Raw genomic sequence first — 102,870 nt, 5'->3', positions numbered from 1 at the left:
AATACAAAACTAGCCAGGCGTGGTGGTGCATGCCTGTAATCCCAGCTACTCGGAACGCTGAGGCAGGAGAATCGCTTGAACCCAGGAGGCAGAGGTTGCGGTGAGCCGAGATCGTGCCATTGCACTCCAGCCTGGGCAACAAGAGTGAAACTCCGTCTCAAGAAAAAAAAAAAAAAAAAATTCACTATTAAGAAATATCAAATTAGGCATCTTCTCCTAAATATATGTGACTAATTCATTTAGGGATGTAAACTTTTTTGAAAAACAAAACATAAGTACACAGACCAGTAGACTATAAGCAAATCAAATTCAAATTTACCTAAATCACAAATTGCCATCTGATCAGGAAACATTTGCCTATTACAACAAATTGCTCACTTCTTTCCAGAAAAGATACAGTAAGGTTTCTAGCTGAACACACAGCTCTTTGGGGTTTCATTTACATGCACTAATTAAATTCAGCAGATGTTAACAATCTCACAGAGGTATAAACATGACAATAAATTAATGACATTTGTCTTTTCTTACATTTAAAAAGTATCCTTAAATTACAGGAAAATATCTTCCAGTATAAGATTTTAATTCCTTTTAATTACACTGGAACATTTTTGTATTTTAGAAAACACCAACACTATCGCTTACAGTTAACTTTTTGAGCTTACTGAAAAGCCTGAACATTTAACTTCCATACTTTCAATATATGCTTAAAGCACAAGAGCAATTTCAAAATTTATGTTAGCATCCGAGAATGTAGTAACATTGACATTGATGTCCAACATAAAAAATAAGCCCTTGGTGCTGCCAGTTTTGGAAGCACTTATCTGCCCCAACAGAAAAAAAAAAAAAAAAAAAAAAAAATCACCAAAAAACCCTAAACCAATTTAAAAAAGAAGAAGAAGAAGAAGAAAAAACACCTTTCTAAATCAGATGGCAAGATTTTGATGGTCAAAGTTTTTTTGTGGGGGAAGAAAAGATTTTTTTCATGCGGAAACCCTTGTGATTTGATACATTACTGGCAGTGTGAAGCTAAGGCTATGTGACTAATATTTTAGCAAAGGAAAAAAAAAAGTCAAGCTAATTTTATAGTAGCAATAGTTTCTTTTTTTATTTTAATATACTTTAGGAAACAATATACAAAGCTGCGCTTTCCTGCTATTTCCAGATAACAGCAGGAAGCTCCAATTACACAAATTTAGCGTTTTGTGATGGCTAAGAACAGCAGTCAGCACCAGACTTGAACAGTTAGCTACAACACAAACATCCTTCCAAATGAAATGTCATAATAGCAAGACAGGTAAACCAGGGTTTAACAACAAATGACAACCACTTGGGAAGTGACTTAATCATTCTTGTTGAATTTCTTATTTCATTAAATATCTTATACACAATTTCCTGTTAATACGTTTTAAACAAAACCTCCCTTAAGGAATTATTTCAATTAAGTATAAATATTCAACAAGAACAGTTCTGATAAAGAATCCCCAGGTAGTTCAAATGCTAATGTGCACTGACCGAAGGAAAAGAAAAATAACAATTTTTGTTTGTTTTAACATGTTTATTACAACAGATACAATTCACATCTGACTAGCTCTGTTTCCTCTTTCCCCTCCCACAACCATGTTCATTGGGCCATTTCCTTATATTTGAGCAATCAATGTACTTGGAGCACACATGCCTGTCCAGCAGTACTTTTAAGTCCATTCTTACAGGGTGCAAATGGATTTCAATAATTTATACAAACAAGTAGGTTATGCTCAATCACTGCAATTTTAAGCTACTGTACACAGGAATGAAAAGGTTATAGAAAAGTGCCATAGCAACAGTGCCTTAAGAAAGGAGATAAAGAGGAGCCTTAAAAAAATGGATAAAATCAGAATTTCAGAGGGAAATGGAAACACACGGGAAATGAAAAACATTTCTCTGCAAAACAAATGGAGAAGCACTGCTCTTGATCAGGTGCAAGTGTGGAAACAGTTGTTTCATATTTTGTACACTGCCCATATGGTTCAAAATCGTATCCTTAGACACAGATCGCCTGGCGCTTGCACTGAATTTTTGAAAATGCAAGATTTCTGAATGATAAATTAACCCCCCCAATTTTTTTTTTTTTTTTTAAAAAAAGCTAATTTTGCAGACAGGTTTACATGTAAAAGGCTAGGTATTTAGCCACCTCAGCATTGATTAGTTTTGGATGTCTAAGCTCTGTTACACATGGCTTCCCATGGCTTCACTCTACAAAACATATTTACAACGTGAAGGATACATCTACAAGAAATCTACATTTCAAGGGTTTTACAAATCAATCTTGTATCTTTCCCCTGAATTGACTCTCACAGACCCCATCCCCTTGTCATTTCCTTTGCCCAGCTTAACGGTCCAAAGTCTACTTAAATGCAGCTCAAAAATGTTAAGATTGGGCAACAGATTTACAGTTCCTGTTCTCAAAACCATGTGCAATTATTCACATCTTCACACCATGAAGGAATTCTGATTTTTTAGCTTTTCAAGTTCCTTAATTTGTTGTCTCAAAAATAGTATCCTGAAAAAAAAAAGCAGACATTAGAACCTGTGTACATATACAAATATTACAGAAAACCCGAGCTTTTATAATTAAAATTTTTAAAATTAAAACAAGTGATTTCTAATTAAGGCAAAGAAATTAAAAAAATTATTTAACTATAAATTGGTTTACAGTTAAGACAAAGTAAACATTTAATACATAATATCTATTAAAGTATAAGGATGATGAAAGGATGTTTTAGTTTTCTAACAACTTTTTATTTTATTTTATTTTTTGAGACAGAGTCTTGCTCTGTTGCCCAGGCTAGAGTGCAGGGGTGCAATCTTGACTCACTGCAATCTCTGCCTCCCGGGTTCAAGCAATTCTCCCTGCCTCAGCCTCCTGAGTAGCTGGGATTACAGGCACCTGTCCTTACGCCTGGCTAATTTTTATATTTTTAGTAGAGACAGGGTTTTGCCATGTTGGCCAGGCTGGTCTTGAACTCCTGACCTCAGGTGATCCGCCCACCTTGGCCTCCCAAAGTGCTGGGATTACAGGCGTGAGCCACCGCGCTCAGCCTTTTCTAACAATTTCTTAATAATTCCTTTGGCTCTAACAACTGAAAATGTATTACTTTATAAACCGTATCATCACAATAAAGAAAGCAGTAGCTATTATACATGAAATAAACCTATACTGCATGTTTTCTGGCCCACTATATAGTAAAGAGTAGAATTAACCAGGTGTAAGAGATTAATCATTTAGAAGAGCAATTCTCAATGTAGATGTAGGTACATCAAAATGAAGCCAAAAACCAAAAATTGAAACACACAAACCCCAGTTACCCAGATTCCCATGAACGTAAAAATATTTCCTGTTTTTACTCTTCTCTTCTGGGAACTATAATATTTATTGCCTATACACATGAATTAGGCATAATCAGGCTGGCTTGATATTTGACTGTACATACTGTTTTCCTGAGATGCAATAATGAATAATTTCCCAGAAGTCAAATGATGTAACAAGCCAAAATGAAGTTTGTTAGAACTACTTTCAGAGCAATCTGACTATAAGAACCCAAGTTGTTACTCAGAAAGTACCTCTAGATACTTTAGTAACTGTAAATAAACTTACTTTTTCAAGTTGTACTATAAACTCCATTTGGTATTTACTAAATATTTATGGTTTCTTGACAAGATTCAATCGACCTGTAACTCTGTGACTTGCACAGACAGGACATAAAGCCATTGCCAAGTTTGTCCTCAATTCTGTAATAGGCATTAAAAAAAAATACCTATGCTATTATTATTGTGACCTAGATATTCTACTTGAGTGAAACACTAGATTAAGAAATGCAAGACAAGAGTTCAGGTGAAAAATACTAAGACAGCAGATACACTAAACTTGCTAGACAAATTATTTCTATACTTTTCAAGGGATCTATTGATGATGCAAGGACAAATAATCTGAAATTTCAATGGAAACACCCTCAGCAAGAGAGGACATTTATAATTAGTTGTGGTCAATATTTCATTTTTTCAGTAATATATTATTGCAGCTTATGGAGTTATGAGAAAAGTCTAATGAAGCATTCATCATGGGTTAAGAGAAAATCGACAGGCTTTATCCTTCACGAGAAATATTAACTTATGAAAATGCAGTGATAGAATGTGATCAATGTATCAAAGAGAACTTTACATTTCATAAATAAAATGTGATTTACATTCTTTAGTTCGATTTAAGAATCATAATCCTGAGAAACATAAAAATATATTTCAGTGAAAGACTTACCTTTGCTCTCGCAAAGTTGCTTGAATTTCACATACTCGGACTAAAGATCTTAAATTTTTTAATTCAGTACAAATTTCGGACATGTGAATAGTTCCCATGTTATGCGCTTCTTCGCGTAATCTTGATGCCTGTAATTAAAGAAATGAACAAAACATAAAATATAAACATTAACATACACAAAATAAAACACTAAATTTCTGAGTACAATTTTATACTAGGATTAGAGAATAATCCTTTTCCCTTCAATACACAAAAATGCTGGTGAATCTAATGGGGAAAATTAATTTGTTTTAAGAAACTGTCTCTAAGGGTGGAAGGTACTTATTTTAATATTTCTCTTCTAAGTTGGAGAAAATAGGATTTCCAACCTGAAGCTAATACAGCACTAAGAAAGGACTCATAACTTGTGGTTAATAAAAGATGCTGGGTCAGCCAAAGAGATTGTCATTTCTGCAAGTTCAGGTATTAGATATTGATTCAAGAGCCTCACTATACTCCTCTATCATAAGACACACAACATATTCTCTGCAAACTTTCGAACACCCCAGATGGTCAGTTATCTGATAAAAAGAAAGAGGCAAATGGCAGTAACTGGAATGTCCTAAGGTCTCTCATCCCAAAGCAAAAATGTTTCCTAACTTCCAATTGCTAGTCTAGTGAGAGAGTCATAGAAAATTAAGTGGTTTTTTTGTTTGTTTTTTTGAGACAGAGTCTCACTGTGTCACCCAGGCTGGAGTGCAGTGGTGCAATCTCGGCTCATTGCAACTTCTGCCTCCTGGGTTCAAGTAATTCTGGTGCCTCAGGCTCCCGAGTAGCTGGAATTACAGGTGCATGCCACCATGCCTGGCTAATTTTTATACTTGTGGTTAGAGATGGGGTTTCACTATGTTGGTCAGACTGGTCTCGAACTCCTGGCTGGCCTCAAGTGATCCACCTGCCTTGGCCTCCCAAAGTGTTGGGATTACAGGTCTGAGCCACTGCGCTTGGCCAGTAGATTAACAGTGCTAATGGAATCTGAAACTATCAGAGAAGCTGAGTGGAAAAAGTACACTGGCTTTGAGCCACATCACTGTTAACTGGGTGACCCTGGGATCAAGGTCTTATGCACTATTTGGTCTTAAGGACTTCAATGGCAAAATGAGAAAACTCTATCTACACTGCTTAGCTGTTTTAAGAAGTAGAGAAAATAAATATAAGGCATTAAGCACTGAGCTAACTGCTGAGTACTTGACAACAGTGCCTATAATTATGTTAAAATATTTTGTAAAACCAGAAAAGTTATCTTATATATCAAATATTTTTAAATGACTACAAAGTTAGAGATTCATTATTTTAAATATTGCTTGAATTCAGTGGTCACATTAGATTCTCTAGAAGTTGATTAAATTCTGTTTTGCTAATCATCCAAAGGTAAAATCTAGGCTGTACATAACATACCTGCTTCTCTGCATGATCTGCAGGCCATCCTTGAACGTGTTTTATGAGATTTTCACTGAAGTGTGCTGCTAGTGCAGGCGTTAATGAACACGTGGATCGGGCAGAAGAATTCTGTGGTACAACTGTTGCATTTGATGCATTACTACTATTAGAAGTATGATTGGGACCAGGTGATGGACTTCTCTGGCTACTAGAAAACAGAATTGAATGTGTAGTATGTTTAAAAGTAGTTTCTGGGTATCCTTATCCTAGAAACTGCATGTTAATACCTTTTATTAACTTAAAGATATCCAAATTCCTAAGAAAAATTTGTTATTTTAATGTCAAATAAAGAGAATTAACAATCCAAAGTATATTATTCCTCAAAACACTTTAGGGGGAAAAAACCCTTTTAACACTACTGTCAGAGTCAAATGTAAACTACTCTCCAAATCTGAGAGCAGAACCTGTTAACTTTGTGTACCACAAACACTAATAATATAACTTTAAAAAGTCACATTTTAACAGCTGTAGATGCACATCTGAAGACTGCTCATATACATCTAGATAAGGGGAAAATATATATTGCCTTTGTTCAACGTCAGAACTGCTGAATCAGAGGGTGAAATAATGTGAAGCAAAATACAGACATTTTATTGGATAGCACTGAACAAGCATAGTGGCAAAACAAAACCAAAAAAATAACACTCTGAGATTCTTTATCTTCTTTTAAAACTGAATGGTTTGGGCCAGGGTTGGGGATATGGTGGTAAGAACCAAAAAATTTAATCACCCAAGTTGATCTCCTACCTGCTTCACCAGACTTGGCTCTGAATGAATTTCAGTTATTTCCAAAAACTAAATCTCCCAAAGGATGAAGAGTTTTCATCACTGAGGATATTTAAAATAATACTGCAGCCTCTAAAAACAATTTAAAAGAAGAATTTCCCAAAAATGTTCAGAGCAATGGCAACATTGCTGGAATAAGTAGACAGCTTCCCAAGGTGATTATTTTGAAGGGAACAACTCTCATTTGGAGGTGTAAGTTCTGAAATGCTTGTTTAGAAAACAACAATAAAAACAACAGTTGAATTATTTTGCTACCTCATAGCATGAAATAAAAAAATAGGAAAATCAATCAAATGAAAACCATTCATTCAACAAATGTCATTTAAAGTTGTGTTGTTAATGAACAAAGAAAAGTGCTAACACAATATAGCAGTGTAGAACTATCTAAAAAGACATCCGTATAGGGTCACAGTTAAGCTATTGGGAAAGCCTGACATACACCAGTTGGGAAACATTGGCCCAAGTTTTAGATACCAGACTTTGGCTTTCATCAATATACTCAAACCAAAACTGCTATGAGGAGGTTAAAAAGTAAGGTAATTCCAACAAATATTGTAAAATCGTGTGCCTTTCTGGTACAAGTATCACAAATCTTTAGCCCTGTCATATTCCACTGTGTAAAATTTTAAAGAGCCACTTTCTTCAAAATAACCTGGGCTTCACTACTAGAGACAATAACCTACCTCTTGTATACAGGTTTGTCTTTGTAAATTTTACAACATGTAAGCCTACTTTAGGGTATTCATGGAGTTTAAGTTCTATTTTACAGATACAATATTCAAACAATGCAGTGTACCATCATTAAATAAAACAATGTGGTCTCAATATACAATATCAACCTACCTTGAGCGCTGAAGACTTCGAGGAGAGACAGGTTCATGACCTTGCTGCTTGTCAGCAGTTACAGGCTGCTGTGTGGCTGACTGTGACACTGGTCCTTGCTTAACTACTGGAGTACTAACCTGAAATGTCAAAATCTGGTGAGATGGTCTCCAAATCTAATCCACATCTCTCCCCCCAAAATCTAGGTAATCGTCTTGAAACATGTAAAATGTGGTGTTTTAAAGAAGACAGTCAAGTTCTGAAACTTAGATCTCATTTCTTTGTGAAAATGGCCCAAGGTCATAAAATTACTTCCCTATCAAACCAGTGTAAGAAACTAGTTCTCCTTTACAGCTCAGTTTTCTTTCCAATACATTATTATCTCTTTTGATTTACTGTTACTTTTATATCAATAAAAGTAAATTATGTATGCTACCACATCATACACATATGGATGCTTAGATTTTAATGATACGGAGAAATATGTGATTGGGCTATCAGAAAATGAGTTATGGCCCATATAAAGTTCAACATGAGAGTTTTTCAAAGAGATGTTACTCTACAGAGGTAGACTGAAGTCCATGATTGCCAATCAGGATATGTATTATATTCAGAAGCCACATAGAGAAAAGCAGTTTAAAATATAAGCTCTAAATTGAGGCACAAAGGCAGATGGAGTCCTTTGTGATTAAGTCACACCTCACTGCTGTTTTTCTTTTGGTGGGGTGAGGGGATATGATTAATAATTCTCCCTAACAAATCTGGAATGTCCTGCTTAACTTCTGAATATTACCTATCAATTCTAGTCAAGTCTTATAAAGAACATTTTAGTAAGCACTACATAAAAGCTCAAATGTTCAATTATTTTAAAAACAACTTGAAGAAGTTTTTGGAACACAAAAAACGAACAGCTACCTGCTTAAAGGATTTTTTTTTTTTCAGACAAGGTCTTAGTCTGGTTGCCTACTCTGGAGTGCAGAGTGACGTGATCTTGGCTCACTCCAACCTTGAATTCCCAGGCGCAGGTGATTCTCCTACCTCAGACTCCTGAGTAGTGCACATCACCATGCCCAAGAAAGTTTTTCAGAGTTTCACTCTCTTGCCCAGGCTGGAGTGCAGTGGCGTGATCTTGGCTCAACTGCACCTCCACTTCCCAGGTCAAGTGATTCTCATGCCTCAGCCGCCTGAGTAGCTGGGATTATAGGTCTGTGCCAGCACACCCAGATAATTTTTGTACATTTAGTAGAGACCGGGTTTTGCCTGTTGGCCAGGCTTGTTTCAAACTCTAGGCCTCAAGTGATCTGCCTGCCTCGGCCTCCCCCAGCAAATTTTCAAATTATTTTTGTAGAGATGGGGTCTTGCTATATTGCCCAGGGCCTAATTCAATCATCCTGCCTTGGCCTCCTAAGTGCTGTAATTATAGCTGTGAGCCACCGCGCCCAGCCTTCTTAAAGGAGTTGAAATGCTCAGTTTACAAGTGACTATAAAACCAACACTACCACTTATTTCACTTTTAACCAGTATTTACTATACTCTTAAAATGCCACCCTGAAGACAAGTTCTAAGCTCCAAAAATAACATCTCTTTTGCCAAAACTCACATTTTAATTCTTTCCTCCTTAAAATACTGGCAAATGATAAGGAACTGCATAATAAACTAACAACTGTAACTTGGAATTTTAAAAATCAATCTAAATTGACCCTAAAACATGCAATGATCAATGGCCAAGGTAGGGAAGGGATGAACAAACGGGAAGACTTAAAAGCTCACCAACCACCTCTTTCAAGTTATATTTCAATGCATTTTTATTTTTGGGCTTCTGCTTAAGATCTTACAAAGAATTATTTGGCATTAAAAAGTCTGAAACAGCCCACTGTTTCAAAACTACTCAAAAGAAATTCCCCCTACATTTACCATTTAGACCAGCAATTTTCTAACTGCACCTATGGAGCCAACCATGTAAGATTCTGCTGGGACAAATACAGGCAATATAAGCTTAGTAAAATGGGTCCCTGTATTCACAAACACCTAGGTTTCAAATTCTGACTCTACCACAAAAACTTAACTGAGAGTTTGATTTTCTCATCTATTAAATAAAGCAAGTGATTCTCATGATGTGAAAGCTAAACATACATTAAGTTCTTAGCACAGAAACTGCCTCATTTTTTAAATACAAATATGGAAAAGTCACTGGAAAACATGTTCATTCATGTCTTTTGGAGTTTGAAAATTCTACAAATATTAAGACTCAGTATATCCTCTTTATCTCACTCTCCATGTGACAAATCCCAAAACCATTAGGGAACAGACTCAGATGGTATATTAAAGTAGCACAGATTCAAAGCCCCCCTCTATCCCTCAGTGAACTGAGAAATTCTAGGCTGCATCTACTATCATACCTGTCATTCATTCCACCACTACACTTCATTCTCAGAGGGCTTTTTCTATAACAGATTCTAAAATGTTACTGACTTTCCAAAAGTAAGTAGTTTCTTTTCCAAATGTCCCTCAAAGGTGACATACCTTTGGCTGTGATGAAACAGGAGGAGTACTGATCAAAGGTTTGATAGGGACTGTGTTAGTCTGAGGTGTGCTTATTCTTGGAGAAACATATGATCTTGGGGATGACGCATCAGATGTTAAAGACATCGGAGACTGATTAGATGGCTGGGCTGTAAAAGAGGGAAGCAATTAATTTTAAAGAAAAACAAAACAAAACAAAAAACTAAAGTCCTTTGTAATATATGTGGCAAAGATATTTGTATTACTCTAAACCCCCCCACCCCCATATTACCCAGAGAACACTTATTGGAATAAATCAGAATCTGACCTTCTCACTGGGCCACACTGACTAAGTGAGCTGTGTGTTCAGAGGTAAGCACACCCAGTGTGGCCCACTCTCCTTTATGTGGCTGGAACAGGAAGCTAGGCCTGAACCTAATCTCACATGGAAGGCCTCCTCACCATCCTTATTTCTTCTTTCTTATTCTACATTTAGGCCCAGGTATCCCACGCAGTCTCCTGCTCATGAGGCTAGCCAGAGGGTTGCAAGAGTCTTTGCACCATTATACTTCCATTCCAGACAAGGCATTCCTGCTGTTTATCAGCTTTCTGACAAAGTGACCCTTTCACTTCCCATTTGCTCCTATGTGTATCTCTCTCCATTTGGATACCTTCATGAAGAGGGATATCTAATTCAAGGCAGAAAATGAGCATTTCCATATTATCCAGTCAAAAAACATCTAACGTCAATCTGAACCAAACTTCAACTCTTCAAATACATGCAATGTTTCACAAAGATATATGGCACATCATAGTTTACTTTCAGCTTTGGCATAAAAAAACTCATTAATAACAAAGTCTGAATTAAATACTGTATTAAATAATTACAGATTTGATGGCAATACCTTAAGACAAATGTCAAAGCTTGCTTCTAAAAAGAAAGGAAATAAAAATACTACTGTATATGCCAGTGTTACAAAAAAAAAAACAAAATTATTGTAGCTAATCTCTTAAAAAACTAAAAAAAAAAAAAAGGAAAGAAAAAACTAAATACAAAAAAGGGCTATTAATTCCAAAACAAAATCAAGATACCATTCTAGAGATATCTAAGATGAGTAAGAATACCTTGTGTAGAGAGCTGAGCAGCTTGAGAAATCAGAGACGTTATGTTGAAAGCAGATGGTCCAGCAGTAAGAAACTTATGAATTATAGACTGCAGTGAGGCTTGTGTCACAGCTGCTGTAAGAACTAAAAACATATTATTTCATACATTCGTATAAAAACAAGAGGCTTATGTGGCATTACTAACAACCTGACAAGGAAGAGAACTCACAAGAAACTGGAATATTTCAACCTAGAACTCTCAAAATAAAAGCCTACTAGATAGGAGTAATACAATGGGTCCCAAATTTGAAATGATCTGAGGCAGAGAAAAAGCAACTTAATGGGTTTACAATAAAGGTAAACCAACAGAGTTTCTTTTACACTAATTAAGATGATCACCTGAACAAAGTCTCTCTACAAAATTTAACGAGTGTTCACAGGAACTTCCGATTACGTCAGAAACCTATTCATATGTGAGTGTTCAGTATGTTATATGGAATTAACTGGATAAACAACTGCTATTTCATGTGACTGCCTTTTTAGACAAGCTGGCCATTCAAATCCTGTATCAAGATCCACCCTAATAAATCTAAAAATGGATACAAAAAAGGGAGTATTGGCCGGACATGGTAGCTCACACCCAGCACTCTGGGAGGCTGAGGCAGGTGGATCGCCTAAGGTTAGGAGGAGTTTGAGAGCAGCCTGCCCAACATAGTGAAATCCCGTCTCTACTAAAAATACAAAAAATTAGCTGGGCATAGTGGCAGGTGCCTGTAATCCCAGCTACTAGGGAGGCTGAGGCAGGAGAATCGCTTAAACCTGGGAGGCAGAGGTTGCAGTGAGCCGGGATTGCACCACTGCACTCCAGCCTGGGCAACAAGAGCAAAAACTCCATCTCAAAAAAAAAAAAAAAAAAAGTATTTAGAAATACCATGTATTTTTGATGTGTAAGATATTTTATTATTGACATTAACTATTATTTCTTCAACTATTTATTTTGGAGACAGGGTTGTGCAATCACAGCTTACCATAGCCTTCATCTTCCAGGCTTAAGTTATTCTCCCACCTCAGCCTCCCAAGTAGCTGGAACTACAGGCGTTCACCACCACACCTGGCTAAATTTTTGTATTTTTAGTAGAGATGGGGTTTCACCATGTTGCCCAGGCTGGTCTCAAACACCTGGGCTTAAGTGGCCCACCAGCCTCAGCAAGTGCTGGAATTACAGGCATGAGCCACTGCATCTGGCCTCCTCAAACTATCTAAAAGCCCCATTTTGCCTAAATGAAACATTTACCTACCACACAAGAGAACTGCGTGGTTAGAGAATAAAATAAAAATACAAAAAAATTAAGGACAGTAAGAACAGACTAATGACCAACTAGCCTGAGATAACTTTATTTTTAGGATAAGAACTTAACCACTTAACACTACTTTTAAGTATATTATGTGAAAATGTACATAAAAATTGTTCACTTTATTTTTATTTATTTATTTTGAGATGGAGTCTTGCTCTGTCAGCCAGGTTGGAGTGCACAGGCATCATCTCAGCTCACTGCAACCTCCGTCTCCTAGGTTCAAGCGATTCTCGTACCTCAGCCTCCCGAGTAGCTGGGATTTACAGGCATGTGCCATCACGCCTGGTTAACTTTTGTATTTTTATTAGAGATAGCATTTCACCATCTTGGTCAGGCTGGTTTCAAACTCCTGACCTCAGGTGATCCACCCGCCTCGGCCTAAAAATTTATCATTTTCAACAGAAAATTTTGCAGTGCTTTTAGGAATTAACGTGTGAATCTGAATAGTTTCCAAATTAACACATCTACTTTTATTCACACTTTTTCAAAGTGGCTGACTAAATATTCTGAAACGTTAAGTAGCATTACTGAAAAGCAAGGCTGGAATTAAATAATGCAATTCACCAGGAAAAAAATGGCAACATTTTATCTAGTACCTATCTCCTCCCTTCTCAGAATTTTTTGAAAGTATTTTAAGTAGCTACCTGAATTCCTACTTTTCTAGTAATTAGCATATTTTAAATATTCTGAGTAATTATTTATACAGGTTTTTAGAAACATACCAGAAGTTTTTATACCAATTTCAACAAACGCTCGATTGTTTTAATGTAAAATTTCACCATACACATTATGTACATAGAATGGCTTATCTCCAGCAACTACCAGACACATAACAAGTATTGAAAAATATACACAAGATCCAAGCACCACTAACTCAATTATACTACCAATGGTCTTAAACTACAGTGGATATAAATTTCCAAACTCCAAAAACAAAAAACAAAACAAAAAAAAGTGTTCAACTATAAATTTCAAAAGAAAACAAAGACCATTCCTAAACTGGGGATTTTACTACTTACATAACTTTGCACAATGCAAATAAATTTTTAAAAAACTGTTATGAAGATTTACCTTCATTTATTTTAGATATGTCCACATTAGAATTATTAAGCTGCAGCGTGGCTTGCAAAGCAGGAAGCAATTGTCTAAGAAGATTTGGGTCCTGAAGTAAGGGAGGTATTGGTGACTGTGGAACAGGAGAAACAGGGACCGCTGAAGCAGATGTTGGAGGTGCAGATGTGGGGTTCAGTCCAGAGGCAGAAGACGTGGAAGGAGTTGTGCAAGAATGTGATACGGATTTGTCTCCTGATGTAGATTCTAAATAAAAAATAATAAGCCTGAAAAATTACCTGAATAGAGAAAATTGGAACAAACATCAAAAGAACACCTCTCATGTGCCAGGCACCTAACATAAGTAATCTCATTTAACCCTTACACATTGGAGCACACAGAAGATGCTCAGTAAACATTCACATGACTACAATAATGATTTAGACATTTCTCACCCTATTTCATAGGTAAGAAAGCTGAACAAGAAAGGTTAGATAACCTGAAGCCATAAAACCTGGCAAATCATACCCATATCTGATTTGAAAAGTACCAATCTGTCTACCACCAATGCTATCTCAAAGATAATTATTTATTAACCACACATTCAAATAAGCTTCCATTAGGATAAAAGGACAATATAATTCTACAGGATTTAATTTATATCTCATGAAATAAGGTGAAAAATGTTTATGGCCACAGTAACAACCTACCTCAATAAGACACTGGTCTTAATACAAATCAGGGTAGGTACACCAAGGTGGTTACACCCAAAATGGGCTAAAGATGTGATGAGAAGAGACTTTTATACTTAATAACTGAGTTTTGTAACTACATACTTCCCTTTCGTAATTCAATATATAAGGCAATGAGCTATTTCATTTTAAGATTATTAAAAAGGACACTTTAATATTAAAAACAACCCACCTCATAGTATTTAGAAATAAAGGATGTATAAAATATGCATGGAAAATTATTTGAAAGCTGTTGTTTCAATTATTTATATAGATTTAATGTAACTGTAATCAAAGCCCCAAGAGCACTGTTAATACTATTTGACAAGCTAGTAACATAAATCCTGAAGATTCCATAACCTGAAGAAAAAGAACACTGCCAGCAGGACATGCCCTGCCAAATATAAAAACTTACATTTAAAACAAAGCCAGTTAAAGGTAGACTGAACTTTTGTGTAGGTATTTAAGTCTTTAAAACTCTTAGACGAAAACACAGAAAGGTATCCGTAACACCAAGCAGATGTGTAAAGTTACAAAAAGCAGAACAATTATATTCAAAGTAGTGGTAATCAGACTATTTAAAGAATTTCTATACATCAAAATAGACAAACTGCCCAATAGAAAAATGTACAGAAGACATTATTTCAAAGAAGGAACTTGAATGCCTAGGAAATTGAAGAAAAGATGCTCAACTTCATTCAGAATCAGGACAATGTAAAATAAAGCAACATATCCCTTTACACTCACCATAATGCAAAAATTTTAAAGTCAGACATACCAAATGTTGGCAAAGAGTAATGAGAACATTTACTCAACATTTCTGATGGATAATACATTGATATAACCACACTGGAAAGTAATTTGGCATTATTTAGAAAAGTTGAAGATACGAACACTACACGACCCAGTAATTCCCCTTTAGGTACACACCCTCAGTGAAACTCAGATATATGTAAATCAGGAGAAAATTCAAAGACTATCACAACAGCACTCTGTTTGCTTTTAGTACAAAACTAGGAACAACCTATTTCTTTAAGATTTTCAAGATCATATATACAGTAGTAGCAAGCTTATTGAAAACAGACTCCCCTATGAGTCTTTTTTCACTACTATAATGGTCGAAAGAACTAGGGATAATAGCTCTCTAAAGTGTGGATCTCACAGCTGATTTAAGTACATTTCAAAAATGTGTTGATTAACCATGATGAACTCAGAAGGACTAAGATATTTTTATTTGCGTAAGGGTATACACTTTTAAAGGAGGGTGCTTGAATCCAGCAGACTGCCTATTATTTTCAGCTTTACTGTTCTGGATTCATAGACAAGCATAAAGAAACTCAAATAAAACGATAAATGTTTTCCTTGCGAAAATTCTGCTGTCAGATGGACGTGGTGGCTCATGCCTATAATCCCAGCATTTTGCAAGGCTGAGACAGGTGATTGCTTGAGCCCAGGATTTCCAAGACCAGCCTGGGCAACACGGCAAAACCCTGTCTCTACTAAAAATACAAAAAATTAGCCAGCTGTGGTGGCTTGCGCCTGTGGTCCCAGCTACTCAGGAAGCTGAGGTGGGAGAACCACCTGAGCCACGAAGTCATGGCTGCATTAAGCCATGATTCAGCCACTGCAATCTAGCCTGGGCAATGGGAGTGAGGCCCTGTCTAAAAAAAAAAAAAACCAAAAAACTGCTGTCAGCTATTGTATTTTATGGGGCAATCAATTATAGAGTATATTAGCAGTATTCTCCAGATCACATCCCTCTTAAAGGTTCTTTCACACACAACTTGGGGGCATCCTGATTAATATTAATAATGAAATAAACTCTTTATTTCTACTTACTGCATGAATTAAACTAGTATTAATATCCCCCTGAAATTATCCTCATTCTTTGTTATTTCTGTAAATTTTCTTCTGCTTTTAACAGAAACAAGTTGGAGAACAAAGTGCAAGGTGTTTACAATCTTATTTTCATGTCTACGAGACATGAAAATTAGCAGAAGGGCTTAAAAATCCTTCAGTGTTGCTCATCAAGCCAAGCAAAAGGGAAAATACTCCAAAATAAAAAAAAATACACATCATTAACAAAAAATAACAAAAACATCCTTAATTTCTGTTTATTTACCCCAAGGATAGACTTCTTTTGCAGTTTTGGGGAATTACAAGTGAGTAGTGTGGAAACCAGTTGATTCTACTTAATATTTATGGGACTCTTGGGCAAGTGACATCTCTGAAGGCCAGAATTTCTCTATGAAAAGGTTTGATTTTATTAAACCTTTTAATAAAGGTATTAGTCCTCAACAGACTGCTCATCGGAATCACTTCTAAAGTTAAAAAACAAAACAAAACAGATACCTGGGCTCCAAGCCACATTTACTGAACGGAAGCCTGGGCATATCTAACAACTTGTAAAAGTTCTATGTGTGATTCTGGCACTACTTGCTGTTTATGCAAAAATAGACTGGAGAACCTCCAAGGTTCCTTTTAACTTTAAAAACAAACAAAAGAAAAACATAAAGCAAAATTGAAAAAATATAGCACAATGTGGAGAACTGAATTGAATAAGGATACGATCAGGGACAGAAGCGAAATCTTTTATCCATGCAGGTCTTCAGCATGCTATATTTACACTTTTTTTATTGCTCCACTCTCTCAACCAAAGACACACATACAAACGTCCTTCCAAAGCATGTTGCAAGTTATTTACATTTCTTATGTTACATGCCTCAATCTACATGTATAATACTAAAAAAGCTGAGTTTAATAATACAAACATAAAATGCTATTCTGAGAGGTAGTTTTAGTTTTATCACTGAAATAGTATAAAAGGTAGAAGTTTTATATTTAAAGTGTTGGTTGGGTGCCCCTCCCCTTTGGTTTGGAGTGCCCTTACACAAATCTAGCGTATTACTCAGTATCTTCTATTACATAACATTTATTATCCCTCCTTTGTACTAGGAACATGAGCTTCCTCGGGAGAGGAATTGTGTTGTATCTTTTCTTTCCTGAGATACAGTCGTTCTGTCACCCAGGCCGGAGTGCAGTGGCGTGATCTTGGCTCACTGCAATCTCTGCCTCTGGGTTCAAGTGATTCTCCTGCCTCAGCTGGAATTACAGGTGCATGCCACCACACCCAGCGAATTTTTTGTATTTTTAGTAGAGATGGGATTTTGCCATATTGGCCAAGCTGGTCTCGAACTCCTGGCCTCAACTGATCTGTTCACCTCGGCTTCCCAAAGTGCTGGGATTACAGGCATGAGCCACCACGCCGGGCCTTGTTGTACTTTTCTCTGTAGCCCTTGTAGAAAACAGGACTCGGCACCAAAATGGCATCAACATACACTTGCTGCCTGGGTGCCAGTTAATGACAGCATTCTTCAATACAGGTAACAGGAGCATGTACACATGCATTCGCATTTAACTTCTAGGCCAATCATCTTGATTGGCCTCAAAACTGATAATGCTAAACAATTAAAAAAAAAAAAAAAACCTGATAATGCTGGGAAGGTAGGCCTTACACTTCCATTGATGTAACAGTCAAAGAAAACGATGAATAGCTCATTTTATGCTATATTCATAAAGCTAAGTAACACTATGTAGAGACAAATTTAACTTAAACTTATTTTAAATAATCTTATAAAAATAAACCACCTTTTGAAAACACAAAGGCAACGAAACTTTGGAATAACTTAAAAAAAAATCAGCGTACTTTTAGTATAGAAATATACATATATACATATATTTTTTGAGACGGAGTCTTGCTCTGTCACCCAGGCTGGAGTGCAGTGGTGCAATCTCAGCTAACTGCAAGATCTGCCTCCCGGGTTCACGTCATTCTCCTGCCTCAGCCTCCCGAGTAGCTGGGACTACAGGCGCCTGCCACCTCGACCGGCTAATTTTTTGTATTTTTAGTAGAGACAGGGTTTCACCATGTTAGCCAGGATGGTCTCGATCTCCTGACCTCGTGGATCCACCTGCCTCAGTCTCCCAAAGTGCTGGGATTACAGGCGTGAGCTACCGCACCTGGCCTACAAATACATAATTTTAATTAACAACTTCATTTGTCTGAAACCTTTTCGTCTAATTTGTTAGGATATGAGGCTAATATGCTTAATAACATGTTTTACATGTTTGCAACAAACTGAACATAAACAGAAAATCCACATCTTTGAAAAGAGCTAAACACAAAGAATGAATTTACGTAAGAGAGAATGTAGTGTTTTTCATTAAAAAGTCAGTTCAATGCTTTCTTCTGCGCTTGAAGAATATCAGCCCTACTCTCACTGCTTCAATGCAAACTTTTCCAAGCATTAAGGAAACCTAGCTCGTCCAACCCATGGGCCACGGGCCACATGAGGCCTAGGACAGCTTTGAATGTGTCTCGACACAAATTTGTAAATTTTCTTAAAACATGCAATTTTTTTAAAAGCTCATCAGCTATCATTAGTTTATTTTATGTGTGGACCAAGACAATTCTTCTTCTTCCAATGTGGCCCAGGGAAGCCAAAAGATTGGATACTCCTACTTTAAATGGTCTTTCAAAATCACTCTTTAGTAATGGAATAATATCTGGTTTTAGCTCTAGTGTTGACTTGTGTGTGCCTATGATCTTTTTTTTTTTTTTTTCCCAAGGCAGAAGAACTTTTCTTAGTACAGAACAAAATGAAAAGTCTCCCATGTCTACCTCTTTCTACACAGACACGGCAACCATCCGATTTCTCAATCTTTTCCCCACCTTTCCCCCCTTTCTATTCCACAAAACCGCCATTGTCATCATGGCCCGTTCTCAATGAGCTGTTGGGTACACCTCGCAGACGGGGTGGTGGCCGGGCAGAGGGGCTCACTTCCCAGTAGGGGCGGCCGGGCAGAGGCGCCCCTCACCTCCCGGACGGGGCGGCTGGCCGTGCGGGGGGCTGACCCCCCCCACCTCCCTCCCGGACAGGGCGGCTGGCCGGGCAGAGGAGCTCCTCACTTCTCAGTAGAGGCGGCCGGGCAGAGGCGCCCCTCACCTCCCGGACGGGGCGGCTGGCCAGGTGGGGGGCTGACCCCCCCACCTCCCTCCTGGACGGGGGGCTGACCCCCCCCACCTTCCTCCCGGACGGGGTGGCTGGCCGGGCGGGGGGCTGACCCCCCCCCACCTCCCTCCCGGACGGGGTGCTGATCCCCCCCACCTCCCTCCCGGACGGGGCGGCGGGCCGGGCAGGGGGCTGACCCCCCCCCCACCTCCCTCCCGGACGGGGCGGCTGGCTGGGCGGGGGGCTGACCCCCCCACCTCCCTCCCTGATGAGGTGGCTGCCGGGCGGAGACGCTCCTCACTTCCCAGACGGGGTGGCTGCTGGGCGGAGGGGCTCCTCACTTCTCAGACAGGGCGGCTGCCGGGCGGAGGGGCTCCTCACTTCTCGGACGGGGTGGTTGCCAGGCAGAGGGTCACCTCACTTCTCAGAGGGGGTGGCCGGGCAGAGACGCTCCTCACATCCCGGACGGGGCGGCAGGGCAGAGGTGCTCCCCACATCTCAGACGATGGGCGGCCGGTCGGAGGTGCTCCTCACTTCCCAGACGGGGTGGCTGCTGGGCGGAGGGGCTCCTCACTTCTCAGATGGGGCGGCTGCCGGGTGGAGGGGCTCCTCACTTCTCAGACGGGGCGGCTGCCGGGCGGAGGGGCTCCTCACTTCTCGGACGGGGCGGTTGCCGGGCAGAGGGTCTCCTCACTTCTCAGAGGGGGCGGCTGGGCAGAGACGCTCCTCACATCCCAGACGGGGCGGCAGGGCAGAGGTGCTCCCCACATCTCAGCCGATGGGCGGCCGGGCAGAGACGCTCCTCACTTCCCAGATGTGATGGCGGCCGGGAAGAGGCGCTCCTCACTTCCTAGATGGGATGGCGGCGGGGCAGAGACGCTCCTCACTTTCCAGACTGGGCAGCCAGGCAGAGGGGCTCCTCACATCCCAGACGATGGGCGGCCAGGCGGAGACGCTCCTCACTTCCCAGACGGGGTGGTGGCCGGGCAGAGGCTGCAATCTCGGCACTTTGGGAGGCCAAGGCAGGCTGCTGGGAGGTGGAGGTTGTAGCGAGCCGAGATCACGCCACTGCACTCCAGCCTGGGCACCATTCAGCACTGAGTGAACGAGACTCCGTCTGCAATCCCGGCACCTCGGGAGGCCGAGGCTGGCGGATCACTCGCGGTTAGGAGCTGGAGACCAGCCCGGCCAACACAGCGAAACCCCGTCTCCACCAAAAAAATACGAAAACCAGTCAGGCGTGGCGGCGCGCGCCTGCAATCGCAGGCACTCGGCAGGCTGAGGCAGGAGAATCAGGCAGGGAGGTTGCAGTGAGCCAAGATGGCAGCAGTACCGTCCAGCTTCGGCTAGGCATCAGAGGGAGACCGTGGAAAGAGAGCGAGAGGGAGACCGTGGGGAGTGGGGAGAAGGGAGAGGGGCTATGATCTTTCAAAGGATATTTTGTGATCTCTTCCTAAGCTATTTTAAACTTTCCTTCACTCTCCCATTTGACATTTCTGTGACTTGTATATCTGACCAATTATTTGGTATGTGCTGTAAATATCACCCTTTGATTTTAAATTCTACGTATTTAAGAGACAAAACTTCTTAATGCTTTATAATTATAAATTATTCACTTGTATTTCCAAATTCTGCGGGGGCAGGGCAGCCTACCAAAGACTAGACGCATAAAAATCTGTTGCTATAACCTCTTTCTAGGGTTTAAAATATTATCACTTCAACTCTTCTTATAGGTACCCCTGCAAACTACTGTAAAGAGCATAAAGTCAAACTTTATTTCTTACCTATATTTTTCTGGTATCTCAAATCCTTTTCAATATACAGAAGATCTAAAATGATACTGGTAAGAAGTGCACTTCTAATCATTACTTTCCTGTTGTTTTGACACAGCAACTGCTGTAATACTGAGCAGGACATGGGGACACATGAAACTCAAATTACTGCTACAAAGGCAGCCTGCTTTATCTATTTTGTAATAGTGGTGTTACATGGGAAACATAGAGCGGATTATGAAGAGGTATGTAAGTGTAGTAGGAAAAAACCATAAGGTAGGTAGGTGACAACACCTAAATCTGTGACTTTAATTTTTAAATTCATATTTTTACTCATGTATCCTTCTAGAACTTAATGCATTTATAAATGTACATAAATATGCTGTTTGATAACGAAGAAAGTATTACCTTGTTTTATTCAACTGAGAAAATCTTCATGTTAATACACACAAAAGATAAGCAACTTCCAACAGATTTTGCTAAAGTGACATCCCATACTAGCAAGACCCACTTACACACTCCCACATACTGTGCTTCCCAACATTCAATTGTTGTCATTAGTCTCAAGAGTGAAAAATATCCTCCTAGTAATCTTAATTTTCAGCATACACTAGCAATCTTTCTCTTGCATTGTTTTTACCCTGGTAAAGTATACACAGCATCAAACTTACTATTTTAACCATTTTACAAGTATAATGCAGTGTCTTTAAGTACATCCACATTTCTGTGCAACTATCACCACTATACGTCTCCAGAACATTTTCATCTTCCCAAACAGAAACTTAACACCCACTCCCACCCCGGACACCACCAAACAGTCCCTGGTAACTACTATTCCAGTTCCTGTCTGTATGAATTTGACCATTCTAGGTACCCTAGTATATGTGGAATCATAAAACATGTGTCCTGCTCCTGGCTTATTTCATGTAATATTCTCAAGGTTCATCCATGTTGTAGCATGTATCAGAATTTCACTCCATTTGAAGGCTGAATATTGTATTGTTAGTCTATGTATCACGTCGTATCCTTTCATCTGCTGATGAACACTTGATTGTTTCTATCTAATGTTTGTCTGTTGTGAATTACTAGGAACACCCGCATGTAAGCAGGTTTTGAGTCTCTGCCTTTCTTTTGGGTATGTATCTAGAAATGGAATTGCCAGATCCTACACATAATTCTGTTTAACTTTCTGAAGAACTGCCGAACTGTATTCCAGAGTAGCTGCATCATTTTACATTCCTACCAACAATGTACAAGGGTTTCAATTTTTCCACACCCTCCAAAACACCTATTTCCATTTTTTAATTATAATAGTCATCCTAATGGGTATTAAGTGGTATTTCATTATGGTTTTTGAATTGCATTTCCCTAATGACTAAGGAGGCTGAGCATCTTTTCATGTGTTTACTGGCCACCAGGATATCTTCTTTGCAGAAATGTTTATTCGAGTCCTTTGCCCATTTATGAACTGTGTTGTTTTACATGGTTAAGCTGGACTTCTACATATATTCATTCATCCCTTATCAACATACGTGATTTACAAATATTTTCTTTCATTCTATGAATTGCATTTTCACTCCCTTTGATGTACAAGTTTTTAATACTGACGAAGTCCAATGTGCCTATTTTTTTCTTTTGTTGCCTGTGCTCTGGTATCATATTTCAAGAAATCATGGCCAACTACAATACCATTTAGATTTTGTTTTCTTCCAAGAGTCTCAGTGTTTTAGTTCTTAAATTTAGGTCTTTGATCCATTCTCAGTGAATTTTTGTATATGGTGCAACAGCTCTTCTCTAATTTTCTGTTCATTGGATTGTCCACTGTTCTATTGGATTGTCTTTTTCATTCTGCTTTGTATGTATCTTTTTATGTATCTTTAATGTATCCTGTTACATGTCGCAAGTATTTTCTCCTGTCTGATACTTATCTTTCAACCTTTGTTTATTGTACTTTTCATAAAGAAGTTTTAAATGTCTATGTGGTCAAATTTACTAATTTTTAAAAAGACAAATCCATTTTGGGTCTTGATGAAGACTTTCCTTACCCTCAAATTACAAACAATATTTCCTAATATTCTTTTTATCAGTTATTTCTTCATTAAGTTGACTAAACCTAGTTAAATTTAATGACTAAGACTAAATTCCTACACTAAGTTATTCGATTATTCAATAAATATTTGAATAACTATGGCCAATCTTTCTAACTTTTCATGAATATTTAGTAAGCCTAAAAATTATTTTACAGCAAAGCAACTGAGTGCTGAAGTTGGCCCACTACCACTGCCAGTTAATGACCATCTACATCAGCTATAAGAGCCTAGCTTTAACACATACTGAAGTTTTTGAGTTCATTCAATTGTCATTTAGTCTACAGATAGCATAAAAACAGAAGGAAATTTTACTTCAAGTGACTGACTCACACCTCATATTAAAACGACTAGTCTGTCCTGCCCTTTACATATGGCACTAGCATGTGAGTATGTGATTATTTACACATGTTCATACGGAGAGCTAGCTTGAGATTACTAAATAGGTCTAATTCTATGGCTACTTTGTTTTGTTTTCAAATTTATCTCTGCTAATAAACCATAATTCTAAATCACTAAATAGAGAACTTACTGAATAAGGATATTAAACTCTCCTGACAACTTGGTCATAGCAAACAATAAGGACCCACGTTTCCTATTTTGTCATTTCACCAATCTAGAAGGGATGGCAGAGTTAGAGCAGGTTTAAAATGGCCATTGGGGTGCCAACTGATAAAATTCAATTTTGTATTTTTTTGGTGTATCAGTTTCTCTATTTGTTGTATGGTTGTCCAATAAAGTGATCATACATAGATGTTCAAATGTTACCCTAACAAACAACTATAGACCTAAATGGGGTCACCTCACTCCCTTGTTTCACTCTACCTAACATCAAGACTGTTCTCTGCAAAAATAAAAGAGCTCTGCAGCTTTCTCTACCCTTCTGACTACTCATGCAGGCACAAAACTTGAATTCACCTTAGGTTCTTTCTCTCAAATGACACACTGGCATCAAACAGATCTAAATCCATTGCTGGTATGCTTTAATCAGATGCACAACACATACACAAACTTCTTTTTCTCCAAATACTTTTTAAAAAACCATGACCAGTGCAAGTGCTCCCAACTCTCAACACCTGTTCTTATAGCATCCATCTACAACAAATATTTAACACATAGAACATGGATGCCTATACAACATCCATTACACACATGTAGTATAGGCATCCATCCAACATTTACACACTGTTGTATAGGCATCTACAACAAATATTTACACACTGCCTATTATCTGTCAAGCACTAGGAATAGAGCAGTGGTTAAGAAAGACAAAGACTCTGCTCTTATACACAGCATCAACCACTGACATCTTTAGACACAGCTCAGCTATACTATCAGTGCTTAAGAACAACAGGCCAACCTGATTTGAACCATCAGCGCTTAATATAAATTATTTAATTGTTAAGAAAAACCTAAACAAGTAAAATCACTAATTTTACTTGTTTTAATCATTTTAATCATCTACTGATGAGAAGAGTCAATAGAAAGCTTAATTTAAATAACATGGATGTCTCCGTTGAGAAAAAAAATATGTCAAATGGACATTTCAGAAATATGGAGAACAATCTGAACAATCTAAACAGACTAAATGGAAAACAATCTGTAAAGATTAAAGTTGCTATAAAACTTATCTAAGGATGTAACAGTCTTCAATTAACATACAAGGAGAAGAACTTGGAAAGACTGCACAATTTCCCCTATAAAAACAGATAATTCCATGGTAGGTAATCGAGTTTCTTCCTACAAGTTTAAGAATACTATATATAAATTATGCACATGCTTGTGATTAGCAAACACACTTCGTGAAATTTAAACTCGAATCTACTCTGTCAGAAATTTTACATTACGAGCGTCCGAACTGACATAGATGTGCTGTATGTTATGTCTTTCATTGTATTTGGTTTTGAGGAAAGAACAGGGTTGTGGAGAAGCTGCCTCTAACACCACACGTTTGAATTGGGGTAATGTTTAGGCTCTTCATTTCTAAGATAAGAGATATTACCTTCCCTCACCAGTGTTGTTTTAAGGAATAAACTAAAATGAACATAAGACAATTAGCATCAAACTGCATGGAGGGAAGGGTTAGAAGGTGAACAAAGTACAAAATACAGTAAAACATAATGTTGAGCCCTAGAGGGGATACAATCTAAGTGAAAAAACTGAAATTACAATGTTTAAGTGTTGTAACAAAAGAGTATTGGATTCAACAGGACAGCAATGAAAGAAAGAACATGTTCTATTTAGCAAAAGCTCAGGACAGGAAAGATAATGGCAAGTCCTAACAAATGTCCAAGTTTGCAACAGATGAATTACAGAGAATTAAGAGTGCAACGGGTGGCGACCAAGCTAGTAAAACAGACTGCAACCATCCTGTCAAGTGCTTGCTATAATCTAAGCATGGACTTTATCATCTGGATGTTTAAAAAACCACTAGAAGTTTCTAAGCAAGGAGCCGACACAATTCAATTTAAATGGTATAATGATGCCACTGTTAAGCGGATAGACTGGGTAAGAAGATAATCAGGAGATTATTTCAAGAGAACCTGGCCAGGTACGGTGGCTCGCACCTGTAATCCCAGCACGTAGGGAGGCCAAGGCCAGAAGACTGCTTGAGGCCAAAAGTTTGAGACCAGTCTGAGCAATACAGTGATTTTTACAAATTAACAAACAGAGAGAGATGACCTGAATTTCAGTAAGTGAAATCTCCACGAAAGATTTTTACAATTAAAAGAGAGAGAGAGAATCTGAATTTCAATGAGTGCTAGGAGAAAGAGCCCAAGATTTGTCAATGGGTGGGTGGGTGAGAATGTTTAAGTATTTAAGGCAAAGTTAGGAAGAACAGTGCTGTCAATTACTGCGAATCTAAGAATAAATTGTGGGAAAGGGAGAAATTAGGGACACATTGTATATGAGGATACGTAACAAATACTAAGAGTTTAGAGAAGGTAAGTAGATACGTAAGTCTGAACTAGAACTAAAGACTTGGTAGTCATAACAGTAACAAAATGACTACCAAGGAACATGGTTAACAAGAAAAAGAACCAAACAGAGGAAAAAAGGCTGAGATGCTGATATGTAAGAAGCAGGAAGGAACAGAAATAGGCAACTGAAGGAGGGTAGTATCACAGAAGCCAGAGAAAGAATTGCAAAAAGGAGTTAAAAAGTGTTAAATGTACAAAGGTGACATGGGATAAATACTTTCAAATGGCCATCAGAATTTTAACTGACAAGGATTGTTAAAGTAAAATTTTCTGTGAGCAAATTGTCAAAATTACAGGAACTTAAGAAACCAAAATGTCCTATGGAAAATATATTAACTATAGCATTAATTCAGATTTCATCTCTCAATATTTCTCTGCAAATTTGTCACAGGGTAAATCTGACATGTTATGTATGAATTTTGGTACAAACCATCTTTACCAAATTTGACATTTGGAACAAGCAATAATCTGACACATTATGCACTGTATGATATATATACTCAAGTATATGGTTGAATAACAAGGAAAATTCAAATAACATGTATAATACATATGCATGTATTACATGCATATAACATGTAATAAGAAAATTTCAAATAAAATGTATTTATAGTTGAGTTTCTGCTCAACTATAAATATTAATCTCTATTAATCTAGATTTTAAGGGGGCTACAAGTTCTTTTTTAGGACTCTTTAAAATCACACTGTAGTTCAAGGAGAGAGGAAATCAGAAACAAAAGAAATCCAACTATTTGAGCCCTTTTGTCAACAAATTGAATCAATGTGAATTAATGTATCAAGCCTCTCCTAAACCCACAGCATATTTAAAAGCGCATCGACACTTACTAATGGTCTGCTAATGGATCTACCTATGACAATTTATTTACTGCATTTTAATTTCCTTAGATTCTTAAAACATACTATGAAGTACAAGTTTCAAATTGTGAATGGTCTATGCAAATTTTATCACACTGCTTATGTTGTGTCACACCTTCCAAGTAGTTGTTCTTAAATTTTTCTGTAACTTTTTAAACATGCTATGATTACTGACACTGAGTTGGATAAACGCAATTTGGGTTGCAACGTTTAACTTCCACTCTTCAGACTTAAGGTCCAATTCAGACATTAACACGCCTTATCTTATGGCCCACAACTTAATTTTCTAATCACAAACTGAAACCAATAATGAAATGTTATACAGACATTAGTTTTAAAATACCTCTATATTAAGTATTAAGAGAAAACTGAGACGATTTATAAACTAAACTGTCAAGACAATGATCACAAAAACAGAAAACTGAAGAGACAGTTACTTGACTTTAACAAATTACTTAAACCATTATTGTTTTAAATTAAGCACTTGACTTAAAATTCAGAGGCAAGAAACAGTTCTGAGGCTGGATAATTATAAATTAAAGAAAAAAGCTAAATATTGCTAACTCTACACCTAACTCTACACAGAAACATTCTAAAAGACTTTTTTAAAAATTTATAATTCAGAGCCAAAGGAAATAATGTAATATATAAGAAACTTAGAAACTATAGTTCAACGTGCAGCATCTAGTAATAATGGCATACCTTTTCTTTCTGTTTTCTGTGCAGGGACAGAAGATGTGGGTGTAGGCAGTTTTGATAAAGTAGATGCTCCATTAGCATCAAATGATTTCTTTGGCTGGTGATCAGACTGTAGCGTAAATGGACTAGAAGGAACAGTGCTTGGGGTAGCAGTTGGATGAACCACTGGTTTGATGGGGTGCTGTACTGGCGTAGAACTACTGTGAGTCTCTGCTCTTGGCAGTCTGTAGTCTCTGTCATTGTGTCTGCTTGTTTGAGACAAAATATTCTGTGGGAGCAAACTACTGGCATCACTGGAATGCTTGTCTTCCACTTTAGTTCACAGTTCGAAAAAACAGATGTTGGAATGACAGAAGGGGGAAGAAAAAAGATTACATTAGAATCCTACCTTTAACATCAGCTAATTTAGCAACATACTTGTACTTACATATTCTTTTATAAAACTGCAAACCCAGTTAGTGTCTGCAGTTTTACCACTGGCATGTAAATATGCAATACTGGAAGAGGAGGAGTTTTTGCTCAACTATAAATATTCATCTATACTCATATTTCAAGGGTGCTACACATTTTTTAAGGATTCCTTAGAATCACACTGTAGTTCAAACAAAACATAAAAAAAAAACAAAAAAAATCAACATATGGAGTTATAATATCTCATAAAATTTTTAAAAATGTTTTAAAAGCAGAAAAAGTAAATGCTTCGTTCTTTTACACTACGGGTCACAGATTCTAATAACTGAATTATTCACAGTGGTTCAACTGCAAAGGAATATTAGGCTTCATTAGCCTGGTCTTTCTGAATACTAAGTTAGCTACAATTAGTTGCCTCTAAAGCAGTTTATAAGAAGGCTTAAATGAAATCATTTTAAGATGACTGAAGTTATGATGAACTGTGAACACAGTAAGTAAACCAATCTGTAGTATTTTTAATGTTACAAATACCAGAGAGTTAATAAAATCATGATGCATAATGCTATCTAAAAATAGAAGTCCAACACCCGCAGCATAGTGAGAACAATCTACTTATCACTAGGTGTATTAAAAACAAATCCTCTTTCAATTTAAAGCCACAAAAATACTTTAAGCTCAGAAATACTGAAAACAGTTTAAAATCTATCAATTTAAATTCTAACACCATGATTCCACAAAACAGTACAAAAAGAACGAAAATTTCAACTATCATGTTGAAGTTCATTCAAAGTGTCCAATCTAAATTACAATATTCCCAACAATAACTAAAGAATTAAAATAACCTCCAAGGAGAGAAACGACCTAAAATCCAAGCATGTGATGTACAATAATTTTACTAAAGGATGCCCTCTCTGTTGATTACTGTATAGTTTTTTTCAATTCACAGCTCCTCCAATTGTAAAGACCAAGACAAAACAACGAAGGAGGAACATTCAAACTAGAAGTCAGTTTCAAAGCTGTCAGTACACAACCACTACATGGTACACCACAACAAAAGGTACCGGAATACCACCCAAAAAGTCAATCACATCAAAGCACAAGGTCTTTTGACAATGACTTACTACATAAAATTCAGTGTTATAAATGATACAATATAAAAATCTACAAAAATGAACAGAATACAAACATGTTGTATGATAGTAATATATAAGTAAGCTATCAACTTGCATGAACATAAAATTTAAAAAGTTTTATTCTACAGTTTCTACCTGCAATGAGGATACAACTAAGACAGAAACCTTTAGAGACAGACATAGCAGGAATAATATCATGCCCAACCCTGTATACAATTTTTATTTCCTCAACCAAGAAAACTTCCTTTCAGTTCTATATCGCTAGTCAAAATGTATCAAGCATATGTACTCCAATGAAAATTAAGGATGATACTTCTAACATTTTTGAATTAAAAAAACAAAAAGGGCAGCAGCATTACAGGAACAGGGGATGCTATAGCTGTAACAGCTTTCTATAGTTACAACTCTAGATAAACACAGTTAAAGCAGTGCCTGTTTGTCACCCTCCCAGAGGGTGGTGCTTTGCTTGTCCTGACTGGAGAGAGGGGAGGTATGCTACTGGCATCTAGTGAGGAGAGGCCAGTTATGGTGCTCAACAACCTACAAAACAGGAAAGCCTTCCATAACAAACAATTACTTCACCCAAAGTGTCATTAGTGCTTCTGTTGAGAAACCCTAAGTAAGGTTTCTCTAAACATAGAGCCATCAACATATAAAGCACAGGTTTGCAAAAATAAAAATTAGTAGCAGTTAAACGCAAATTAAAAATTTTATCCATATAATTTTCAGTATCAAGTTGTGGAGAATATTAACATTTGATAAAATATTTTATTTATTTATTTATTTTGAGAGAGTCTCACTCTGTCACCCAGGCTGGAGTGCAATGGCATGAATCTCGCCTCACTGAAACCTCTGCCTGCCTCAGCCTCCCAAGTGGCTGGGATTACAGGCGCACACCACCACGCCCAGCTTATTTTTGTATTTTTAGTAGAGACGGGGTTTCGCCACATTGGCCGGGCTGGTCTCAAACTCTTGACCTCAGATGATCCACCCGTCTCGGCCTCCCAAAGTGCTGGGATTACAGGCAAGAGCCACCGTGCCTGGCCTTTGTTAAAATATTTTAGTGCTTTACAAACACTTAATATATTGCAAAAAAACAAAAACAAAAACCTCATTGAAACCTACTTTATCTCTTTACATGTAAAAATCTTCTGAATCCTTCCCCCTCTGCCATCCCCTAAAGTTCTTTTATTGGTAGTCAAGAACAAGCTTTAAGCCATACTCTACACAAACACCAATACACTGAAACACAAGGCAACACTCTGCCAGTATGTTTTGGATAGACTAAGTTAAATACTTGAATGGCTTATTCACTTTATTACTAAGTTGACCAATTTTTTAAAAAAGCAACAACACAGCTAAGGTTCTTCCTCAAACATTACCTAAACTAAAAAAAAGTGTGATACATGACTACATTTCAACACAAGCACAGACACAATGACTCCTCATTTGCCTATCTAGGAATTTAACTGAAGGCAGTAATCAGAGAAGTGGGCAGATATGAAATCATAATCTTGTTTACAGCAGGAAAAGGCTGAAAACCTCCCAAGTATTCATTGATAGGGGATTATTTGTCAATGAAGGTATACCTATGCAATCAATATAACAAATGCAGAATTATAAACAGACATAAAAACATATTCCTGACACATTACTGAATAAAAGAACAGGTAAAAAACAGCAACACAGAATCCCATTTTTCAAATACATACATATGTAATTTGTATACACATTTATATGCATACAGAAAAAAAAGTATATATTCCAAAATGTTCTGGAGTCATGGAATTTAAAAACTTTACCTATTTACGAATATGGCCTACTTTTGAAATCATGAAGAAAAACAAGTTAAAAAGTTATTTTTATACTTATCTATCACTCATCACTCATTTTCTTTTTTCTTTTTTGGAGACAGAGTCTTGCTCTGTCGCCCAGGCTGGAGTACAGTGGTGCAATCTCAGGTCACAGCAACCTCCACCTCCTGGGTTCAAGCGATTATCCTGCCTCAGCCTTCCGAGTGGCTGGGATTACAGGCATGCGCCACCACACCTAGCTAACTTTTGTATTTTAGTAGAGACGGGGTTTCACCATGTTGGCCAGGATGGGCTCGATCTCTTGACTTTGTGATCCGCCTGCCTCGGCCTCCCAAAGTGCTGGGATTACAGGTGTGAGCCATCGCACCCAGCCATCTGTCACTCATTTTCTGTGCATCCCCTCCCCTGCAATTTGCTCAAAAAACCCACAAGCTGGGTGCAACTTGTTTATGTCTAGAGGAAAACCTCGGTCTCATTTTTAATTGTTTGACAAAAGTCAGTTAATTAAGATGTAAGAAGAAATGGGACTAGAATCTAATTCTTCCATCTCAAAATTCAATGTTCTTTAATATGCCAACTTCAGTACTTTATACCATTAAAAAAACTATATACAATTTCACTGATTTAAAAATTTAACACTTAATCCTGCAGATGTATGTTACTGTTTCGTCTTAAATATTTTCTCCCATCAAAAATTCAATAATCCCTTCTAAGACCAAACACAACCCCAACTTTTTGGTTTGAGTTACAGGAGCAGGATTGAAACACTGAAGTCTAAGAATTCCCAGAAAACATCATCTTGAAATTCTTCTCAAAATTGCAAAAGGAACCCAAGAAGTCTATGTGACAGTTAATTTTTTTTTTTTTTTTGAGACAGAGTCTGACTCTGTTGCCAGGCTAGAGTGCAGTGGCAAGATCATAGCCAAACGCCAGGGCTCAAGTCATCTTCTTGCCTCAGCCTCCCAAGTGGCTGGGATTACAGCTGCGTGGTTACTTTTTAATTCTGTGGACACTGGGTCTTGCCATGTTGCACAGGCCGGTCTCAAACTCTTGGCCTCAAGCCATCCTCCTGCCTCGGCCTCCCAAAGGGCTGGGATTGCAGCAGGCATGAGCCACGGCACTGGGAGTAAATTTTATTCAAGTTAAGGGAAGCCAGTGGAAATAGAATACCTTTAATAAAGCTTCAAATTTGGAGAATGAATTACAAAATAAATGTATGTTATACAAAATTGTCCCACCAGCACAAAATTTGGCCTCAGAAGAACACTGAAGTATGCCCACGGTTTGATTTATAGATGAAGAGCACCTTGGAACAAAAAGGTGTAAGTTTTCTAGTAGACATTTTAAAATTGTGTGGAAATTCAAACTAGAGATATTACATAGATCTGTGATCATGGTGAAATTAGTTTCTAAATACAAGGATAAACAAGTTACTCACTGGTAACATAAAAAAACAAGTAGCTATTCTGGTGTCACTGTGTGTAGCTATGATTCAATTATTAGACTAAAAGCCGGTGAGATTTGTGTCCAGTTTAATAGGACACAACTTAAGGGCAGGCAGGGAGGGTGGGAGAGGAAGCTCCTGTCTGGGGGGATCAGGGGAGACCAATCCAAAACAAAATTTTACTGTTTGCAATTCAACTCCATTATAGCCATAATGTGTAGTGGGAAACACATACCTGTACTACTCGACCGTGTATCTTTTCCCTTTTCAGGGACCAAAATGGTGGAGGGTATAATAAATCCAACATAAAAGAATCTCCATATGTTTCTATTTATTTTAATTTACATATGTAGATGGCAATGGATACAGATTTGAAAAAATAAATACGAATAAGTCAAACATACATTTCAAAGAAAAAAAATTAATACTTACTTCCACTGGCAAACCCACTAGTGGCTGTTGCTTGCATCACCTCTCTTCTGTAATCCCTATCTTTTGGGAAGCTGTTGACTGCCATCTTGTTTGCTTCTTTTTGTCTCTGTTCTCTAAAAATAAAAAAAAAGATAAACATATAAAAATTACATTAAGGGCATGAGTTTCCATAATAAACAGCTCTGGCCAAATGCCTAACAAATGGTATATAAACAACAAAAGGAGTGAACATGGTCATAATTTAACTGGTGTGTGAGATGGAACGTAACAAACAGAACACTAACGTGTCTCACTAACGGCAGAATTATACCAATTATTATACCACTAACGCCATAACCAAAGCTCAGCAATTTTAATTCTACATGTGAAAGAAACATTATGGCCTTATTAAACTATTAAAATTTCCATCAAAATTAAAGATGCATAAACGTAGGTATTTTATTAACTATACTGACTATTCAAAAGTCCTTTGTGGACAGCTGCCTATCTATCCTAGATTTTTTTTTTTTTTTTTTTTTGGAGATAGCATCTTGCTCTGTTGCTCAGGCTAGAGTGCAGTGGCATCATGATGGCTCACTGCAGCTTTGGCCTCTTAGGCTCAAGCCATCCTCCCACCTCAGCCTCTTAGTAGCTAGGACTACAAGTGCATGCTACCACTCACAGCTAACTTTTTGTAGAGGCAGGGTCTCACTATGTTGCCAGGGCTGGCCTCAAACTCCTAGGCTCAAGTGATCCTCCCCCGTCTTGGCCTCTCAAAGTTCTGGGATTACAGGCATGAGCCACTGCACCCAGCCAGGTTTTTTGTTTTTAAAAGTAAAGACAAACTATGGAAAACATGAAGGGGCAACCAACCACTGCAACTAAAAAGTGTAGATGGGCAGCACTATAAAAAAGCTAAATTAGAATGTTTAATGCTGTAAGAAGTTAACCAGTAGAACCAAGCTAGAGAAATAATGTTTAATTAGATTAAAAGCTAATTACCTTTCAAGCCACTCTTTTGGTTTTTCCCATTGTGAAACTTCTGTTCGACAATTGTAGTAGTACTTTTTCCCAGAAGAGCTAATATGCTCAGACCAGTCATCTGCAGAATCATAAGGCTTAAAAATATATTTTTTACAATTAGAAAATGTTAATACTATTTAATCACATGAAATATCAAGAACATCAAAGCACACATACAGGAAAACACTTATGAGATAAAGGTACTCTGAACTAGAATGCAATTATCTGTGTAAGTATTTATAAGACCTTAGTTTATGAAAATCTTCAAAGACAATAGAACTTTATAAAATATCAAAATTAAGCAGAATAAAAATTAGATTGTTAGGCACAGAAAGAAAACTGTGAAATTAACATCACCTTGATTTTAGAAAGCATGAAAAAATCTCCCACCACAATTTTAATTGTTGAAATCCAGTAACATGGGGGTGGGGAATGCACTCTCGACTAGATGATGGCATGAAATCATCAGTTCTAAATTCTAAGGCACAATAGTAATTATATATGGTATAAAAGAGAACAATCTTGCCTGTATTAACTGTTACTCAGTGAGAAAAGGAACCAAAATATGTAAACATAAACAGAAAGCTAATTAAAAGCTATAAGTTTGTTTCACCTTCAAAATCGACAAGATGGATCAAGTACACATAAACCAGAATCTTGTTCTCATGTAATATACAGGATTAGCAGTATCACTCTTTTTCCCATAACTAAAAATGGTCTTTCAAAAATTCTCAGGTACAGTCTCTTCCAGGTAGTTTTATAGACAATGTAACATAATGAAATTAGAAAGATCTGAAAGGTCTAGTTTCCACGAAACGAATCTCACAAAGATTAGTTAAGTATCTAATTGCCCCCAGGAAATCTGGTAGAATCTCAACTATCCTGGTTGAATTCCTTATTTTTTCAAAGGAGCTTACTGAAATAACATTGATTATATTTTGTCAAATAGCTAGAAAAGAGGATTTTGAGTGTTCCCAACACAAATAAATGTTTGAGATGATAGATATGCAAATTACTCATTTGAACATTATAATACACTGTATGTATCGAAACATCACTATGTACCCCATAAATATGTAGAATTGTCAATTTAGAAAAATTAAAAAATATTTAAAAAGATTAAACCACTTTAAAAAAATTAAATAATGTACTATACTATCATAGCCTATCCTTCCGGGTTCACTGTATCGTGCCACAGTTTTCAAGCTTGAGGAAATGAAGTCTTATTCACTGCCTTACCCTTGGCCCAGCTTTAATTTTAACAACTTGGAAACAAGCTGAGAGAACTTATGAGTTGTCTATAGGTCACAAAACTAATTAGTGGTTTATCAAAGGACAAAAACTCTGGTTTCCAAATGCCTATTATTTCCACCAAATTAACACCAATTCTGGAAATTCCCCTAATAATTCTGAAGGCAGCTGGAAAAAGATCACAGACTCTGCCATGTATTTATATGCTCAGGTTTACATCCCAAAATAATGAGGGTGGCAAAGCAGCCCTGTGCCCTCACACCTCAAAAAGCAGTGGAGAGTTAATTTTCAATCCCACTAGCTTCCAGAAGCCTACAATCAAGCTTTAGGAGCCCAATCACAAAGGGCCAAATTCAGAAAGTTCTTCCCTACCACCTACTCCTCCCTATACATAAATTATTATGCAACTGATCCCTTCTACGGATGTTATCTGGAAGGCTTGGTTTGCTTGCCAAGTGGTTATGTGGAATTACTGAACTGAAGAGGTAGAATGAGATTTGAGACTAGTGGACAGAGGACACCAGAGGTCAGTATGGTCTAGGCCAGTGCTCTTCCAAGTGATGGTTTGCCAACTTATCCTGGAGGAAATAAGGAGTTTGCATTTGAATATATAAACATACTGTTTCTTTCACAGAAGTTGTGCTTTAAGGAAAAAAAAAAGTCAGCTGAACTAAACATTCTATTTAAGTGATTAACATTCTGGCACAACCTCCAGGACAGAAAGTTCACAAACCCGAGCACCGGTCTACCACACTACATTGATTTTGCCTATCAAATTCTAGATTAGTCCAAGCTGATGCCTTACACTTAACAAAATTCCAGGGTAGAGCATACAATCACATACCAATAACTTTATTTTCTCCACCCCACTGCCATCCTCAAGGGGTTAAGGAAAAAGAAACTCTTCAAATTATGGAATAATTTTTACAATGCCGATGTGCAATAGCAGGTGTCAAATTTCTTAACTTTACAAAAAGAGTAACTAATATTGAGAACTTAAACGAAAGGCCTGCAAACATTTAAAGTTTTCTAGATTTGGCCTGGGATGGTTGCCAACATATGCTCTAAAGCAGCTCTCCAAGTGTTATCCAGGAAACCTTGGGGAACCCCAACAGCCTTTCACAAGACCAGAACTATTTTCATAATAATACTAACATGATTATTTTTTTCTTCCTCATTTTACCACAAGCATACAGTGAAGTTTACCCAGAGGCTCAACAAAACACTGGATGTATCATAACAGATTGAATGCAGAAGCAGATATGAAATTATGAAATTCTAAGTGTCTTTTTCTATTAAGTCAAACATTACCAAGATGTTCAATGTCTATTTTTTTAAAAATTACTTTTCATAAAGATGTTACATATGTTACCATATAATGGGTTTACAATTGATATTTTAAATGAAATGAATAGTTAATTTCCCAGTTTTAATTTTTAATATGGTAGATATTGATGAGACTCAAACTTTTTCTTTCCTTTCCGTTCTTCCCCGAGATGAGGTCTTGTTATACTGCCCAGGCTGGTTTCCAACTCCTGGGCTCAAGCGAGCCTCCCTCCTCAGTCTCCTGAGTAGCCAGGACTACAGGGGGGAAGCACCTCGCCTGGCTCAAGACTCAAAAGCTCCAAAGTATGCAGATGACACTTAGTTGATAACAAGATGAGCTGGAATATGAATGCAAACTCATACAGGATTGAACTTAAGCACATCCCAGCAAATCAAAATTGGCACAGAATATTTAGAAGGGAAAATCTCAATTACAGTGTCTTTAAATAAAAATAAGCAACATTTTTTCCCTAATTCAGAGCCCCCTTTGAAAAATCAAATATGCACGACTAATCTAAAATAATCTACAAGTCGTACCATGATTTTTTTATTTTACCTTTTATTATTATTTTTTTTGAAACAGGGTCTTGCTGTCGGCCAGGCTGGAGGTGCAGTGGCGCAACCATAGCTCAACGCAGCAGCCTCAACCTTCTGGGCTCAAGCAATCCTTTGCTTCAGCCTTCCAAGTAGTTGGGACCACAGGAACACACCACCACGCTTAGCTATTTATTTTTTTTATTTTTATTTTTTTGTAGAGACAGGCGCTTACTATGTTGCCCAGGCTGGTTTTAAACTCCAAGCCTCAAGTGATCCTCCTGCCTTGGCATTCCAAAGTGCTGGAATTATAGTTGTGAGCCACTGCGCCCAACATTCCCATGACTTTTTTGTGAAGGAGGCATTCACCAAGCTTTTCCTAATCTTTACCATAAGCCAGGCTCTGCAGTAAACACCCCACAATAAATGTTTATCAGAGGACTTAGCAGGGAAGTACATTAAATGTTAACGCCTTAATCTAATACTGAAAATAAAAGATAATTTCAACTTGGTTTTTAATAGTTAACTTGATTTTAAAAAATCACCCACATACCCAAATATCTGTGTAGATAACTCTAAAGCCAACTTTTCAGGTAAGATTAAATTTACAGTTCATAAGGGCTGTTTGTGTCATTCCCACTAGGTACATTATAATGCAAAAGACCACTACTTATGCACCTACAGGTGAAATCTAGAGAAACCAGAACGCGGATTCCAGAAACACAAAACATTTTATCTATTCTAGTAATGGTCTTCAACTTTCACTCACATAATTAAGTTCCCTGACACCCTTATGATTTGAATCATTCAAGCTTATCTACGCCCATTATTTATTCTTTCTGACTTCACTGGGTTAAACCCACTGCTGTAAAATCCTAATAATCAAAGTTTGTCTTCCCTGAATGAGGTGTTTGTTTTGTTTGCATTTGTGTTTCACAAAATAAAAAAAAAACAATGCCCACAAGGGCTGCTGCTGTCCTAAGAGTAGACAAATAGCAAATCTAAACTGTCAATGACAAGTGGAACTTTAGGTTAGTGTTACTTTGTAAAGTAATAGACTGTTTTCCAGGAAAACAGGCAGATTCATTCTAAAATCCTGAATATACATCTCACTGAAAATGATTTGCTCCCCCTTCTCCCCACTTGGCCTCATCCTCCCTTCCCTACTTGGAAAAAAAAAAAAGAAAGGAAAAAGAAAATGACCCATCACAAATAGTTTGACGATAGCACGCGTGAAGGCTTAGCGAGCTGTTTTCTCAGTCCCAGTCCCACCCTTTGATAGTCCGCTCTGTGATGCTAGAGCTGGGACAGTGCAAATTACTCTCTATTTAGCCAGATGGCTTCCTTCCTCTTAGAAGCATTAGACGAATGAAAGGCAGGAGAAAGGAGCAGCCACAGTTGTTACCAGCTCTCGGCGACCATCCCACCACTAGAACTAGCTTCACCATACCCTCAGAGATATTACTACCAGCTCTGTGGGGCTCCTCCTCTATGCTACTGGGTTCTAAAACCCCAAATTCATCCGGTTGTTCAATAGCCTTGAGTGTTGATTACTGTGTTACCTCAGGGTTCCTTTGTTTTTTTTCAGTATCTGCTTAAACAATCCCATATATTAAATTCTGTGTTAAAACAATTAACATGATTTTCTTTTCTTTTTTGAGACAGTCTTGCTCTGTCACCCAGGCTGGAATGCAATGGGGTGATCTTGGCTCACTGCAACCTCCGCCTCCCAGGTTCAAGTAATTCTCCTGCCTCAGTCTCCCAAGTAGCTGGGATTACAGGTGCTTGCCACCATGCCAGGATAACTTTTGTATCTTTAGTAGAGATGGGGTTTCACCATCTTGGCCTCAAGTGATCCACCCGCCTTGGCCTCCCAAGTGCTAGGATTACAGGAGCGAGCCACCGTGCCTGGCCAATAGTATAATTTTCTAAATGGACACTAATACTATCTATTTTTATCCAAATATTATCCTAATGTCTCAATTTTCTATGGAAATGTACTATCCACACTGCTTCAACAAGAAACAAAAATAAAATCTGAAGGTCTTTCAAAGTCAATTAAGACATGATGATCACTCAAATACTCAAAGCAAAATCAGTTGGACTCAACCTACACCTTTGTCAGCCTTCTCATTGTTCGTTCTTTCCTATATTTTCCACACTGCTACCCGAGATAATTTTTTAAATTGCAAATATGATGTTATTTTACTGATTATATCCTTCAATACCTCTCCACTGCCTTATATATGTATAATTAATATTCCTTGGCATGACATAGAGCTTCTTATGATATGCCTCCCACTTACCTCTGTAACTTTAGCTCCTGACATTTTTCCACACTGTCAAAATTCTGGCAGTTCTCTAACCGTGCTACACTATTTTACACTTCTACATCGTTGCAAGCTCTATTCCTTTGCATGCTATGAAGTCCAGAGCTCTTTTACTGCCTAAGTTTTAGTCAGCCTGTTGGGAAGCATTAGTTATACTTTACTATCTTCCTCACCCAAGCTGGGAGTCCTGTGTTGAGCACCCTCCAAAGCAACTTTAACAGGCACTATTTGTTTACTTTTCTGTCTCTACCACAGGTCCCAGAATTCCTTTAAGATGGGCCATATTCCATATATATGCAGCTTAGCATATGCCTGGTGAATTAAAACCTTATTAATTTTGCTGAATTAAAAATTTCATTTAAACCTATGACTTAAAATTCAAAATAAATAACTTATTTCATTAAACTAAACTTCTGAAAATATTTAAAATCCCTCACTGGGTTTCACACCCTTGTGGACAGGTAACTGTATATCCCTAGTGTCTGGGAGAGTGTGTAAGATACAGTAGATAATAAATGTATCCTATAAGGAGTTTATACACTATGGAAAGAAAGTAAGCTTAACTTAGACCACTTTAAAGAAGTTTCAGCCTGAAGTTCTTTTTATCTCAGATATCACAACGGAAAAACATTGCTTTGTACAGGAATCCTAATTAAGTAATACCAAAGATACTATCTTCTGACAACTCTTCAGTTCCATTAATAAGCTTGGCTCATTGGTTTAAAATAGGATAATAATAATATCAAATAAACACATTAAGACTGTGATTGAAACATTTAAAAAAAAAAGACATTAGATTTTACAAGACTTGCCATGGGTTGTATTTTTTTTTTTTTTTTGCAATAAATTCCAAAGAAACAATATTGGACATGTTTATAATACTTACTGCATCTGAAGTTTTGCTTGGGTTATTGCTTGGATTAGAAGAATGTGAATTTGAACTATGAACAGCACTGTGGTTGTGTGAATTTTCTTGTGGAGAGTAACTGGTCCCTTAAAAAAATAAAGAACAAAGTGAATTACAAGTAAACTGTATTTCATGTTTAATCTAAACTGTTTTCTATCATACTAGATATTATTGTATATCTCTAAACGAACATCTTACATAAGCATTAGGAATATATACACAGTCATACTTTTTACAGTATATAAAGTATCTGTGAACCTACTAAAGATGTGGCTTTAAAATATTATACATAGTTGTCATCCTGATATGTCCTGGAACAGCAGCATATAACAGAACCTTTTTGAGAGAAACAAAACCTTATCTTTATCATTTGTAGCAACTTCTGGGTTTTCTTAAAGTTTTACTGGACAAAAATAGAAGTACAATGTGCACAGAAAAAAGGCACAAGAACTCAAATGATACAGAACTAAAAGTCACTGTTATCAGTATGTTTTTGCAACTGTATTTCAATTTCTTAACAGTTTCCCCTATTTGCCTTTTAATAGTCTTGACGATTTTTCAAATAAAACAGCATCAACTTTTTTCAAGAAGTTAAAGAGTCTTAGGGAAGGTGCTCACTTACAAGATGATAAAGATGACATCAAGAGTCTTTTCCTAACAGGTCCAACTCTATCTAAAAATTGCTTAAGAGTAACTCAAGTTTTATGAAAATCTGTATATGTCAGTGACCACAGAAAAAAGTTTCTCTTGCTTTAAGAAAAAGCAGGGTATAAAAATCCAGACTTGCAAAAACACTTTGATGAATGACACAAAAAGGTTCACCACAGAAGTCTAATGTTAGTATTTCAATATCATTCCTTAATTCTAGATTTTTCAGCAACAAAGTAACATAATCCAACTGGTATTTTTTTTAGTAAGTGATCTAGGAGTGGCATGGAGGCTACACTATTATGAACAAAAACTAGAAGTGCAAAGAGCAATTTAAATGCTCCAGTGGTCCAGGAATTATCAGTTAGAACCAGGGTGGATAAAAGTAGAAATGAGTTAGGAATATTATTTCAATCAATAGAAACAACTAAATGGTAAGAGGAAAGGTGAACTGAGACAGATGATGACTATAAGGTTTTAGATATCCAAATGAAAATGGTCAGATTAATACAGAACTAGGAATTCAGAAGAAAAGGTGTAAGTAGATGTGGATTTGGAAGTCTTTTCTATTAGAAGTCAAAGGTAGGAGAGGGGACTAACTGCTTTGCATGTAAGCAGCAGGCACTAAAAAAGTTCATGGATGAAGTAAGAGTATGACAGGAAAAAAGGCAATGGCCAAGATTTACCCTCAGATAAGGGTCTGCTTATAATGGAAACTACATGCAGATTCAAAGACCCAAGAAAGCTAGTGATGTCACAAAAGATCAAAGAGAATTACCTAAGTACAATGGTTACTTAAGAACAACGTAGGTGGTATGATAGAGGATATTTCCTAAGAAGTCTGATGGGTTCTTCTACTTATTTTGATTTCATCTTGCTGTACAGTATTCTATTTATATAGATAGAATACCCTAAACCCCCTTTTAAATAACAGGAAGCAAGAAATAAATCCTCAATAAATGCTCTATGAATGAACTCAATCAAGAAGAAATCAGTCAAAAATAAGCTGAACACTTTGGGAGGCCGAGGCGGGTGGATCACCCGAGGTCCAGGAGTTCGAGACCAGCCTGACCAACATGGTAAAACCCCATCTCTACTAAAAATACAAAAGTTAGCTGGACGTGGTGGTGTGTGCCTGTAGTCCCAGCTACTCGGGAGGCTGAGGCAGGAGCATCACTTGAACCTGGGAGGTGAGGTTGCAGTGAGCTGAGAATTGTGCCACTGCACTCCCGCCTGGGCAACAGAGCAAGACTCTGTCTCAAAAAACAAACAAACAAACAAAAAGGCTGAGTATACAGGAAAAGTTAACAGAAGCCCAGAGACTGCTATCTTTAGAAAGGCTTTCTGGCACAGCTGGCCCTTGACAGACATGTGGGAATCTAGACTTCCAGAGGGATCTCACAACCCTAACTGATAAAGAGGTGAAAGAGGTGCTCACTGAGGCCAGGCACAGTGGCTTGCACTAGTCCCGACTACTGAGGAGGTAGAGGCAGGGGAATCCCTTGAGTCCAGGAGTTCAAGACCAGGCTGGGTGATATAATGAGAACCCGTCTTAAAAAAAAAAAAAAAAAAAAAAAAGAATCGCTCATTGTACCTAAGCTGTTTGGGTATATAATATGGTTTGTACTGAACACCTGCTTTCCTACTGGAGTCTGAAATTTTGGTACATGCAAGGCAAAGAGTACCTATATAACTCACCAAATCCAGTAAAAGCCGTGCACACTAAATCTCTAGTGAGCTTCCCTGGTAGACAACATTCCACAAGTGTGTCACAATTTGTTGCTGGAGGAATTAAGTGCATCCTGTATGACTCTCTTAGGCAAGAATTCTTAGAAGCTTACACCTGGATTCCTTCAGATTTTGCCCCATGTGCCTTTTCTCTTTGCACCTGTCCACTGTAGTAAGTCACAGTCATGATAATGACTATATTGAGTCCTGAGAGTCTTAGAGAATCACCAAACCTCACAAATGGTTTTAGGATCCCAAAATGCTTAGTAACAAAGGAAAATTAATACTTCAAGTTTTAAAGAAAAACATGAGATCTATGCTGAAATTTCTACTTTTCAGATATAACTCCAAAGATTTTTTAAAAATCAGATTTACAACTGAATATAAGAAGTAGAACTAGTAATATGGACTACTAGAATATATATGCACTACTCGCAAAGTGGGATTTCCATGAAAATTTCCTTAAGTTTGTCGACAGTAATGGAAAAAAAGCTAATCTTACTGACTGAAATAAATCCCAGAGTAATCCATTAAAAAGCCTGGGTTAGATACCCCAGACATTTATTTGCACACATTCTTGAACAGTATGTTCTATGCTTAAATCTATGAAATGAAAGTGCCACATTAAAAGTTTGCTGAAAGACGTGACAGGTATTCTACAAACATAAGGTATATTACAAATGAGGTCTATTGACCTCTCATGAGGTTAAGATCCAGGAATTCACTCCGCTTTAGTGACTATTCCTGAAGTCAATGAAAACTCAAATACTGACAAGCATTCCAATTAATTATACCTCTAAAGAAATGGTATGCCTTCCACCAGCCTGACGGAAGTTACCAACTAACTTTTAGGTCTAGTGTATGTGTTTTCAGAAGGCACAGCATAATAATCAAGTCATAAGCATCAAGGCACACCAGCCTGACTTCTCTAAAAGAGGAAACGGAATCAGTTGTTGATGCGGAAATTATTTTCAAAGACAAGAGCTTTTTGGATAGGGACCAGATTCCACATTCTATGGAGATTTACTTAAGACTGCTTACCAAAAACAAAACTTAAAATGGGTGAGGAGTAAGATAAAGATATTTTTGTGAAAGACTAAGAATAAACTAACATTCTTAAACAGATTTCAAATTCACATAAGAGGTTTTATACAAAGCATGGCAGGCGATACATCTTTACATTCCAACTAGAAGGATGCCCTTAGGACCTAAAGGTAGTGCAGATTTGCCCCTGAATAAAATGACAATAATAAGGTAAACAAAGTTAAATGTCTCAGAATAAAAGCTTCAGCTTATATTACCTTACATACTTTCTTTGGTATTTCCGTGTATCTCTTTCCAAACTGAAGTAATACACAAGTAGAAGAACAAACTGATTGTGCACATCCTCCCCAAGGCTGGGGTAATGGTGGTTATGATTTTCTAGAGCCATACCGAAAAGAAGTGCTACAACACAAAATTCCTTTTAAATCTCCTATCTTAAAATATCACATGAATTTTTATATGCGACCCCACAAGTTTTAGATTTCTTTTATTATAATACAGAATCTAAGGCTAAGAGAAAGAATATAGTAAGACTTCTGAACCTATCCAGTAAGAGCAGAATCCACGCATAAAACTTGAACTCAGAATTTCAATCTCAAATCTAGTGAGTATTCAAGCACACAAAGGAAGATAATATATACATGCTGGTGAGAGACAGTGCATAAAGGGTAATTTTTACTGTATAAACAGCATTGTCTCCATTGCTTCACTGGGTCACACATTGGGTCACACACTGATCCAAAAAAGCAACGGAGGCAATGCCATTTATACAGTCAAGTACCTTTATGCACTGTGTATATTACCAAGGAAAAGCTCGCTATTTAACAACAACAACAAAAAAATTCATCTACCCAAGAAATACTGTATCAGTGAGTAAGTGGGATAAAAATGTTTTTAAATGTTCTACATTTAAACCAACCTCAAGAAATTAAAGTTAGGACTGATAAAGTTAAGTCTTAAAGGAGTCTAAGAAAAGGATGCTATTGGGAATGACTTGGTTTAGGGAGAAGAGCAGGACAGATATAGGGGCTCTATACTTAAGCTTGCAACTTGAAGAACTTAAATGGTGAGCAAAATTCTCCCTTCCAGTGCTTAGCCAGGGCAAATTATAAAATGGAGATGTAACAACATGACTGGATGCTAGTTTCAGACCACCGTCCAAGGGTCGGTACAAGAGAATGACATTTTCCCTGACAAAATCTTCAGTATTTTTGACAGAATAATCCCTATTTGGCATCTTCTGAAACTTCAGAAGCTAAAATTAAAGGGTGAGAAGGACACAACCTATAGTTTCAAAGAGTGAGGGCCTAGGAAAATAATCAGAAAATGGTCCAAAAAAATTCATTAAAACATACCTGACTCAGCGAGAAATGGACATTAAGCAATTACAATGCCCTTCCATTTACAAAAGGGAACCAGGATATTAGAAGCAGGGAAAGCAGAGGGAGGACATACAACTCTATATGATTAAATGGCAGTGGGAAAGGCAACCAGCTTTCAAAAAGGTGGAACAACAGTTTTCAGTCTACTCAGGAGCAAAATATTATGGCATTTATGTCCTTATTCAGACCCTGACAACCGCCAGAACTTATTACCAGATCCACAGACTTAGAAGTCTTAGTGTCTTTATTCTCTTTAAGACACTAAGGAAGGAACAGGTATATCTGTATACTAAATGAAATAATTCAAAGACATCTACCATCTCATATTGCTTTCAGACAAAAGCAAAAACAGGACTGAATAAAGCTCAGTAGTGGATCTGAATCTTTAGTATATTAAAAATTGTAGATCTCGAAGTTGTCTCTCTCAGAGATTCTAATTCACAGTAATTTTTAAATTTTTTTGTTTTGTTTTGAGACAGGATCTCTCAGTTACCCAAGCTGGAATGCAGTGGCACGATCTTGACTCACTGCAACCTCTGCCTCCTGGGCTCAAGAGATCCTTGTGCCTCAGCCTCCCAAGTAGCTGGCACTACAGATGTACGCTACCATGTCCCACTAATTTTTGTATTTTTAGTAGAGACGTTCACTTTGTTGGCCAGGCTATTTTCGAACTCTTGTCCTCAAGTGATCCATCCACCTGCCTTGGTCTCCCAAAGTGCTGGGACTGAAGGCATGAGCCACCATGCCTGGCTTAATACCTGAATTTTTAATAGGCATTCCCAGGATGGTTCTAGTATAGTTAGCACCCAGGCCACACATTGGGAAACATAGGTTTACGAAGTCAAATGGTAGAGGACACTCAACGAATCTCCCCTGAAAAGATGGCAATATGCTAAAAATAAACTGATGATCATACCCTCTTCACTTACAGAGATGATTATACTCTACAGGTCTCTTCCTAAGTCTTTTCCAGTACCTTCCCAAGGATCTTCTTCCTCTGTTACTCTGAATGCTGTACTACCTTCCAGTGTCCTTGGCCTTTCATCACTCCTAACCAGCGGCCACAGCATTTAAAAGAGTTTCACCAAGAAAGCCACATATCTGTACTATACGGTACTGCTATAACATGATAAATGTTCTCCTTGAAAAGACTGAATTCTGCAAAACTGCATATTAAAAAGTCTTATGGGAAAAATAGGAACAAAGCCGTTCAAAATTATGCAACTTTATTATCAGAGTACTAATAAAAACTTGAATAGCACAGACATGCAGCTCAGCATGGAAATCAATTACTTTCAAGAGATAATAATGCAAAAAAAAAACCACTAGGATAAAAATGCAGCTATTTAGGGGTAAGAACATGGAAATGGAAGTAACTTCTGAGCATTATCCTTCACTAAAAAAATTTGTACACACGAACCAATACAACTTTAGTTTATAATAATATCATTCTGCAATTTACCAACTGTATATCAAGAAACTTGGTGGTTAAAAGCGAAACTTATAGCTAACCAGGTTTTGTCTCTTGCGGGAGGGAAAAATGGATCACAACAAGTATCAACAATTTGACAGCTGGCTGTACAGTTACTCCCTCTACATTTGTGCTATTCAATGACAGTCACTGGCCACACATAGCTACTAAGCACTTGAAACACGGCTAGTAGGAATTGGGATTTTCTGTATGTGTAAAATAGATACTAGATTCTAAGACTTAGGTAAAAAAACAAATGCAAAATATCACATTAATATTTTTATATTGATTACATGAAGTATTTTAGCTGTATCTGGTTAAATAATAAATATAATTGAAATTCCAGATGTTGGCTACTAAAAAACTTAAAACTGCATATGAGACTCACTGGACAGCACTGCTCTCCATGAAGGTGAGCTGATATTTAGTGAAAGGGGGCCAGGGATGCCTACTGGGCATTATACATGTCTCCCAAAGAACTGTCTAACATCTGAAAACAAGCTGCTTATAATTAACTGAGTCTAGAACCAAAATCTGCTTAGCACAGCATGCTAAATTTTCCAGGAATATAGCTGCTATGCAAATTGTACTGTATAAAACTTAATTCTTTTTTACACATGAACCAATACAACTTTAGTTTATAATAAGGTCATTTTTTGGAACTTTTATCAAAATGTTCACTACTTGGAAAAATCTCACCACTGACAATAATGCTATATATATAATACATCTGCCTTATATCTGTCACAAACAAATGACATTAAGTAGATTCCTTTGTTAACAGGTTCAAACATTGAAGTGGCAGAGATAAACGCTAGATGAAACACTCAACAAATTTCATTGTTTAAAAAACAGTACTGCCGTATCTTATCTTAAATATATATATATGGCTACATATTTTTAGCACAGTGCTACAAAGAGTTTGTGAAAATTACACATATTATTTCTATCTGCAGGCAGTATATGTTATTATGTATATATTACTATGGCGATTTTATACCATACAGTCATGTGCTGCTTAAAGACAAGGATACGTTCTGAGCAATATGTTGTCAAGCAATTTTGTTGTGCAAACATCCTAAGAGTGTACTAACGCAAACCTAGATGGTATAGTCTACTACACACCTTGGCTATGTGGTATAACCTATTGCTCCTAGGCTATAAATCTATACAGCCTGTAACTGTACTGAAGACTGTAGGCAACTATAATACAATGTTAGTATTTGTGTATCTAAGCATATCTAAACATAGAAAAGGTACAGTAAAAATACATTATGAGATCACCTTCACATACACAGTCCTTCATTTTTGGAAACATTATGCGACAGGAGAGTTTTAAAATGGGAGGCGGCATGTGCAAAACAATGAAACTGAGTTGTGTTTGAAAAGACACTATCAGAAAGTGAAAAGACAACACATAGAACGTTGCTAATCATACATCTGGTAAGACTTTTACCTAATTCTACCAGTAAGAACTCCGCAGCTCAATAAAAATAATCTGATTAAAAATGAGTAAAAAATCTGAACAAACATTTCCTCAAAGATGACATACAAATTGCCAAAGCGCATATCAAAGATGAACAATGGCATTAGCCATTGGGGAAATGCAAACCAAACCTGCAGGGAAATAACACTTCACACCCACTAGAACAGCTATAGTCAAAAAGACAGGCAAAAACAAGTGTTGGTGAGGATGCAGAGAAACTGGAACCCTCTTATACACACTGCTAATGTGAAAGTAAAATACTGCATCTGCTTTGGCAAACAGTCTGGTAGTTCCTGAAAATGTTAAGCATAGTTATCTGTAGCCATAAAAAAGAACAAAAGCACATCATATATACAAACAAAACATTGGGTACTCGGGGACATAAAGATGGCAACAACAGAAACTGGGGACTACTAGAAGGGGAGGAAAGGAGGAGATAAGGGTTGAAAAACTAACTGTTGGGTACTATGCTCAGTACCTGGGTGATGGGATCATTTGTACCCCAAACCTCAGCATCACTCAATATACCCAAGTAACAAATCTGCAAATGTACCCAACTAAATCTTACACAAACAAAAACTTAAAAACAGGATATCCTCTATTAGTTGAAGATATATACAAAATACTAATAATAAACAAGTGCTATAATCCTGGGTTAAATAGAACATCAACATTTACCAAATAATAAGCTCTAGGTACCATTAATGTAACTTTTTCTTTGATTCATTCATTCATTGATTCATTCAAACGTCTACCTGTGTACCTAAAATGTACTGGCACTATACTGGCAAACAAGAATAAAGCAGTGAAAAAGAGATGGAAAAAACCACCAACCAACCAATCAGTTATATGAGCCAGCAATCCCATGCCTAGGTACATATTCAGAAGAAATGAAAACATATGCCCAAACACTTGTACATGAATATTCATAATGCATTATTCCTGGCCGGGCACAGTGGCTCACACCTGTAATCCTAGCACTTTGGGAGGCTGAGGCAAGCGGACTGCCTGAGCTCAGGAGTTTGAGACCAGCTTGGGCAACATGGTGAAACCCCGTCTCTATTAAAAATACAAAAAATTAGCTGGGTGCGGTGCTGTGTGCCTGTAGTCCCAGCTACTGAGGAGGCTGACACAGGAGAATCGCCAGAACCCGGGAGGCAGAGGCTGCAGTGAGCTGAGATTGCACCACTGCAGTCCAGCCTGGGCAACAGAGTGAGACACTGTCTCAAAAACAGCAACAGGCCATGCGCACTGGCTCACTCCCGTAAGCTCAGCACTTTGGGCAGCCAAGGCAGGCGGACTGCCTGAGGTCAGGAGTTTGAGACCAGCCTGGCCAACATGGGGAAACCCCGCCTCTACTAAAAATACAAGAATAAGCCAGGTGTGGTGACGCATGCCTGTAATCCCAGCTACTCGGGAGGCAGAGGCAGGAGAATCACTGGAACCTGGGAGGCGGAGGTGGTAGTGAGCCGAGATCACGTCACTGTACACAGAGCAAGACTGTCAAAAAAACAAAAAACAAAATACAAAAACAAAACAAAAAAAACACATAATGCATTATTCTTAAAGTCAAAAAATAAAAACCAAATGTTTACCAATTGACAAGAAAATGTGGCATAATCATGCAACAGAATATCATTTAGCAACAAAAAGAAATGAGTACTAATACATGCTACAACATAAATGAATCTCAAAAATATGCTAAGTGAAATACCCCAGTCACAAAAGATCATATATGGTATGAGCCCATTTATTCAAAACATTAAGAATAGACAAACCTGTCGAGACAGAAAATGCAGTAATAGTTTCTTAGAGCTGAGGGTGAGGGGGGTGTTGGGGGATGACAGTTAAAGGGTTTGTAAGTGATATAAATATTCTAAAGTTGATTTAGAACATTGGTGACTACTAACTGTGAATATATTAAAAATCAGTGAACTATACACTTCAAATGGCTGAATGGTATGGTATGTGAATTACACATAAATAAAACTTACGCCCCCACCAAAAAAAGCAATCTACTATACATGTGACTTTAATTTGTCTAGCTTAGACACAGTCCTTAATTCTTCAGTTCTCAACACCTAATCCCATGGGATGCTTTGAATAGAAAGTGGTGCACGACTATGAATCTGGAATAAGCTGTACTGACATTCTCTTATGGCTTAAATGTACCTTATAGGCTCTGAGAATTACTGGAGTAAAATTTTAACCTAGGAAGCGAAAGCCTAAGTACTGATATGTAAAACAATATGGGTGAGCCTTGCAAACACTAAGTGAAAGAAGCCAGTCACAAAAGACCATATACTGTGTAATCAGTTTATATGACATACCTAGAAAACAAAAATCTAGAGAGACAGAAAGTAGATCAGTAATTGGGGAGTTGGGCTTTGAGAAGAAAAAATGAAAGTGACTGCTAATGGGTATACAGTAATTTTGAGGGGGGAGATGACAATTGGTATGTGAATTTCATCTCAATTTTTAAAAATAATCAGGAATTCCAGACCAGCCTAGGGAAATACAGGGAGAGATTCTGTCTCTACAATAATACTAACAAATATCTTAAAAATAGAAAAAAAAAAATAGCCATGTAAAATATTTTTTAAAAGAGATGGCTGGTCTAACCATGTTAAGAGCCACTCCTTTAGTGAGACTAGCAATCAGGCAATCTGGGCTTCACTTCAGATTTTGCCTCTACCTAGGTAGGGGCCCACCTGTGGTCACTTGTCAAATAAGATATTGCCTGACACTGTACACAGCTGAAATAATCACAACAAAGTCTAAAATGAGATACTTATGAATGTTTCTAACTTCTTTTGACCCCTGCCATCTGACTTTTCACTAAGGAATTAGCTAAGATTTCAAGAGTAAGGTTTTTGTTGTTGTTGCTGAGACTGAGTTTCGCTCTCATCACCAAGGCTGGAGTGCAATGGTGCAACCATGGCTCACTGCAACCTCTGCCTCCCGGGTTCAAGCAATTCTCCTGCCTCAGCCTCCCAAGTAGCTGGGATTACAGGTGCCCACTACCACGTCAGGCTAATTTTTGTATTTTTAGTAGAGACGGGGTTTCACCATATTGCCCAGGCTAGTCTGGAACTTCTGACCTCAAGTGATCGGCCCACCTCCGCCTCCCAAAGTGTGGGATTACAGGTGTGAGCCACCACACCCAGCCAAGAGTAAGATTTTTAGATCCTTTATACATTCTGTATCTACTCTCCTCTATCTCCCACTCTATTTCTTGGTCATGTTTGGTTTCTCAGCTTAAATGTCACATCCTCAGAAAAGCCTTTCTTGACCACCAAATTTAAAGCAAGCCCCCATCATAGCACACATCTCTCCTTAATGGCTTTTTTTTTTTTTTTTTTTTGGAGACAGAGTCTCACTCTGTTGCCCAGGCTGGAGTGCAGTGATGCAATCTCGGCTCACTGCAAAATCTGCTGCCCAGGTTCAAGCAATTCTCCTGCCTCAGCCTCTCGAGTAGCTGGGATTACATGCACCTGCCACCACGCCCGGCTAATTTTTGTACTTTCAGTAGAGATGGGGTTTCACCATCTTGGCCAGGCTGGTCTTGAACTCTTAACCTCGTGATCCACCCGCCTCGGCCTCCCAAAGTGCTGGGATTACAGGCCTGAGCCACTGTGCCTGGACAACAGCTACTTTTATGCAGTGTAATTACATCCTATATTGCTCCCTGTTTTATTTTTAAATTAAGTAGTTATTCTAAGGGAGGAAAGCATTCCTCTGAGAGAAAAAATATAGGTTAGTGTAAAACAGTAAGTTTTATAAAAATTTATCAAATTATAATAAGATTCTAAAAGATGAGCAAGTAATATAGCTAAAAAACTGAGTATTATCCCTTTTCCAAGCTGACTGATTAGAGTTACAAGAACAGAAGGCAAAAAGAAACAGAGGCAGGTACCTGCATACACATAGGTGTCTCCAAGTAATTTTACCTCCTGACCCTAATTAACCAAGAAGTGGATTTCAACTTTGGAAGCCACATGGAACTCACCTCTCAATCTGAAAAGGAGTGAAAATGAGCACAAAGCAATCTTCAAGTACATGCTGCGCTTTCATCTGTCTGAGTTACATTAAGATAGTAAGGCAAGCTACAAAAATCATCTCACACAGAAGATTTCAACTTGGTACAGTAGACAACAACCTTCAGTCAAGGGACACATTATGAACAACAGCATAAAAGTAGGAAAGTACATGGTGATAAAGATTCAGAGGGCAAAGTACAACAGTCTGACAGGAACACGGTTACTGTACCTGCGATGTAACAGATGTGTAAAGCTGTTATGCTAGACTACTAAGGGGCCTTGGATACTAAACTAAAGAAAGAACAGATCTCATCTTCTGAATAACAAATTCTCAAAATTATTTACTTTTCACTTTTAAGCATTTTTCGATGCTTCTGAATAGTACTCGTGGCATCACAAAAAAGCACATTAAAAGTATATATTTAAGGGCCAGGCATGGTGGCTCACGCCTGTAATTCCAGCACTCTGGGAGGCCAAGGTGGGTGGATCACGTGAGGTCAGGAGTTCAAGACCAGCCTGGCCAACATGGCGAAACCCCAGGTGTGGTGGCGAGCGCCTGTAGTCCCAGCTACTCGAAGAGGCCAAGGCAGGAGAATCGTCTGAACCCGGGAGGCCGAGGTTGCAGTGAGCCGAGATCGTGCCACTGAACTCCAGCCTGGGTGACAGAGTGAGACTCCAACTCAAAAAAAAAAAAAAAAAAAAAAAAAAAGTATATCTTTAAGGATAACACAACTAAAGAAGAAGAGTCTTTCTAGAAAAACAGTTATCTAATTTCTTCCCCAACTATTTAAAGCCACAGAGTTCTTTCCTTATATGGCTGGCTGTTCATCCTTCAGGTGTTAATTCATAAGTCAGCCTTTCCCTGACCAATGTAACTACTCTGCCTACGTCACTGCCACTACTGTTTGAATCACTATTTCCTTATCACACAAATATCCTTTCATATATTTTATATTGTCTGTCTCTTCCACTAGAAGAGAAACTCTGAGGACAGGAATCTTCCTGACATGCCACTGGAATAATTTCATAATTACAACAGTGCCCAGATCTGACAGTAGACTCCAAAATAAAATAAATGCATGAATGAAAGTCCAATACTTAAAAGCAGAGCTGCTCCTATTGCAACAGGATAGTGGGTGATTAAGGATCAACTCTTAGTTCAGTCTGTTCTTAGAACCTCTGGGCTCCATACAGCATCATTTAATAATAAGGGATACAGAGAGTCTCTGCAGATGAGCTGCCGAAGGCTGGAGATAACAAATCTTAGTGTCATATCCAAGAATATAAACATCATCTATTAAATACAACTATTATAAGCATAGCAAAAAAGTTTTAAGACAACACACTATACCTGTAATACCCACTAAATATACTTAGAATAAAAGTTGGTAACTAGTAACTTTAAAATTACTCTAGCCTCCACTCTATTATCTGTACAAAATAACATAAATTGGAATAGTACTTTTCCCAAAACTATGTGGTATTAAAGAGAGAAAAAAGGTAGCATATTACAGCAGAGTTACCTCAGGGAAAACTTTAAGTAAATTCTCCCTTACAGATAAGACAATTTCAATACTGCTCATGTGTCTCAGTTGAGACATGTGCACACAAAGCAGTATTTATTCTAAAACTCCATCTGTTTTGGGTGCTTAGTCATCCTGCTTTTATGCTGAGGCAACCAGAGGTGCATTTTTGGATAGAGCCATTGATAACCCAATATTGGACACTTTTGGTGCTGTTGAACTATGAAATGGTTGTTTATTCAAGGGAAAGTACATATTGCCACACTGCCTAAACCAATTTTATACACAAAAAGAAACAGATGGAAATGTTACTTACTATAAAGTACTGTACTAAAGATAAAAACAGAATCTCAATGATTACTGGAGGGGAAGCCCCAACAAACCATATGTATGACAACATGCTCTAGACATATCTCTTCACTCTCCCTTCAGTCCCAATCTTTCCATTCCCCACCAACCTCCTTGCCCAGCCACAGCTCTAGCCAAACTAGATTATAGAAGTTCACTGAGGAACTGTTTCAAACATTCAGAGATTAATTCTCAGTGTATATATGCTCCAGAAACAGATTCAATCATAAAAGTAATCAACTGCAAAATGCTGACAAACAATAGAATAAGAGAATTCACAACTATATACACCCCTTAGCACAGGAATACAAAATGGCTGAATAATTGGCTGAATAATCAGACTGGCAAAAATATAATTCTTAAATGTTAATATCTTTAAAATATGCTATCAAAAGAGAGCAGTTGATAACATTCAAACAGATTTCCAACAAAGCATTAACAACTAATTGTAGGAATAGATGAATGTTTCCTTAATATAAAAAAGTTTTTGCATAATGATCATCTACCACCAGGCACAAGAACGAAATTCTCATAAATCTATTTTTACCATTATTTTTAAAAACTGCAGTACTATTTTATCTGATTTTCTATAAAGAACAGTTATTAGTATTAAGAGGCTATAGAAAAACACTTAGAAAAGGTGAGTCTCCTTATAGTTTTTCTATATGTACATATTGTAACCAAAAATAGAATCATGCTACTTTGTGTGGGGATTTTTCTATTTAGTATCCAGGAACTTCTTCATTCATCAATAAATGTGCCTCTTACACCATCATTTTTAACAGCAACTCCACATGTACAATGCATATATTGTATGTAATCACAGGGACATATATGTTCTCTAATTACTATTTATCTGGGTGTTGGAATTCCCAACTCATATAAAAAGAACTTAGACCGGGCACAGTGGCTCATGCCTGTAATCCCAGCACTTTGGGAGGCCAACGTGGGCAGATCATGAGGTCAGGAGTTCAAGAGCAGCCTGGTCAGCATAGTGAATCCCCGTCTCTATAATAAATTAGCCTGACATAAGGGGAACATCACACACCGGGGCCTGTCGTGGGGTGTGTGGAGAGGGGAGGGATAGCATTAGGAGATATACCTAATGTAAATGACAAGTTAATGGGTGCGGCACACCATGATGGAACATGTATACATATGTAACAAACCTCACATTGTGCACATGTACCCTAGAACTTGAAGTATTAAAAAAAAAAAATTAGCCTGGCATGGTGGCGGGTGCCTCTAATCCTAGCTACTCAGGAGGCTGAGACAGGAAAATTGCTTGAACCCGGGAGGTGGAGGTTGCAGCGAGCCAAGATCGTGCCACTGCACACCAGCCCGGCTGACAGTGCAAGACTCCATCTCAAAACAACAACAACAAAAAAAGAACTTAGTATCTAATATTGAAATAATCATATGAAAGTTATCTTAAAAGACCTATTTCCAATTGACTTAAAAAGCCATTAATTCAGCAACTGGAATAATGTATTTTTGCAAACAACTCAGATGAATCCAACAGCAAACTGACACTGAAAATTACGTTAAAAGTAAACTTTCAAAAAGAAGACAGTTTGAGAATATGTTTCTGTATTTGCCCTCTATAACACCTATCAAAAATAACTAAAGGGACCAAAAAGAATATGTAATCAAATCTAACAAGGCAAGTCATTAACTCAACAAACCGTCTCTGACAAATGGTTTCAAGAGACAAATTAAATCCATACTGAGGCGGGGCGAGGTGGCTCAGGCCTGTAATCCCAGTGCTTTGGGAGGCCAAGGTGGGCAGATCACTTGAGCCCAGGAGTTCGAGACCAGCTTGGGCAACATAGCGAGACCCCCATCTCTACAATGGTGTGGTGGTACCTGCCTTTAGTCTTAGCTACTTGGGAGGCTGGAGTGGGTGGATCACTTAAGCTGAGGAGGTCAAGGCTGCAGTGAGCCATGATAGTGCCACTGCACTCCAGCTTGGGCGATAAAGTGGGACCTCATCTCCATTTAAAGAAAGAAAAAAAAGGAAAGCCCACACTGAAATGCAGGAAGGTACAAATTCCTATTCTTGTCAAGGCTACATATTTTGAAAACTTATGGCAGGCAGAAGAGGTGGGAGAGAAGGCTCATCTGTACCAATAAACTGCCTTTTTTTGGCCCAGTGATGTAGAGAATTGTCAGAAGGGAGCCCTGCGCCACCCTACATCTTTGCCTGGATCCCCAGGTGTAATCTCTGAGAAGAGACTTCATCAACTACTGTAAACCTTCAGAGTAAATATATAACCTCCTCACTTTATCACTCTCTTCCAAATACATGCCTTTCATAGCTCTTTCCTTAACCTGGCCTCAGATTACAAACACCAAATTTTAAGGGCACAATTAAAATAGTGTCCAAAAGAGTAAGACGCAGAATCAGAGAGTATCTAATCATACTATCCACACTGGATCCACTCAAAACAAACACACACAAAGCCTGTACAGACATGGAAGTGGGAGTATACAACATAAAATATACTTCGAAAGAAATTTCAGGAAACCAAAAACTTTAGATAAAGTCCCCCCAACAAAAAAGAAAAAAAAAAAAAAAGGAGCTGGAATTTAGAGGAACTTAAGGAAAAAGATGAAATTATTTAAAAATAAAACCACATTAGAAGCAGCAAAAGAATAACATGACTGAAAGCAATGTCAATCATAAGGAAACAGAACAGAGAAATACCATAAAGCACATAAGACCAAAATGTAAAGTACTTAGAGATAAGATGCCCAATATGAAAGATGAAGCCAATATATGCAAAACTGAAGGTCCTGAAAAAAAAAAACAGGGAGGACATTCAAGGGGATAATAAAACAAAACTTCCCTGAAATAAAAGAAGATCTGAATCTGCAGATTGAAAAGGACCCACCACATACCAGCAAAAATAAAGAACTGAAAAAAACTGACACATGTCCTCATATCCTGGTGGAGCTGCTGAATTTTACCCATTAACAAAAATTCTAAAAGCATCCCAGCAGAAGCATATCACTTACAAAACAAAAATGGGCTGACCTTGGACTTTTCCACAGTAACACTAAATGCCAGAAGACAATGGAGTAATGTCTTATGGTAAGAGAAAAAAATTGGATGTGACCCAGAAAATTATTTTCCAATCTAAGATGTCATTCAAAAGTAAAAGCAATAGGAAGACATTCTCGAATACACTGGGGGAGAGGAAACTACAGAATACAGACAATCATAAGAAAAATCAACATACATTCACAAATGGAGTAGCTGTACTTTGAGGACTGACAGTGTACACCAAATCCAGCTAAACTCACCTGCTTACTGTCTGAGATCAATAGCCACTCTGATTATCATGTGCTTATTTTGACAACTTAATTTGTTTTGTGTGCAAGGACTGACATTATACAGTAAATATTTACTCAAAATATATTCCTCACACTTTTTCTTTTTTTAATAAAAACAGTCAACACTTGCCCCACTCTACTCCCAGCATATGCACACACACATGTGCACACACAATACTCACTTAGCAAACATTTAATTTATTGAACATTTACTATATGCCAAAGCTGGTATAAGACACCAAAAGAGTAACATAGAAATTATTCTTTCCTGTAGCTTTGTCTGACTTTCCAAGCTTCATTAGGCATCAAACAAAACTGAAGTGCTTTTTAAGATTCAAGTCTCCTACGTCATCTAAGGCAGAGTAAGTAGCCTTCAGTACTATATTTTACTCTAATTTTTTTTTTAACACAATGGCAGTACTATAAGTATGAAACTTTGGTATAAATGTCAGATTCTAGATTGTGCTCCTGCTTTCTGCACACTCTAATATTTTTAAACATCTCGAAAATACAGAGTGGCAGCAAAATTACCTGTGAAAACATACTAGCTCAAGAGTTTGACAGGCTCAAAATAAATTACCTTAAATACATTAAACAAGAAGTGTATTTGTTATACAGTATGTACTGACCAAAATTAAAGTGCAGGTTGTACAGAAAGAGTTGCTTGTGTTATTTTATGAGCAAAATGAAAAGCTAATTTGGTACATTTAAAAATTAGCATCTAGCAAATTCCTTTTAAAAATTCAGGTATTTCCATAATAACCTACAGAAAAATGTAATGAGAAGACAACAGATAAAAACAGTAACAATTTATAATAATATTATTTGATAATTGATGACAATAAGTGAAGATTATTCTGCTTTTAACTGTCACTAGAACATTAAGCAGAGCTGGGTGGGGTGGTGCACACCTGTAGTCCCAGCTACTCCAGAGGCTGAGGCAAGAGGATTGCTTGAGCCCAGGAGTTCCAGGCTGCAGTGAGCTATGATTGAGCCACTGCACTCCAGCCTGGGTGACAGAACAAGACCCTATCTCTTTAAAACAAAAGTAAAAAATGTTAAGCAGCTAACCTACCATATGAATTTTGCAGTTGCACTCTTGGGAATTTATGTTCCCAATGACACAAAAAGTTATGTTCACACAAGAATCTGTACATGAATGTTATAAGAGCTGTACTGCTAACAGCCTTAACCTGGAAACGATCCACATTTCCTTCAATGGCGTATGGTTAAACAAATTGTGGTACATTCAAACCAGCAGTAAAACAGGAACATGTAACAACTTGGATGGTTTTCAAGGCAATTTTGCTGAGTGAAAAAAGCACATTTCAAAAGGGTAATGCTATACCATTTATACATAACACATTCCTGAAATGACAAAACTAGAGAGGCTGAGAACAGATTAGTAGTTACTAAGGGTTATGGAAGGTTAGGCTGTGCCTTTAAAAGAGTAGCACAAAGAATTCTTGTGATGGAACTGCTCTGTATCTTGACTGTGGCGGTAGTCACCTTAATGCATTCACGCAAAAAACACCAACCAACCCTGCACGGAACAAAATACAGACACACACACTGCATGCAAATCTAGTAAAAATCTCAATAGAGTCAATGGGGATTATCATTATCAATTTTGAGGCTGTCATAATATACTACAGCTATGCAAGGTGATGCCATTGTGGCAAACTGGATGAAGGGTATACTGAATTTCTCTGCAGTATTATTTCATAATTGCAGGTAAATCTACAATTATCTCAAAATAGATTTTTCTTCCCCTAAAAAACTAGCTAAATATAAACAGGTGAGGTTTAAACCCAAGTATAACCTTTATGTCTATTCTCCTGCCTATTAACAAGCATGAGTAGTGTGGTTTTGTTCTCCTTGTCCCTAATGATAAAGACATTGTTGGTGGATGTTCTTTTGTCACTGCTCCTCAGTATCCCCACTAACATTCCTTAATTTCCACTAATGTGTTTTCATCACTCCCACTACTCCTCTAACCACCATGGCCTTCTCTGTCTTCTCTTCTTCCATCTCTATGACTTCAGTCAGCATCAAAACTTAATCCAAAAACTCATTTTTGCCTTCTAGCTACAACAATAGTATCTGACCACAGGACATTTTCCCTTCCCATTGTTCTTGTTCCTAGGGTTTTTGTTTTGTTTGATTTTGTTTTTTTGAGACAAGGTCTGGCTCTATCGTGCAGTGGCACAATCTTGGCTCATTGCAACCTCCACCTCCTAGGCTTAAGCCTTCCTCCCACCTCAGCCTCCAGAGTTGCTGGGACTACAGGTGTACACCACCATGCCTGGCTCATTTTTGTATTTTTTGGTAGAGATGGAGTTGCCCAGCCTGGTCTCAAACTGAGCTCAAGGGATCCGCCCGCCTCAGCTTCCCAAAGTGCTGGGGTTACAGGCATGAGCCACCACACCCAGCCTTTTTCTTCTATTTTCAGATTGGATGGTGTTTCAGAAAACAAGCCTCTATTCAAATAATATTTTACTATAATTATCGTTAAAAATACTGTATACTAAGCTGGGCACAGTGGCTCACGCTTGTAATTCCAGCACTTTGGGAGACCAAGGCAGCGGATCACGAGGTCAGGAGATCAAGACCATCCTGGCCAACATGTTGAAACCCCGTCTCTACTAAAAATACAAAAAAAAAAAAAAAAAAAAAAAAAGCTGCGCGTAGGCAGCATGCACTTGTAGTCCCAGCTACTCAGGAGGCTGAGGCAGGAGAATTGCTTGAACCCAGGAGGCGGAGGCTGCAGTGAGCGGAGATCGCGCCACTGCACTCCAGCCTGGGTGACAGAGCAAAACTCCGTCTCAAAAAAACAAAAACAAAAAACAAACAAACCAACCAACCCACTGTATACTAAATCTCTTGTGTTGCTATCATTAAACTGCCACAAATCTAAAACATGTTGAAGAACCAAAAAGACTAAAGATACCTTATGTCAAAATATACTATAAAAATTCCCAAACTTAACTGATTACTGTTACAAAATATAGCATTTTAAGAATTCTAACAAATATTTCCTAAAATAGAGAACTATTAGCTCTTTTGTTTTTCCTCCAAAACCTCACTTGTTCTACCTCCTAGAACATAATCACTAAGGTTGGCCATTAAGTGAAAATTAAGAAAAGATAGGAACACTGGGTATTACTAATCTTCCCAACTAGAAGGAAAAGAATCAAATTACTTGAAAAGAGTAATGCTAAAATGCTCGACCACATGCGGTGACTCACACCTGTAATCCCCGCACTTTGGGAGGCCAAGGCAGGCAGATCACTTGAGGTCAGGAGTTTGAGACCACCCTGGCCAACATGGTGAAACCCTATCTCTACAAAAAATAAAATTGAATAAAAGAGTCATGCTGAAAGAGTAACATAGTTCTTTGTACCTAACTCCAAAGAGTTTTACTCAAACATAAAACACAAAAGAAAATAAAATTTTTGATCACCCGCTGCACACTAGTAATTGTTACAGATTTCACCGTTTCATTTATTTTTCAAGAAAATCTTTGCAGAAGGTAGTAAAAAATACATTTTTCACAGTTTGAAAAACAGCATTAAAGAAAAAAAAAGCCCAAAGCCACAAACTGGGAAGACAACCACAGGCTAGAGTTTTTGCCCTAATGCTAACTTTGTTATTTTCATTCTATCACTGTCATTAATGCACTACAATTTATACAACATCTGATATTTGGTTACAGTATAGCCATAATGTAATTAGTTTAACCTCTTCAAATAAGCACAGAATGAAATGCCTAAATGTTTTCAGCTTTATTAATGTTTACTACCTTTCTTATCTCATAAAAATATGTTCTGAAAATATATTCAAATTCAGAAACATTAATAACACTTACTAAATCACCATATCATTCAGCATCTCCTATGTGCAAAGACAATACAAACCAGACCAAAAATCATGTTGTAAAATACCAGATCAATCACTATAGCAGACCAAAAAATCATGGTTGTAAAATGATCATCATTATATTTGCAACAAATTTTCAAATATTGTCACTGCTCTTAAGAAACTGGAAAAAAAACACATAGAAAAATCTATTAGAAAATTGGCTGGGCCTGGTGGCTGATGCCTGTAATCCCAACACTTTGGGAGGCTGAGGTGGGCGGATTACTTGAGGTCAGAGTTCGAGACCAGCCTGGCTAACATGGTGAAACCCCGTCTCTACTAAAAATACAAAAATTAGCCAGATGTGGTTGCGCACACCTACAATCCCAGCTACTCAGGAAGTTGAGGCAGGAGAATCACTTGAACTCAGGAGGCAAAGTTGCAGTGAACCAAGATGGCGCCACTGCACTCCAACCTGGGTGACAGAGCACGTGACTCCATCTCAAAAAGAAAATCTATTAGAAAACAGAACTAATCTCAGCTGTCTGTAGCATATCACAGATCATACTCAGCTCCTAGTCTCTGCACCCTACCTGCTTCTCATCCTTACCCTTCTTCCCAACAATTCCAATTCAATGGGGGTAGAGGGTGGTTGGGAAGGTGTTGATAGTTTTGGGGTGAAACGATTCCACCTCAGATAAGGCATTAGTTAGATTCTCATAAGGAGTACATAACCTAGATTCCTCGCATGCACAGTTCACAATAGGGTTCTCATGCTCCTATGAGAATCTAGTGCCGTGGCTGATCTGACAGGAGGCAGAACTCCAGCTGCAATGCTTGCTCAACTGCCGCTCACCTCCTGCTGTGAAGCCTGATTGCTAACAGGCCACAGAAAGGTACTGGTCTGTGACCCAGGGGTTAAAGACGCCGGGGTTTCAAAACACCTGTATTATTTCACCCATTATCCCACCTAGCGAAAAAACTTAAAAGTTCCATAATCCTTTTTTCCCACAGGGTCAAATTCCATTAAATACACACGTGCTCTAATGTAAATTGTTTATGCCATCTTTAAAAACAAAACATTTAAAAGTGAACTTTTCATTTTGGATTAAATTCTTGTCAAAGGAAAATCTGTAAAACTGCATTTTGGATAAATCCAAACTAGAAACAAGATAGTCAAATTAATGGGAATGACAAAATCAGGACAATTCTGGGAAGAGAAGGGTTAGAGAATAAAATGACTGAGAACAGGTAGTACATAGGGGCTTCCTTTACGTGTAATTGAGTGGCGAGTACCCAGTTCTGGAGAGCTGTAGCTGATCATCACCTTGTATTACTGTTTGTGTAACTTGGCCATCAATATTCCATGTTAAAAGATAGAACATAAGATAAAATATTTTGAAATATTCCCAAGTCCACTGATACTGCTCTCCAGCAATGTCAATGCCCTCTAGGTTGCAGATTTTCAGTTATTACAGTATCTGATCTAATGGCAGACCTAGACACAGTATACACTCACATATCCTTGAGACATCCTCTTCATCTGGCATTCAGTAGACATTCTCTTCATCTGGCATTCAGTAGACATTCTCTAGGTTCTCTTCCTACCTCACATGCCACTCCTTCTCAGTCTCATTTGCTAGTCTCTCCTCATATCCTTGCCTCCTCAACAACATAGTAACACATGGATCCCCCCAAAGCCTTAACTTCCTGTCTACAGCAGGAGTGTACAAATTAGGAAAATCCGCCTACTGGTCAAAGTTGGCAACACCCCTTCACTTCCATCTTGCCTGTGGCTGCTTTTACACTATATAGGCAGACTTGAATACTACTACGTTTGCAAGAGACTCTATAGCAGCAAAGCCAAAAATATTTACATGTGTCCTTTACAGAGTCTGCAGGTTCCTGGTCTTTACTCAATTTCTTTAAGAGTCTGGGTGGAATATACTAGTTTCACGGTTTTAAATTCCATGTACATGCAGATAACCTCAGCCCAAATCTGTGCCTTCGACTCTAGACTCTACCTACTTATTTGCCTACTCAACATCTGTTTGGTGTCTAAACCAGAATCTCAGGCATAAGACAACACAAAAAAACAAAATTCCTGATTCTCTTCACACCACAAACATTTTGCTCTATAGTCTTCCTCATCTCAATAAGCAATTCCAGCTAATGCCTGCTTCGGCTTAAAATCGTGCCCCCCACACACACTCCCACTCCCGACAGGATCTCGCTTTGTTGCCCAGGCTGGAATACAGTGGCATCAGGACGGCTCGCTAGACCTCCTAGTCTCAATCTATCTGTGATTGCCCCCTCAGGTGCCTCCCATCCCCTAGCAGCTGGTACTACAGGTGCCTACCACCATGCCTGGCTAATTTTTAAATTTTTTATTTTATTTTTTGCAGAGACAGAGTCTCACTATGTTGCCTAGCCTGGTTTCAAACTCCTGGGCTCAAGCAATCCTCCCACATCAGCCTCCCAAAGTGCTGGGATTACAAGCATGAGCCACCACGCCTGGCCTTATTCTTCGTTCTTAACTTCCAGTTCATCAATCAGTTGATTCTTTCAAAATTATCCAGAATCACATTACATCTATTGTCATTATCCTAATCCAAGTCATTCTATTCGGAGGAAAAACCAAAATCCTTTCCAAACGCCTGCAAGACCTTACATGATCTAGCCCTTGTGAGAAAGAAAAGAAACATCTATCTGAGGAATGTGAACCCTTTCATCAGGCCCAGAGAGGCAATGAAATGTGACACAAAGTCATGTCTCACTCCCCGCTCAAGCTAACTAATCACCTCTTGAAGTTTCTTGCTATGTGGGTTCTAGACTGACACCAAGTAGCCGTAAATTAACCTAACAATGATATGCTGGACACCTTAACTTATCCCTTATCATTAATGATAATAATAATCAATGTTATTTCTGTAAACCAGTGGGAACTGCCATCAAACATCCTTGTATCAGCCCACTCCTTGTTTCCTTGTCTTTACAAACTTGCTTGTCACAAATGCTAAACAGAACACCTCCCAGTGTTTTTGGGGCTGCAGTGCTCAACCTTGGTCCAAAGGAAATCTCTATATTAATTTCGCCTCCGTTTCCTTCTTAGGTTAACTCGTTACCCCTTCCCTGAACTCATCTTGCATTACTTTCCCACCAGAAACACACTGGTAGCTATATTGTTTAAACAAACACTCTCACCATAAGGCCTGGACATTTACTGTTCTCTGCCTAGAACACACTTCCCTCACTCCCATATCAACAGGCTTAGCTTCCTCATTGTTACATAAAAAAGCAACTCCTACTTCCCAAGCATATCTTACTACTTCCTCCTTTACCTAGCTTTATTTGTCTACAAGACAGCACTATCACCAACTCATATACTATCGCACCCAAGAGAACATCAGACTTACACACACACTCTCTCTCACACACACACACATACACACACATCAGGTTTCTCGAGAGCAGAGATTTAACTAATCTGTTGTCTACCATACCCACAGTACTTGACACACTAGGCTGCTTGATATATTTATGTACTATGTTAAGTGTCTCATGGAAAATATTACACCCACCTCCAAAGCTTTATTTTACACATTCTATTTGTTATATTAACAAATTGAGCTGGGTTGATTTGCACCAAATGAACTACCCGTATTCGTCATTCTAGGATTTTCTGATATTTTCCAACATTCCAATAACATCAAAAGCAATACTTGACCTCTAAGGGCCAGCCAACTGTATCAAGTAAAAAGCCCACAGTGCACAAAAATTATATTCTACTCTTTGCAATGCATCTTTATCACAGGACAGCAACACCTTTGGATTCCTTGAATTACTTGAGTGCACCAGACTTTATTGATTCACTGTAAAGCAAACTCACTATTATTTTACTTGCTTTCATTAATACCCACGATTTTAGTCTCTGATACAATGAAGGCAATGAGGAACAACATAAAAAATAGAAAATTTTGCAACATAACACAGGTGGTTCACTTACATAATTTTTTTTTTACAATTAATATTTATACAAATAGATTGCTACACATAACTCAAAAGAATTAAAATTAAAATTAAACAAACCTGGCTTCCTAATGAAAATGAAACACACTCAGCCAATCTCAGGTGGCCAAATAGGTATTAGTTACAATGTCTTGAACTTCCCACTTAGTCCAAATAAGGCAACTGCTCAAACATTAAGAAATCAAATAATTTCTTTGCTCTGCTTCTGCATTTACCCTATATTAGCTTTCCCCTCAAACACCGCAGGCTGAGCTCCCTAACTGCTTAAGGTCTATCACTCTCCTCAATAAAATCTTTAAATTTTAAACATTAGAGAACAAAGTGGCAACAGGAAAAAAAAGGAGAAAAATAATTTCACAAAGTTTTCTCTCTAAAGACTGAGTTTTCTTGTAGATATTTTATAAGGAAAGAGCTAGGCCAAAAGATGACCCACAAGGAGTTTCTCAAAGTGTTTCAAGTGACTCTAAGAGTATTTTCTTTTTTTTCTGAGACAGAATCTCGCTCTGTTGCCCAGGCTGGAATGCAATGGCACGATCTAGGCTCACTGCAACTTCCGCCTCCTGGGTTCAAGCAATTCTCTTGCCTCAGCCTCCCAAGTAGCTGGGACTACAGGCGCCTGCCACCACACCCGGCTAATTTTTTGTATTTTTAGTAGAGACGGGGTTTCACAATGTTAGCCAGGACAGTCTCAATCTCCTGACCTCATGATCCACCCACCCCGGCCTCTGAAAGCGCTGGGATTACAGGCGTAAGCCACTGAGCCTGACCCCTAAGAGTATTTTCTTAACATCTATCAAAATCTATCCAAAGACATTTTTCCACATTCCAGGACCATTTTAATAAAGCTATTCCTTTTTCTCTTTAAAGACACAATGTCTCATTCTGTCTCCCAGGCTGGAGTGCAGTGGAACAATGATGGCTCACTGCAGCCTCAACCTCCTAGGCTCAAGCAATCCTCCTGCCTCAGCCTCTCAAATAGCTGAGACCATAGGGGCACACCACCACACCCAGCTGATTTTTTAAAATTTTTGTAGAGACAAGGTCTCGCTATGTTCAGGTGGGTCTTGAACACCTGACTTCAGGTGATCCTCCCACCTTGGCCTCCCCATGTGCTAGGATTATAGGTGTGATCCACCACACCCAGCCTACAACTATTCCTTTATTTTCCAATTTTGACTGTTTATACAAAAGAAAATCTTATATCCTTTATATAGCTAATGACACTGTATAATATTGACAGTTTTATAATATTATTACATTGCTTCAATAAGGTGATTTTTATTGGTACTGAAAATGCATTAAATTATGCCTAACAGTTTATTAGTCAATATTACAAGGCACTCAAATTTATCTTAAAAAATCTGGCACAGGAACCTGAGTCAGGATATAAACACCTATATTACCAGTTGTTATTAGAAAAAGGCTGTTCAACTTAAATAACCGTGACTTATACCTATCAAAATTCCAATGAAATTTTCAACACAAAAAAAACCCCCAAAATTTGTAGGGAACATAAAAAGACCACAAATAGCTAAGCATTTTGAGAAAGAACAAAGCTGGAGGTATCACAATTCTTGATTTAAAAGTATCTTACAAAGCTATGGCAATAATAAAAAAAAGTATGGTTCTGGTATAAAAACAGAAACACACACCAATGCAACAGAACGCCCAAAAATAAACCCATGCTTCCATGGTCAAATAATCTTTGACAACAATACACAATGAGAAACGGAAACGGAAAGTCTCTTCAAAAAATGTTGCTGGGAAAACTGGATATCTGCACGCAGAAGAATGAAATTGGATCCTTGTTGTACACCATATACAATCAGTAACTCAAAATGAATAACAACTGAAAATATAAGGTCTGAGACTGTAGAACTCCCACAAGAAAACATAGGGGACAAAACAGCTCTTTGACTTAGGTCTTGGCAATAATTTTTTGAATACTACACCAAAGGCACAGGCAACAAAAGCAAAAATACGTGTGACTATATCACACTAAAAAGCTTCTTGCATGAAAAAAAGAAAAAAATCAACAAAACGAAAAGACAACCTACAAAATAGTAGAAAATATTTGCAAACCATATATGTGATAAGGGGTTAAGTATCCAAAATCTATAAGGAACTCACCAGCTTAATGGCAAAAAAAAAAAAAAAAAAAAAAAAAAAAAAATTTAATGGGCAACGAAATTGAATCTACCATTTTTAAAACATACAAATGGTTGACAGGTATATTAAAAAGTGCTTAGCATCACTAATCAGAGAAATGCAAATCAAACTGCAATGATCTATTAGCTCACACCTCTTAGGATGGCTATTATGGAAAAAACAAGAGGTTAAGTGTTGGTGAGGGTGCAGAGGAGGGAACCTTTGTACACTATTGGTGGAAATAATGGAAACCAGAATAGAGGCTTCTTTAAAAATTAACAATAGAACTACCATATGATCCAGCAAACCTACAACTGGATATCTATCCGAAGGAAAGGAAATCAGTATCTCAAACAGATATGCTCGATATCTGATCAGGGTTCTCATCCTCCACCATCTCCCAGGTGATGTCTAATCACCCTGGCCAATATTCAGCAGGAATCCTGCTTGGCTGGTGTCTTAGTTTTCTGTTGCTATAACTGAATACCAGATTGTGTAATTTATAAAGAATAGAAGCTCATTTAGTTCGTGGTTCTGGAAGCTGGAAAGTTGTACAGCATGGTGCCAGTCATCACATGGCAAGAGGTCAAGTGCACACAAGCTCAGGTCTCTTTTCCTCTTCTTACAAAGCCACCAATGCCATCATGGGGGCCCTACACTCGTGACTTATCTAATCTTAATTACTTGCCAAAGGCCCAACCTCCAAATACGATCAATATATGAATCTGGGAATTAAGTTTCCAAGAAATAAAAATTTAGGGAACGCACTCAAACCATAGCAGTTGGTTTAGCCAAATCCCCCTCACCACTGTATGTTTCCTCTTAGTAATTTTCCACCCACTGACTCCTACACTACTCCTTGCTATGAATTCCCACTTGCTCATGCTGCATTCAGAGTTGAGCCCAACACTCCCACCAACCCCAAGACCTGGTTGCAGTGGTTCTTGTATCTACTGCAATAGTCCCAGAAAAAAAAACTTCCTTACTGTGCTTTAAACAAGTATCACTGAATAACATTTTCTCTAATATAAGGCAGGAATGTGCCTGGAATGCTCAAGGAACTACAATGTTCACGTGACTGAGTAAACCTAAGTGAAGAGCATAACTCAGAGACATAAGGTTGGAGAGGTAAGGGGGCTAGGCAGGAGTTAACAATGTGTAGGGCCTCATGAGCCACTTGCAAGGACATCTGAGAGGGTTTTGAGCAGAAGAGTAACTGGAGCTCATTGCTACATAAAGATACTGAAGAGTAGAAGGTTGGAAAGCAAAAAGACCGGTTAAGGAGGAGGCCCAAGATTACTGGCCTGGCAATTGGGAAACTGTAGTTTCCACTTAACAAAATGCCCAAGACCTGAGAAAAGCAGGTTTGGGAGGGGAAAACACACAATTCTGTTTCAGACACTAAAATACTATCATCATAAACTATTATATGTGATAACGGATATGCTAAGTAACCTAGACTTGGGGGTTGAGAGGATAGAGGAAGTAACTTTTAAGTTGAAGCCTGAAAAACAAGGAATTAACTAGGCAAAAGGAGCTGATGGAAAGAGAGTATTCTAGAAAGAAAAAGCATGTGTGAGGTACCCAAGATAAGTCAGAACTCTTACCTCAAAGAACATCTTCAATGAAAGAGCAAAGAGGAGGGGTGGAAAAGTAGAAAGACATAGGAGTTGGCCCGCTGTAATGTCTGTGCTTCATTTTAAGGGCAATAAAAGATTTTTACAAAAAGAACAAGCAAGTGTGCTTTTCTTAAAAGGTGATTCTGACTGCAATGTGGAGAATGAACTGGGAGGGAATGGTGGGGTAGTATGACTCTTAGAGCAAGAAACAATCATGGCCCAACCTAGAAAAAGTGAACAAATTCACGAGCTATTCATGGATATTGGGGATAAGGGAGAACAATGAGCTAAGCAAAATAAGGGAAACCAAGATACAAAAATGAACTTAAGTTAATACAACTCCTAAGTTTTATTAAACCTCAGTAGTTCCTTCCATTCCACAGCAACAGAAGCAAACAACTTTACAAATATTAACTGATTCTAGATATCTGCATTTTGAAAAAATCCATTTTCACAAAAAATAAATCATCACATTTAGGTACAGTCATGTCTCAGTATCCATGGGAGACTGGTTCTAAGATGCTCCAGCTGATACCAAATTCCACAGATGCTCAATTCCCTTATATGAAATAGTGTAGTATTTGCATATAACCTATGCACACCCTGTGTACTTAAAATCACCTCTAAGGCTGGGTGCAGCAGTTCATGCCTATAAATCCCAGCACTGTGGGAGGAAGAGGCGGGCAGATCACTTGAGGTCAGGAGTTCGAGACCAGCCTGACCAACATGGCGAAACCCCATCTCTTACTAAAAATACAAAAATTAGCCAGGTGTGGTGGTATGCGCCTGTAGTCCCGGACACTTGGGAGACAGGCAGGAGAATCACCTGAACCTGGGAGGTGGAGGCTGCAGTGAGCCAAAATAGACCACTGCACTCCAGCATGGTTAACAGAGCAAGACTCTGCCTCAAAAGAGAAAAAAATCTCTAGATTACTTATGATACCTATTACAATGTAAACATTTCTTATACCCTATTCCTTAGGGAATAAAAAAGAAGTCTGTACATGTTCAGTAAAGACACAACCATCCTTTTATTCCCCCAAATATTTTCTATCTGTGGTTGGGGAAACCACAGATGTGGAATCCATGGATATATAAGGCTGACTGTATTAATATTTACACTCTACTTATATACCTTCACAACCTTAAAACTTTAACTTAAAACAGTAACAACCCTTCCCTCAATCTTCAACGGCACTATAAAACCATATGCCTTTGTTCTTCAACACCATGAGTGCCTTAAGGAAAAAAGAAAAAGCCATACATTTAAAATACAAATACACAAGAATTTCTGAAATATGAAATTCATTTTTCATTAAAAAAATTAAACCCACCAGAAATAAAAATTGTATTTGCCCAGTGGATTAAGTTTAAAATGCTTAGTATCTACTATTTCAAGAGTCAAAATGAGTATTTCCTGACTTAAGCAGAAAATGAATACTGTATCTGGCAGGCAGCTTAAGATTTACTAAATTGAAAGCTGTATTAACAAGGCTACTTTTTACATAAACAAAACTTATTTGTAAACAAATAGTACATACAGTACATACAGCAAAAACTATAAAAGATTTGTTTATAATAGTTGTGAAAATTTTCAACCTTGTTTCTCAATTTAAACCTAATAAATCCAGAGATAACTATTTTCCTGTTCTATCCTTCTCTATATACTGATGAAAATATTAAATGAACATTGGGGGAAAATATTCCATTCGTCTCCACACAAACAAATGAAGCCATAAATACTACCTCGGGCAGGGAAAGTTACCATGGGCTGGCAGGACACAGAACAAATATTTGAAAGCAGAAATTAAAGTACAAAAATCGAAAGGCTCTCCTGTACAGGTCTCAAATCATTTATTCTGAAAAGGACCTTGGAGATTATCAAATTCAACCTTGTTCTTTACCCAAGAAGACAAAAAAAAAAAAAAAAAAAAAAAGCAGCCAAGTGGATTTGCTCACTGTCAAAACACTAAAAACCAACATAAAAACGACAACATCCAGATCCCAAGACTGTTCTAATACTTTTTTTCTCACTTTAATTCTTGTTATCGAGTTAACAATACTCTTTACCAGCATACAATCCTAAATGATACATAATATCCAAACCCAAAAAGGAAATTCCTCATACACATTAGAATCCAGTCAATATTCAAAGAGTTCTGACTATATGATTCAAAATTTTCAGTTTTAAATTTTATTTAGTGTAATTCCTTAACATGATGCTTTCTCAAAAACCCAAAGGCCAACCAATTAAGGGTCTTCTAAAGTAAAACTACACAAAACACAAGCCCTCTATATGCTTCCTTGCATTCCTCCACTGACAGCAACATTAATGATACTGAAAGAATTACAATAGAAAGAGGAGTAGTATCTAATGTCATAAGGAAGAAACAGCGCTAACAAACCAAAATATAAACTACCACTCTGACCAACAAGCCTGATTTTAACCACCTGATTCTGATCAATTCTGAGCCTAGGCAGAAGAAAAACCATAATGATACATCACTGCAGCATCCACAAAATTAATGCTTTTTAAAGTCAGAAGATGGCTTTTCAAAAACCACACATATACCTAAGAATAAATACTAAAAGGAAAAAAAACTGAAAAGTAACAAATAATGTATTGATTTTTAAAAAGTAAACATTATTACAATACACATACAAGGGCTGGGCGTGGTGGTGCCTCACGCCTAAAATCCCAGCACTTTGGGAGGCCAAGGCAGGTGGATCACCTGAGGTCAGGAGTTTGAGACCAGCGAAACCCTGTCTCTACTAAAAATACAAATATTAGTCGGGCGTCGTGGCGCATGCCTGGAATCCCAGCTCCTTGGGAGGCTGAGAGGCAGGAGAATCATTTGAACTCAGGAGGCAAAGGTTGCAGTGAGCCGAGATCGTGCCACTGCACTCCAGCCTGGGCAACAGAGCGAGACTCCATCTCAGGGAAAAAAACACACACACACACACACACACACACACACACACACAAAGTAGACAGGAAACATAAAAGCATTTAAGTCTAAAATGACATCAATTCTCAAAACATTAACTGTTTCTGAAAAACAATTTCAGATCCTACAGCATTCACTCCAATATCTTAAGCTAATTAATTATTGGGGATGGGTTTAACCATTAAAAACAATTCAGTGAAAATAACAGTAAATAAGATAAAAGGCAAGCTGGTTTATATTGTTTCAGATAAAAAATAAGATGGGATTGAAGAGAAACCAAGACTGATCTGCTATGTGGCCCCTGGCTTTTCCACAAGATGTGAATTCAACCCCAAGAAGACTTTTTACAACTGAGCCACTGCTCAATTATAATAGCTTATATGCTTTCAATCGGTTTACTTGTAAAAGTCATAGTTTTACTGTCAAAATGCACAAGCTCAAGAGCTAAAGTATGCCCATGTAATAGCTGCATTCTTTTTTTTCCCTGATACAAAGTGATGAAAAGTCACTTTACATCATTATAGTCAGTTTAGGAATAAAATCACAACATAATGAATCACCAGTTCAAAACAATTAGCCATTCTCAAGGATGCAGGAAATAGAACACTAAATCTGAGAAGTTTTACGGATGTGTAAGTAGCTTCAAAAAGTTTACTGAATATTCAGATACAGGATATCTGGAAAACAGACCACCACTAACACCACCCCAAAATATCTCCCCTATTATTCTACCTAATTTACTACAGAAAGGAAAACCATAAAAATCTCCTTAGCTAGTGAGATATGAATTTAAGAGGGTTTGAGAAACAATGATTTGGGAAAGGAACAATAAAATTAGTGAAGAGCCTGAACTGCAAAATTTAAAATGTCACTTCAGTATTCAAATCACATACAGCTTTCTATAGGATTATACTAATGCAACGGACACTAGTCTAACCAGCGGGGCTACTTAAGAGATTGATAATGGTTTGGAATTAGCACATCAATTATGTACACAATTTTTTTTAAAGTTTACATGCTTACAGTTCACACATTTTCCTGAAAGCCTGAATAGACTATTTGCTTCCTCCACAAATAATACAAGAGCAACTTCAATTCAAACACTATAGGAACTCTCTAGTAGTAAATTCTTATGATTTTACTCTTAAATGCACTTAAAAGTTTGAGGGACATCAATTCTCTGAAGGTTACTGCCACTCACCTGTTCCTGAATATGTCAAATGACATATAAGACATTTAACATTTACTGAGCACATATATATACACCAGACCCCCCTCCACACACACACACAAATCGCTGCCTATTAGGAGCTCACAGTGTAGCAGGCAAACAACATATGTAAATAATTACAAATCTCTACAAAAGAGCTATAATAAAGATAGGCTCAAGGAAGGCTTCATAAAATAAAGTGGGACCTTGAAGGAGTAAGAGGTTTGGCAAAGGAAAAAAAAAATGGTGAGGTAGGAGTGGAGAGAGGACAATTTTGGCTATGAAAACACATACAATGGGACAACAGCATAAAAAAAAAAAAGATGCCTAGGACTGGGTAAGTGCTTTTACATGACTAGATTACAGAGAAGGCAGAGAGTGGCTGAGAAAAGAGTAATGTGAACTTTGGGTAATGGTGGCTCATAAAACTGAAACTTTTTTTTTTTTTTTTTGAGACTGAGTCTTGCACTATCACCCACGCTGGAGTGCAGTGGTGTGATCTCCGCTCACTGCGACCTCCATCTCCCAAGTTCAAGCGATTCTCCTGCCTCATCAGCCTCCCGAGTAGCTGGTATTACAGGTGCTGGCCACCATACCCAGCTAACTTTTTGTATTTTTAGTAGAGATAGGGTTTCAACCATGTTTGGCCTGGCTGGTCTTGAACTTCTGACCTCGTGATCCACCCGCCTCGGGACCTCAAACTGCTGGGAGTACAGGTGTGAGCCACTGCGCCTGGCCAAAACTTAAAACTCTTTAAACTTCAAGTTATATTTATACAAGCCAGAAACCTAGTCTGAGATGCTAACTTTCAGGCATGGACGTAACAGTTCATTTCAGTGGCCTCTTATGTACATTAGATAAGAAAATGTATCTGATAAGTATATGTGGAAGCGGAGAGAAAAACTCATTTTTGGACAACTGTCATCAATACAACATAATTAAGACCTATAAAATTCAGGCTTTCAGGGTTAATGAAAGGAGTATGTTTAAATTTGTAGTTAATTTTTACTCAGCTGTGGGTAAAGAATGAGACAACAGGTCTGTAAACAAGATATTGCAATATTTTAAAACAGGGCAATGAGTTCTGGAAGTTGCCCATAAACACAGGAAAAAAGAATCAGGGACAACTTCCCAGACATTAATCAGGACAGGGAATAGCCAAATTAGAAAAAGATTTAGGAAGATTATCTATAGAACATTAGGTGGTGGCTGTCCAATAAGCGAAGAGATATGTAGGCCTGAAAATCAAAGGATTAAAAGAAGCATGAGATACCCACAGCTATACCCAGGTAGGGTATGAAAACTGAGAAAGCAGCAAAGACAGAACACCTCAGAAAAAGTAACTTTTGAGTCACGGCTCAAGCATGAGATTAAAACAGCAGCACAGAAAGGAAAGCCAACACCACAAAAAATCAAAAAGTTGTCTGGATGTGGTGGCTCACACCCATTATCCCAGCACTTTGGGAGGCTGAAGCAGGAGGATTACTTAAAGCCAGGAGTTCAAGACCAGCCTGGGTAACACGGTAAAACTCTGTCTCTATAAAAAATGCAAAAATTAGCCAGAAGTGGCAGCATGTGCCTGCAGGCTCAACTACTTGGGAGGTTGTGGCAAGAGGATCACTTGAGCCCAGGAGTTTTTTTGAGGCTACAGTGAGCCATGACCATACCAGTGCACTCCAGCCTGGGTGACAGGACAAGACTCTGCCTCAAAAACAAAACAAAACCAAAAAAAAAACTACAAAAATTGAGTTTCTTAGCTGCACTAGCCACATTTCAAATGCTCAATATACATGTAGCTGGTGGCTACCACACTGGACAGCTCAGACAGCAAACATTTTCAACCATATATTCTATTTGATAGAGTTGACCTAGTCTCGTATTCCCAAACATGAATAGACAACTATCAACAGCAAGCATCTGAGGAACCCAGTAACATGGGTATGATGCACCAAACTCAACCAGAAAAAAATATATTTAACATGAAAAAAACTAAAAAATAACCCAAATTCTCAAGAGTATTTCTAGTAAATCAGTTATAAAATCACAAAAAGCTATGAAAAAAGCACAGCACCCAAAATAAAACTTGGAATAGGTGGATGAAATGAACACAGCTTTAATTATCGGGGGTTGAAAGAAGATGCCAAGAGATTCTCCCCAGAGTGGAGTGTACACTTAAAAATTATCTAACTACTGTACTTACTATTTACCAGGCAAAATAGAAATAGAATAGAACCAAAAAACATCTAACAGGAGTTCTAAAAGGAGAAAAGTTAGAAACAAGTAAAAGAGAAGAAAAAAAGAGTGTGGAAGATGACTCTCTAACGGATAGGGTTTAGACAAAAAGGCACTAAGCATTCAGGGTATCGTCCAGGGTCTTTAGAAAATTAAAATGTTGGCCGGGCGTGGTGGCTCACTCCTGTAAATCCCAGCACTTTGGGAGGCAGAGGCAGGTGGATCACCTGAGGTAAGGAGTTCAAGACCAGCCTGGCTAACATGGTAAAACCCTGTTTCTACTAAAAATAAAAAAAATTAGCCAGGCATGGTGGCACGCACCTGTAATCCCAGCTACTCGGGAGGCTGAGGCAGGAGAATCCCTTGAACCCGGGAGGCGGAGATTGCAGTGAGCCAAGATTGCGCCACTACACTCCAGGTTCAGCAACAAGAGCGAAACTCTCTCTCAAAGAAAAAAAAAAAAAAAAGAAAAAGAGAAAGAAAATTAAAATGTAATTAAAAAAATAAAATGCACTAATTAGAAGTAACGAAAAAAGGCCTACACTTACAAAGTGAGATTTGTGAAGTTTTAGATCCAAGGATAAAGAAGGAAAAACTCTAAACTTTCAAGCTGGGTAGGAGAGTAAATTAGGAGTCATACATCCCAATGGGTATCTATCCATGAAAAAGAACCAGGTTTGATTTTTAGAAATATCTTCAGGGAAAAAAAAATTAAAGGATAAATGATTTTTTAATATAGCCAAAAGATAATTTATTCAGACATGAAAACAAAATGAAGACATTTCCCAATGTGCAAAGTCTTAGATTACAATTCACAAAAAAAGTTGTAAGTCTTTTTTTTTTTTTGGAGATGGAGTCTCACTCTTGTTGCCCAGGCTGGAGTGCAGTGGCATGACCCAGGCTCACTGCATCTTCTGCCTCCCAGGCTCAAGTGATTCTCCTGCCTCAGCCTCCCAGGTAGCTGGGATTACAGGCACACGCCACCACGCCCAGCTAATTTTTGTATTTTTAGTAGAGACGGGGTTTCACCATGTTGGCCAGGCTGGTCTCTAACTCCTGACCTCAGGTGATCCACCCACCTTGACCTCCCAAAGCGCTGGGATTACAGGGGTGAGCCACCGCACCTGGCCAAAAGTCCGAAATCTTTAAGCAAACATATGTAACACACAAAGCAAAAAGTGCTTTTAAAAATGAGAAATGAAATGAACTATGCTATAAAATAATCCCATCTTTCAGAAAATGCTAAATCAAATAAAGATACAAAAGACATACTACATAATTATTCATTAAATAATTTAAAAGCTTATCTACTGACAGAGATCTTTGTACCCAACAGGAAATACATTATTTTCAAATATCCCAAAATTATCGACAAAGTATCCAGAGATAATAAAAATCCTAATTCCAAAAAGCCAAGAAAATTAGAAACAAAAAGAAAGCCTAACAGTGATTTACAAAACTGATTCATTTAGATTTTTAAAATACCCTTCTTAATAGATTTGGGTTTAAAAAAAAAAAGACAAATCAAAACTGAAATTACATTTAGGGTTGAATAAAAAACGAGATAACTCTTCAACTTTCCATCAAAACCTATGCAATATGAACAAAGCAGCAAAGTTCACAAAATTTACATGTTTAAATAAATAACATTGGTCAAACTCAAAGGGGAGAGTTCATTCTGTTTTTCCAAAATAATTAACACTGGCATTTATTTAACAGCTATATAAAAAAGGAACTCTCATAATTACACAAAAATATAAAATTATTTTAGTTTTAGAAAGTACTATTTTGGGACTTAACTCATTATTCTTTAAAAAAAAATCAAAGTATCATAACTGCGATTCAGGTATCTGTGCATATTAAATATGAATGCTTAGAAGACTGACAAGGAGCCAGCAGGCAGCAGAACAGAAACCAGCCCCAATAACCACAGAAAAGGCTGAAGGCAGCAGGGAACAGTACTTCTAGCAGCTTGTCATTCTGTACCCCAACTTCTCCAGCTTTCTTCCATTACAATGAATCTTTTCACAATCAACAGGCACACAATTCTATGAAGTTAGAACAAATTATTAAATGCAGAAATATTTCATCATGATCCTCTCTTCATCGTAACCAAAGTACTCCAATGTAACATTAATTCACTAGCATTACTTTTTTAGCTACCAGAAAAGATTAGTTCTATGAATACAGAACAGGTCAGAACCTTTAGGAAGACGCCAATAGTAGGTCACGCTCTTTTGGCACTGTCTTACAAAGTCAGAAGTAATTAAAGCCTACACAGAAAGACTAACACTATCTAAATATATCAACCACACACATTCTAAATTTCCTTTAAAATGCAAATACTCCTAAGAATAAACTTTAGGAAATCTTTTGTTAACACCTAAGATCAGCCTAAGTATACTCTACTAACTTGGAGAAAGGCTATTTTTCCAACTGAGATAAAAGCTAAATGAAATTTACCACTGAAGTGTCTCAGGACAGCTTAATGCTAGAGACGAGGTGTTATGGTGGAAATGTAGTACCTAAGTACGTACTATCTAAAGTAACACCAGTGGCTCCAGATACTACCCAATGTATCTCACTGGCCTGTCCAATTAGAAACTTCTCTACTGCTGGGCATTAGATGCCCTTGCACAGGATATTAAGTTAGCTCTTTAATAGCAATTACTTACAAATCCTATCTGTGAATCTAGATGATAGAGAATTCTTTGAAACAAGAACACATTACACAATTTGCCAAATAACCACTCTAATAATCAGACTGTTAATGATAAAACTCACATTCCTTAATGTCCACTTCAGAGTTCCTCTTCCCTTCTGTGTACTCTCCCTAAATCTGCAGTTTATAAATACTTAAATTAACCCAGTGTTTATTTTAAAATTCAGTTTTCTTTTCTTTTTCTTCTTTTAGACGGAGTTTCGCTCTTGTTGCCCAGGGTGGAATGTAATGGCGTGATCTCAGCTCACCACAACCTCTGCCTCACGGGTTCAAGCAATTCTCCTGCCTCAGCCTCCCAAGTAGCTGGGATTACAGGCATGCACCATGCCTAATTTTGTATTTTTAGTAGAGATGGGGTTTCTCCACGTTGGTCAGGCTGGTCTCTCCCGAACTTAGGTGATCCGCCCTCCTCGGCCTCCCAAAATGCTGGGATTACATGCATGACCCACTGCGCCCGGCCTAAAAATTCAGTTTTCTAGGCTCCATCAACTATTGCTTTGATTCTGGGTAATGGGGAGGGAGTCAAGGAAGCTGTAACTTTAAAAGCTTCTCAGGGGAGCCTAATAAGCAGCCTAATTTGGGAACCATTACTCTAAACTTGCACTACCATTTTTTTTTTTTTTTTTTTTTTGAGACAGAGTCTCACTCTGTCACCCAGGCTGGAGTGCAGTGGTGCAATCCTGGATTTAAGCGATTCTCCTGCCTCAGCCTCTGGAGTAGCTGGGATTACAGGTATGCACCACCACGCCCCAGCTAATTTTTGTATTTTTAGTAGAGACAGGGTTTTACTATGTTGCCCAGGCTGGTCTCAAAACTCCTGAGCTCAGGTGATCTGCCCGCCTTGGCCTCCCAAAGTGCTGGCATTACAGGCGTGAGCCACCACGCCTGGCCGTTTTCTGTTTTTTTAACCCTTACATCTATCCCCAAAAATCTCTGAACCACAAAGTCCTGGAAATGGGCAAGTTCCAAGTTAGAATGCTCCCACAAGCCACATCATGTAACTCTCATTTGGCAAACTGTCCAGCATGTTTCTTCCTAACTCTAAACAAAGGAAGCAGCAGCAGCTTTAGAAGTAGCTATAGGTTGCTAATCTGACACTAAATTTAATCACAGGAATAAGAGCAAGCTAATAATCTACTCTGTCACAGTCTGGGCACTGAGGTAAATGCTTTACAAATATACACAATTTCATTTAACCCCGCAACAATCCTACAGGGATGGACACAAACACTCAGAAATTAAGTAGCATGTTAGGTCATCTAGCTAGCGAGTGCCTGAACCAAAACGCCAACCTAACTGAAAAACGACTTTCCTAATTAGCTAGAAATATAAAGTAGGTATCAGTATTCCCTGAGCCCCAAATGAAAACTACTTCTAGTCAGTCCTCTAAGACTGACAGTCAACACCAAGTATTTGTTTAATCCACTACGCAAATATTAATACAAGCGAATAAAGGGAACACATTGCGAAACAATTTTACAAAAAATCTGGAAAGAAGTGGGCTCAGTGACTCATGCCTATAAACCCAGCACTTTGCGAGGCTGAGGCGAATGGATCACATGAGGCCAAGAGTTCAAGACCAGCCTGGCCAACATGACAAAACCCTGTCTCTACTAAAAATACAAAAATTAGCTGGGTGTGGCAGTGCACACCTGTAATCCCAGCTATTCGGGTGGCGGGAAAATCACTTGACCTGCGGAGGCAAGCTTGCTGTGAGCAAAGATTGCACCACTGCACTCCAGCCTGGGATGACAGAGTAAGAACCTGCCTCAAACAACAAGTACAACAACAACAACAACAAACAAAACAAAGGAAACCAATTCTGGAAAGATTACAGAATACTAATTATTTTATGGCATGAGAATGTTTTCTATGAAAACTAGTGATTAACTCTTAAATGAGAAGATACAAGGCGACTTTGTTTTTCCCCTTTTCTCTGCATTTCCTAATTTTTCTACAATGAGCGTGTACTAACAAAATTTTAGTACAAGAAGCACTATATAGCTCAAGGACCCATTAACTCCAATCTTGCTTTGCATAAATACGGCATTTCAGAAGTCAAGCATACAAAATACTTTCCTTAGAGAAATAAAAATATATGTAAAAGCCAGACAGGCCAACAGGGCGATCACATTCCTCAGAACCGCATTGTCCAATTCAATAACCATCATTCACATGTGGCAATTAAACACATGAAATGTGGCTTGTCCAAACTGAAATGTGCTGTAAATGTTAAATAGACACTAGGTTTCAAAGATCTTGTACCAAAAAGGGAATGTAAAGTATATCATTAATAGTTTTTAAGGTATCAATTACAAGTTGAAATATTTTTGATATATTAGGTCAAATAAAATATACTAAAATTGAATCATTTTTACTTTTAAAGCAAAGCTACTAGAAAAGTACACATATGGTTTGCATTTGTGGCCAACATATTTCCACTGGACGGTGCTGCTACAGAACCTTGTTACTCTAGTGAAGCGTAGGTATCACCCGAGATCTTGTTAAAAGGCAGATCTTTGGGACCCACTCCAGAATTACCGACTATAGTATCTCCAGGTGCTTAGTATACACATTCAAGTTTGAGGAATGCTAATCCAAAATACTGTAATTTCATTCCCCTTAAATTATAACAATCCAAATTTTTTTATCTATCCATTTAGTTATATGCTATAAAGTTTCAGGCACTATTCAAGATAACAGGAATACAAGGTGGATAAAAACATTAAAACTCTCACTTCCTCTTCTGGTGGAGCTTATATTCCACAAAAGGCAAGCAAACAAAAACTAAAATACAGTCAGTTCTGCTATAACATTTGTTTCCAAATACACAAATTTGTTTGAAGGCTACTGATATATCAGAAACCAGCAAATTTCCCACTTATGTGTATTTTCACCTGTGAGAAACACTAGCTACATCAAGCTGCACAGGAATTTACAAGGCAGATAGACACAGCTCAAACATCTAATAGCTATCTCAGTTCATCATGAATTATGAGTCAGGTCCATCCACATTTGACGTTACAAGTTTTTGTCTCATATCAGGTATCTTCCATCCATCACTTTACAGTAATTCATGAACTGCAACCCTTCCAATGAGTGGCCACTTTCACAAGAAGTCAGGTTTTGGTCAAGGTAAAGTGCCATTTATTGCGGTGTTAAAGTATTCTTTAACCATTTTATACGTGTAAAACTAAGTTACAATTTTTATTAGGTTCCTATCTTTTTAAAATGTGTCACTGACAATGTTTTTGGTTACTGTGCTCCTAACTCCATTTTCCCCATAAATTGGTCTGGTGCAATTTTGCACAGCACCGTGACTTTCAGAAATGCCCATGTCATGTTATAGCAGAATGACTATAAGTAAAGCATAATAGGTCACCTTCATACAAGGAAGGAACATGCAGGGGCAAGGAAAGACAATGATGAGAATGACTGTTTCAGAGTGTTCAGCAAGGGCAGAGAAGGCCCTGTGAGAGGGTGACACTTAAGCAGACACATTACTGAAGTGAGTGAGCACAGTAGGAGAAACATAAAGGCACATAATGTGCAGAGCCCCTGAGACAGGAACAAACTTCTGCCTGCAGGGCCAGTATGGAGAGAGTAGCACAAACAAGGGGAAGATAGTAGAAGAAGCTGAAAAAATACCCAGACACCAGATTACACAGGATCTATTATAAGCCTTGCTAAGAAACAGGGAGTCACTGGAGGGCCGTGAGCTTGAGAGAGATGTGAGGTGACTGGCATTTTAACTGGATCATTCTGGCTACTGTGTGGGGAAACAATCATACAAAGCAAAATGGACTCGGGAACACTAGGGGGCTCTTGCAGAATTCAAGCTAAGAAAAGGTGGTACCCAGAACTAAAATGATAAAGTAGTGAGAATTAGTTATACTTGGAGTATAATTTGAAGGCAGAGATAAAATTTTATGTGAAGAGACTTCCTTTCCAGTTTCAACAACAGTAGGCTAAATACTTTATAATTTCATCAGTACAACAGGAATAATACTGATCAGCCTATTTCAAAGAGCTACTGTGTAGTCAGATGAGAATATAGAAACCCTTTGAAAATTATAAAGCATCATACAAATCCTGAAAAGGACTGTTCATAGAATATATTTGCAAGCCCCAAATAACTGATTTTGCCAGGGGGTGGAGGTTGCAGTGAGGTGAGATCGAGATCGTGCCACTGCACTCCAGCCTAGGTACAGAGTGAGACTGTCTTTAAAAAAAAAAAAAAAAACACACAACCCCACAAAAATTGGTTTTGTAATTATCAAATTGACAATGAGTTATATCTAGTGCCTGGTATAGCATCCCAAATGCCCAGCTTATTTCCATCTTCACTCTTTCCAGCATCATAACAAAATGATGCACTACCCCCCAAACAATTCTGCACAACAGAATAAGGTAACAGATGCTTAATAGACACAAATTAGAATATATAAATTTTCTGTGAATTACAGACCAAAACCCCAAGTATGTTACACCAAAAATTTTAAATACTTCTTGCACAACTAGAAAACAGTTCAATTAAGACTGTCTTAAGGATCTAAGGATCTAAGTGAACTCATTCCAAAATACTCTGATTGTAAAATAGAAATACCATTAAATCATAAACAATACACAATAACCATCTCTCTAAAAATATAAAAAGTTAAAATGTGATGATGAGAAGCGTAAGACAAATGACTTGGTACTAGTGTTCAAATTTAACAATTTACATGCACAGATGCTTACATCACAGACACTGTTTTCTAAAATTAAAAAAAAAAATGAAGAGTTGAAACATTAAGACTGCTACTCCTTCAATCTTATTCCACTTCTCTTGAAACAGAGTATGTTTCCTGTGTTTTCTAAATTGACCAATGGAAATTCAATGCAAACATTTCTGCATAGCATTATCACAAAGCATAAATCAATGAAAAAAGGTCATGTGTCACTATTTTTACTAGACAAAAAATACTTAACATCAGTCAAACGTATTGTTAAAATCCAAACGTTAGTGTATTATATTCTATGCAATATTTCCACTTCGTAAACAAGTCTTTAAATATGAGAGATTAAGAGAAAACGGACTTTTCCTAGTGAAATCTGTGTCATGCTTCCATGTCAAAACTTATTTTTGAAAATAAAACACTGATGTGATAACTGGGCCTAGAACTACACAAATACATTTTATCAAGGTACTATAATTTGGCAAGTTGTAACCACTGAGGGAAGAAGGGTGAAGATATTAGCAGGATAAAAGCAAAAATGCCTTCAAACTAATTCATGCCATAGTAACCACCACCAAATAAGCTTTCAATACCCAAGTGTTTAATCTCTGACAGCATACAAGTTACCGAAGTTAGAGAACTAGTTTCTAGACTCAGCTGTTGCTCTCTGTTCAATTTTATTAAATTTTCCCTCATTTGTAAAACTGGAAATAAGGATACTATCTGTTGTCTTCCAATGTTAACATGAGTATCAAAAGCGACTGTTAATTTGTATACTTACTTTCTATACAACATTTCTAATGTTAGTAATTTGTAACATTACTAACTCAAAGCATATTTCAAAGTCATCTAAACAACGGTAAGACCATGTTGCTCAACTGCCAGTCTATTATTCAATGTGAAAGACTCAAACGTTACTAAATTATATTTAAAAAAGACAAATTATCACCAAATAATCCCTACTAATTCCTTCAAAATGTTAATAGTAACTTTTATTTGAAAGTTAGGGAGATGAAAATACATTTCCAAATTTTTCCAAAGATATAGCTAAATGACAAAATAAAAACTTCACTATGGGCCAGGCGCGGTGACTCACGCCTGTAATCCTAGCACTTTCGGAGGCCGAGGCAGGTGGATCACTTGAGATCAGGAGATTGAGACCAGCCTGGTCAACTTGGTGAAACCCTATTTCTACTAAAAATACAAAAATTAGCCGGGCATGATGGCGTATGTTTGTAATCCCAGCTACTTGGGACATTAAGGCAGAAGGATTGCTTGAACTCAGGAGGCAGAGGTTACAGCGAGCCAGGATCACACCACTGCACTCCAGCCTGGGCGACTCTGTCTCCAAAAAAAAAAAAACCCTAACGATTGTACCTTAAGGTTTTTGCTTTTGGTTACTTTAAACAAGATTGTATGTTTTCAGACAGATCACAGACTATATAAAAATAACTCATTTCACAAAAAAAATCTTTTAATTATACTCTTAAATTTACAATAGACATTATTTCCTTTAATAAATCCTAATGGATAAAATCTCTAACTCTAAACTATACACGCTATGTTACAGCAAGTCTTATTTTAACTAGCAAGGTTTTTGGGAGTAAAAACCCTCACAATCCCTGATTTCTCACTTTTTATATTGTATCTGCACGTCCTTTCATACATTACTTCTGAACGAGCATTTTTCGATGAAATCCAAGATGCTAAGAAATCTAGTAATTACTGAAAAATGCTGTGATGCCAGTAAAGCCTAATCCTAAGGTAAACAAACGCACAAGTTCCACATTTAACTTGCTTTGTAAAATGCAAGTTACAAATCATAGCATATAGGTTATTATTAGTAAAGAAAATCATTAAATCTTAAAATGAAAAACTGAGAAATTTGAATTCAGTAGTTCAATGCATATAGTAAGTAACCTGCTGTAATCTTAAGTTTTTTACATGCTTAGAGCTTAGATAATCCAACTCACTTGCATTTGATTTTTGATAATGGTCTTGAATTTATATACATTAATTCTTTTTTCTTTTTTTTTAAAACAGACGGGTCTCACTCTATCAACCCAGGCTAGAGTGTGGTGGCACAACCACAGCTCACTGTTAACCTCAAACTCCTGGGCTCAAGCAATCATCCCACCACACCCAGCTAATCAAAAAAAAAATTTTTTTTTTTTTAGTAGACACAGGGTCTTGCTATGTTGCCAAGGCTAGTCTCAAACTCCTGGCTTCAAAGGACCTTCCCATCTCAACCTCCCAAGCAACCAGCATTACAGAGATGAGCAGCTGTGCCTGGCTGAATTCTTTTTTTTTTTTTTTTTTTTTTTTTGAGACAGGGTCTCAATCCGTCTCCCAGGCTGGAGTGCAATGGCGCAATCTCAGCTCACTGCAACCTCCACCTCCTGGGTTCAAGTGATTCTCCTGCCTCAGCCTCCCTAGTAGTTGGGATTACAGGCACTCGCCACTGCGACCAGCTAACTTTTGTATTTGTAGTAGAGACAGGGTTTCACCACGTTGGCCAGGCTGGTCTCAAACTCCTGACCTCAGGTGATCTGCCTGCCTCGGCCTCCCAAAGTGCTGAGACTTAAGGCGTGAGCCACTGAACCGGCCTGAATTCATTTTTGGATAAAAATCCAAAGGAGTTTATAATGCCTGCAATAAAAATCATACATATACACTTTTAACATCTTAGTGCCAAACACATCATTAGCAATAAAAAATAAACACCAGAAAACAAATTATAATGACTAAATATCTCACTATAAAATGAGGAAAAATCACCATTTTACGTTTCTTGAAGAGAGAATTAATATCAAAGATGTACTCTCAATTCCAGAATGGAGATATACCTCATATTATTATTTCCATATAATATAAAGGAATATGGCAGCCAGGTATGTTAGAGATGGTAGAGACAGGAATGGAATTACAGTATTAGCTGGAAGACTCCAGAAGACGACAAGCAGCTACAAAGAAAATTGGAAAGTGGGGCCTAACTTAGCAAGTGATTAGATCAGAAAAACATCAAGTTTCTTGCAAATGAAGCTAAAGAAACATCAGGAAAGATGCGAATTTTTAAAAACGAAAAGCTAACAAGTACCTGGAGTTCATACAGGTAGAAAAATGAAAAATCAAAGTGAAGAAAAAATGGGTACAGAAAAAGTAAGTGGCTAAAACACCACTAGCTCTCAAGAGTCAAAGCATTTAAGAATAGCTTCAAGGCCAGGATCACATGTTGACTCCCAGGAGTATCACACAAATGTTGGCACACAGTAGATGCCCCAGGTTTGTTGAATGAATAAGCAACAGAATGTTCTTGGGATTACTTCACCTGTAAAAGAATTGGCTGAGCAAGGTTTGCTGGAAATGATTGAAAGCATTTATAACTGAAAAACTGACTTCTTGCATTTGGGGATAAACTGGATCATAGTCACTAAAATAAGAGCCTATTTGTAAGAAGATGAGGTGCCATATCCTATTTTGTTACAATCACCAAATTTTTCTAAATAAATACAGTATAGTACAACCAGTACCTGCTCTCCAAGAGCTAACATTAGAAATGAAATCCACTATAGAAGAGTGGTTGATAGAGAGTACCATCTGAGGCTTTATATAATACTATGGAAAACTTACCCACAAAACTGGTAACTCTAAAAGCTTAATTTTGCAACCCAATAACTTGTAACACTTTAATAATCAAATACACCTGCTACTACTGTTACAAAAATGTGGTTTATCTGCATAAATAGCACTAAGCTATAACTACATTCAATAGAGAACTACTTTCTTCTCATCCAAATTATTCAATCCCAGTGCAATCTTCTGACTGTATTTTCTCAAACCAGTAATTATGTAGAGGAAGCCAATGTTTCTCAGTGTATGATCACACTGAATAAAGCTGATTTCTATCCTAGGTGGACAAAAGGGGCAAGATGCAAGGTATTTTTTTTAAAGTAAGCCAAGTATTGAAGAACTAGCTGCCAATAGGGGCAAAAAGTCACATGGTACTTTACTGAGTTTCCTTGGAAGCTTTTAATATTGTAAATCTGCTTAAGATATGTTATCTACTTAAGCAACATGTAGGAGAGAATATAAGTGTCTTTACGGAAATTGCTTTGTTCCTTAATGCATGCTTTTGACATGAAATGTAATTCGGGCAAATTAAGTCTGAAAATAGTTACTGAGCATTGGTTTTGTTTACTTATTCTCAGACTCCTACCACAAAGAGCTTGAGGCAAACTTACAATTGAAGGTACAGGACTGTGCAAAAGAAATCAGACTAACTTTTAAAAAGAATATTTCAATGAACCAGGTATAAAAATCACATCACCAAAACTGGAAAATACTGAAAATGTTTACAACAAAAAGCAAGAATGTATTTTCTAAGTCACAAATAATTTTTTAAATCTGGGAACTATCCTGAAAAAACATACTGAGTTTTTAAATTCATAGTTTATCATTGTAATTAGAAAACAGATTTGAACACCTTAAAAAGTAACAAACTGAAGCAACAATAAGGATCTCAAACTGAAATCTTTAAAAGGTCAAAGTTCCTTTCTTGGAAAAAAGTCCTGCATTTTTCCCATCCTTAAGAAAGCATGTTTTAAACTATATTCATAAATGCATTCCCTTATTATTAAACACTAAAGTCCACTTTTTTTTTTTTAATGGAGTCTCATTCTATCGCCCAGGCTGGAGTGCAGCGGCACCATCTCAGGCTAACTGCAACCTCCACCAACCAGGTTCAAGTGATTCTCCTACCTCAGCTTCCTGAAGAGCTGGCACTACAGGCGCCTGCCACCACCACCATGCCCAACTAACTTTTGTATTTTTAGTAGAGACGGGTTTTCACCTGCTGGCCAGGCTGGTCTTGAACTCCTGACCTCAAGTGATCTGCCCGCCTCAGCCTCCCAAGTGCTGAGATTACAGGCGTGAGCCACCGCGCCTGGCCTTAAGAGTCCACTTTTTAGATGCTCACATCAGCATCTTGTTTCTACAGTAACTTGTTCAGAGTAAAAAAAAAAAAAAAAAAAAAATGATAGGATTAAAATATTTTAATGACATAACTGAACAGTAACTTCTTCAAGCTAGAAATACTGCCGCCTTTTATATAGACCTATTGTTAAAAATTATGTCAAAGTTTCAACAAGAAAGATACTCACCACCATCCCTCTCTCTAACTCTGTGAGTATGCACATTTTTGGCCTTACTGTGACCTGTGCTGTCACTGTATTTGTTTTCAGGACTATCAGATCTCCGCAACATTTTATTTGGTGGTGAAGGATCTGCGGCGTCTCGCATCTTTTCATGTCTGTGATCACCGCTACTGGGGTGACTCTTCGATGAATACTTAAGTGCCTGTAAAACATCACCCCCCCAAAAAAAGAGAGAAAGAATTGAAACCTTAAACTCCCTAATTTAAACATAAACTTTGGTGTATTATCATTAAATTTTATGAACTTACAAAATTAAAATTTCCACTTTCAATTCTGCTTTACTCTTTAAAGTTTCTCAGACAAAAAACCTAATGCTTAAGCGTTACAATAAGACTCCTGATAACAAATCATACTAAACACACAAAAAAACCACTCCATTATCTTATAAATAAACCACCTTGCACACTGATTCTGCAAAAAATAAAAAAATTTGGCTGAGAATATTTAGAATCATTTTTTGATAGTCAAAAGAAAACTAGAAATTCAGTACTACTATAATCAATTTCTGCTCTACAGCTGATATACACGAACACATGTATAAATAAGCACATGCATATTTTTGCAAACCTACCAAAAAAAAAAAAAAACCCCCCACACACCAGTTTCTCCAATTCTTTGATTCAAATAAAGCATTTCAGATCTAACTTCCTTACTCTCCCAGATGTGGGAAACAATTTTAAGGTATAAAAATACTAACCAAAATAAACTAATATAAGTACTATTTCTAACTAAGCATAATGCGCTCAAAATAATGGTTTAGCTTTATTCTAACACATATCTTAAGACAACCATGATGTACTAATCTGTTGCAATGTGTAATCAGCTATGCTTTGGAGGACAGATTCAGTAAGGTTTAATTTTTGACATATCCAATGTTTTACATATCAGAGGACAGTGTTTTCAAATTCAGCTGTATAACACAACCATCAGGTTAGAAACCTGCTCTCTAGTCCTTTAAAATGTAGAAAGTGTTTTCTGCAGTCATCTGATGGTTAACAATCATTATGAGGTTTCCCTCCTGAAAATTGGGGCCACTTTCGTCATAATCCTTAGAACTTTACACGCAACGACTGCAGTAACAAAAAGGAACCCACCTACCTAGAACCACCTACATCAGAATGATTATCCAAGTACCCAAAGTCCTCAATTCTTACAGAAACAAAAGCACACATATCTTTTACTTGTAAGGCAATTAAGTATACCAAAAATATTAAAAGGGGAAAGGGTAGTACTTTATAACCGACTTGAAAGTTGTAAGTCATTTAGCTATTTACCCAAGTTCTTCACTTAATTTTAATACCTTAACTTTTCAGTTCCCCCAACACAATAAATAAATAAATAAATAAGCCTCGGAAGTCACCTATCATCTCATCCCATCGATTCTTTCACTCGCAAATAATCAAATAATCGAGTCAGGTCTTTCTGGCTGCAAATGATTCTTTTTTCCTAAATCAGCGAACTCCCTCCAGTCACCTGTCAAAATAAGTCACTAAACCTTGCTGGAGAGCGCTGAAGGAACCAAACCTGGAATTTTAAGGGGATCCGCGGTGCTAGTTTCAGATGTGTTGCACCGAAGGGCCTGTATCGACTTCTGAGGCCTGCGCTCGAGTAGCAGTCCCTCCCTTCCCCCTCCGGCCCCTTCCAATCCCTCCACCCCGGCCTCGGCTGGTACCTGGTAAGGCTGCGAGTCCCCCCTCCGGTCGTGACAGCTGAAAAACAGGAAGAGAAGGCAGCGACATAAGACACGGCGGGGGTGGGGGGCCGGGGAGGAAGAAAACGGGGCCCCCGCCGCCCCTCCCCGCGAGACCTACCGAGCGCCCCAGCGCCGAACCCCGCACGCACACGGCACAAACGGGGAGCCTCCGGAAGGGCCGGAGAGGGCGAAATGCCGCGAAGCCGGGCCCCCGCTCCCCGCCACACTGCGTTCCCGCCCGCCCGCCCGCCCGCGCGGCCGCTCCTCCTCCCCAACCCGATCCGGATCAGGGTTAACAACAAAAATGGCGGCCCGGCCAGCTCCAGATAAGGAGGAACAGCCCCCCCGCCGCCGCCCCCCGCCGCCGCCCGGCCCGAAACGAAAAGACAATTTACCCATCACTGAGTCTCTGCTGTTTCCTCGCATACATTACCATCAATGCCCGGCCTGTGAGTGTGTGTCGGGGAGGGGGGAGAGCGGCCGCGAAAGGCGGGCGGGCGCGCAGGCGGCGGCGGCGGCGGGCGGCGGGCAGCCCCGGCACCTGGGTCCGGCGCGCCCTCGGCGACTCTCAGCAGCTCCCAGTTACTGGCGCCGGCGCTCCCGGGCCATCTCCCTCCGTCGACACCACGCTCACTCTCAGCCGGGGCAGCGGCGCCAACTACACGGCGGCACCGCGAACCGGGGGGAGGGGGGCAAGACGACGCGTCCGGCTCAGCCCCGCGGAGAGCGACTGCCTCCTCCGCCTTCTCCTCCTCCTGCTCCGCCGCCTCCTCCCCTCCTCCCCCCGCCGCCGCCGCTGCTGCCGCCGCCTGGTCCTTCTCCTCCTCCTCCTCCTCCTCCCGCCGCCGCCGCCGCTGGTGCCGCCGCTGCCGCTCCACCAACTACATCCGGGCAACTCGGACGCTGCCGCCTTCGGGAAACCTCGGCAGTTTCCGCCGGGCCCCTCCTCTCCCACCCTCGGCCTTCCTCCCCGCACCGCGCGGGTCCGGAACACCGCCCTCGGCAAACCTCGGCTGGCTCCGGCCTTTCTCCTCCTCTGAGGCCTGGATCTCCTCTTCGCGACCAGTCTGCCCTTTCCTTCTTTTCCTCACTCGCGAGTCGGCCACCGCCGTTCCCGTTTAGGGATAGTCTCGCTCGGGCGCCTGCTCGAGGCTGATCCCAGGGGCTCCGGGCTGCGCAGGGAGGGAGCCGCCTTCCGGAAGAGGACGGTGGGGCGCGAGGGAAGCCATCGCGGACTAAATAAGGGAGGCTGCAGCGGCTGCGCGTGCGCCCAGAGGCGCCGCGGGAGGGGGTGCTCTCGGGCGAGCTCTCCAGCCGCGGCCCCCGCCCCTGCGCTGTCGGGCGGGGAGGTCGGAAACCCCCTGGCGAGACCACGGGCGGACGCTTCCCGAAGAGCTGCCTGGGCCGCAGCCGCGGAAGCTGCGTTCTGGGGAGCGGGGAGCGTGCTCTGGCGCCCTCGGGCCGCTGCTGGAAGCCAGAACCGAGCCCGGGCCGCTGCCCCTCACCGGACGCCGCGCGCCACCGGCCCTCCGCGGGGCAGGGGCTGCTGCGAGCTCGCCGGGCGCCCTTTAGACGTAAGTCTCACCCTGCGCCCCGAGGCGGGAAGGAGCGCGTGCATTCCCGGCCAGAAACGGCTAATAGGAAGGGCTGAGGGGTTCTGTGTCCAAGGCAGAAGGCCGTGCGTCAGGGCGGCCCTCAGCGGAGATGCCTGCACGGAGCGGGGAGCGCCGCTCGGGGCAGGGAATGAAAGCGGCGCTTGAGACTGGAAATTTAGGGAGATGAGTTCCTTGGGAACAACGCTGAACCATCTCACTGCCCCACCCTACCCCTTGTTATTTTTTTTTTGAGACAGGTCTCGCGCTGTCGTCCAGTCTGAGTGCAGTGACGCGGTCACGGCTCACTGCAGCCTCGACCTCCGGGGCTCACGAGTCGTCCCACCTCAGCCCTCTGAGTAGCTGGCACCACGGGCATGCACCACCACACCCGGCTAATTTTTTTTAAAAAGTTTTTCCGGAGATAGGGTCTCGCTGTGTTACCCAGGCTGGTCTCGAACCCCTGGCCTGAAGCGATCCTCCCGCCTCGGCCTCCTAAAGTGCTGGGATTACAGGCGTGAGCCACTGCACTCGGCTTTTCACTCCTTTCTAACGTTTTCCATACCCAGCGGTGCCCTGCCCACCCTCTCTTTATCTCTCACTTTTCCCTTCTCTGTTTCTTCCTCGCTGAAGTCCATTGGTGAAAGAAAATTCATGTGAAAGTTCTGGATGTGAATAAAGGTCTCAGGTGTGTTAAGTGAAATTGCTACAAATTTGATTTTATGTACTGCTGCAGGTACATTGAGAGAAGAAACGTGAAGTATACCAAACAACCGGTTAGTTGAGAGTGGTGGTATTCGGGTGATTGGTTGACTTTTTTTTTTTTTTTTTGCACTATTTGTAAGGCAACATAGTTTAATGAAAAGAATTGTGGTAAACATAATTAGGTGATTAACACAGAAGAGGCAAATAGTAAACAAGTCAGAAGAAACAACCGCCTCCAAAAAATAAAAAGTAACTGATTTACTTGGTATCCAAGAAGTTACATTATTGCTAGACCTAATAGAATGAAGAGATGGAATGATGTAGGGAGAAAGGCTCTGAAATCACAACTGGTTGGAAAAAAAATTTTAATTACATAATCTTATTTGTCACATCCATCTGCCAGATGTAAAGCTTATTGCTGTTTGTGGAGATGTGCAGACCAATAAAAAACCTATTTAATGCTCTCTTAAACTACCAGTAACTAAAAAGAAAATTGCCAGTGACTGAAATTATGAAAACAAAAAAATTCGGTAGCGTCTTAACATGTAATTTCTGACATATTTGTAGTGAATCCATTGAAGACAAACATCAGAGGAGTATAACAAATAACATTTCATAGAAACTATTTGAAAACTGGCAGCAAAATTACTACTAATTTGTTTGATAACTAGATGTCTGCTGAAATTGGTATAAACCATTTGCTCAAAAGTAGCCAGGCATGGTGATGCATGCCTGTATTCCTAGCTACTCCCAGAGGCTGAAGCTGAACAATCACTTTAGTCCAGGACTTCGAGACTGCAGTGAGTCATGATCACACCAGTGCACTCCAGCCTGGACGACAGAGGGAGACCCTGTCTCAAAAAATAAATAGGCCGGATGCAGTGGATCATGCCTGTAATCCCAGCACCTTGGGAGGCCAAGTCAGGTGGATCATTTTGAGGTCTGGAGTTTGAGACTAGCCTGGCCAACATATTGAAACCCCATCTGTACTAAAAATATAAAAGTTAGCCAGGCGTGGTGGTGTGCGCCTGTAATCCCAGTTATTCGGGAGACTGAGGCAGGAGAATCGCTTGGGCCTGGGAGGCGGAGGTTGTGGTGAGCCAAGATCTTGCCACTGCACTCCAGTCTGGGTGACAGTGAGACACTGTCTCTAAATAAAACCACATTATCAAAAGTCTGATCTGCTCTCCTTTACAGAAATACTTTATCTTTACTTCTCTCTCGAACCCACAGACTTCATTCCCACAATCCTGGACCTGTTCAGGATCATCTGTAGCGTCCATGTTTTCAAGTCTGATTTTTATTTCTCAGTCTTCACTTGTCAGCAGCATTTGACACAGCTGATAACTTTCTTCTTAAAGTTCCTTATCTTGCCTACCAGGATTTCATTTTCTTTCTTGCTTCTCTTCCTTCCCAAATGGCTGTTCCTTAGACTCCTTACTGGTTTCTCCTCCTTTTCCAGCCTCTAAATGCTGGAGTGGCATGAGATTCAAATCTTACAACCCGCACTCCTCTGTTCTCTCTCCCTAGGAAATCTCATTCAGATCTCTGGCTGGATGAAACCCACATTGGAATTTCCAGTCCACACCTTTCATCTGAACACAAGACTCACACTTAACTGCCTACTGTATAGCACTGCTTGAGTTTCTAACAGGCATCACAAACTTAATGTATTCAAAACGAAACTCTTAATCTCCCCCCACCCCAAACAAGTCCTGCTGAGATCTTCCCAATCTCTTGAAATGACAACTCCATTCTTCTAGTGGAGGCTAAAAACTTTGGAGTCATCTTTGATTGTTTTATATCTCACATTGACTCCATCAACAAATTTTGCCAGCATTACCTTCAAAATGTATCCACAATCTGATCTCTGTAACCCACCTCCAGCAAGTTCACTCTGGTCCAAGCCACCATCATTAAACCTGGACCGTGGCAAAGGCTTTCTAATTGATCTTGCCCTTCTGTGCCTGCTTCCAGATTGTTTGCTGTCTCATACAGTGCAGTAATCCCTTAAAAAGTCAGATAATATTCCAATCTTGAATAAAAGCCAAAGTTATAGCCATGATCCACTAGGCCATATGTAAACTGCCTGTTACTTCTGGCTTCTTACCCACTGACTTCTTTATTTGCTCTTTTTTTGTTTTTGTTTTTGTTTGAGACTGATTCTCACTGTCGTCAGGCTGGAGTGCAGTGGGATGATCTTGGCTCACTGCAACCTCTGCCTCCCAGGTTCAAGCAATGCTCCTGCCTCAGCCTCCTGAGTAGCTGGGACTACAGGCACGTGCCACCACACCCAGCTAATTTTTGTATTTTTAGTAGAGACGGGGTTTCACCATGTTGGCCAGGATGGTCTCCATCTCTTGACCTTGTGATCCACCCACCTCAGCCTCCCAAAGTGCTGGGATTACAGGCGTGAGCCACCACGCTCAGCCCTGCTTTCTCATTCTTTTCCCACCATTCTACCCTCCCTCCCTGTTTTCTCCAGTATACCAAGCATGCCTCTGCCTCAGGACCTTTGCACTGCTGTCCCTTTGCCTGGAATCCTTTTCCCCCTTAGTACTTGCTTGGCTCACACCCTCACTTCTTCAGGTCTCTGCTTAAGTCTTGTCTTGTTTAATTGAGAACTCTACATGATGGCACCCTACCACCATGTTGCTCCCTTAACCCTGATCTATTTTTCCTAAACCATTTGCCATATATTTTGTTTATTGGTTGTTTCCCACTAGAATGAATGCTTCATGTGACATACCATAAATATTTGTTGAATTAAAGGATATTTGCCTGCAGAAACGTATACGATAAAAATAGCAAAATTGAATTCTCAAGAGGAAAAAGCTTAGGTTCTATTTCTGTTTGCTTTGTGAAAGAATAAAAGAATTACAAATCCAGTCCTGTTCTCACAAATAAGATGGAGGATAAAGCTAGATTATTCCTAATACAGGCAAAATATTGTAATAGATATTTAAAAATGTACATGAATTTGCATGTATAGCAAATCTTAAACCAGATTATTTACACTGCTATCTAATGAGAAATATCAAGTTTGCAAATGAGTAAAAGACCCATATTTCAACCTGTAGACTGAACACATACCAACCAATAGAGGGGAAAAACTATCAACTCATAGGTTATATATAGGTTGCCCAAGATTTTAATGTGATTCTTTTGAAGGAAGAACTGAAGGAAGAACCAAAAAGTGAAATCCTCAAGCCTCTAGTTGTGAAAGGGAATTTTTTTTTTTTTTTTTTGAGACAGAGTCTGACTCTATAGCCAGGCTGGAGTGCAGTGGCGTGATCTCAGCTCCCTGCAACCTCCGCCTCCCGGGTTCAAGCGATTCTCCTGCCTCAGCCTCCCAAGTAGCTGGGACTGTGGGCGCGTGCCACCACACCCAGCTAATTTTTATGTTTTTAGTAGATGGGGTTTCACCATGTTGGCCAGGATGGTCTCGATCTCTTGACCTCGTGAGCTGCCACCTCAGCCTCCCAAAGTGCTGGGATTACAGGCGTGAACCACCACGCCTGGCCAAAAGGGACTTTAAAAAGCTTTGCTGCAATTTCTAAAACATCATTAAATAAGGATATATTCCCTAAAATTTTCACATACTTCATTTCTATCTCTTTTTTCTCTGTCCTTGCCTTCCTCACAAACTCAGCCTAGTATAGTGATTAAAAGCATGGGTTTTAGAATCAGTATGACATTGCGTAGAGCTCAGGCTACATTACTGACTACCAACATCACCTTGGGCAAATTACTAGTCTTGGGGATTATCCTGCTTTGTCTCTAAACTTCGCTTAATAGGGTATAGTACTGTTTGTGAAAAGTAATTGAAATTCTGTAAATAATTTAGCAGTACCTGGCACATACATGTTTCACTACTGGTGGTTATTCATTTTTAAAAAATAGTATTGAAGTTCTGCATATCAAGTCTTAGGAACATAGTGTTAAGCAAAGTCACTTGGGTTTTGCTCTTATGGAGTTTGTATTTTAAGAATAATACATAACTAAAAGGAGATGCTTTGGGATCTCAGATTTGTGATATGAAGCTTTCATTCAATTATGAGGAAAATAAGACACTGCAACAAAAATTACTATCTAGGAAAGGGAAGTAAACACCTCCAGGACGTCACCATATCAACATATGGTACTAGGCAGGGATGATGTAAATAATGCAATCAACAGATCTTGGGAGAATTACTTACTGACTCAAGATTGGCCATTTTTTAAAGTTCTTCGAAGTAATAGATACTAAAGTTCAGCTAATATTGAGAAGCATACCCTAAACCCTTTACCTGTGTCTGGCGAAACTTCAACCTGAATTAATCCAACCATTCATTTTCTGAGCACCTCTGAGCAGTTGCATGCTGCTGAAGATTATAAAATAATAGAATATACTGATTCCACTTAAGCCTCATCATCACCAAAATCAAATGACATAGTAATTTAGAAAGTAATAAGTGCTACAGAGAACAGTAGGTAAAGTGTTGGATGGAGGAGTAATGTTTTCAAGTAGAGTGGTTATTGAGCACATGGCGTTTGAGCAAAGATTTGAAGGTGATGAGGTAGCAAGCTATACAGGTGTCTGGAAAGGAATGTTTCTGGCAAAGGGAACAGCAAGAGCAAAGGTCCTGAGGAAAGACTGCCTAATGTGTTCAGAAATAATAAGGAAAGCTCTGTGATTGAAGGGCAGTGACTGAGAGGGAAAATATTAGGAAATGAGGTGAGGTTAAAGAAGTGGGTGGAGGAACAGACTGTGAAGGATCTTATAGGCCATTATAAGAAGATGGGCTTTTATTCTGAGTTAATTGGGAAGCCATTGAAAAGTTATGAGCAGAAAATGACATGGCTACTGTGTTGAAAATATCTATATTGCAAGGCAAGAAGCAGGGAAACTAGTTAGGATCCTACAGCATTGCCTAAGTGCTTCAGGTTACTGTTTCAAAGCAGAAAGTAAGCTTCTCATCTAAGGCCATTTTCTCTATCTGTCCTTTCTTGCCACCCCCGCTTCAGTTCACCTTATATTATCAATTATCCCTTCCTTTGTATATTCAAACTCTCTTTCATCTGGATTATTTCCACTGATCTTTAAACATAATAAATCCTACCACCAGAAAACCCTTTCTTGACCCTATACTCTTAACTGCTCACTTCAGCCAAACATCTGCTAAGTCTTATTTGTGGTACCTCACTTGTTTCGTTCTTTACTCTCGTATTTACATTTTAGGTCACTATTGTTTGACATCTGCCCCCGTAATATTAGCAAAATAGATTTCCCCAAGGCAGTAGTTCTTCAAGAGGCAGTGCTGAGTCTCCAGGGGGCATTTGGAAATGTGTGGCAGTATTTTTTTTTTTATCACTGCTATATTTTCAGTATGACTTAAGGGTGAAGGGTGCTACAGATATTTAGTTACCAGAAGTCAAAGATGCTAAACATGTAGCAATGCGTAGGACAGTCCTTTATATTTAAGACTTGTCCTGCTCAAAATACCAATGTTGTCTCATTTAGAAATAGTGTTAAGGTCACAGGTCACAAACAACTTCTTTGCACCTATGTTTAATGAACATTTTTTTCACTCTTTCTTAATCTCAGAATATTTGACATTGATAGTGCCTCTCTTTGCATTGCCCTTCTCTCTCGCCTTCTATGGCACAACACATTTTGTATTTTCTTCTTCCTTCTCTGACTGCTCCTCTCATTACTTTTCACAGAGTCGTCCTTGTCTACTCCACTACCAAATGTTGAAGTTCTTCAAGAATCAGTCCTTTGGAGGTGATGTCATTGAAAATGATGAGTAGGAAACTCCAAGAGCGCATTTCTCCACAAAACCAGTGAATACATTGGCACAAATTGTCAGAATCAATTTTATATAAATTCTGGAAATTAGTCAAAGGTTTATAGTAACCAAGGAAACATCTTTTTAAAAAGATGGCTGAGGCTGGATGCTGTGGCTTATACCTGTAATTCCAGCACTTTGAGAGGCCAAGGCGAGCAGAGCATTTGAGTCAGGAGTTAGAGACCAGCAAAAAAATTAGCTGGGTGTGTTTGCGGGCACCTGTAATCCCTCAGGGAGGCTGAGGCAGGAGAATCACTTGAACCTGGAAGGTGGAGGTTGCAGTGAGCCAAGATCGTGCCACCTCACTCCAGCCTGGGTGATAGAGTGAGACTCTGTCTCAAAAAAAAAAAAAAAAAGTCTGAATCCTGAATCTCAGGAGCGCTTTCTATCATTTAAACTTACCCTGGTGCCACCTCCCTGTCCAGCTTTGAAAACAACGACATGCATTTCTAATATCTGTTCCTGGTGCCAAAGGGAGCAGGATGGCCTTGTTTTCTTTTCTTCTTTCTTTTTTTTTCTTGAGATGGAGTTTTGCCCGTGTTGCCCAGGCTGGAGTGCAGTGTCGCAATCTCGGCTCACAGCAACCTCCGCCTCCCAGCTTCAAGCGATTCTCCTGCCTCAACCTCCCGAGTAGCTGGGATTACAGGCACTTGCCACCATGCCTGACCAATTTTTGTATTTTTAGTTGAGACGGGATTTTGCCATGTTCGCTAGGCTGGTCTCAAACTCCTGACCTCAGGTGATCCGCCCACCTCAGCCTCCCAAAGTGCTGGGATTACAGGCATGAGCCACTGTGCCTGGCTGTGGACCTTCTTTTCAAAGAATTATGGAGGCTTATTTTAGTTCCCCTAACTTGGAAATCTCATGAGGAAGAAAGGTGACTACAGGCATTTGTCAAAAATTTGTAAAGGCAAGTTTATTAGCCTCTGCCATCGGGGGCAAAGAATAATAGCTAAGGCAAACAATAGACACACCAAAAAGCCTGGGAGGAAAAGCTGGAAAGTAAGATATTTTGGAGAATAAAGGCTTTTAAAACTTCCACATATTCTTGGGAATCCAAAAGGCCACATGTACATGCAGGGTGAGCAAATACTCAGAAAAGACTTGAGAAAGCCTTAAACTCTCACCTCTGGCTAACCATCAGGCTTGCTCAAATAGGAAGTGAAAACTAAGGTGAATTTGTTGCTTAGCTGAATGTTGAAGGTGTGCCCCAACACTTACACAGAGCCTACTGGTAAAGACTGAGAGTGTTTTCTTTTTGTCTTGGTTTCAGGCATTTAAGGAAATCTGTTTCTCTTTTGGATCACTAGCTGCAAATTAAGCTAACAGAACAGAAGCTCAGCTGGTCACACACAGCAACAAATACAGACTTTATAAAGTTCAGAAAAGTTACCAAACAGTGGTAACCATAACAAGTACCAACAATGAACTATGGGGAGGGAGGAGAATCTGATTTCCAGAGTTACCACATTATAATACTATTCAAAATGTCACATTTTTAGCAAAGATTACAGGACAAGGAAAAACCAGAAAAGTATGGCCCATACACAGGTAAAAAAAGAAATTAATAGAAACTACCCCTGAAGAAGCACAGACTTCGGATGTACAAAACAAAGACTTTTCATCAACTCTTTTAGATATGCTAGAAGAGCTAAAGGAAACCATGGACAGAGAACAAAAAAATTAGGAAAGCAATGTCTCATCCAATACAGAATATCAATAAAGAGATTGAAATTGTAGAAAAGAACCAAATAGAAATTCTGGAGTTGAAAAGTATTATAACTAAAACTGAAAATTCACTGGAGGTATTCAGCAGCAGACTGGAGAAGTCAGAAGAAAGAATCAACAGGCTTCAAGATAGGTCAATTAAGATTATACAGTCTGAGGAGCAGAAAGGAAAAAGAATGAAGAAAAATGAACAGAGCATAAAAGACTTCTGGGACTCTATCAAGCATACCAGTATATGCATGAGGGGAGTCCCAGAAGGAGAAGAAAGAGAGAAAGGGACATAATATTTGAAGAAATAATGGTAGAAAATGTCCCAGCTTTGATGAAATACATGAATCTAGATATTCAAGAGGCTCAAAGAACCCTAAATAGGGTAAACTCAAAAAGACCCACACCGGAATGCAAAAGTGAGCTGGGTGTGGTGGCACGTGCCTGTGGTCCCAGCTACTCGAGAGGCTAAGGCAGGAAAATCACTTGAACCCAGGAGGCAGAGATTGCAGTGAGCCGGGATTGCGCCAGTGCACTCCAGCTGGGCGACAGAGCGAGATTCCATCTCGAAAAAAAAAAAAAAAAAAACTATTGCTGCAGTCATTCAGATGGAAATGGGGAAAGAATAATATTAACTGATTTCAAAAAGGACTTGAAGATGTGAATCATCTATTTTGCTGAAGAAATCTTAACTCTTTGAAATTACTTTTTGTTGCTGTTGTCATACTCTTAGGTGCCAAACTGCGGTAAATTTTTAATCAGTGAAGTGGAAGCATGTGTTTTGTTGTTTTGGGAATTTTTATCAAGTATCTTCAGAGAAGATTATTTCCTGCTTTGTCTTCAAAAACTGGAAAGGAAGGGTCAAAGAAAAGACAGTAGCTGGCCGGTCATGGTGGCTCATGCCTGTAATCCCAACACTTTGGGAGGCTGAGGCGGGCAGATCACCTGAGGTTGGGAGTTCGAGGCCAGCCTGACCAACGTGGAGAAATGCCATCTCTACTAAAGATGCAAGGATTGGCCGGGCGTGGTGGCCGCGTGCCTGTGATCCCAGCTGCTCAGGAGGCTGAGGCAGGAGAATCGCTTGGACCTGGGAGGTGGAGGTTGCGGTGAGCTGAGATCACGCCATTGCACTCCAGCCTGGGCAACAAGCGAAACTCTGTCTCAAAAAAAGAAAAGACAGTAGCTTATGTTCATGTCAAGCACCTCTCATCACAGTCTAGTTCCAAGGAAAAATTCCAGCATTTTCTACATTGGGTGCTGCGTCATCTGAAATCGGCACATTCCGTGGAGGAAGGAGTCCTGCTTTGTTGCATGTATCCTAGGGTTTAATGTTGGTAAATGAGTCACTCTAGCATTTGTAGAAGGCTCCCTGAGACTCCTGCAGCAGTCGACCAAGCCCAAGGACATAATTGAATCTGGAGAGTCCTGGGGCCTTGTTTTGAAAAAGACTTGAAATACACATAGGAAGAAAGGCATAAAAATAAATGTTCACTTGTCTCTGCTGTGAGTATGTGTTTCAACTTTTCAGTGATGGCTTTGAGAATTCTCAAACTTGACTGGCTCTAAGTGTATCTGGTGGCTTTTGTATCGTAACCTGAAACTGGCTTAGTACTTTTTCCTAAAAGCTCAGGATTTGAGAATGAGGACCCCTTCGCCAGGAAAACATGTATACACTCAAAATTTTGCTTGCAGTTCTAGGGTGTTTAGACCCTTCTCAGATACCTGTGCATCTTATGGGTTTTGTTTTTCTCTTTGAGACAGTCTCACCCTGTTGCCCAGGCTGGAGTGCAGTGGCATGGTCTCAGCTCATTGCAGCCTCCGCCTCCTGGGTTCAGGTGGTTCTGCCTCAGCCCCTTGATCGGCTGGGATTGCATGCATGTGCCACCATGCCCGGCTGATTTTTGTATTTTTAGTGGAGATGGAGACAGAGTTTCACCATGTTGGCCGGGCTGGTCTCGGGCTCCTGACCTCAGGTGATCCGCAAGCCTGGGCCTCCCGGGGTGCTGGGATTACAGGCGTGGGCAACTGCGCCCAGCCCTTGCGTACCTTATGTGAGGAAGTCCTGCTCAATCAGGATCGGTCACGCAGGCCCTGATCTTGCTACTCCGGTTCCATGTCCTATGGAAGACCAAAGTTTACCAAGATAGATTTTTCCCTTCATAGTGGCAGATACTGTTAACCCCTGCACCATCTATAACTCAGAAATCCCCACCATTTCTTACCCTGGGCTTCAGAATAGAATTGCCTGGTTTCTCTGATGATCAGCACGCTTCCTTAAAACCCAAATCAGCAAGGAATGAACAATTTTGTTTGGCATGGATGAAATTAGCACTGTTTGGCTCGGTAGGCCCCAGACAGGCAGGCACCTTAATTTTTTCCTTGCATATTCTAGTCTTCAGAAGCATTGCCTTTTGTCCTACTGGTAGTGACATAGATCAATAACAGGGCATCTGGGGATTTTAATCCTGAAAACAGTGAGTCTGATACTGCTTGTGTTTTTTTCATCAGTGTCCACCCCGAGTGGGTCTTCCTGCTATTCTCTTCACTTAGTTGCCCTTCACTTGCCATCTGAGCAATTGGCAAGGATGTGCCAGGCCTAGGTTAAACTTGGAAACATGCTTGACCATTCTATTCCCTGGTCCTTTAAGATCAGTTTGGCTGCAATTTTGGCTCCTTGGACCCTCAAGCATAGCTGGTAAATCAAGTTAGAGATGTAACTGCCTTAAAACGTGCCAGCTTAGGCTGGGCGCGGTGGCTCACGCCTGTAGTCCCAGCACTTCGGGAGGCTGGGGCAGGCGGATCACCTGAGGTCAGGAGTTCGGGACCGGCCTGACCAACGTGGAGAAATTCTGTCCCTACTAAAAATGCAAAATTGGCCGGGTGTGGTGGTGCATGCCTGTAATCCCAGCTACTTGGGAGGCTGAGGCAAGAGAATTGCTTGAACCCAGGGAGGTGGAGGTTGCAGTGAGCTGAGATCACACCATTGCACTCCAGCTTGGGCAACAAAAGCAAAACTCTGTCTCAAAAAAAAAAAAAAAAAGTGCCAGCGTATGAGGTAATTAGATTGGTTCTCTCCAGAGGTAACCTGCCAAGAAGAGATGCTATAGATGTTACTCGTATACTGTAAAACATTGTGAAATCAGATTACTTTAAAATGATGTATTACAAAGTTTTGCAAAAAAGCAGTTGTGACTGTGGAAGCCCAAGGCTTATATCCCAGCTCTGTCTTATACTAAATATGGGTACAGTGTTTCCACTCTGTCCAAAAAATGGGAGCTAATATTCTCCAACCTGTGTGCCTGACATGATGGTTAAAAGGATTAAACAAAACAATAGTTTGTAATTTATTCTGTCAGAGCACACTGCTGGTAAATAAAAGGGAGTAAGTTGACTAAAACTAAATTTAAAAAAAATCCTAATAAAACAAGTTTGTAATTTATAATTGTATACAAATAAAAGATGTTACAAAAAAAAAAAGACCCACACCAAGACACATCAT

At 38.8% G+C, this 102,870-nt stretch overlaps 2 protein-coding genes across 22 annotated transcripts; one reads left to right on the top strand and one right to left on the bottom strand.

The window, feature by feature from the left end:
* Window positions 1-1,078: 1,078 nt before the first annotated feature.
* Window positions 1,079-91,086, bottom strand: WAC (WW domain containing adaptor with coiled-coil). 21 transcript variants are annotated; one of them, XM_016962843.4, is made up of 14 exons: window positions 90,536-91,086; window positions 89,507-89,543; window positions 87,781-87,976; window positions 40,111-40,217; window positions 33,763-33,878; window positions 32,782-32,894; window positions 27,551-27,859; window positions 13,411-13,656; window positions 11,006-11,128; window positions 9,902-10,050; window positions 7,400-7,518; window positions 5,729-5,918; window positions 4,292-4,419; window positions 1,079-2,539 (listed from the first exon to the last, which is right to left on the bottom strand). In XM_016962843.4, exons 3-14 carry the CDS (start codon window positions 87,917-87,919, stop codon window positions 2,470-2,472), a joined length of 1,809 nt encoding a protein of 602 aa, XP_016818332.1. In that variant the 5' UTR covers window positions 87,920-87,976; window positions 89,507-89,543; window positions 90,536-91,086; the 3' UTR covers window positions 1,079-2,469. The 21 variants fall into 21 exon arrangements, with proteins under 21 accessions (XP_016818332.1, XP_063636643.1, XP_063636645.1 ...); XM_063780573.1 differs by having other exon boundaries at window positions 5,729-5,915; window positions 90,536-90,673; XM_063780575.1 differs by having other exon boundaries at window positions 11,006-11,119; window positions 90,536-90,673.
* LOC129136165 (basic proline-rich protein-like) lies at window positions 88,660-100,868 on the top strand. Its single transcript, XM_063780498.1, has 4 exons — window positions 88,660-88,680; window positions 89,544-91,101; window positions 97,531-97,591; window positions 98,929-100,868. The coding sequence occupies exons 1-2, from the start codon at window positions 88,660-88,662 to the stop codon at window positions 90,681-90,683; spliced, it is 1,161 nt and encodes a 386-aa protein (XP_063636568.1). The 3' UTR covers window positions 90,684-91,101; window positions 97,531-97,591; window positions 98,929-100,868.
* The last annotated feature ends 2,002 nt before the right edge of the window (window positions 100,869-102,870 follow it).

The sequence above is a fragment of the Pan troglodytes genome, chromosome 8 (genome assembly GCF_028858775.2).
Source record: "Pan troglodytes isolate AG18354 chromosome 8, NHGRI_mPanTro3-v2.0_pri, whole genome shotgun sequence".
In the NCBI taxonomy this organism is placed as follows: Eukaryota; Metazoa; Chordata; class Mammalia; order Primates; family Hominidae; genus Pan; species Pan troglodytes.
Note: the sequence above shows the minus strand (reverse complement) of the source record. Positions and strands in the feature narration are given on the sequence as shown.

Bases quoted from the DNA above. Each gene is read 5' to 3' on its own strand.
- WAC (XM_016962843.4), bottom strand. From the start codon at position 87,919: ATGCGAGACGCCGCAGATCCTTCACCACCAAATAAAATGTTGCGGAGA. The intron at 33,879-40,110 runs GTAAGTATTATA...TATATTTTTAAG, and splicing joins CAAGCAAAACTTCAGATGCA to CCTTATGATTCTGCAGATGA. The intron at 7,519-9,901 runs GTATGTCACCTT...TTGACATTTCAG, and splicing joins CTGTTTCATCACAGCCAAAG to GTTAGTACTCCAGTAGTTAA.
- LOC129136165 (XM_063780498.1), top strand. From the start codon at position 88,660: ATGCTTTGGAGGACAGATTCA. The intron at 88,681-89,543 runs GTAAGGTTTAAT...CGGTCGTGACAG, and splicing joins TGCTTTGGAGGACAGATTCA to CTGAAAAACAGGAAGAGAAG.